The sequence below is a fragment of the Leptodactylus fuscus genome, chromosome 1, assembly GCF_031893055.1.
Source record: "Leptodactylus fuscus isolate aLepFus1 chromosome 1, aLepFus1.hap2, whole genome shotgun sequence".
Classification (NCBI taxonomy): Eukaryota; Metazoa; Chordata; class Amphibia; order Anura; family Leptodactylidae; genus Leptodactylus; species Leptodactylus fuscus.
The window spans coordinates 322,514,613-322,658,791 of NC_134265.1; the positions used below are offsets into that span (position 1 = coordinate 322,514,613).

Consider the following 144,179-nt stretch of genomic DNA (forward strand, 5'->3'; position numbering starts at 1 on the left):
TGCTGGACAATGTGCTGTAAGCGTTCTCTGACAGCCATTGCAAGACCTGTTCCTGGTTCTCGGGCCTACTAAGGTTTGTACCCTGCAGTTTAGTTAATGTGGCAAGCAACCCTGGCACTGTGGAGTGGCGCAATGCTTGCTGCCCCACAGGAGTAGGCACGGGACGCCCTGTGGCTTCACTGCTACCTTGCTCCCCAGAACCATTCCCCCGACCTCGCCCACGGCCTCGTCCACGTCCCTTTCCGGGAGCCTTGCGCATTTTGAATTCCTAGTTAGAAATTGGCACTGTATACCAGTAGTAAAAATTGTGGGTGCACGTAACCCCAATATATTCTTTGAATTACCAGTCAGAAACTGGCACTATATGGCAGTAGCAAGAAATGAGGGTATTTGTATTCCCAATATATTCTTTGAATTCCCAGTCAGACAATGGCACTGTATACCAGTAGTAAAAATTGTGGGTGCACGTAACCCCAATATATTCTTTGAATTCCCAGTCAGACACTGGCACTATATGGCAGTAGCAAGAAATGAGGGTATTTGTATTCCCAATATATTCTTTGAATTCCCAGTCAGACAATGGCACTGTATACCAGTAGTAAAAATTGTGGGTGCACGTAACCCCAATATATTCTTTGAATTCCCAGTCAGACACTGGCACTATATGGCAGTAGCAAGAAATGAGGGTATTTGTATTCCCAATATATTCTTTGAATTCCCAGTCAGACAATGGCACTGTATACCAGTAGTAAAAATTGTGGGTGCACGTAACCCCAATATATTCTTTGAATTCCCAGTCAGACACTGGCACTATATGGCAGTAGCAAGAAATGAGGGTATTTGTATTCCCAATATATTCTTTGAATTCCCAGTCAGACAATGGCACTGTATACCAGTAGTAAAAATTGTGGGTGCACGTAACCCCAATATATTCTTTGAATTACCAGTCAGAAACTGGCACTATATGGCAGTAGCAAGAAATGAGGGTATTTGTATTCCCAATATATTCTTTGAATTCCCAGTCAGACAATGGCACTGTATACCAGTAGTAAAAATTGTGGGTGCACGTAACCCCAATATATTCTTTGAATTACCAGTCAGAAACTGGCACTATATGGCAGTAGCAAGAAATGAGGGTATTTGTATTCCCAATATATTCTTTGAATTCCCAGTCAGACAATGGCACTGTATACCAGTAGTAAAAATTGTGGGTGCACGTAACCCCAATATATTCTTTGAATTCCCAGTCAGACACTGGCACTATATGGCAGTAGCAAGAAATGAGGGTATTTGTATTCCCAATATATTCTTTGAATTCCCAGTCAGACAATGGCACTGTATACCAGTAGTAAAAATTGTGGGTGCACGTAACCCCAATATATTCTTTGAATTCCCAGTCAGACACTGGCACTATATGGCAGTAGCAAGAAATGAGGGTATTTGTATTCCCAATATATTCTTTGAATTCCCAGTCAGACAATGGCACTGTATACCAGTAGTAAAAATTGTGGGTGCACGTAACCCCAATATATTCTTTGAATTCCCAGTCAGACACTGGCACTATATGGCAGTAGCAAGAAATGAGGGTATTTGTATTCCCAATATATTCTTTGAATTCCCAGTCAGACAATGGCACTGTATACCAGTAGTAAAAATTGTGGGTGCACGTAACCCCAATATATTCTTTGAATTACCAGTCAGAAACTGGCACTATATGGCAGTAGCAAGAAATGAGGGTATTTGCATTCCCAATATATTCTTTGAATTCCCAGTCAGACAATGGCACTGTATACCAGTAGTAAAAATTGTGGGTGCACGTAACCCCAATATATTCTTTGAATTACCAGTCAGAAACTGGCACTATATGGCAGTAGCAAGAAATGAGGGTATTTGTATTCCCAATATATTCTTTGAATTCCCAGTCAGACAATGGCACTGTATACCAGTAGTAAAAATTGTGGGTGCACGTAACCCCAATATATTCTTTGAATTCCCAGTCAGACACTGGCACTATATGGCAGTAGCAAGAAATGAGGGTATTTGTATTCCCAATATATTCTTTGAATTCCCAGTCAGACAATGGCACTGTATACCAGTAGTAAAAATTGTGGGTGCACGTAACCCCAATATATTCTTTGAATTCCCAGTCAGACACTGGCACTATATGGCAGTAGCAAGAAATGAGGGTATTTGTATTCCCAATATATTCTTTGAATTCCCAGTCAGACAATGGCACTGTATACCAGTAGTAAAAATTGTGGGTGCACGTAACCCCAATATATTCTTTGAATTCCCAGTCAGACACTGGCACTATATGGCAGTAGCAAGAAATGAGGGTATTTGTATTCCCAATATATTCTTTGAATTCCCAGTCAGACAATGGCACTGTATACCAGTAGTAAAAATTGTGGGTGCACGTAACCCCAATATATTCTTTGAATTACCAGTCAGAAACTGGCACTATATGGCAGTAGCAAGAAATGAGGGTATTTGTATTCCCAATATATTCTTTGAATTCCCAGTCAGACAATGGCACTGTATACCAGTAGTAAAAATTGTGGGTGCACGTAACCCCAATATATTCTTTGAATTCCCAGTCAGACACTGGCACTATATGGCAGTAGCAAGAAATGAGGGTATTTGTATTCCCAATATATTCTTTGAATTCCCAGTCAGACAATGGCACTGTATACCAGTAGTAAAAATTGTGGGTGCACGTAACCCCAATATATTCTTTGAATTACCAGTCAGACACTGGCACTATATGGCAGTAGCAAGAAATGAGGGTATTTGTATTCCCAATATATTCTTTGAATTCCCAGTCAGACAATGGCACTGTATACCAGTAGTAAAAATTGTGGGTGCACGTAACCCCAATATATTCTTTGAATTCCCAGTCAGACACTGGCACTATATGGCAGTAGCAAGAAATGAGGGTATTTGTATTCCCAATATATTCTTTGAATTCCCAGTCAGACAATGGCACTGTATACCAGTAGTAAAAATTGTGGGTGCACGTAACCCCAATATATTCTTTGAATTCCCAGTCAGACACTGGCACTATATGGCAGTAGCAAGAAATGAGGGTATTTGTATTCCCAATATATTCTTTGAATTCCCAGTCAGACAATGGCACTGTATACCAGTAGTAAAAATTGTGGGTGCACGTAACCCCAATATATTCTTTGAATTACCAGTCAGAAACTGGCACTATATGGCAGTAGCAAGAAATGAGGGTATTTGCATTCCCAATATATTCTTTGAATTCCCAGTCAGACAATGGCACTGTATACCAGTAGTAAAAATTGTGGGTGTACGTAACCCCAATATATTCTTTGAATTACCAGTCAGACACTGGCACTATATGGCAGTAGCAAGAAATGAGGGTATTTGTATTCCCAATATATTCTTTGAATTCCCAGTCAGACAATGGCACTGTATACCAGTAGTAAAAATTGTGGGTGCACGTAACCCCAATATATTCTTTGAATTCCCAGTCAGACACTGGCACTATATGGCAGTAGCAAGAAATGAGGGTATTTGTATTCCCAATATATTCTTTGAATTCCCAGTCAGACAATGGCACTGTATACCAGTAGTAAAAATTGTGGGTGCACGTAACCCCAATATATTCTTTGAATTCCCAGTCAGACACTGGCACTATATGGCAGTAGCAAGAAATGAGGGTATTTGTATTCCCAATATATTCTTTGAATTCCCAGTCAGACAATGGCACTGTATACCAGTAGTAAAAATTGTGGGTGCACGTAACCCCAATATATTCTTTGAATTACCAGTCAGAAACTGGCACTATATGGCAGTAGCAAGAAATGAGGGTATTTGTATTCCCAATATATTCTTTGAATTCCCAGTCAGACAATGGCACTGTATACCAGTAGTAAAAATTGTGGGTGCACGTAACCACAATATATTCTTTGAATTACCAGTCAGAAACTGGCACTATATGGCAGTAGCAAGAAATGAGGGTATTTATAACCCCAATATATTCTTTGAATTCCCAGTCAGACAATGGCACTGTATACCAGTAGTAAAAATTGTGGGTGCACGTAACCCCAATATATTCTTTGAATTCCCAGTCAGACACTGGCACTATATGGCAGTAGCAAGAAATGAGGGTATTTGTATTCCCAATATATTCTTTGAATTCCCAGTCAGACAATGGCACTGTATACCAGTAGTAAAAATTGTGGGTGCACGTAACCCCAATATATTCTTTGAATTACCAGTCAGAAACTGGCACTATATGGCAGTAGCAAGAAATGAGGGTATTTGTATTCCCAATATATTCTTTGAATTCCCAGTCAGACAATGGCACTGTATACCAGTAGTAAAAATTGTGGGTGCACGTAACCCCAATATATTCTTTGAATTCCCAGTCAGACACTGGCACTATATGGCAGTAGCAAGAAATGAGGGTATTTGTATTCCCAATATATTCTTTGAATTCCCAGTCAGACAATGGCACTGTATACCAGTAGTAAAAATTGTGGGTGCACGTAACCCCAATATATTCTTTGAATTCCCAGTCAGACACTGGCACTATATGGCAGTAGCAAGAAATGAGGGTATTTGTATTCCCAATATATTCTTTGAATTCCCAGTCAGACAATGGCACTGTATACCAGTAGTAAAAATTGTGGGTGCACGTAACCCCAATATATTCTTTGAATTACCAGTCAGAAACTGGCACTATATGGCAGTAGCAAGAAATGAGGGTATTTGTATTCCCAATATATTCTTTGAATTCCCAGTCAGACAATGGCACTGTATACCAGTAGTAAAAATTGTGGGTGCACGTAACCCCAATATATTCTTTGAATTACCAGTCAGAAACTGGCACTATATGGCAGTAGCAAGAAATGAGGGTATTTGTATTCCCAATATATTCTTTGAATTCCCAGTCAGACAATGGCACTGTATACCAGTAGTAAAAATTGTGGGTGCACGTAACCCCAATATATTCTTTGAATTCCCAGTCAGACACTGGCACTATATGGCAGTAGCAAGAAATGAGGGTATTTGTATTCCCAATATATTCTTTGAATTCCCAGTCAGACAATGGCACTGTATACCAGTAGTAAAAATTGTGGGTGCACGTAACCCCAATATATTCTTTGAATTACCAGTCAGAAACTGGCACTATATGGCAGTAGCAAGAAATGAGGGTATTTGTATTCCCAATATATTCTTTGAATTCCCAGTCAGACAATGGCACTGTATACCAGTAGTAAAAATTGTGGGTGCACGTAACCCCAATATATTCTTTGAATTCCCAGTCAGACAATGGCACTGTATACCAGTAGTAAAAATTGTGGGTGCACGTAACCCCAATATATTCTTTGAATTCCCAGTCAGACACTGGCACTATATGGCAGTAGCAAGAAATGAGGGTATTTGTATTCCCAATATATTCTTTGAATTCCCAGTCAGACAATGGCACTGTATACCAGTAGTAAAAATTGTGGGTGCACGTAACCCCAATATATTCTTTGAATTCCGAGTCAGACACTGGCACTATATGGCAGTAGCAAGAAATGAGGGTATTTGTATTCCCAATATATTCTTTGAATTCCCAGTCAGACAATGGCACTGTATACCAGTAGTAAAAATTGTGGGTGCACGTAACCCCAATATATTCTTTGAATTCCCAGTCAGACACTGGCACTATATGGCAGTAGCAAGAAATGAGGGTATTTGTATTCCCAATATATTCTTTGAATTCCCAGTCAGACAATGGCACTGTATACCAGTAGTAAAAATAATGGGTGTATATAGCCCCAATTCTATTGCTAGGGGACTTGCAGGGTATTTCTGGGGTGAAGGTGGGGGGGCACACCGTTGGAACGGGTATCGGGGGTATATATCGGGTATACGGGAATACACTGACAGTGTATTCCATTCAGGATCCTGGGAAAGCTGGGTTGCGGCGATTGAGCCCGTCAGTGCCACGTTACACTGACAAGCTTCTCCCTGGAATTTAGCTCTTACAAGAGCTGTTGTGGTTGTCTTCTCCTTCCTATCCTAGCCTGTCCCTGCCTACCCAGAATCTAAGCCCTAGCTAGCTGGACGGAAACCTCCGTCCTCGGTGAATTGCAAGCTCAGAATGACGCGAACCTGGGCGGCGCTGTTCTTTTAAATTAGAGGTCACATGTTTTCGGCAGCCAATGGGTTTTGCCTACTTTTCTCAACGTCACCGGTGTCGTAGTTCCTCTCCCACCTACCCTGCGCTGTTATTGGAGCAAAAAAGGCGCCAGGGAAGGTGGGAGGGGAATCGAGTAATGGCGCACTTTACCACGCGGTGTTCGATTCGATTTGAACATGCCGAACAGCCTAATATCCGATCGAACATGAGTTCGATAGAACACTGTTCGCTCATCTCTAAGGAATAACCTTAAAGGGGCTCTATCAGCAAAATCCTGCAGATAGAGCCCCACATATGCGTGCATAGCCTTTAAAAAGGCTATTCAGGCACTGTAAAAGTTAAATTAAACAACCCCCCCGTTTTAAAATAAAAACTTTACAGTGCCTGAATAGCCTTTTTAAAGGCTATGCACGCATATGTGGGGCTCTATCTGCAGGATTTTGCTGATAGAGCCCCTTTAAGAAAGTCTATTGTTCTCCTACCTTCTCTGCACTGCTGTTCAGTAGAAATCTGGATTTTCTTCAGTATGCAAATGAGTGCATGGCAGAGCCAACTGTGTATGCCAAGAAGATTGAAACCCAACACAGAAGAAGACACAGGTAGAGAGCGTTCCAGAAGAAGATAGAGGCAGGACAAGAGAGTTCTCTTGCAGCATTGGGGCACCCCCAGTGCTGTTTTAGCGCTGGAGACCGCCCCCAGTGCTGCGAAAGAACTCATTTGCATACCAAAGAAAACCCTGATTTCTACCAAACGCTGGCGTGGAGAAGACATCTAAAGGTAGGAGAAGAATAGCCTTTCTTAAGGCTATTCTTATGTGTTAGTCAGAAAAAAAGGGTATCCAATGATAAGATCCCTTTAAGTTGGGTTTTCTGCTAAAAAATGTGCAACTTTTTTCTCTTAGGCGCCATGTTCTCTTAGTTTCCTCAGAGAGCAAGGTGAAGAGGCGTGGTGTGGGCAAGGTCAGAAGCCCTGTCAGATATATGATCATTTACATCAATTTACTGGAATAAATATGCCTGAGCTTATTTTTTAGTGCATGTGCATGGTCAGGCAGGAGGTGCGTCTGATCTACTAGAAGATGTATGCCTATGTCATAAATATGGGGATAACGTCCATCCTTAGGGAGAGACCACCTTCTCAGGTGTGTGGAGACTTATACAGCCATAGTTGCTCCACTGCAAGGGAACATGGGAGGAATATGCAAATCTGTCTCCCAAGATGTAAACAGGGAGACAGTGCCTCTGTTATGCTGCCCTCTATGGGAAGCACCCTGAACATCATGCCCGACTTCCCAGAAGTCTTCTCTGCATGATGCGAGGTTATAACCAAATCAATTTTATGGGGATAACGTCTATCCCTTGCAGTGGAACAACTATGGTCTTATAAGTCTCCACACACCTGAGAAGGTGGTCTCTCCCTAAGGATAGACGTTATCCCCATAATCTGGTCTCTCAGCCTCTCACTTAAACTAAATCAATTCTCTCTAGGCTGCGCTGATGAAGTCCAAAGAGACAGAAACGGTGCCGTCCATAGCTGAGAAATTGATTTGGTTATAACCTCACATCATGCAGTGAAGACTTCTGGGAAGTCAGGCATGTTGTTCAGGGTGTTTGCTATAGAGGGCAGCATAACAGAGGCACTGTCTCCCTGTTTACATCTTGGGAGACAGATTTGCATATTCTTCCTATGTCATAAATAGGGAAAACTCTCCGCCAGCCTAGGAGATATGAAGATTGGGGTTTAAAATGCCAGTCTTCCTAATTCTACCCCATTCACTTTTAAAAACTCTTCCTATCTGAAACCAGAATAACACAAAAAAACAAAATGTAAGCCCTAAAAGTACCATAAAAGCTTGGAAAATGGTTAATAGATATCTAAGACACAGTTTATCGAAAGATACATTTCAAGTACACAATTTCAATTTCTCGGGCTCTAAGATTTTCCCTATAGAGAAAATACTTGAAAAACAGATAATTGCCATCTATTGCAGAAGTGAGAAATAATTTGGATACTCAGTCTGAATTGCATATCACCCTATGGACTTAAAGGGAGTATGGAGAGCAATTTTTAAGTTCCTTCCCCTTTCCTTTGTGTTTTTTTTCTGTTTTCTATTATCATCATAAATTACTAATTTTATGTAGTTTTAATTATTTATTCATCTTGTTTGGAAATTCTCATTGTCGTTATAATATAAATTAGTTTTCTAGATTATTTTATGAATCCATCCACTGCCTCTGCTGTCTGCAATATCTCGTCCAGTTTAATCGTCTCCTCCATTATTTGTACCATGGAGATACTTGCCAGTTTTTAATATGTTTCTATAGCAAAAATACTGGTGATATTTGTTCACTACAATTAATTTTTAATTTTTATTGTCCATACCAGTTCCTACATACATTTCTAACTCCTTCTTTATGAGCATATATGTCATTTTATAGGTCACATTAGTTTTTCTTATGTCTTCAACTAACCTTCATAGGCACATGTGCACATGGGTACAAAGAGGCTCTGATTGATATGGAAGTGATCAATGCTTTTTTGATCACACTTTGCGTTTTTATTCCACCATCTAACTTTATGGGAAATGTAGACTTTGTGTTTGACATTCTTTCGATCGTACATGCGCATCTCTAGAACTGTGCATGCACTTTACAGTCGCAAGTTAAAGGGGTTGTCCCATCACAAGGATCCTATCTATACTGCTTGTTAATGTGGATGTAAGACTTTTCCTAAATACACTGCTTCAGCAAAACTGCTTTGTTTGTCCACTATCTTACTTCATTCAATTCATTGTTGACACAGCCCTGACTTATCTGCTGAAAAGTCAAGTGATGTAGCTGCTGCTCTGAGGGGGAGGGAGGAGGGGCTAAGTGTACGGGAGCGAGCCTGTGTTTCTAGCTATTCCTGTGTCTACACCACGTGACCTACGTCCTGCTCTCAGATAGGGGAGAGGAGCTGCTTTCATTTTTGAACTCGTCTTCTGTTCTCCCAGTTATCAGGCTAGCTAATTCAATTGTGTTCAATATGGCAGAGACAGGCAGTCTCTGTATGTTACACAGAATGGAGTTGCTCCTGCCTGTACTTCATAGTCCAATATTGTGCATATAGTGTTATGTGAGGACCTTTGATGACATCACAGGCCCTTCAGCCTCCCCATAGGATCACGCTATGCGGTGGGCGGAGCTACACACTAATTTGGGGGCATGGCTAAACAGCAGGTTGCATGAAACCACGCCCACCAAATGAAACCAGGAAGAAAGAAGATTTTACAGCAGTGAAGACTGGTGAGTATGCGATGTGGGAATACCCCTTTAAGCTAGGCTCCGGGGCACATACAAGACGGATACTCTGCCTGGCTCACTGAATCTCATTTTGGAATTCCAATGTAAATTATACAATTTTTTTTTAATTATCACATATAGTATATCTTAGCTAATAAGAGATCGGTCTGTGTTTTGCCTTATCCACTTTTGACAATGTTGACTTATGTCAAGTCAGATTCATATTTCCTTGGATTGTGGTACTACAGGTGTCAGCATTGCTAATGCTTTGACGTCTGCTGGCCACCTACACCTGCATAATAGAGCTAGAGTGCTGGCTACACTGTTGTGCAGCCAGCAGATGTCAAGAAAAGGAAGTGTCGACTGCCCATGCCTGCTCAATAGAGCCAGAGTGCCTGTATACGCAGTAGCCGCCCAGAACAAGTGACGTCCTGAGCCCAGAAAATCCAGACAGGAATAAAGGTAAGTATGATGGGGAAGGGAATAGTATTGGTGACTTTCTGTTTCCGGAAATGGCGAAACAGAACGTCACAAGAAAATCAAAAGATGTGCCTGCGGCGATCATGACTACCCCAACAATCTAGATAAATAGAGATTTTTGGTAACCTAATAATTTGGTAATCTAGAAGGTAGGTGGGGTTAGCTTAAAGTAGAAAGATCATTTTATCCCAGAAAACCCCTTTAAATCTGGTATATCTTTAGGGTGCATTCACATGGAGGAAAATAGTGAGGAATTTGGTGTGGAATTTCAGCGCTGAAAAAAAGCCAAATATTCTCTGATAGTTTTTATTACGTATAATGGAAAAGGATCCCAACTGAGGCTGAGGCCGCACATTGTGGAAACGCAGCTTTTTTTGTTGCAGATTTTGTTGTTTTTTTGAGCCAAAGCCAGGAGTGGATTAAACAGAAGGGAGAAATATAAGAGCTTCCTATAGATTTCCCATTCCTTATGTAGCCTTTCTTGGCTTTGGCTCAAAAACCCGAAACAAAATCTGCAACAAAAAAAGCCTTAGGGAAGAACAGGTTTCCCAGAGATAGTCTTTGAAATGTTTAATTTCTTCTCTGAGCTGGGTAAGATTCCCAAATTTGACCATTATAAACAATTGGGAAAATGGAACCCCCGACCAACATTACATGCAATATACTTAATATAGAACCTTTATCATTGATGTTTTTTGCAAAAATTATTAGAAAAAGTGAAATATTTTCAGTTAAACAACAAATATTTTTTCAGTTGGTATCATTGAAGCAAAATATTTTGCTGCTATATGGCACCCCCTGGTGTTCTTTGGATTTTTTGCTTATCAGTCCACCTTCTGTTGCCATTGCAGGTTTAGAGCTGATTCTATTTTTTCAAGCCTTAGATCGGGTGATCTCAGTTTCAAGTCCCCAAGTGGGGAAAACAAGCCAGACAACTTAGATGAGCGTAAAATTTAATGACAAGAAACAAGTTTTCTGCCCAAACAATAAATGAAAATAGCAAAACAAAAGAAATCACAGTAGAAAATAGACAATACATTGTTGAAGTAGCATGAAAAATAGGCAAAAAAATACCCTACATATGGCTGTGCCAATATGGTAACATAAAAATTATTTTTCAATAAAACATATTTTTCTTCACTAAAAATAACCTACAGTGTAAAATTTTGGATTGTCATATTCATATAAACTCATACAATAACATATTAGTTATACAGTACTACAAGGAACATAGTGGTAAATAAAAGTTTTTTAAAAAATAATATTACAATTGTAGATTTTTGCATACCCCACCAACTATTACCTACCTACCTACTACCCCACCCCTATTATAAAATGTAATCAATTACTTTGCAGTGACTGTAAAAAATAGCATTTTTTTCCTGTGGCGTTTCCACCTTGGCCAAACCATATTTATACCAAATGGGGCTGCGGCCTTTAGCAGTTTTCATTAGCATGCCATATCTGGAATTTGTAGTTCACTCTAACCTAGTAGGTGGAAACTAGCTGCCATATATTGCAGACAGTGAGCAGAGAAGGAATTTTCTATATAATTGCCTCTGTCTTACTTAGAAATATCTCAAGGTATATGCAGAGCATATGTAGAGAAGTACTGACTAATAGTGATGTAGCTAAAGTACTTTGGCTGTGATATCTAGTTCCAACAACAGACTAATTCTATCTTCTTTTTCTTGTTTCCTGTAATTCCCCTCTTCCTTCTCCCCCTTTCCTCTCCATTCTTCTATAGACATGAGTTATATGAGTATGTGACCTGCAGTCTATCTCTAGTAGGTCAGGGGTATTTTGCCTGAGATATTTAGCTCCAACTACAGTCTAATCCTATATTTTTTTCCTTTTTTCCTGTAACTCCCCCCTTACCTCTCCATAGACTTCTAGAGACATGAGTTATCTGAGTTATGTGACCTGCAATCTATCTCAAGAAGGTCAGAGGCCATAAAACCACCGACGTCTGAATTGCTGAGATGTACAGTAGCAGCAGTATGAATTTAAACTAATCTTATTGACATGTTGCGCTTAAAACCCGCAGCACAAAGTTGCGTCCGCTGTGATTTTAGGTATTTTTTGCTGCTGCGGTTCGTTGGAGAGAATGCTACAGAATTTCTACAGCAACTTACCCTAAAGGTAAGGACAGGCATTCAAGTTTTTATGTAATTTTTGAAGCCAAAACCAGAAGGGGATGAAGTAATTTGCAAAGTGCCATCTGTTTTTTTTATAGGCTCTCGCGCATTATAATCCATAACTAGTTTAGTCTTTAAATATTGCATAAAAAAGCTGCTTGTGCTTCCTTATACTCATTTTTTATCAAATCCTTGTTCTTTGATGAATCCACTCCTTGTTCTGGCTAAAAACATGCAAGAACATTGCATTGTATGAATAAGACCTAAGACTAATAGGGTGACTGATGTAAAGTCTATAAACTCCTCGTCCATATGATTGTTATTTTGTCTCATACAGTGTTTCTTCTGAGCACCTTCAAAAGAAAGTACATATTTGCTTGGCAGTATGGGATTGTCAATAAGCGGTACCTTCGGAAGTTTTATTCATTCTTAGTTGAAGGTAAACTTATCATTTTCCATTGCCAAAGACTTACTATTTAAAGGCAAGGCCAAAAGACAAGGATAGACATGCAAAGGTGCAGGCTGTGCTTCTGTCCAAGAAGGTCCCCCTATACAAATAATAGCTGTTGTTCCTACTGTAAGAGAATCTCTTAGGCTGGAATCACACGTACAGTGTTGGTGCAGTTTGAGATGCAGTTTTTGATTCAGTTTTTGAGTCAACACCAGGAGTAGATCCAACATCCCTGAGAAATATAAGGTCCCCTTCACACGACGTAAGCGTTCAGCTCAATCCGAGCCGTACACACGAACGCTTCTAAACACTTCCCATTCACTTCAATGGGAGCGCTCGTGAAGTGAATGGGAAGTGTTTAGAAGCGCTCGCGTGTACGGCTCGGAATGAGCCGAGCGCTTACGTCATGTGAAGGGGTTCACACAGTGTTTTCTGGCAGCAAATTTTGAATTTGGAATCCACCTCAAAATTTGCTGCCAAAAACATCTCCCATTGACTTCAATGGGAGACGCGTGCTTCTTTTTTCCGCCAGCTAGTAGAAGAAAAAGAAGCAACATGCCCCTTCTTCCCATGGATTCCGAGGCTGATTCAGCCGCAGCATCCGTGGCACAAAACTCCATCCCAATTAGGCCCATTCATTCAGGCCTAATCTGGAGAGGAATACCGCAACGGGATGATGCACTGCATCAGAAATCCGTCGGGGCTAGCCATGCGGTATGTTCACACACGGAATCCATTTTCCGCCATGTGAACATACCCTAAGGCCTCACATAGCGAAACACAGCTAAAAAAAGAACAATGTGGAAATAAACTCTGTGGAAACACATCTGATTTGTTTGTGCAACATTTTTCATTGCGCCTTTGTTGAGTTTTTTACTGCAGATTTTTTTCCATAATTAAAACTGTAGGAAAAATGCCATCATTTCTGCAGCTATGATTGACATATTTGACTCTGTTTCCTATTTATGGGGACTGCCATCTTGTTTTAGTTTTTTCTCTGATCTGTTAGCAGTGTATTGGAGAGTTTTTTGATGCATGCTCTGTGAAGGAAAAGAAAAATAGATAAGCTGTGATATCATCTATTGTCTGTAGAGGACGCAATGATGGCTCAGTAGTGGTATTGATTGGGTTGTTAACTTCTATTGTAATCCTGTCTATCATGTTTGCACTGTAAATAAGGTGACTGCTGCAAAAAAAAAAAACATCCATGTGGGTGAAGGAGTTAATCTTTGCTAGCTTAAAATTGGAACTTCAATGTTGTTCCTTCTGTAAGAGACATATTCTTATGCCCCAATATCCATAAATAGAATGGGAGTCAATGGCATATACAACTATCATGCGTTTGAATATGATTGAGGTTTCGTTTCTTTGTAGCGTTTCTCAATGAATGTCATGGTCAAATACAATGTGAACTTACCTTTACAAGCTGACGTGTTATTCATGCCATGCCTGCTTCTATTCTTTCGATCAGTTCCACTTTCACTATGGGCACTAGAATGGCACAAGAGTTTCCTGAGCCTATGTCTCTTAGTGTACCTGGTAACTGGACGGTATCTGGTAACTTCACCGGACTAGACTCTCAATACCCTACACTTAATGCTTTTGACATGACATTGCTATCCTGTTATTACCGGCCACTTACTAAAGACTGCTAATTCCTACTTATTATTCAAAGCCAATTGTATTTGTTTGCATGTACTGACATAAGAATGTTAATACAGGAGCTAAGAACCTCTCCCGTGTCACTTTTGTTTTCTGTAGGATTTTAGATTAAGGCATAGGGATATGTGCTAATCGAAGTAAAGACAGATGTAATCCTTAGCATGTAAGCTATCAGCATGAAAAGTCAAGAAGCTCGTACTTCTATTATATTTAGTTATATATAATATAATATACACAGTGCTGTCACATTAATGTGACCACCTGTCAAAATCTAGAATAACCCCCTTTGGCAGAGCGGACCGCTGCGAGATGTGCAGGAAGAGAGGGGATGTTGTGATGATGTCACTGGGATGTTGAGCCATGCTGACTCCAGTGCCGTGGCCAGCTGCACTAGGTTATGCGGTTGAGCATCCATGACGCGAACAACCCGATCGAGGTGGTCCTACAGATTCTCGATTGGGTTCAAGTCCAGGGAATCTGCTGGCCAAGGGAGTACGGTAAACTTATCCTGGTGCTCCTCGAGCCACGCTCGTACACTGTGAGCTTTATGACTCGTCGCATTGTCCTACTGGTAGATGCCATCATACTGAGGAAGAACAATTTGCATGTAGGGGTGAACATGGTCCGCAAGGATAGATGCATACTTGTGTTGATCCATCGTGCCTTCCACAATGATGAGTGCACCAAGATGGCTGATGACACGTGCCTTCTGCGATTGGTTATTTAACGTTGACGTCAAAAGTAGGCGGTGGTCACATTAATATGGCTGGACTGTATAATACCACTAGAGATTGGAAAACCTCTGAAAATTTGTTTCCGGTTGGCACAAAGATTCAATTTGTCAAATAAGTTTCCAGAAATTGGAAGTGAAATTATTATACTCTGGGATCTCTTCAGGCCTGAGTATATATTGTGGAGGTACAGTGGACGTGTGGAAACATAACAAACATTTACATTCACCTTCCCTCAGCTCTACTGGGTGTCCACGCAGCATCTGAAGCTCTTTTGGGATCCTCTTCCACACTCCTACGTGATTGTAATGTGCCAAGGGGTCACCACTAAAGCCTATGATTGGGTTGTGCTGAAACCATGATGCTTGTATCATAAAGAGACATCGACAGCCTTGGACCACTGGAGTCCTGGTGTTCAAATCCCGCCAAGGGCATAAAACCATCTGCAAGGAGTTTGTATGTTCTCCCTATGTTTGCATGGATTTCCATCCCATATTCCAAAAAAAAGACATAATGATAGGGAAAAATGTACAATGTGAGCTCTATGTGGGGCTCACAATCTACATTAAAAAAATAAAATAAAAAATAAAGAGACATCGGAGTATAATAAATTAATTTTCTATTTGTAGGTGACAAAGTCCCAAAGTTTCATGCTCAAGCCGAGCGAGTAACTTTTGGAAATTTTGGTTCGAATACAGTTCAATCCAATGCAGTTCATTCATCTCTAAATGCAGATGTTTCTACGGCAAATTGCAACACTATTTAGGCATCAGGTGTCTACCTTAACAAATGTTCAACCATTTTGCGTTTGGATTTTATAATAATACAAAAATATACTTTTTATTCCAAAATAGTTATAAACATGAAGAGAGTCTGTCACCAGAATGCAGTATATCAACCCAGCGCAGCAGATAGACAGGTTAGGGTCACCTAAATTGTGAATTGCTGCCTCCTTTACCGAGATATTGCTGTTTTTGTCAATATGTAAATTAACTCTTTGGAGAAACGAGGGCATTGCAGCTTTACTTGCTTAAAGAGGTTGTTCAGGCTATACATACATTTCTAATTTAGGCTGAGGAGGTGAAAACCCCCCCAAACTAAACATACTTATCCCCAGTGCCATGGTGTCCTCCCAGGGTGGTCCAGTCCTGCAGCTTGGCTGCTTTCTTGTTGTGACGTCCCAATCCCCTTTATCCACTGAGGCCAATCAGCAGCCTTAGGAAGGGAACCAGGGCTGTAACAAGTAGGGACAGGTGAGCATGTTTTCTTTTGAATTTTTTTCAACAATTTAAAAAATAATATTTGAGTAAATGTTTTATGGACAGCCCCTTTAAACATTGTCTCATACCACTTTGGAGCAATGGCAATTCCCTCATTACATAGATTAGGGTCTACTGAATCAAATAACAAATGGAGCAAGATAGATAAAGCAACATATTGGGTAAATCATTTCCGTTAGCCTACACGTTTGCTACACGGATGAATTGCTCCACATAGCGTAAACCAGTGGCGTAACTACTGGGAAAGCAGAGGTAGTGGCTGCCATAGGGCCGGGACATTAGGGGCCCAGCGACAGCCACTACCGCTGCATTTTTGTTTTTTTCTTCTCTTAATAGGCCATTACCGGCTGGAGTAACTCAAGCCAGTAACAGGCCCTATTTACTTACTGATCCTGGAAGTGGCCGGGACCGATAAGCGATGCCACGGGCCCCACAAACACCATTATTATATTCAGGGGTCTTTTCAGACCCCCGAGTATAATGATCGGAGGTCCAGGGGAGGTAAGGTAACATAACAAACAGTGTTACTTACCTCTCCGGGCAGGCTCTGGCCTACTTCTGAGACTCTCCCTGACGTCATATGACTGGGGCCTGCATCCCGGGTAATGTGACGTCCCGAACGTCATTGAAGATGGCCGACACCACTGAGGACTGCAGGGGAGCTGGGGATAGGTAAGTAATGGTTCCCGATTATTATACTCTGGTGTCTGAAAAGACCCCATATCAAAAGTTCGCCATAGGGCCCTGCCATTACTAGTTACTATTTTGGCAAAAATTGTGGTATATTATAGCACCTGCAAAGTGTATGAGATTCTGACTAATATCCACAACAGAAATGCTCCAATTTCAAAAAACATTGCGATTTTGCAAATCGCAGCAAGTCAATTATACCTAGGGAGACGCTGGTGGTTTCCATATAGGTATAATAGAGACAGAAAGCGCTACAGAAATAAAATGTGATGTGTTTCCCACAAAGTCTTTTCTGCTATACTTTTTGGCTACGGATCGGGTAGTTATAGAGGAGGCAGTGGTAGCCCTTAGGGGGTCCAAAGGCCTTTCTAGTACATAAGAACACACCATAAATAGCACATGATAAGTGGGGCTGTATTGCAGATTTTGCATTGGGGCCAAAAGCTAAAGCTTGAAGTTTCACTTCTCTGGGAATACAAGAACTGGCCAAAAATTGTGAGCGTTTTCACTAATACATGTATGTATATACGAAGGAAAAATATAATCTAGCAGCCATTTAGCCCTTGTAACACAATACGGACAAGGTGTGTATACCATTTAAGTAAGCAGAATTATAGTCATTGTTGAGTATCACACACTGTGATAGCGATTGTTCTCCTCTAACACTATATTAGAGGCTGGATAATTATACACAGGGATGTAAAGTGACACTGCCATTACACTTTATAGTATTCCTGAACTCCTTTGTGTCTGAACTCCCTGTGTGTGCACACACTTGAAGCGGCTTAAGATGGTATTACATAATACGCTTATAAGATGTCGGAAAAAATTCTGCAAAGGTAAACTGCATGCAGATCAAGGCACAGCCTCTGAGAAGTAAGACTATGAAATAATGGGCACTTTCTGCCAATGGAAACAGAACACATTACCTCTTATTTAAAGGGAATATTTCACCAGAAAATGAATTTTTTGAATCAAGTTTTTATTTTAAACATATTTTTTGTAAGAATTTTTGTTGATGTTATTTTTCATTTTCTATGTCATTATCTTTATTTGAAAAAATAAAATAAAATAAAATACTAGCCTCTGCCCACAACTTCGTCTGCGTTTTGTTGGCATTGATGATCTGCCTATAGTCAGCAAATTGCTGCCTTCGATTTTTTGCCTGTTCCATCATTTCGGCAGTTATCAAGCTGTCCTGTTGCTCAACTTGTTCCTTGCGCCGTGCCTGTGATTGTTCTGACATCTCAGCAGCTCGCTGGGACGCCATATAATGAGCGTGTTGTTGGCTGTTGACTTCTGGCTACCTTCATAGCTCTCATTGTTTTAGAGTTTTGTGACAAATTAGATCTTCTTTTTCACGGCATGTTTAAAATTGGCAAATTGATAATTTGGATTATAGGGGTTTTCCCATGTCAGTGTCTCAGCACTGGAGTAGATCATATAATATGCAAATGCTTGTACACAATGGACTCAGTGTTATCTGTGTGTTTACATAGAGAGATTACAGACCTGGCTTTATCAGCAAAGTGCAATTAACTGATAGTCCTGGCAGCAAGAGCAGTTTAATATAGTATATGAACTTAAATTCATAACAGTCGGGAAGCCATGTCATTCACAAGGAAAAAAAAGTAATCTATGTATTAATCGAGGTTACAAACTATCTATGTGCCAAATTTCATCCAGATCTGTTCACTCGTTTTTGGGTCATTGAGTAACAAACACACAAACATTCAAACATACAAACTTTCATATATAATATTAGTAGAATTGATGTATTATGTTAGATATATATTGACCAAACTTTATGATTTTGAAGGGTTGGGCCAACCATCTAATATATACAACATTCCCCCAAGGAGAAGTTGGCAGAGATAAAATTTGGACAGTTGGATTTCCATTCCTTTTGTATGTGGCAGAGGATTTTCTCCCCTCTCCCAATTGGCATGCATTGCTTAACCTTTCCTTATGCCCACTTGGAACATGTGGATATAAGGGGGTCCTCGCCGGTTCGATTAGGGGACAGAGCCTGTTGCCACCTTAGGAACAACCCATTAACATGCAATTTTTTTTTTTTTATTTTAAAAAAAACTGGTTATATTTTTATTTCTACTGACTAGAGATGAGCGAACAGTAAAATGTTCGAGATTCGATATTCGTTTCGGGTAGCCCCTCAATATTCAAATAATCGAATCGAATATCGAACCCTATTATAGTCTATGGGGGGGAAATGCTCGTTTCAGGAGTAGGCAATGTTCGATCAGATTACACTTACCAAGTCTACAAGTGAGGGTCGGGCTGGATCCTCCGAGAAGTCTTCTCCGTGCAGCGTCCCCGCGGCATCTTCCGGCTCTGAATTCACTCTGCCAGGCATCGGGCCTGGGCAAAGCCGACTGCGCATGTCCACACTACAAGCGGGCATGCGCAGTCGGTTCTGCCCAGGCCCGATGCCTGGCAGAGTGAATTCAGAGCCGGAAGATGCCGCGGAAAAGCTGCACGGAGAAGACTTCTAAAGGTAGGAGAAGAACCAGCGTTGATTGGCCGACTGTATAGCATTCGGCCAATCAATGCTGGTTCTGCATTGAGCTTTTCCATTCGAACAGCAAGTGGTACTCGATCGAGTACGAGTATTTCGAATACCTACTCGATCGAATACTACTCGCTCATCTCTACTACTGACATTTTCCTGTTAGCAAAAACAAAGTAAATCCGTGTTGTTTCAGCAAATATATTTCATACGCTAAGATCAAGCACAGATAAGCTGATTGTTTACATGGGAGGAATTTGCAGCAGAGAATTCTATTAATTGTCTCTTACAAAGCCCATGTCAGTGACTGAAGTGATTTGTATCCGTGGACAATACACTTCCTTATCGGTAATCTCTATGTACTGGGCAGCCACTCCTTACAGTGGCTATAGTAACTTGCTGCTATTAGAGACTCAATGACTGAGATCTGCTCAGGGCTCTTTAACAGGTCAGACAGTCTGCAACCTGATTCTAACCAGCCAGGTACAGAAAACTAGAATATTAAGAATGGAAATGTCATCAAATGCTAAGGATGATGAAGTCACTCGGATTCTGGCACAGATCAAACAGTACAATGACAATATGAAAGATGTCCTGGAGGACTTGCACCCCCAAAATAATCAAGACATAAAAGAACTCATATGTCCATTAATTCCCTTAATCCGAGACCTTAGCAAAACCCTCTACGTGAAACTGAATGGAGCAACGGAGACATTGGAGTCCACACTGAATATTTTAAAGGGACTTCAGGAGAAATTTAAGGATCTCAACACAGCAAATGGTAAGAAAATAAATAGAATTATATATCTATGTAAAATTGAACAACCCTTGTGAAACGGCGATAATTTTTCCAGTTGACATTTATTGATATATTTGCTTTTGAGCAAAATTCACCTGCAATTTTACTACAGACAACCATATTGAGCCTTGTCCAATAAGGTAGAGAAAATATGAGGGAAAAAAAAGAAACTGCATTGGGTTTTATGAACTCTCATTTATGTTCTGCGGAAAAATGTCTGCAGCGAATTTGTGGATTTTGAGATCTAACATGTAAATTATCTGTTGCAGATTTGTAGAGGTCTTGTCTAAAAATTTCCTTGACTGTGATGTAATGATAAAAGGAGATCCATGATGGTATTTGTATCACTCTATCAGTTTCACTCCACATCTTTCCATACAATTGGCTATGTACTAGTATGTGTGGAGCAGACCCGCAGCCCATGGTTTATTAGTATATGGCAGCGCACTGGGCATATATACCTAAATTATTATGGAGATCATATATGGGCAGAGATATCCTCTTCTACTAACACTATTCAGAGAGGAAGTTACTGTAACCCACATTATACAGAGAGTTCATTGGAGTACGACTAAAATCTTTCCTATTTGATATGAATCTGACACAGAATATCTCCGTATGACTCCATACGAAAGAAGTATTATACCCAAAAAAGATATGGTAATACTTAAGACCTGAAATGTTCTTCCCTGGAGAGATTTCAGAGATTTCATTTTAAGAAATGCTTCTAAAACAGAACCAGATTCTTTTGAAAAAAAGTTTAAAGCTGAAGTCCCACTTTGCAAAAAACACTGCAAAGTTTATGGAATTCTGGCTAATCCCATCCACACATTGCAGAAAAAAAATCTGCAGTGCAAAAGTTGCATTTTCAAAAACAGCCAAATATTTGAAAATCGCGGCATGTCAATTATACCTTTGCAAAACACTGGAAAAAATCTGATGCATTTCTGCTATGTTTTTTTCTGCCGTTTTTTTTTTTTTTTTTGCTGGGTTTTGCTACGTGAGGCCTTAGCCTAAGGGGTTTTTACACCAAAGTAAGTACAGTGCATGCACTGTCCGACCATCACTCCACTCAGAACAGGGAAGAAAAGTCCTCAATTCTTCTGATCATTGAGGGTCTGAATAGTTGGACTTCTAGCAATATGCAAATTATTCCCTATCTATACGATAAGGGAGAACTTGCTTTAGTGTCAAAATAGAGCAGTCAATGGGGAAAAACAGAAAATGTAGTCAGATCTCATACAGGAATCCATAAACCATTGGCTTATAACAAAAACATTTTTAATTTATGATACCCCGTAGGTTTCCCCTAACACAATTAATATATAAATAACCAACACAAAAATAAAGAGTAAATATAAATATATTAAATATATAAGAGTTTATTAATCTATAATAAATAAATTTCACAGCAATCCAGGTTACTGCAGAGATGGCAGCCATGATATTCAACCCTGAGCCCCAACGCGCAGTTTCCTTTAGGGACAAAATTTTTAATTCATGGGCTTCACTATATTTTATACACTATTTTGGCTGTCAGCTACTCCTTTTGACTTCCCTATAGAAGATCATGTTTTTTTTTTTTTTTTTTTTTTCAATGGTGGAGATGAGTATAAGGCACTGATAGACATTTCTGATAGTGATATACTTACCTCTCCTGAGAACAAAATGAATAAGCATGTAGAAATCCAACAGACCGATCCTTCTTTCATACAACTGCCATCGGGTAAGTGGGAACATCTCCATATACAGTCCTATGAAAAAGTTTGGGCACCCCTATTAATCTTAATCATTTTTTGTTCTAAATATTTTGGTGTTTGCAACAGCCATTTCAGTTTGATATATCTAATAACTGATGGACACAGTAATATTTCAGGATTGAAATGAGGTTTATTGTACTAACAGAAAATGTGCAATATGCATTAAACCAAAATTTGACCGGTGCAAAAGTATGGGCACCCTTATCATTTTATTGATTTGAATTCCCCTAACTACTTTTTACTGACTTACTGAAGCACAAAATTGGTTTTGTAACCTCAGTGAGCTTTGAACTTCATAGCCAGATGTATCCAATCATAAGAAAAGGTATTTAAGGTGGCCAATTGCAAGTTGATCTCCTATTTGAATCTCCTCTGAAGAGTGGCATCATGGGCTACTCAAAACAACTCTCAAATGATCTGAAAACAAAGATTGTTCAACATAGTTGTTCAGGGGAAGGATACAAAAAGTTGTCTCAGAGATTTAACCTGTCAGTTTCCACTGTGAGGAACATAGTAAGGAAATGGAAGACCACAGGGACAGTTCTTGTTAAGCCCAGAAGTGGCAGGCCAAGAAAAATATCAGAAAGGCAGAGAAGAAGAATGGTGAGAACAGTCAAGGACAATCCACAGACCACCTCCAAAGAGCTGCAGCATCATCTTGCTGCAGATGGTGTCACTGTGCATCGGTCAACTATACAGCGCACTTTGCACAAATAGAAGCTGTATGGGAGAGTGATGAGAAAGAAGCCGTTTCTGCACGTACGCCACAAATAGAGTTGCCCGAGGTATGAAAAAGCACATTTGGACAAGGCAGCTTCATTTTGTAAACAAAAATTGAGTTGTTTGGTTATAAAAAAAAGGCGTTATGCATGGCGTCCAAAAAGAAACAGCATTCCAAGAAAAACACATGCTACCCACTGTAAAATTTGGTGGAGGTTCCATCATGCTTTGGGGCTGTATGGCCAATGCCGGCATCGGGAATCTTGTTAAAGTTGAGAGTCGCATGGATTCCACTCAGTATCAGCAGATTCTTGAGAATAATGTTCAAGAATCAGTGACGAAGTTGAAGTTACGCCGGGGATGGATATTTCAGCAAGACAATGATCCAAAACACCGCTCCAAATCCTCAGGCATTCATGCAGAGGAACAATTACAATGTTCTGGAATGGCCATCCCAGTCCCCAGACCTGAATATCATTGAACATCTGTGGGATGATTTGAAGTGGGCTGTCCATGCTCGGCGACCATCTAACTTAACTGAACTTGAATTGTTTGTCCAAAATACCTTTATCCAGGATCCAGGAACTGATTAAAAGCTACAGGAAGCGACTAGAGGCTGTTATCTTTGCAAAAGGAGGATCTACTAAATATTAATGTCACTTTTCTGTTGAGGTGCCCATACTTTTGCACCGGTCAAATTTTGGTTTAATGCATATTGCACATTTTCTGTTAGTACAATAAACCTCATTTCAATCCTGAAATATTACTGTGTCCATCAGTTATTAGATATATCAAACTGACATGGCTGTTATAAACACCAAAATATTTAGAACTAAAAATGATTAAGATTAATAGGGGTGCCCAAACTTTTTCATAGGACTGTACATAAAATCAACTGATCATACATAAATCATCAAGTTCAGATGATATTAATATAAAGTACATAGGCACCTCTAGTAGTTAAGCAAAATATTCACTAACAAAATGTAGTAAAAATGTTCCCTCCTTCTCAGCCACAAAAGGTTTATTGCCTTCCCACAAACAACTGACTTTAGCAAGGCCAAATAATGATGAACAGGGGTTTCTTCTTCTTCTTCTTCTTCTTCTTCTTCTTCTTCTTCTTCTTCTTCTTCTTCTTCTTCTTCTTCTTATTATTATTATTATTATTATTGTTTATTTATATAGCACCATTAATTCCATGGTGCTTTACATTTGGGGGTTACATACAATTCACAAAATATACAGGTACATATCATACTAACAGTGATCGGCTGGCACAGTGGGGTAAAGGGCCCTGCCCGCGAGGGCTTACAATCTATGAGGGAAGGGGGTAGAGACAGAAGGAGAGGGGGAGACTGTACAGATGGCGGTGGGGTGATAGTGTTATTGGAGGTTGTAGGCCTTCCTGAATAGGTGAGTCTTCAGGGCCTTCTTGAATCCTGTGATTGTGGGGGTCAGTCTTATGTGTTGTGGTAAGGAGTTCCAGAGTATGGGGGATGCACGGGAGAAGTCTTGGAGACGGTTGTGTGAGGAGCGGATGAGGGCAGAGCGGAGTAGGAGGTCGTTGGAGGATCTGAGGTTACGTGTGGGCAGGTAGCGGGAGATGAGGTCAGAGATATATGGAGGGGACAGGTTGTGGATGGCTTTGTATGTTAGCGTTAGTAGCTTGAACTCAATTCGCTGGGCTATGGGTAACCAGTGGAGGGACTGGCAGAGGGGAGCAGCTGATGAAGATCGGGGGGTGAGGTGGATTAAGCGAGCAGCACAGTTTAAGGTGGATTGGAGGGGGTCGAGGGTGTTTGCCGGGAGTCCATGCAGAAGGGTGTTGCAGTAGTCTAAGCGGGAGATTATGAGGGCCTGGACGAGCATCTTGGTAGTTTCTGGGGTGAGGAAGGAGCGGATTCGGTGGATGTTCTTGAGCTGGAGGCGACAAGAGGTGTTGAGGGTTTGAATATGTGGTTTGAAGGATAGGTCAGAGTCCAGGGTAACCCCAAGGCATCGGGCCTGTGGGACAGGGGTAAGTGGGGTTCCATTAACTTTGATAGATGGGTCAGGTGGAGGGGCCATACAGGATGGGCTGAAGATGATAAACTCTGTTTTCTCCATGTTGAGTTTGAGAAAGCGGGAGGAGAGGAAGGAGGCTACGGCCGCTAGACAATCTGGAACTCTGGCCAGCAGGGAGGTAATGTCTGGTCCAGAGATGTATATTTGGGTGTCGTCGGCATAGCAGTGGTACTGAAAGCCATGAGATTCTATGAGTTGGCCCAGGCCAAGGGTGTAGATGGAGAACAGGAGGGGTCCTAGGACGGAGCCTTGGGGGACACCTACAGAGAGAGGGCGTGGTGAGGAGGTGGTGTGCGAGTGGGAGACGCTGAATGTGCGGTCATTGAGGTATGAGGAGATCCAGGAATGGGCCAGGTCTGAGATACCAAGGGATGAGAGAATTTCTAACAGGAGGGAGTGGTCAACCGTGTCAAAGGCAGAGGAGAGGTCGAGGAGGAGGAGGACAGAGTAATGGCGCTTGGCTTTGGCGGTTAGCAGGTCGTTAGTGACTTTTGTTAGGGCAGTTTCTTATCTATCATGGCAATTATTGGTATCATAAATTTAACTATAAATATGATGTATATAGCTCATTGGTGACATATGACTGCAAAACATAACAATATTATCACCAGAGGACTCATCTTCTTGATTGTCTCGATACACAGAGCACATACTTCTCCCCTGGCCCCTAGCTCGAGAAACGAATACAGGGCAGAGTTCATACAAAGTCCACTGAATTATACACAGTTGCAAGAGCTACTTATATGATAATCTACTTGGAAAAATAACCATATTTAATGCTAAGTTCTCACTAGTGTTTGAGTCTCCATATAAGACTCCATCCCAGATTCATCATTGGTTTCATCATAAAATCGTCAGATACCTGGTGGAGCCCATTATAGTCTATGAGATCCTTGGGTTTCCTGGTGCAAATACGTTTTAAGCAGACAGGTTTTCCGTCTTTCTGGTCCCCATGTGGACCCAAAGGATGGATCCCAAACACTTTTGTGAATTCTAGCCTACATTTGGTGACAATTCTTGAAGAGTTTTCAAGATTTTCTTTAAACCTCTGTCAGTCTTTCGTCTTGAATTGGTTGCCAACGAGTAAATCCATGAATGCAGGAATTTTCTATGGTCAGGAACTTGTCATAAACCTAGTGATAATTTCCTTATTGTGGCCTGCATAGAAGCAGAAATGAAAGTGCATGCACAAGTAGATAACTGAGTCACAATAAGGAAATCATGGCTGGATTTCTGACAAGTGCCAGACCATAGACACTTCCTGCATTCATTGTCATATTCACTAGTATTCGATCGAGTAGGTATTCAAACGAATACTACGTTATTCGAAATACTCGTACTTGTTAGAATACTATCTCTATTCGCAGTAAAGATTCGATTCAGAACCAGCGTTGATTTGCCAAATGCTATACAGTGTATAACATTCAGCAAATCAACGCTGGTTCTGCAGCAGGCTCATCTTTGCTAGTCGGGAGAGCTGGCAGCTTGCGGTTATGCGGGAGCTGACTTTTTCTCATAGGAATGCATTGACCAGCGTTGATTGGCTGAATGCTATACAGTGTGCAGCATTAGGCCAATCAACGCTGGTTCTGCCGGAGGCTCGTCTGTGAGAAGGCGGAGTCTAAGATTGGACCACAATGGAGACTGCTGTGGTCAGATCTTAGACTCCGCCTCTTCACAGACGAGCCTCCGGAAGAACCAGTGTTGATTGGCCGAATGCTGTACACTGTATAGCATTCGGCCAATCAACGCTGGTCAATGCATTCCTATGAGAAAAAGTCAGCTCCCGCATAACCGCAAGCTGCCAGCTCTCCCGACTAGCAAGGACGAATGCTACACACTGTATAGCATTCGGCCAATCAATGCTGGTTCTGCAGGATGAGTAAAGGCCGGTTCACATTAGCGCTTGCCTCCCGCCCAGAAGGAGTCCGCAGGAGGACCCCCCTGAATGGAATATCAGCACAACTGCAAGCACTGTGCAGTTAAAGCGCACGGACCCCATAGACTATAATGGGGTCCGTGCGCTTTAACTGCCAGTGCTCCTCCTAAACACTCTACTCTTGCTACTCGTGGACTTGGTGACTCTCCTTTAGTCGAATAGTGGTTTCCCCTGAAACAAGCATTTTTTACCATAGACTATAATGGGATTCGATATTCGATCGAGTAGTCGAATATTAAGGCTCTACTCAAAACCAATATCGAATTTCACTACTCGCTCATCTCTATTAGTAACCCATCAAGACATAAGAGTGTTACTACTAAATGCTAAAGACTACATATAATCTTTAAAACTCTGCAAAATTTTTATTTATTTATATTTGCAAAAATGTTACCATTTAATAGAGATGAGCGAACAGTGTTCTATCGAACACATGTTCGATCGGATATCAGGGTGTTCGCCATGTTCGAATCGAATCGAACACCGCGTGGTAAAGTGCGCCAAAATTCGATTCCCCTCCCACCTTCCCTGGCGCCTTTTTTGCACCAATAACAGCGCAGGGGAGGTGGGACAGGAACTACGACACCGGGGGCATTGAAAAAAATTGGAAAAAGTCATTGGCTGCCGAAATCAGGTGACCTCCATTTTAGACGAATAGTGGATTTCAAATCCGGGTCATATGAGAATGTGAACTTTGTGACTATGAGACAGGGATAGCTGTACAGGCAGGGATAGCTAGGGATAACCTTTATTTAGGGGGGAATGTTATTAAAAATAACTTTTTGGGGCTCTATCGGGTGTGTAATTGTGATTTTTTGTGAGATAAACTTTTTCCCATAGGGATGCATTGGCCAGCGCTGATTGGCCGAATTCCGTACTCTGGCCAATCAGCGCTGGCCAATGCATTCTATTAGCTTGATGAAGCAGAGTGTGCACAAGGGTTCAAGCGCACCCTCGGCTCTGATGTAGCAGAGCCGAGGCTGCACAAGGGTTCAAGCGCACCCTCGGCTCTGATGTAGGAGAGCCGAGGGTGCACTTGAACCCTTGTGCACCCTCAGCTCTGCTACATCAGAGCCGAGGGTGCGCTTGAACCCTTGTGCACACTCTGCTTCATCAAGCTAATAGAATGCATTGGCCAGCGCTGATTGGCCAATGTATTCTATTAGCCTGATGAAGTAGAGCTGAATGTGTGTGCTAAGCACACTCATTCAGCACTGCTTCATCACGCCAATACAATGCATTAGCCAGTGCTGATTGGCCAGAGTACGGAATTCGGCCAATCAGCGCTGGCCAATGCATTCTATTAGCCCGATGAAGTAGAGCTGAATGTGTGTGCTAAGCACACACATTCAGCACTGCTTCATCACGCCAATACAATGCATTAGCCAGTGCTGATTGGCCAGAGTACGGAACTCGACCAATCAGCGCTGGCTCTGCTGGAGGAGGCGGAGTCTAAGATCGCTCCACACCAGTCTCCATTCAGGTCCGACCTTAGACTCCGCCTCCTCCGGCAGAGCCAGCGCTGATTGGCCGAAGGCTGGCCAATGCATTCCTATGCGAATGCAGAGACTTAGCAGTGCTGAGTCAGTTTTGCTCAACTACACATCTGATGCACACTCGGCACTGCTACATCAGATGTAGCAATCTGATGTAGCAGAGCCGAGGGTGCACTAGAACCCTTGTGCAAACTCAGTTCACGCTAATAGAATGCATTGGCCAGCGCTGATTGGCCAATGCATTCTATTAGCCCGATGAAGTAGAGCTGAATGTGTGTGCTAAGCACACACATTCAGCACTGCTTCATCACGCCAATACAATGCATTAGCCAGTGCTGATTGGCCAGAGTACGGAATTCGGCCAATCAGCGCTGGCCAATGCATTCTATTAGCCCGATGAAGTAGAGCTGAATGTGTGTGCTAAGCACACACATTCAGCACTGCTTCATCACGCCAATACAATGCATTAGCCAGTGCTGATTGGCCAGAGTACGGAATTCGGCCAATCAGCGCTGGCTCTGCTGGAGGAGGCGGAGTCTAAGGTCGGACCTGAATGGAGACTGGTGTGGAGCGATCTTAGACTCCGCCTCCTCCAGCAGAGCCAGCGCTGATTGGCCGAATTCCGTACTCTGGCCAATCAGCACTGGCTAATGCATTGTATTGGCGTGATGAAGCAGTGCTGAATGTGTGTGCTTAGCACACACATTCAGCTCTACTTCATCGGGCTAATAGAATGCATTGGCCAGCGCTGATTGGCCAGAGTACGGAATTCGGCCAATCAGCGCTGGCTCTGCTGGAGGAGGCGGAGTCTAAGGTCAGACCTGAATGGAGACTGGTGTGGAGCGATCTTAGACTCCGCCTCCTCCAGCAGAGCCAGCGCTGATTGGTCGAGTTCCGTACTCTGGCCAATCAGCACTGGCCAATGCATTTCTATGGGGAAAAGTTAGCTTGCGAAAATCGCAAACTGACAGGGATTTCCATGAAATAAAGTGACTTTTATGCCCCCAGACATGCTTCCCCTGCTGTCCCAGTGTCATTCCAGGGTGTTGGTATCATTTCCTGGGGTGTCATAGTGGACTTGGTGACCCTCCAGACACGAATTTGGGTTTCCCCCTTAACGAGTTTATGTTCCCCATAGACTATAATGGGGTTCGAAACCCATTCGAACACTCGAACAGTGAGCGGCTGTTCGAATCGAATTTCGAACCTCGAACATTTTAGTGTTCGCTCATCTCTACCATTTAATTGTCTACAAAACCTGGTTCCCCTTTAAATGATAACACATATACTGCTTATTTACACTATGACATATGTGAATTTATTACGACAGTGAAATATGACGGTTCTACACTTATAGGGTATAATGAGAATTCTATATGTTTACTGCAGTTTGTGAACTTCCATAGTGCTTAGCACAAATAGGAACACTGCTGTCAGAAGTCAATGTGATCTTTACCTTCAGCTTATGAAAGTTTTGTGCTACTATTTTTCATTACATATTTTCTGTATTGCCGCATTAAGGGGTATTTTTTAGGGCAGTACACCAGTCAAACTTTGAGCTCTAGATAAAGAAAAAAAAAAAACGCTATAAAGATACATTGAGAAAATGGTACAGAATTCTGACTCTTAAAATGACATTGATATAGTGAACATTTGCTTTAAAAGCAAAGTATCGCCATGCAACAATTGGTAGTTTGCCAGTGAAATGGTGGGGCTATTAAAGGATTATCTTATCTTATCTTAAATAAAATGTTAGTGATCACCCCTCTTATTTTCCCATGTAGATTACATCAATTATCTTATTGTGGTTAACCAAATACTTGGGGATACAGAAAGAAACCTGCAACTAAGTGAAGACCATCTGAAAAACATTGATGTACAGTCGGAACACCTGGCCCATGGAAATCACAAGACTGAAACTTATGACGATATCCATGGGATTGTAAAGGAAGAACCTACAGACACCGTAGACGATCCTGAACCAAAAGGAAAAGCAGTTCAGGAAAAAGAACTGGTAACAAATCCACAAAGGGACGAACCTGACACTTCTATAATAGTCAATGATAAGGACAATGCTGATGACACAAATGGACCGCAATGGATGGATCAAACGTCTATGTCAGCAACTGAGGATCAAGTTCCTTTACAAAGCACAAAAATTACCTGTGACGAAGAAAATCCACAACCAGAACAAAAGGATGAGAAAGCAGTGAACCTGTCTGGCTCAGTGGTCACAAATAATGGGGCACTTCATTCAGTTGATCATTTGTCAGATTCAGAAGTCTGGACCTATAAAGAGTAAGAGGAATCTTATAGTTCCTCAATATTGTCATTTGGATATTGTTATCTACTAAGAATGAATAGCACAGTAATTTTTGAGGAAGTATTGTAGAAGAGGACAGGTTGAGAACAGTAAGGCTATCATGATATGATATTAATGAACTGGAGGCCTAAAGGCAGAAAGCCCATACTTGGTTTGGGTTTTACCTTTGTCTCAGAAACCATTTCATTGTTTTACAGAAAAACAAATCTATTTCAATTTACTGTTATTTTTGTCTCCTAGTTTGGAATGTTTGGATTCTAGCATTGTCAGTAAGATGCTGGAGTTAGTTATTAAAGGGGTTTTCCCAATAACATAACCATATTTAAAGAGTTAAAAGTTAAACATTTATGTAATTCTAAAAAAAATAATCCTGAGCTATAAAGAGGACCTTTCACCACCTTCAATAACTCCAACTCTTGACATCACTAAATAGCTGCTGCTCCACTGATTCTGGCACAGTTGGAATTTTTTCTCTAGCCCCTGCCATTCCTGAGCAACCAATGCTGTTAGTTTTGGTGCCCAATATGCTAATTAGACTCTGTACTGTCAGGAGGGCGGTGTCAGGAAGGATCAGAAAAGGGGGTGTGATTCTGAGCTCTGACACAGGCTGTATCTGCTTGGAGCTCTGAATCACACCCCCTTCCTGACACCACCCTTCTGACATTACAGAGCTGAAATAGATCAGGCACCATAACTAGCGTCCCTTGTTGCTTGGGGATGGTGATGGCTAGAGAGAAAATTCCAACTGCGCTGCAATCACTGGAGCAGCGCCTAATAACAGATGCTAAGAAGTTAAATGAGTGGTGGTGATGAGAGGTCTTCTTTAAAGATTTTCTCTAACCTTCTTAGTGGTGACAGTCTTTTGTACGGTATTGATAGGTTTCCAATGGACACAGCCTTGAATGTAGCTATGGTCTGGGACTGGTCAGAAATGGAGTCAAGATTGTCTTACTATTGCTTGGTTATCTTCTCATGCATGAAGTGTCCTTGCGTGAAAACCTGGCCACAATAAAGAAATCATGGTTGGATTTCTGACAAGATCCAGGCCATGGAAAGTTCCTGCATTCATCTATCCATATTATCCATAAAAGACAAAAGTCATCACTTAGATTGTCAAGAGGAAATGTTTAAAACTTATCAAAATGATTAACTTTTAATTATCTCCAAATGTAAATCTGGTTTTGTTTATGGGAAATTTGTGGGTATTTGTGCTGTCAATAGATTGCTTAGTCCAACCTGCTTTGTAATTCTGCTTTTTTGTTTTGCTACAGATTTTTGCTACAAGATGAGGAGATCGGTGAAGAAAGACTTGCCTGCTTTATTAAAGCACCTCCTTCTATTCTGCAGAAGCTACAGTGCAGATTTGTAGATGACATTAGCTCTTTAGTGGTTTCGGATTCACAAGAATTGGTCAGCAATGTGTTGAATATATCAACCTGCAATGGTCACCTTAATATACCTTTCCCAATTTGTATTTCAATTCCATTCAATAGTCATTACAGAGGAAGCTATAAGGATGTAATGGTAAAAATCATTGATGAAAAAGTCCAGTCCAGTTATTTAACACCCAATTCTTTAGAAGGACATCATGGAGAGTACAAGGTAAGAGTATATTTCACTCTACTGAGTTCCTGCTGCTCTAGCGCTCTGCAGATTAGACTTCACTTTAAATGAAACAGGTTCCCCTTAATTAGAGATGGATGGACCTCTAAAGATTTGTTTTGGGTTCAGGTGGCTCAGTCCAAATATTTGTTTTTGTTGAATAATAAACTATAGCTTAAATCGGCTTAAAACATAGTATATAACACTGGTAGGGCTCCTAAGTCCCTTTCTATCCAAATTCTAGCTCTCTAAGGAAAACACAACCAAAGTTATACATAAGTGAAAGTGACATTTATGTCTATGGAAAAACATAAGGTAAACAGTGGGTATAAACTCCTAGTTTAACCATACATTGAGTTTCCACTTCCTTATACGCATTTGAACCAGTGGCGTAACTAGGAATGGCGGGGCCCCGTGGCGAACTTTTGACATGGGGCCCCCCCGACACCGAAGATCTCGACTGAGTCCCTCCTACGCATTCCTGCGCGCTCTATTATGTCCCATAGTGTCCCCTGCACACAGTATTATGTCCCTTAGTGGCCCCTGCACACAGTATTATGTCCCTTAGTGGCCCCTGCACACAGTATTATACCCAATAGTGGCCCCCTGCACACAGTATTATGTCCCTTAGTGGCCCCTACAGGACTAAATACTGTCACCGCTGACCGCTATACCAGGACAAATTGTGGATAAAAAAAAATCTGGTCCTGTGCATTACAATTTAGTAACTCCATGTGCCTCATATTAATAACAGTTAACCCTATCATGTCCCTCACATTAAGCCTTGTGTACCTCACATAAGAGTTACTGATATGTGAGAGACGTGGAGGTAATAATAAAGTATCTTCATTACTATTACCCCCATATGTCTCACATATCAGTAACTCTTATGGTGAGGCAAACAGGGGTTAATGTGAGGGAGATGATGGGGTTAACTGCTATTACTATGAGGCACATGGAGTTACTAAAACACAAGTAATCCCCCCAAATGCCTGATAGTAATAAGTATAGTAACCCCAGTACGTACCTGTGTAGCTTCAGTTTCATTTTCCTGGAGCAGCTTCTTCCTCTTCTCTTCTGTGCAGGACGGCAGGGATAAGCCCCGCCTCCTCCTCTCATTGGTGGGCAGAGGACAGCAGAGAAAGGGAGGGGGGAGAGAGGGGGAACGTCCTGCAGCGCTGACAGGAGCCAGACCTGCATGCAGCTCCTGTGTCTCAGCCGTTGCTGCAGCTTCGGGGCCCCCTGTTGGTGGAAAGTATTCCACCAACAGGGGGCCCCGATCATTATACTCGGGGGTCCGAAAAGACCTCCGAGCATAATGATAGCAGCAGTAGCAGCTGTCACCGGGCCCCTAATGTCCCGGGCCCTGTGGCAGCTACTACCGCTGCTATGGTGGTAGTTACGCCACTGATTTGAACCTTTAAAACATTCCAAAAATTATATGTTTTTTGGGGAAATGTGCTTAACAAACAGATTTTTCAGAGTAGCACAATCTGTGTCAGTGTTTTGCTGTTACAACAGCAGTTTGTAGTATATTAGGTAACCAAAAAATACCCTTAAATTAGTTACAGCACTTTAACAAAACATTTCTCACTAACATCACTGAAAACAAAATTAGAATATTGGCAAATAAATAGTTAACTGTCCAGTCACAAGCTCACACAGTGCAATGCAGAAATTCTTCCTCCCTCCACTCCTGTGATGTATCCATCTTTGCTCAACTTCTCCTCCTATTATTCTATAATTCTGTTAGAAAATCGAGCAATTGCTTTGGATCATACAGTGATAAATAACACGTCTGTTCTCAAGTTTTCTTTATCTCAAAAGGGCTCTTCTCCACTTTGCAGAGAGCGATATATATTCTGACTGTGACAGAATGTTCTCACCTACCACTCATTATTGGTTGTCAGTTTATGCCAGGAAAGTCATACACGTGTCTCTTTTGTAGTTTTAGTACACAATGCCATTTTAGTGAGCCCGAGACAAATCTCAAAGAAGAGGGTTTCGTTACAAACTAATTGATTCACCCATCTCTACCTATAACATCTAGTAAAATGTAATTCACTTAAAGGGGTATTCCCACCTCACATACTCAGCAGTCTTCACTCTTGTAAAATCTTCTTTCTTCCTGGTTGCTTGCATCATTTGGTGGGCGGGGTTTCACAGGCAACCTGACGTTTAGCTCCACCCCCAAATTCGCGTGTAGCTCCGCCCACCCACATTGGACTATGAAGTACAGGCAGCAGCAACTCCATTCTGTGTTACATACAGAGACTGCCTGTCTCTGCCATAATGAACACAATTGAATTAGCTAGCCTGATAACTGGGAGAACAGAAGAAATGAAAGCAGCTCCTCTCCCCTATCTGCTAACAGGAAGCTAGGTCACGTGGTGTAGACACAGGAATAGCTAGATACACAGGCTTGCTCCCTGCACTTAGCCCCTCCTCCCTCCCCCCTGAGAGCAGCAGATGCATCATTTGACTCAGGAGCAGCTAAGTCAGGGCTGTGGCCACAAAGAATTGAATAAAGTAAGATAGTGGCCAAACAAAGCAGTTTTGCTGAAGCAATGTATTCAGGAAAAGTCTTACAACCACATTAACCAGCAGTATAGATAGGATCCTTGTGATGGGACAACCCCTTTAAAGACATTTTCCTATGAACACATATCTAAATTTTTAGACAATTACAAGTTAAACACTTTTACAAAAGTAAGCCATGATTGCTAGACTGTTCTGTCAATGTCACACATTGCTACAACCCAGTAAACTAAACAAAAAGGACTGAAGTGGCAGTGCTAGAGCAATGAGTAATGCTTTGTTGCTATTTTATTTTGTTTGCTATTTTATGGCCGTGCCCAATTTTGACTGATCTCCGACAACCCATTTAACATCATATAACCTTAGGCCCCATGTACACAACCGTGATATCTTTCCATTTCTTATCCGTAACTACAGATACATAATTGCGTGTAACATACTCACCCATTCATTTCTATCCCTCTATGGACGCGGAGTGTAAAAATTCAGAAACTGTCCTATTTTGGTCCATATTTCTGGTGTTACAAATTCGCCGATATTAATATATCAATTCCAGCCTGTTATTTTTTTTTTTAGATGGATCAGTGTTTACAGAATGACTACAAAGCGAACAGGTTTTGCATGTTACTGATTTGTTGTTTTGTGGGGAGTAAAATCAACATGACTGTGCGTAAGAAGCCTTAAGTGTCTGCATTCTTTAAGCAGAGTACCTTCCATAATCTCACGTTGAGGTGTGCCAAATAACAAACTTAAAACTGTTACTTCTGTAGGTCACCGACGTTCTTGTTTGTTTACCAGTATCAGGAAGTCCTTGCGTCCTTGTTATTTAGCGTGTGTTGTTTTCTTACCAGCTAATTTCCAAAACTATAACAGTAGATTTCATCCTCCAGACGAGTTCTCTTTAGGTCACTTTGTGTTTCTTATTGCGCCAGTCTTTTAATGATATTTTTAGTTAAATGTTATGCACAGCAATATAATATTTGCATCACATTTAGGTTTCCTTCTACGTTCTGCCATTTGTTTGCAGGGAAGTTTTGCAGAGGTTAAAGTGTACAAACTTGGCACATTCTCTGTGGTTTCATGTTTGAAGAAGGAGAATTTTACTGTTCTTAAAAAAGGATTATCTTTAAAGCTAAGCGTGGATTCACGGATTTCCTTAAATTACCCCCCAGGCTGCTTCGGCTCTTCAGTAATTGTGCAGTTTAAGGTAAGTTGGAATCTGAATCTTTTCTTTAAAATGTGTTACATCTGGAACATAAATCGTAAGAGTTATTTCCCAAAGCAGCAGTCCTTGAGACAAGAGTGGGAAAGGCATTATTACAACGTAGAATCATTGTAATGTGAAGGCAATGATAAGTACTCCTTAGAGGGGGAAGTATTTCAAGATACTGACTTTTATGTATGCACCTCAGATTTCACCATCTGCAGGTATAAAGACTCCTCTAGATAATTGATCTCCTAGATGAACTACGTTGTTTCCAGTTTAAAAAAAAAAAAAATCATAGTTAATGTTCATATTTCACACTTAGTAAATGAACCCCTTGGGTTGGGAAGACAACGGTTGAATTCGCTATAAGACTGTACCAGTTAGCCAGCTACCAGTAATACCCTGTTCAGAAATTATGTTAATGATAATTTAAAATGTAATTTTATACAATGTATTATAACGGGTTATGGAAAATTTTCACATATCTTAACATTTAATTACAAAGACTGTAATGGAGTATGTTGGTTACATGGTAATGAAACAAGGTTGTAGATTTTACCCTCAATATCTAGTATTCAAGGCTCTCCAAACAAACATGAATATAGACTACAGGAAGGAATTTTCTCCCCTGAAATAGGGCAATTGGCATGAGCCTCATGGGGTTTTTTGCCTTCCCCTGGATCAACACTGTAGGGATTGTAGGGTTATAGGTTGGACTTGATGGACTAATGTCTTTATCCAACTTCATCAACTATGTAGCTCAAGGCCTAGATTCTGTATCAATATAGGCAGAATAAGGGCGGAACACCCGTGGTGGACAAGACGCGCACTTTAGGTGTGCAAAGAGGTCTCACTTCATGAAGTTGGAAAACAATTCACTCTTTATTCGAAAGAAGAAGCACTACGCGTTCCGGGATTGCTATTGCTTTATCAAGTGCATACACTCTATTAAAATAATAATACATACAAAAAGCTCACTAATACAGATCTCCAACCATGGACATATTAAACAATACTCATGTAATTATAAATACATGCAGAATTCAACTAATAGAAGTAGGTCATAATGATGATTCTGTATCAATCCACTAAGGCCACATTCACACCTGCATCAGATCCCATCTGAAATCGTGGACAAAAAAAGTCCAACTCCCTATTATTGTTGGTCCCATTGGATCCATTGTTGACCATCACTTTATGGATTGTCTTTATTGTTTAGTAAATTTTTCTGGTCCTGTAACAGACCAGAAGAATGGATGAAACAACGCAAATGTGAACATACCCTAATCTGAATGAAGAATTTCCAGAGTTTGAACTCCATAGAGATGCTGCATGAGACAGAAGAGAGGAGGGAACACATTGGCATCCTAGACAACAATGTAACAGGGCTTTCCCCCCTTTCATAAGCAAATACTGGAGTTCAGTGATGGGTGAAACAGTCTAAAACACCTGACCATAATGGCTCAATGAACAATACTCGTAGAGCAACATGCAGTGCTATTTCATACTATAATAATGGTAAAAATCCATGTTAAATGACTACTCTTAACTATAAGGTCATAGTAAAGGAAATGTCATTTAAATACATTGAACCTAATTTTCAATATTGCTGAATGATAAATCTGCCACATTATTAGTTTGCCCATACTAACTTTACACCTCTTATTACTTGGCTAGTTAACACCAGAAAAATGCATCACAATTTCAGGACATTTGGCAAAATGTAACAAATTAGACCATTCCTACTTTCAGTCAAACCATTGAACCACTTTCCTGTGAACGCACACTTATTTGTTTTTTACTACATGACCTTCTTTTTCTACTTTTCTGCAGCCTCCTAGTTTAAAGGGTTTTTGTAGTATTGAAATATTGTTGTCTTATCTGTAGCATAGGCTATCGATATCAGATCTATCAGATCACCGTGAGTCTAACTCTTGACATCCCACCATTTAAATGTACACCATGCCCTTGGAAGTGGCTTTGGTGAGTATTTACTTGAACGAGATAAACCTGCATCCCAACATAGCCGGTACTATACAAAGGCAGACCCCACTAATCCCATGAAGCCATTTTAAGCATCGGTCCTTCCATCTTAGTCCAGTAATAGAAGCTATTGCTGCTTCTAGCTCATGGGTGGGGCTTCTGTTCCTCATGGGTGGTACTCTAATCTCTCCCAGTCTCTCATATAAATTATTATCTTATCTAATGGACGGTTAAGAACTAGACTCCATGGTCACTGAGGATATTATTTGATAGATTGATTGATTTACAAAGACATTAGGAGCAGAAGAGAGTAGTGTACATTGCAAGTACCTGGTATATATATGGCTCACATAGTGTTTGTTCATATTACATAATCGTGAGGGTTTTAAGGCAGTGTTCACGTGGGATAATAAAGAGAAAGCAATGAATATATTTTCATATAGACGCTATTCTGATAATGATAAATTATATCAGTTATTGCCATTTGTTTATGTCCATTCCCAAGGTAAATTGTCCAAATTCATCTTTTTCTCTTCTAAGCCTATAAATGCAATTTTCGCTTTATATTTCCTTACAAACGCGGCAGCGGTCAGATTCTCACTGCACATTTCTACTTTTTCAGTTCTAAAACCATTTGTAACTTTTATAATATTCTTGTAGGTTCAACCAATAGATACATCGTTGATCTCTGTACTGAAAGCAAAGCATGATATATATCATCCAGTCGTGTCAAGCAGCCCTCTCATTCAAGTGAAACAGCCATCAGTTCAGGCTTTCCTCAAGTCTGTCACAGTTTTCCTTCCATGCCCTCCGAACCCAGAGAAAAAGAAGGCAAGAGATGATGCAGAAAATAAGAGGGCAGCAAGCGCCGCAGCTTCAAAAACTACAGGAATACATCAGATTCGGTAAGTTTTTTTCTTAATACACTGAATTCTTTGTCGCTGCTTTTAGAACTATTATTATCTGTAACATACACTGAATTCTTTACCACGTTTTAGTCGCAGTTTTAAAGTTATTTGCAAAGGCACATTTTATTATTGGAATATATTATGCATCTGTGGTTCTCCTTCTTTCCATCTGATCAGAAACTTAAAATCTAGTGTAACTTTTCGCGAACTTTTATATTATAGAATGAAATTTATAGCAATTTCCTATTGTTTTGTGAATTACTCCCTTTGTTTCAAATCCTACAATATTGAAGGTCAGTGCCAGGGACGTAACTTAAGGGGGTGCAGAGGGTGCAATCGCATCAGAGCCCAGGAGCCTTAGGGGGGCCATAAGCACTGGCATCAGTATGAGATTGCAGCTTCCATCTGGCACTTAAGCCAAGGAGACCCACAGATTACCATAACCATACTAAGGTGGATTAAACTCCTCAGTACCCGTAACCCAGTGCTGCACCTCCCATGAGGCGACCTGAAGTGACCGCTTCAGGCGGCGCTATGCCAGGGCCCCAGGGAGGACGGCATTTTTGCTTACCTAAGCCAGTCCAGGACAAGCTGTCCTGGACTGGCTTAGCACCGAGTGGTGGATTGGGGAGGCCACTGGAGCAGCGCTGCTCCAGCAGCCTCCCCTCACGCTCAGGCAGAGAGCAGGTCCTCTCCATGCCTGCTCTCTGCCTGAGAACGCAGCTAAGCCCTGCCCCTTCGCTTAGCCCCGCCCCTCCTCACCGTCACGCCCCCCTCCGCTCCGCCCCCTCCTCCGGGGAAGGGGGGGCGGCTTTCTGTCGTTCGCCTTGGGCGGCGAAAGGGGCAGGTTCACCCCTGCCGTAACCATCACTATTAGAGATGAGCGAGTAGTTAAATACTCGATATTCAATATTTGTTTCGAGTAGCCCCTCAATATTCAACTACTCGAATCGAATATCGAATCCTATTATACTCTATGGGGGAAAAATGCTTGTTTCAGGGGTAGGCAACATTCGATCAAATTTAACTTACCAAGTCCACGAGTGAGGGTTGGGCTGGATTCTCCGAGAAGTCTTCTCCGTGCAGCGTCCCCGCAGCGTCTTCCGGCTCTGAATTCACTCTGCCAGGCATCAGAGTGAATTCAGAGACGGAAGACGCTGCGGGGAAGCTGCACGGAGAAGACTTCTAAAGGTAGGAGAAGAACCAGCGTTGATTGGATGACTGTATAGCATTTGGCCAATCAACGCTGGTTCTGCATCAAACTTTTCCATTCGAATATCGAGTGGTACTCGATCTAGTACGAGTATTTCGAATACTGTAGTATTCGATCGAATACCTACTTGTTCGAATACTACTCGCTCATCTCTAATCACTATCAAGAATTCACTGTAGGGATAAGGTAGAGGGCCTTGACAAAAGATTGCACCGGGGTCCACAAAACTTTAGGTACGCCACTGGTCAGTGCAGTCAACAACCTCATCTGGATCTTACTTCAAGGTCCTATACCCCAATGAAAACATATCCCTTGACCCCTTTGATCTTTGCTATTCCTGGTGGGGGTTTTATGTGAAAGAGAGACATTTGGGTCCCTGTAGACATCAGGATCTAGGTTCAATTGCAACTTGTACACACCCTTTAGCCACCACAGTGACCTTGTCCAACATAGATTACCCATAGTCCCATACAATGGGCTACGCTCTGCTGTGGAATTTACAGGGTAATGGCAGGGGCTTCTCAATTTCTGAAAGATAATGTTTATAGAAGTATTTTAAGGAAGCATTTTATGGTGTACATACAATTCTTAAATACATTAACACTCACAAGCATATTTTTTTTTTTTTTTTTTTTTTTAATTCAAAGTTTATTGAACAAGAGCAAAGATGACAACAAATAATATTGAAATCAAACTGGGGGGAGGGGTGGAGGCGCAGCTCACACCAACATCCCAAGCAGCAAGTAGCAAAGGAATCTGGAGTTCAATAAACATTTATAAAAAAATTTTTGTTTTTTGAACAACAACAGACACATATCGACAAGAAGAAAGAGAAGAAGAGAGAAGGAGGGAGGAAAGAGACAAGAGGGAGAGACAAAAGGAAGAGGGGAGGGGAGGGAAAGGAGGGGGGAAATGGAAATCGTAGCGATAAACCGAAAATTTCACAGTTTACATTATACCAGACCATAAAATAATACCCCAGATTGTAATAGGCGCAAACAGGAAGGACCGCCACATCTATTGCATGATGTATTAACGATTTTCTAACCAGGGAGACCAAACTTTCACAAAGACCTTATGATTTCTCTTGGTCCTACTCATCATTTCCTCAAATCTCGCAATTTGATTGGCTTTTGCTAGCCAGTGGGCAAAAACAGGCACCTGTGAAGATTTCCATAGTAATGGGATTTGCAGTTTTGCAGCTGAAAGTAGGTGGTATACCAGAGTCTGTGCATGTGGCTGGAGTCGTGGCACTGGCGTAAATAAAATAAGCATGGCAGGAGTAAGTTCAAAGGTGTCGAATCCAAGTGACTTGATCTTCGACTCCACCGCAGACCAATACTGCCGAATGGATGGACAAGTCCACCAAATATGTAACAAAGTCCCACTAGCCCCGCCGCACCGCCAACAGAGGTCTGAGTCTATTAGGCCATGTGAGTGCAACCAGGAGGGAGAGCGATACCACCGTGATAACAATTTATAGTGGTTTTCTTGGAGTCTAACACATGTGGAGATCCCATGAGACCTGGCAAGAACCAACTTCACCAAGTCATCTGTAAGCGTAACACCTAAGTCCAATTCCCAGCTATTGATAAAGAAGGGTTTAGTAGTAGTCGGAGGCCTAATTATTTTGTGGAAAAAGGTAGCGACCTTAAACTTCTTAGTGCTCGCTAAAAAGTACATCTGCTCATAAGGCGTGGGGCCTCTCTTCCAGTCCGGAATTAAATCAAAGAGACGTTTGCAGGTGGCGTAATGGGAGACATGAAGAAAGGTAAGGACTTTTCGTCTGTCAGCAAAAGCAGGCGTTTGTGGGAGTTCTTCCGGAGGAGGCAAGCCTCCCTGCTCACAAAAAGAAGCTAGAGGAACCTTAAGAAGCAGCATCCAAAAATCCTCCAAGGGTCGAGCAATCTCCGGAAGGCATTCAGGTATCAGTGCTGCCGGGAGACAAAGGGAAGGAGCCGGAGCAATCCTTTGTCTAAACTTTTCCCACATCTGTAGAGCACCCCCCAGAACCACATCACGCACAGAGACTTTTCTACTTTTTCGCTTAGAAGAAGTCGAAGACCACAGGTCTGCCAGGAAATAGGGACCATACGTAGTCGTCAAGAGTCTACCCAGAGAGGACTCAGGCGGGGTTGTAGCAAGTTCAGTCCAGAAGTGCAATTGAATGGCTTCGTAGGTTTGTTGTAAATCTGGGACATTTAAGCCTCCTTCCTGTTTGCGCCTACATAGAGCAGAATAAGATAACCGGGGTCTTTTACCTTTCCATAAGAATTTCGTAAACAAAGAGCGTAATGTTACAAAAAAAGACGAGGGCAGTAAAATAGGCAGCATTCTGAGAACATATGAAATTTTAGGAGTAATATATGTTTGCAACAAGTTACGTCTACCCAGCCAGGATATGAGAGGGATATCATAGGACTTCAGTTGGGACTGGATATCCTGTAACAGTGCAGCAAAATTTAAGCTATACAACTCAGATACAGAGCGGGGGATCCTCACTCCTAAATACTTGATCGAGGAGCTCGCCCACCGGAGGGGAAGAGATCCAGCCAAAAGCGCCTGTCTAGAATAGGGTAGTGAAATATTCAAGACGTCACATTTATCTAAGTTTATTTTATAGTTCGAAAGCCTGCCAAACTCCTCAATAGTGTCCAGAAGCACCTGTAGGCCCGTGTCGGGGTTTGACACCAAAAAGAGGACGTCATCTGCAAAGGCCAAGGATTGGAGAGAGCTCCCGTTAAAGTTCACCCCTTCAATACTCGGGTGTTCCCTAACCCTCTGCAAGAAAGGTTCCAAGGATAAAATAAACAGGGAGGGGGATAATGGACACCCCTGCCTCGTCCCGTTACTAATAGGGAACGACTTGGACAGTGTGCTATTCACCTTAAGCCTAGCCGATGGACCATTGTATAGAGACAAAACTGCTGTAATGAAGGGCAGGGGAATACCAAATTTCTCCAGGGAGAGACGCATAAATAGCCAACTGACCCTGTCGAAAGCCTTCTCGGCGTCTAGACCGAGAAGGACAAGAGGATCTGGGTAAGACTTAGACAGGTTCAGGACATGAAGAAGGCGGAGAGTGTTAAGTCTCCCCTCTCGGTTCTTAATGAAGCCAACCTGCTCATCACTAAGTAGATGTGGGAGAAGCGGCCGAAGCCGCAGGGCTAATAGTTTCGCCCAAAATTTGAGATCTAAATTTAGCAAAGATATGGGGCGATAATTAGAGCACAACTGCGGATCTCTGCCCTCCTTTGCAATTAGTGTAATATGTGCCTCCAATGCCTGGCTGGGTAAACGTGTCCCGGACAAAGCTGCATTTAGGGACTTGGTAAGAGGAGATAACAGCAAATTCAGGAAAGTCTTATAATAAATCAGAGAATATCCATCTGGGCCCGGACTCTTATGGGCAGGGAAGGAATTTACCACTGTGCGAACCTCGTCCTCAGAAATAGGATCCAGCAAAGTCTCTGCCTGTTCTTCACTTAGTCTAGGGAGATTGAGGGGCGCGAGGAAAGCAGAGATCGCATCTGTCTTGTCAATCACCGGGGGCGAGCCAGGGGTCTCCAAGTTGTACAGATCTAAATAGTAGCGTCTAAAGGCTTCAGCTATATCAGGGGTGGATGTAAGAAGTGGGCCTAAGTCAGGTTTGATAGAGGTGATGTAGGTCCTGGATTGAGCCTTCTTAATCAACGAACTCATCATCCGACCCCCTTTGTTTCCGTGTGCATACAAATTTTGTTTGTAATTGAGGAAATGCTTAGAAGCTTTAGCAGAAAGTAGATCTCTGAGCTCAGTTCTGAGCGCACTTAGCTTGTCTAGATCCAAAATGGACTGTGAGAGTTTATGTGCTCTCTCCAGAGTGGAGATACGGGTAAGTAGGGAGTCTATTTGCTGTTGTTGCAGCTTCTTCCACCTAGCACCCTGGGAGATCAATATCCCACGGATATAATGCTTATGTGTTTCCCAAACAATAGTGGGACTCGTGTCAGGAGTAGTATTAATTTCAAAGAACTCTTTAATGTGCTTGGAAACATGCTCCACCGTGTCTGGGGAGTCAAGCAGTCTCTCATTAAGTTTCCACGTGAGTTCTGGTTTAGGGATAGGGACTAGTTTAATGTCACAGGTAATCGGGGCGTGATCTGAAATTGAGATCTGGCCAATACGCGACTTCCTGGACCAGTGCAAGAGATTCTTAGAAAGCAATAAGTAATCCAACCTTTGATAAGAGGATCGAGGATTAGAATAAAAGGTGAAGTCCTTGGTGGTGGGATGATGAGTTCGCCAGATATCTACCAAGGACAAATCCTGGAAGAGTTTACAGACCCTGCTCAAAGCCCTTTGCGACAGCTGAGATCTACCAGAGGACGAATCCAACAGAGGGTTTAGCGTCAAGTTAAGATCAGCCCCCAAGATAATCTCACCTTCAGCAAACAAGTGGAGTGTTTCAAACGTCTTGACTAGCCAATCCACCTGACCCGATGTAGGGACATATAGGTTCACCAGTGTGTAGGTGTCCGATGCGATTTTCCCCTTCACAAAGAGGGCTCTACCATCTAGGTCAGTATATTGCTTAAGACACGTGAAGGGAACAGAGTGATGAACGGCTATAGACACCCCTCTCGAAGCCCCGGAGTCGCTACCATTATGAAACCATTGGGAAAAATAATTAACCGGAAGCTTAGGTATCCTACCCCTCCTGAAGTGAGTTTCCTGCAGGAAAAGGATCTTAGTCTGCAACTTCCGCAGAAGGAGCAGGACCCCGTGCCTCTTAGCCGGAGAATTCAACCCATGAGCATTAAGTGATGTGACTGTCACCTGAGCCATGCCCTGGTAGGAAGACAAGCAAAAGGAGCACCGGAATACCACTACTAAGGGAAAGGGAAGGGGTAGAAGGGTGGGTTAGAGGAGGATAACACAAGGAAGAGCCAAAAGGGAATACAAAGATAAAGAGGAGAGGGGTAGACAGTAGACAGATACAGACAATAAGACAAGAAAACTACAAAGTGAGCTGAAAAAACTCTCTTATAATGAGCAGCTAATTGCTAAGGGTGCTCTAGCCTGAAGAGCACAGCTATAAGGAGATTACCCCCAACTCTATGGAGGTGCAGACGTTCCGGGAGGTCACTGACTTCCGGGAAAGTCTGAATAGGGAGTATGTAGAGCTTGGTGCAACCGGCACCCTGCCGGCCCACAGTAGAATAAGTATGAACAGCAATAAAGAACCAAGTGCCAACGGTCAAAAACAATCGTTGATACATATACAACCAGAATGGGGGAGAAGAGGGGAGGAAAGCTAAAGATTTCCAGTATGAGAGCACATACCAAGTGAGAATGCCGCAAGCTGGGTACAGGAAATCAACATAACACAGCATAATGTAAAGTAATGCAAATCCCCATATGACAATAACCCTCCAGCAGTTGTAAACCTACAAGGAAAACATGAAAGAAATATACTGCAGATAGTCGTATCCGCTCCCCGGCGATAGCAGGTATCATCAATAAAAAGAAATCAAATAAGACCTGAAAAGGAAAAAGCACATGAACCAGCAATTGGCAGGTTAAACACATAGAGAGACCCAAGAATGGAAGGGGTCCAGAAAGTCCTGACACCGCCATTAGAAACATGAAATCATGGTGTCAGCAAACGAGATTGTTGAAGTGAACGCCGGGCTTTAGGAGATTTAGCACGGTGTATTCTGGTCCCTGCCAGGCAGGAGGATAAATCAGGTAGAGATGCCAAGTCTGGCGTGGGAAGCCATGAAGGTATGTCCAGAGGAGTAATGTTAAGCTGGTTCCAGACGTTAGGCAAATCAGCAGGGGTCTGAACGATAATACGTTTTCCTTTATGCTGTATGGAGAGGCCAAACGGATAAAGCCAGGAGTAGGCCACATTTAGTTCTCTAAGCGTCTCTAGCAGAGGTTTGAGTTGTCGCCGTTTAAAAAGAGTGGAAGGGGCGAGGTCCTGGTATAAGGACAAGGTGTCAGATTCATATGTAAGGTCCTTCTTAGCCCGAGCAGCCGACAAAATATCTTGCGTGTCTAGGAAGGATAGCAAGCCACAAATGACATCACGAGGTGGATCTCCCTCTCTAGGTTTAGGCCTCAGGGCTCTGTGTACACGCTCAATCACAACAGACGTAGCTCTATCAGGGCCCAGCAACAAAGCAAATATGGCGGAGGCTCTGTCTTTCAGGTCTCCTGGGGCACAGTCTTCACTAATCCCCTTAATCCTTATGTTTTTGCGTCTGGACCGGTTCTCCTGGTCCTCCAGGAGAATCAGTGCTCTATCTATCTGGGCTTTCTGAGACGCCAGCGTGGCCGCCACAATGGTGGCATGATCAGTTAATGCGACACAAGTGTCTTCTACCACCTCCACTCTCTGGCCCAGGGACGTCAGCTTGGCCTTAATATCAGCTAAGTCAGCCCTTACCGGTTCCAGGGCCTGCATGATGACAGTCCTCAATAAACGTTCAGACACCGTGGCCGACACTCCTGCACCTCCGCTATCCTCCTCCTCCCCTCCACTCTCACCTCCCCCATCAGCGTCTGGAGCGGGAATCGTCTTGTTCGCGCCTCCCGTCGCCATCTTGGAAAGCAGGCCGCGGCTATGTGGACTCCGTTTTCGAAGAAATTTCTGAAGATCCGATTGCTGGCGGGCCAGTTTGGGGGTACTAGGCGGGTCACCCCCTCTGTCTCTCCCGATCTTCACCATATCGGCCGTGGTTCAGCTAAGTGGGAACCGGCAAAGCACCTAAATGTAGCGGAGCTACAGGCTCATGCGTCCGCTACGCTCGGCAGTCAAGCTCCGCCCCCATTCACAAGCATATTTTTTATCAACCCATTCCTGTGGCAGCCATATTTATTTTTGAATTTTTGTTTTTGACTCCCTGTATAACTTTTTAATTCCTCTAAAGGAAGAGCCATAAGATGTCTTATTTTTTGTGGGACACATTGTTCTTCATAATGGTACTATATCATATTCTGTATGGTGTACTGAGAAGCTGGAAAAAAAAATCAGAATGGAGTGGAATTAGAAAAAAAACTGCTTTTGCCCCATTGTCTTACAATATTTTATTTTACAGTGGTTACTGTGTAGGAAGGAATGATGCGTTACCTTTATTCTGCAGATCAGTACAATGAAGCGGCCTCCACGTCAAATTCCGGTCCAAAGAACGGCTAGCCACAACTGGATGTCGATGCATCCTAATCCGTTCCGGATTAGGCCCAAAAGAATGGGCCCTAGTCAGGAGGGAGGGTCTTCAGGTGGACATACGGACGTGGCATCTGCCTGAAAAATGAGCATGTTGCTTCTTTTTTCCGGGAGCCGGAACAAACCGCTCATGGAAAAAAGAAATGACCGGCTCCCATTGATTTCAATGGGAGCAATTTTTTTGGTCAGGATTTTGAGGTGGATTCTGCCTCAAAATCCTTACTAAAAAACCCTGTCTGAACCCAGCCTTAGAAGGCTCCCAGCTTTCATAGGAGCAGGACCGCTCCCTCCATCTCAGTGCATAGGAGCGGTATTGCTTCTGATTGGGCGCCATATTTAAAGACCTATTACGGATGTTATCCCAAAATTATTTATTTATAAGTGACCCCTTATTTTATATTGTATTTGTAGATTGTTGCTTTATTATATTACAGAGCAGTCAGCGCCTCGGTGAGAAAGCATGGTGATAATCCAAGTGAACTACTGAAATTATTAGCATTGAAAGAAGATCAGTGGATTGTTTTAGATGACAGTGTGGTCAAAAATATCCAGAATGGCATAGTCTCATTTGAAGTGACCGAATATATGCAAAGGTAAAATACTCTGTGTAATTAACAATACTAATAGTTAAAGAGAATCTCCAGCATACTTTTTATTTATTTTTTTTAAATTAGGTTGTGGGTAGAGATGAGCGAACAGTAAAATGTTCGATATTCGATATTCGTTTCCAATAGCCGCTCAATATTCAACTGTTCGAACGAATATCGAACCCCATTATAGTCTATGGGAGAAAATGCTTCGCTACAGGGGATCCCACCATTCGACTCAGGAGAGTCACCAAGTCCACTATCACACCCCAGGAAATGATGCCAACACCCTGGAATTCAACTGGGACAGCAGGGGAAGCATGTCTGGGGGCATCAAGTACCTTTATGATGTTGAGATCCCCTGTCAGCTTGTGATATGCCTGAGCTGACTTTTTCCCATAGGAATGCATTGACCAGCATTGATTGGCCAGTGTACAGCATTTGGCCAATCAACGCTGGTTCTGCCTGGGAAGGTGGAGTCTAAAATCAGTCCACAGCAGTTTCCATTCTGGTCCGATTTTAGACTCCGCCTCCTCCAGCAGATCCAGCGTTGATTGGCCGAATGCTGTACACTGGCCAATCAACGCTGGTCAATGCATTCCTATAGTGAGATGAAGCACAGCTAGCCGTGCGGTTAGCTCGGCTACTCCGGACACCAGAGATGATATACCGTAAAAAGTGGAGAAGGATCCATAACACATCCCGGCTTCAATAAAATATAGCTTTTATTTCATTACAAAAATAAAAAAATCACAAAAAAGTGTACTAAGGTGAAAAAGTAGAGAGAAACATAACGAAAAAAGTGATTAAAAACCGCTGCTGACGCATTTTGAGACCCTAAGTCCCTTAGTCATAGCATTTATAAGGTGCTGTGAGGGGTTGTATTCACATCCAGTCTATATATCCTAACTTGACACCTGTATCACATTATCGCATTAGAGATTGTTGCATTTCCTCTTTGCCTTTGTTAGTAGTGTATACGTATAACGGGCTAACGAATAGAAGTTGGATTGGTCGACATTTCACACGTGACCTACACATAAAGGGAGGTATTTGTGGTGGCTAAAACTTCCATTGAGCTGCTGGGCTCCCACAAGTCATTTCGTGATTGGTGAATTCTAGAGATGAGCGAACACTAAAATGTTCGAGGTTCGAAATTCGATTCGAACAGCCGCTCAATGTTCGTGTGTTCGAACGGGTTTCGAACCCCATTATAGTCTATGGGGAACAGATACTCATTAAGGGGGAAACCCAAATCCGTGTCTGGAGGGTCACCAAGTCCACTATGACACCCCAGGAAATGATGCCAACACCTCTGGAATGACACTGGGACAGCAGGGGAAGCATGTCTGGGGGCATCTAACACACCAAAGACCCTCTATTACCCCAACATCACAGCCTAACAACTACACACTTTACACACTCAATACCACCTCTCTGACAGTAGGAAAACACCTTGAAACATGTGTATTTGGCACTTGCAGTAAGTTGAGGTTGGCACCAACATTTGTTTTGAAAATCAGGGTGGATTGAGCCTCTAACCAGCAGAGTTTGGGCAAATTCATGGTGGAGGGAGCCTCTAAACACCCCAGTTTGGGCAAATTCATGGTGGAGGGAGCCTCTAAAAACCCCAGTTTGGACCAATTCATGGTGGAGGGAGCCTCTAACCAGCCCAGTTTGGGCAAATTCATGGTGGAGGGAGCCTCTAAAAAACCCAGTTTGGACCAATTCATGGTGGAGGGAGCCTCTAACCAGCCCAGTTTGGACCAATTAATGGTGGAGGGAGCCTCTAAACAGCCAAGTTTGGACCAATTCATGGTGGAGGGAGCCTCTAAAAAACCCAGTTTGGACCAATTCATGGTGGAGGGAGCCTCTAAAAAACCCAGTTTGGACCAATTCATGGTGGAGGGAGCCTCTAAACAGCCCAGTTTGGGCAAATTCATGGTGGAGGGAGCCTCTAACCAGCCCAGTTTGGACCAATTAATGGTGGAGGGAGCCTCTAAACAGCCAAGTTTTGGGAAATTCATGGTGGAGGGAGCCTCTAACCAGCCCAGTTTGGACCAATTCATGGTGGAGGGAGCCTCTAACCAGCCCAGTTTGGGCAAATTCATGGTGGAGGGAGCCTCTAAACAGCCCAGTTTGGACCAATTAATGGTGGAGGGAGCCTCTAAACAGCCAAGTTTTGGGAAATTCATGGTGGAGGGAGCCCCTAAAAACCCCAGTTTGGACCAATTCATGGTGGAGGGAGCCTCTAAACAGCCCAGTTTGGGCAAATTCATGGTGGAGGGAGCCTCTAACCAGCCCAGTTTGGACCAATTAATGGTGGAGGGAGCCTCTAAACAGCCAAGTTTTGGGAAATTCATGGTGGAGGGAGCCTCTAACCAGCCCAGTTTGGACCAATTCATGGTGGAGGGAGCCTCTAACCAGCCCAGTTTGGGCAAATTCATGGTGGAGGGAGCCTCTAAACAGCCCAGTTTGGACCAATTAATGGTGGAGGGAGCCTCTAACCAGCCCAGTTTGGACCAATTCATGGTGGAGGGAGCCTCTAACCAGCCCAGTTTGGGCAAATTCATGGTGGAGGGAGCCTCTAAAAAACCCAGTTTGGACCAATTCATGGTGGAGGGAGCCTCTAACCAGCCCAGTTTGGGCAAATTCATGGTGGAGGGAGCCTCTAAACAGCCCAGTTTGGGCAAATTCATGGTGGAGGGAGCCTCTAAACAGCCCAGTTTGGACCAATTCATGGTGGAGGGAGCCTCTAAAAAACCCAGTTTGGACCAATTCATGGTGGAGGGAGCCTCTAAACAGCCCAGTTTGGGCAAATTCATGGTGGAGGGAGCCTCTAACCAGCCCAGTTTGGACCAATTAATGGTGGAGGGAGCCTCTAAACAGCCAAGTTTTGGGAAATTCATGGTGGAGGGAGCCCCTAAAAACCCCAGTTTGGACCAATTCATGGTGGAGGGAGCCTCTAAACAGCCCAGTTTGGGCAAATTCATGGTGGAGGGAGCCTCTAACCAGCCCAGTTTGGACCAATTAATGGTGGAGGGAGCCTCTAAACAGCCAAGTTTTGGGAAATTCATGGTGGAGGGAGCCTCTAACCAGCCCAGTTTGGACCAATTCATGGTGGAGGGAGCCTCTAAAAAACCCAGTTTGGACCAATTCATGGTGGAGGGAGCCTCTAACCAGCCCAGTTTGGACCAATTAATGGTGGAGGGAGCCTCTAAACAGCCAAGTTTGGACCAATTCATGGTGGAGGGAGCCTCTAAAAAACCCAGTTTGGACCAATTCATGGTGGAGGGAGCCTCTAACCAGCCCAGTTTGGGCAAATTCATGGTGGAGGGAGCCTCTAAACAGCCCAGTTTGGGCAAATTCATGGTGGAGGGAGCCTCTAACCAGCCCAGTTTGGACCAATTCATGGTGGAGGGAGCCTCTAAACAGCCAAGTTTTGGGAAATTCATGGTGGAGGGAGCCTCTAACCAGCCCAGTTTGGACCAATTAATGGTGGAGGGAGCCTCTAAACAGCCAAGTTTTGGGAAATTCATGGTGGAGGGAGCCCCTAAAAACCCCAGTTTGGACCAATTCATGGTGGAGGGAGCCTCTAAACAGCCCAGTTTGGGCAAATTCATGGTGGAGGGAGCCTCTAACCAGCCCAGTTTGGACCAATTAATGGTGGAGGGAGCCTCTAAACAGCCAAGTTTTGGGAAATTCATGGTGGAGGGAGCCTCTAACCAGCCCAGTTTGGACCAATTCATGGTGGAGGGAGCCTCTAACCAGCCCAGTTTGGACCAATTAATGGTGGAGGGAGCCTCTAAACAGCCAAGTTTGGACCAATTCATGGTGGAGGGAGCCTCTAAAAAACCCAGTTTGGACCAATTCATGGTGGAGGGAGCCTCTAACCAGCCCAGTTTGGGCAAATTCATGGTGGAGGGAGCCTCTAAACAGCCCAGTTTGGGCAAATTCATGGTGGAGGGAGCCTCTAACCAGCCCAGTTTGGACCAATTAATGGTGGAGGGAGCCTCTAAACAGCCAAGTTTTGGGAAATTCATGGTGGAGGGAGCCCCTAAAAACCCCAGTTTGGACCAATTCATGGTGGAGGGAGCCTCTAAACAGCCCAGTTTGGGCAAATTCATGGTGGAGGGAGCCTCTAACCAGCCCAGTTTGGACCAATTAATGGTGGAGGGAGCCTCTAAACAGCCAAGTTTTGGGAAATTCATGGTGGAGGGAGCCTCTAACCAGCCCAGTTTGGACCAATTCATGGTGGAGGGAGCCTCTAACCAGCCCAGTTTGGGCAAATTCATGGTGGAGGGAGCCTCTAAAAAACCCAGTTTGGACCAATTCATGGCGGAGGGAGCCTCTAACCAGCCCAGTTTGGGCAAATTCATGGTGGAGGGAGCCTCTAAACAGCCCAGTTTGGGCAAATTCATGGTGGAGGGAGCCTCTAAACAGCCCAGTTTGGACCAATTCATGGTGGAGGGAGCCTCTAAACAGCCCAGTTTGGACCAATTAATGGTGGAGGGAGCCTCTAACCAGCCCAGTTTGGACCAATTAATGGTGGAGGGAGCCTCTAAACAGCCAAGTTTTGGGAAATTCATGGTGGAGGGAGCCTCTAAACAGCCCAGTTTGGGCAAATTCATGGTGGAGGGAGCCTCTAACCAGCCCAGTTTGGACCAATTAATGGTGGAGGGAGCCTCTAAACAGCCAAGTTTTGGGAAATTCATGGTGGAGGGAGCCTCTAACCAGCCCAGTTTGGACCAATTCATGGTGGAGGGAGCCTCTAAAAAACCCAGTTTGGACCAATTCATGGTGGAGGGAGCCTCTAAACAGCCCAGTTTGGGCAAATTCATGGTGGAGGGAGCCTCTAACCAGCCCAGTTTGGACCAATTAATGGTGGAGGGAGCGTCTAAACAGCCAAGTTTTGGGAAATTCATGGTGGAGGGAGCCTCTAACCAGCCCAGTTTGGACCAATTCATGGTGGAGGGAGCCTCTAAAAAACCCAGTTTGGACCAATTCATGGTGGAGGGAGCCTCTAAACAGCCCAGTTTGGGCAAATTCATGGTGGAGGGAGCCTCTAACCAGCCCAGTTTGGACCAATTAATGGTGGAGGGAGCCTCTAAACAGCCAAGTTTTGGGAAATTCATGGTGGAGGGAGCCCCTAAAAACCCCAGTTTGGACCAATTCATGGTGGAGGGAGCCTCTAAACAGCCCAGTTTGGGCAAATTCATGGTGGAGGGAGCCTCTAAAAACCCCCAGTTTGGACCAATTCATGGTGGAGGGAGCCTCTAAAAACCCCAGTTTGGACCAATTCATGGTGGAGGGAGCCTCTAAAAACCCCAGTTTGGACCAATTCATGGTGGAGGGAGCCGCTAAACAGCCCAGTTTGGACCAATTCATCGTGGAGGGAGCCTCTAACCAGCAGAGTTGGTGGAAATCAGGGTGGAGGGAGCCTCTAACCAGCAGAGTTGGGGGAAATCAGGGTGGAGGGAGCCTAGTATTAGCAGAATTGTGCAACGCTTATGGTGGATGAGTATGAGGATGCGGAGGAATTGGAGAGGTTGAGTACAGACATGGAGTTTCATGTTGGGGTGCTTTACACAGGTGGGCACAAAAATGACGGCTCTACCCAGTGGTGGTTCATTTTTATCAAAGTGAGCCGGTCGGCACTCTCAGCTGACAGACGGGTGCGCTTGTCAGTGATGATGCCACCGGCTGCACTGAACACCCTCTCAGATAGGACGCTGGCGGCAGGACAGGACAGCACCTCCAAGGCATATAGGGCAAGTTCAAGCCACAGGTCCAACTTCGACACCCAATACGTGTAGGGCGCAGAGGGGTCGGAGAGGACAGGGCTGTGGTCGGAAAGGTATTCCCGCAACATGCGCCTATACTTCTCACGCCTGGTGACACTAGGACCCTCCGTGGCGGCACTTTGGCGAGGGGGTGCCATCAAGGTGTCCCAGACCTTAGACAGTGTGCCCCTCGTTTGTGTGGACCGGTGAGAACTTGGTTGCCTACTGGAGGAACTGCCCTCCCTGCCGCCAACGTCACATGCTGGAAACATCTCCATCATATTCTGCACCAATTGCCTGTGGCAAGCATTGATGCGATTGGCCCTCCCCTCTACCGGAATAAAAGACGAGATGTTGTTTTTATACCGGGGGTCAAGGATAGCAAAGATCCAGTACTGGTTGTCCTCCATGATTTTGACAATACGCTTGTCGGTTGTAAAGCACCCCAACATGAACTCAGCCATGTCTGCCACAGTGTTAGTTGGCATGACTCCTCTGGCCCCACCGGAAAGTTCAATCTCCATTTCCTCCTCATCCTCCATGTCTACCCATCCGCGCTGCAACAATGGGACGATTCGAAGTTGCCCGGAAGCCTCCTGTATCACCATCACATCATCGGACAACTCTTCTTCCTCCTCCTCCTCCTCCTCCTCCTCCTCCTCCTCCATTAAACGCAGTGAAGCGGACAGATGTGTGGACCTACTCTCCAGCTGTGACGGATCGGATGCTATCCCTAACTCCTCTGTGTGATCTGAGTTATCCCTGATGTCAATCAGGGATTCTCTCAGAACACACAAGAGCGGGATTGTAAGGCTCACCATCGCATCCTCAGAGCTCACCCTCCTTGTGGACTCCTCAAAGACCCGTAGGATGTCACAAAGGTCTCTCATCCATGGCCACTCATGGATGTGAAACTGAGGCAGCTGACTTTGTGGCACCCTAGGGTTTTGTAGCTGGTATTCCATCAAAGGTCTCTGCTGCTCAACCACTCTATTCAACATCTGAAACGTTGAGTTCCAGCGTGTGGGGACGTCGCACAAAAGCCGGTGTTGTGGCACATGCAGGTGTTGCTGGAGAGATTTTAAGCTAGCAGCGGCTACTGTCGACTTGCGAAAGTGGGCGCACATGCGCCGCACTTTCACCAGTAGCTCTGGAACATTGGGGTAGCTCTTTAGGAAACGTTGCACCACTAGGTTGAAGACGTGGGCCAGGCATGGAACATGTTGGAGTCCGGCAAGCTCCAGAGCTGCTACCAGGTTCCGGCCGTTATCACAAACGACCATGCCTGGGCCCAGGTGCAGCGGCTCAAACCATATTGCCGTCTCATCGAGGAGGGCATCCCTCACCTCGGAGGCAGTGTGCTATCTGTCCCCCAAGCTGATCAGCTTCAGCACAGCCTGCTGACGTCTACCAACGCCAGTGCTGCAACGTTTCCAACTCGTAGCTGGGGTCAATCTAACAGCGGAGGAGGAGGCGGTGGCAGAGGAGGAGGCGGTGGCGGAGGAGGAGGCGGTAGAGGAGGAGGAGGAGGGGCGTGTTCTTCTCGTGTCCCTGCCAGGAATGTTAGGCGGGGAGACGAGGTACACCGGGCCAGTTTGGGAAGCAGTCCCAGCCTCAACTACATTCACCCAGTGTGCCGTCAGTGAAATGTAGCGTCCCTGTCCGCATGCACTTGTCCACGCGTCGGTGGTCAAGTGGACCTTTGTGCAAAGCGCGGAACTAAGGGCCCGCCTGATGTTGAGTGACACGTGCTGGTGCAAGGCGGGGACGGCACACCGGGAGAAGTAGTGACGGCTAGGGATGGCATAGCGAGGTGCCGCAGTTGCCATCAGGTCCAGGAAGGCGGGAGTTTCATCAAGCCGGAACGCCAACATCTCCTGGGCCAGCAGTTTAGCGATGTTGGCGTTCAAGGCTTGCGCGTGTGGGTGGTTAGCAGTGTATTTCTGCCGCCGCTCCAATGTCTGAGAGATGGTGGGTTGTTGTAAAGAAGCGCCTGATGGTGCCTTTGATGGTGCAGGAGAAGGAGATAAGACAGGAACAGGGGAGGATGAGGGAGAAGTCAACAAAGTGGCGGAGGCAGATGAAGTGGTGTCCTGGCTCGTCCTCTGGAGTGCATCGCCAGCACAGTCAGCAGTGACAGTGGCAGAGGCAGAGGCAGTGGCAGAGGCAGTGGCAGTGGCGTGAACGGCAGGCGGCCTTTGTCCTGCCGTTGCTGCCTGCCACTGATTCCAGTGCTTGGATTCCAAATGACGGCGCATTGAAGTGGTGGACAGGTTGCTCTTCTCAGAGCCCCTAATCAATTTCGAGAGGCAAATTGTGCAGACAACACTATATCTGTCTTCGGCGCATTCCTTGAAAAAACTCCACACCTTCGAGAAACGTTCCCTCGAGGTGGGAGTTTTTCGGGGCTGGGTACGAACTGGAACATCTTGGGAGATTCCGGGTGTGGCCTGGCTTCGCCTAAGCTGCTGACCTCTGCCTCTGCCTCTAGCTACCCTTTTTGGTGCTGCACCTGCCTCAACATCCACACTACTTTCCCCGCTTGACATCCCCCCTGTCCAGGTCGGGTCAGTGTCCTCATCATCCACCACTTCCTCTTCCAACTCCTGTCTCATCTCCTCCTCCCGCACAATGCGCCGGTCAACTGGATGCCCTGACGGCAACTGCGTCACATCATCGTCGATGAGGGTGGGTTGCTGGTCATCCACCACCAAATCGAACGGAGATGGAGGAGACTCTAGTGTTTGAGCATCTGGACACAGATGCTCCTCTGTTAGGTTCGTGGAATCGTGACGTGGAGAGGCAGGTTGAGGGACAATGAATGGAGCGGAGAACAGCTCTGGGGAGCAGGGACAGTTTGGGTTATTGTTCTGTAAAGCTTCGGAATTTTGGGAGGAAGGAAGACAAGACTGTTGGGTAATAGGAGGAGAGGAGGCAGAGTCTGACTGGCTGCTGGACAATGTGCTGTAAGCGTTCTCTGACAGCCATTGCAAGACCTGTTCCTGGTTCTCGGGCCTACTAAGGTTTGTACCCTGCAGTTTAGTTAATGTGGCAAGCAACCCTGGCACTGTGGAGTGGCGCAATGCTTGCTGCCCCACAGGAGTAGGCACGGGACGCCCTGTGGCTTCACTGCTACCTTGCTCCCCAGAACCATTCCCCCGACCTCGCCCACGGCCTCGTCCACGTCCCTTTCCGGGAGCCTTGCGCATTTTGAATTCCTAGTTAGAAATTGGCACTGTATACCAGTAGTAAAAATTGTGGGTGCACGTAACCCCAATATATTCTTTGAATTACCAGTCAGAAACTGGCACTATATGGCAGTAGCAAGAAATGAGGGTATTTGTATTCCCAATATATTCTTTGAATTCCCAGTCAGACAATGGCACTGTATACCAGTAGTAAAAATTGTGGGTGCACGTAACCCCAATATATTCTTTGAATTACCAGTCAGAAACTGGCACTATATGGCAGTAGCAAGAAATGAGGGTATTTATAACCCCAATATATTCTTTGAATTCCCAGTCAGACAATGGCACTGTATACCAGTAGTAAAAATTGTGGGTGCACGTAACCCCAATATATTCTTTGAATTACCAGTCAGAAACTGGCACTATATGGCAGTAGCAAGAAATGAGGGTATTTATAACCCCAATATATTCTTTGAATTCCCAGTCAGACAATGGCACTGTATACCAGTAGTAAAAATTGTGGGTGCACGTAACCCCAATATATTCTTTGAATTACCAGTCAGAAACTGGCACTATATGGCAGTAGCAAGAAATGAGGGTATTTATAACCCCAATATATTCTTTGAATTCCCAGTCAGACAATGGCACTGTATACCAGTAGTAAAAATTGTGGGTGCACGTAACCCCAATATATTCTTTGAATTCCCAGTCAGACAATGGCACTATATACCAGTAGCAAGAAATGAGGGTATTTATAACCCCAATATATTCTTTGAATTCCCAGTCAGACAATGGCACTGTATACCAGTAGTAAAAATTGTGGGTGCACGTAACCCCAATATATTCTTTGAATTCCCAGTCAGATAATGGCACTGTCTGTGGTGACCTCCATGCGGGGGAACAAATCCCACCCCATGTATGGGACCCTGATGGGACTTGGCAGCACTGTAAGCGACCGTCTGCTTCACCCCAAGTGTGAGAAGGAGCGCTATCGCAGGTCCTTCCTTCCAACCGCGACCAGGCTGTATAATCTACATCAGACCAAACGAAGAGCTCTCCGCACAGAGAACTAATGATTATGAGGATGACCATGAGGTCTTTCTCTTTCTCTTCTGTTTTTCCTTAGCTGCCATGGACTCCTAGTATATCTTCTCTTCTCAGCTTATCTGTGTCTACGTCTGTAACATATTACTCTGTATTATCCTGTATCTGTATTACTATGCTGCTGTAACACGCTGAAATTTCCCCAAGGTGGGACTATTAAAGGATTATCTTATCTTATCTTATCTTATCTTATACCAGTAGCAAGAAATGAGGGTATTTATAACCCAATATATTCTTTGAATTCCCAGTCAGACAATGGCACTGTATACCAGTAGTAAAAATTGTGGGTGCACGTAACCCCAATATATTCTTTGAATTCCCAGTCAGACAATGGCACTATATACCAGTAGCAAGAAATGAGGGTATTTATAACCCCAATATATTCTTTGAATTCCCAGTCAGACAATGGCACTGTATACCAGTAGTAAAAATTGTGGGTGCACGTAACCCCAATATATTCTTTGAATTACCAGTCAGAAACTGGCACTATATGGCAGTAGCAAGAAATGAGGGTATTTGTATTCCCAATATATTCTTTGAATTCCCAGTCAGACAATGGCACTGTATACCAGTAGTAAAAATTGTGGGTGCATGTAACCCCAATATATTCTTTGAATTACCAGTCAGAAACTGGCACTATATGGCAGTAGCAAGAAATGAGGGTATTTATAACCCCAATATATTCTTTGAATTCCCAGTCAGACAATGGCACTGTATACCAGTAGTAAAAATTGTGGGTGCACGTAACCCCAATATATTCTTTGAATTCCCAGTCAGACAATGGCACTATATACCAGTAGCAAGAAATGAGGGTATTTATAACCCCAATATATTCTTTGAATTCCCAGTCAGACAATGGCACTGTATACCAGTAGTAAAAATTGTGGGTGCACGTAACCCCAATATATTCTTTGAATTACCAGTCAGAAACTGGCACTATATGGCAGTAGCAAGAAATGAGGATATTTATAACCCCAATATATTCTTTGAATTCCCAGTCAGACAATGGCACTGTATACCAGTAGTAAAAATTGTGGGTGCACGTAACCCCAATATATTCTTTGAATTACCAGTCAGAAACTGGCACTATATGGCAGTAGCAAGAAATGAGGGTATTTGTATTCCCAATATATTCTTTGAATTCCCAGTCAGACAATGGCACTGTATACCAGTAGTAAAAATTGTGGGTGCACGTAACCCCAATATATTCTTTGAATTACCAGTCAGAAACTGGCACTATATGGCAGTAGCAAGAAATGAGGGTATTTATAACCCCAATATATTCTTTGAATTCCCAGTCAGACAATGGCACTGTATACCAGTAGTAAAAATTGTGGGTGCACGTAACCCCAATATATTCTTTGAATTCCCAGTCAGACAATGGCACTATATATCAGTAGCAAGAAATGAGGGTATTTATAACCCCAATATATTCTTTGAATTCCCAGTCAGACAATGGCACTGTATACCAGTAGTAAAAATTGTGGGTGCACGTAACCCCAATATATTCTTTGAATTACCAGTCAGAAACTGGCACTATATGGCAGTAGCAAGAAATGAGGATATTTATAACCCCAATATATTCTTTGAATTCCCAGTCAGACAATGGCACTGTATACCAGTAGTAAAAATTGTGGGTGCACGTAACCCCAATATATTCTTTGAATTACCAGTCAGAAACTGGCACTATATGGCAGTAGCAAGAAATGAGGGTATTTGTATTCCCAATATATTCTTTGAATTCCCAGTCAGACAATGGCACTGTATACCAGTAGTAAAAATTGTGGGTGCACGTAACCCCAATATATTCTTTGAATTACCAGTCAGAAACTGGCACTATATGGCAGTAGCAAGAAATGAGGGTATTTATAACCCCAATATATTCTTTGAATTCCCAGTCAGACAATGGCACTGTATACCAGTAGTAAAAATTGTGGGTGCACGTAACCCCAATATATTCTTTGAATTCCCAGTCAGACAATGGCACTATATATCAGTAGCAAGAAATGAGGGTATTTATAACCCCAATATATTCTTTGAATTCCCAGTCAGACAATGGCACTGTATACCAGTAGTAAAAATTGTGGGTGCACGTAACCCCAATATATTCTTTGAATTCCCAGTCAGACAATGGCACTATATGGCAGTAGCAAGAAATGAAGGTATTTATAACCCCAATATATTCTTTGAATTCCCAGTCAGACAATGGCACTGTATACCAGTAGTAAAAATTGTGGGTGCACGTAACCCCAATATATTCTTTGAATTACCAGTCAGAAACTGGCACTATATGGCAGTAGCAAGAAATGAGGGTATTTGTATTCCCAATATATTCTTTGAATTCCCAGTCAGACAATGGCACTGTATACCAGTAGTAAAAATTGTGGGTGCACGTAACCCCAATATATTCTTTGAATTACCAGTCAGAAACTGGCACTATATGGCAGTAGCAAGAAATGAGGGTATTTATAACCCCAATATATTCTTTGAATTCCCAGTCAGACAATGGCACTGTATACCAGTAGTAAAAATTGTGGGTGCACGTAACCCCAATATATTCTTTGAATTCCCAGTCAGACAATGGCACTATATACCAGTAGCAAGAAATGAGGGTATTTATAACCCCAATATATTCTTTGAATTCCCAGTCAGACAATGGCACTGTATACCAGTAGTAAAAATTGTGGGTGCACGTAACCCCAATATATTCTTTGAATTACCAGTCAGAAACTGGCACTATATGGCAGTAGCAAGAAATGAGGGTATTTATAACCCCAATATATTCTTTGAATTCCCAGTCAGACAATGGCACTGTATACCAGTAGTAAAAATTGTGGGTGCACGTAACCCCAATATATTCTTTGAATTACCAGTCAGAAACTGGCACTATATGGCAGTAGCAAGAAATGAGGGTATTTATAACCCCAATATATTCTTTGAATTCCCAGTCAGACAATGGCACTGTATACCAGTAGTAAAAATTGTGGGTGCACGTAACCCCAATATATTCTTTGAATTCCCAGTCAGACAATGGCACTATATACCAGTAGCAAGAAATGAGGGTATTTATAACCCCAATATATTCTTTGAATTCCCAGTCAGACAATGGCACTATATATCAGTAGCAAGAAATGAGGGTATTTATAACCCCAATATATTCTTTGAATTCCCAGTCAGACAATGGCACTGTATACCAGTAGTAAAAATTGTGGGTGCACGTAACCCCAATATATTCTTTGAATTCCCAGTCAGACAATGGCACTATATACCAGTAGCAAGAAATGAGGGTATTTATAACCCCAATATATTGTTTGAATTCCCAGTCAGACAATGGCACTGTATACCAGTAGTAAAAATTGTGGGTGCACGTAACCCCAATATATTCTTTGAATTACCAGTCAGAAACTGGCACTATATGGCAGTAGCAAGAAATGAGGGTATTTATAACCCCAATATATTCTTTGAATTCCCAGTCAGACAATGGCACTATATACCAGTAGCAAGAAATGAGGGTATTTATAACCCCAATATATTCTTTGAATTCCCAGTCAGACAATGGCACTGTATACCAGTAGTAAAAATTGTGGGTGCACGTAACCCCAATATATTCTTTGAATTACCAGTCAGAAACTGGCACTATATGGCAGTAGCAAGAAATGAGGGTATTTGTATTCCCAATATATTCTTTGAATTCCCAGTCAGACAATGGCACTGTATACCAGTAGTAAAAATTGTGGGTGCACGTAACCCCAATATATTCTTTGAATTACCAGTCAGAAACTGGCACTATATGGCAGTAGCAAGAAATGAGGGTATTTGTATTCCCAATATATTCTTTGAATTCCCAGTCAGACAATGGCACTGTATACCAGTAGTAAAAATTGTGGGTGCACGTAACCCCAATATATTCTTTGAATTACCAGTCAGAAACTGGCACTATATGGCAGTAGCAAGAAATGAGGGTATTTGTATTCCCAATATATTCTTTGAATTCCCAGTCAGACAATGGCACTGTATACCAGTAGTAAAAATTGTGGGTGCACGTAACCCCAATATATTCTTTGAATTACCAGTCAGAAACTGGCACTATATGGCAGTAGCAAGAAATGAGGGTATTTATAACCCCAATATATTCTTTGAATTCCCAGTCAGAAACTGGCACTATATGGCAGTAGCAAAAATAGTGGGTGTATATAGCCCCAATTCTATTGCTAGGGGACTTGCAGGGTATTTCTGGGGTGAAGGTGGGGGGGCACACCGTTGGAACGGGTATCGGGGGTATATATCGGGTATACGGGAATACACTGACAGTGTATTCCATTCAGGATCCTGGGAAAGCTGGGTTGCGGCGATTGAGCCCGTCAGTGCCACGTTACACTGACAAGCTTCTCCCTGGAATTTAGCTCTTATAAGAGCTGTTTTGGTTGTCTTCTCCTTCCTATCCTAGCCTGTCCCTGCCTACCCAGAATCTAAGCCCTAGCTAGCTGGACGGAAACCTCCGTCCTCGGTGAATTGCAAGCTCAGAATGACGCGAACCTGGGCGGCGCTGTTCTTTTAAATTAGAGGTCACATGTTTTCGGCAGCCAATGGGTTTTGCCTACTTTTTTCAACGTCACCGGTGTCGTAGTTCCTGTCCCACCTACCCTGCGCTGTTATTGGAGCAAAAAAGGCGCCAGGGAAGGTGGGAGGGGAATCGAGTAATGGCGCACTTTACCACGCGGTGTTCGATTCGATTCGAACATGCCGAACAGCCTAATATCCGATCGAACATGAGTTCGATAGAACACTGTTCGCTCATCTCTAGTGAATTCTGGTCACATGACCGCGAAAATCCTGTGAATGGGAAATCACTATGGAATGAGATCTATATAAAGAATTGTGTATTTTCCTATATTCCCCGCTAGTACAATAATCTTCTCTTTAAAAGTTTTTGGGTAGTGAAATTTATTCACAAAGTTTCGGTTTAGTCCATAGTTATCACTGGTTTGTGAATAGGCTGGGATGCTCCATGATTGGCGTATCTTGGTCACGTGACTGCAAAGTTGTTATGAACAAGGAGCATATAATAATGTGATTTATGAAGCTTATGAGGTGGAGTAAATACTGTATACCATAGTTCAGAGGGATATCTTTCCATTGAACTTATGATTAATTTTAACTTTTCAAAGCAGCATTTCAACTGTTAGTGTATCTCTAAGACATGTTGCTATCATTTCTTATAGTCTTGTATTTGTAGACTTTTTGTCATATTATGGTTATTTCTTCCTTTTCTGGTTTAGTGTGGCGACATATAGTGGGTTTATTTGTATATGAAATGTTGCTATATTGTTTAAAATAAACTTTATTAACATATATAAAAAAAGGACACAGGCATGTAACAATCTCTAATGCGATAATGTGATTCAGGCAGGGTCGGACTGGCCCACCGGGGAACCGGTGAATCCCCCCGGTGGGCCCCAAGCCCTGACTATCAGTCCTCATTTTCCCAATGCAGATGCATTGGCCAGGGGCCCGATCGGGATGTCAGGGGCTGGGTCGGGCCCCTGTCCAATGCATTTGCATTGACAAAATGAGCACTGATACTGGCAGGGGCCAGATCGGTAAGCTTGGGAGCCCCAGTCTGCCGACAGCGCAGTAATGATTAAAGGTGGCCAGCTGCCAGCAGTTTCCTACGGTCCTGACACACACAAGGGCTGCCTATCAGTGGTATACATCGGGAGGACTGAGGACACCGGGGGAAGAAGCTATCGCTGACATCTTATGAAGAGCTTTCTGTGCAGCCCGGACTTCCTCCCCTCCCCCTCCCAGCAGTGAGTCATCGCTTATCCCTTACATCGCACCATGTGGGGACAGAGACAAGTCTGCTGCGATGTTGCACTTTCTGCTTCAAATGCGAGTATATTTTTTTTTTCTATTTTTTGGTAAATGTAATATTTAATATGTATATGTGTACATTTGTTTAACCCTTAAGTCCTATAATGGTGTTTATCATACACCACTACCATACACATATCATTATGATAGACACCATGATACTACTTAAGAGTTAAAGTCTGTGTCTTGTATACTGTGAGTGCTGTATGTTTGTATATAGGTATGTGTGAGTATATACAGTATGCTATAATAATGTGTATGTGTGAGTGTATGTATATATGTGAGTATATGTAGTATTCATACATTCATGTATATATTTGAAATATATGGTATATCATATATGCGAGTACTTTATATATGAATGTATATGTATGAGTGTGTAGGTAACTGTTGGAGTTTTTGGAAATCACAGCATGTCAGGGTTCATTCACATCTGTTCCCCAGGTCTCCGTTTTGCAGGTTTCCGTTTCCTGCCCGAAACTGGACAGGAGACGGAAACCTGCAGTCATTTTTCAAACTCATGTCCGGTTAAAAAAAAAAAAGTATCTTGCCATGAAGAGAACAAAACGCTCACCGGCGCTCATGGCCGGACACGGTCTGCCAGGTTTCTGTATTCTGTCAGCAGAAGACAGAAACCTGAAAATGTAGATCGGGCGCTGGTTTGAACCCAGCATCACTTATACCTACAGAAACACTTGCAATGTCCCTATAGGTACAATGGAAGCAGAAAGTCCTCAGAGGAAACCTCTGTGGAGTTTCTGCAAAAAGCATAGCAGGAAAAACTGATGTGTTGGTGCCAGGGGTTTTCCCACAGCGCTTTTTTGCTGAGGGACACTGTGTTAGACCTTATACTTATAGTGTGATGTACAAAATATTGAGATGTTAAAGAGGACCTTTTACCTCCTGGGGCACATGTGGTTTAATACACAGCTAGAAAGCCGATAGTGCGGTGAATTCATCGGCTTTCATGTTCTGTGCCCCCGATGAAGAGTTATCAGTGCCGGTACCGTAGCTCTTCACTGTCAGAAGGCCTTTCTGAACGTCGGTCAGGAACGCCCTTCCTCACAGTAGCGCCTTTAACGCTGTACTGTGAGATCGGGGAGGAACGCCTCCCTCCCCTCCTGATAGTGCTCGTCCATAGTCGAATAGCATCATCGCTGGGCGGTAAGCAACGACCCCTCTCACAGTACAGCACAATAGAAGCAACAGTGAGGAAGGGCGTTACTGACTGACTATCAGAAACCCCCTTCTGACAGTGATTAGCTACGGTACCGGCACAGATAGCTCTTCACTGGGGGCATAGAACAGGAAAGCCGACAGTGCACTGAATTCAGCACACTGTCGGCTTTCTAGCGGTATATAAAACAGCCTTTTCCCCAAGTGATGAAAGGTCCTCTTTAAGGATTAGGCGCAACAGCGAGATGCAGCTAAAAGACACTGTGGAAAAAAAATAGCAGTGAATCTCAATTTATTTTTTGTTTTTCATTGAGTTTTTGTCCCCAGCACCCCGTTGTCTCCCGCCTGTGTCTGTTCGGTCTCATGGTCTCATTTCTGGAAATCCTGTACCTAAATAGTCTCAGCGATCATATGAGGTGCAGGACTCCCAGCATGGAGGCACCAGCACAACACTAAATGGACACTGGCAGCGGACAATGGAGCTCTGGGGACAGGTGAAGGTGCTTTATATTTTTTTGTTTTTTTATTTTACACCTCCCACCCAGCACATGGGTCGCTCCAATTCCTGGACAAATCTTTAAAGGATTTATCCTTCTTTATAATATTGATGGTCTGTCCTTAGGATAGGCCATCAATATTACTTCTGTGATGATGCAACAGCCAGGACCTCTGCAGATCAGCTCTTCCAGGACAGCGCGGCTATAGGTAATGGTAACATTTCTAGGAGCCATGCTGATCACTTTCCATACAGTGTTTAGCAGTAGGTTTAGGTAGTGCATTGTTGCACATCGTATGGCAGGTGAGCAGCATGGCTCCCGAGATGTTATTACCTTTAGCCGCTCTGTCTCAGTATGGCTGGTCTGCAGGGGTCCTGATGCTGGGCCCATAGAAACAATTCCACTGGTGGGCCCTAGACACCTCAGTCCGACACTGAATACAGGTGTCAACATAGGGTATATAGACTGGATGTGAATACAACCCCTCACAGCACCTTACAAATGCTAATGACTAAGGGACTTAGGATATCGAAACGCATCAGCAGGGTGTTTTAATCATTTTTTTCGTTATGTTTCTCTCTACTTTTTTACCGTAGTACACTTTTTTGTGATTTTTCTATTTTTGTAATGAAATAAAAGCTATATTTTATTGAAGCCAGGATGTGTTATGGATCCTTATCCACTTCTTCTGGTATAGCTGAGTTAATGGTTGCCATGCAGACCTTAATTCCCAACACCCACAAGGATCATTTTTGACATGTAGGAGGAAACCCACGCAAAGACAGGTAGAGCATACAAAATCCATGCAGATGATGCCATTGGTAGGATTCAAACACAGGACCCCAGGGCTAAGCACTGAACCACCTAACTTATACCCAACCCGTCTCAAAAAGTTCAAGGTGTTCATACACATAAGACTTAGGTTGGCTAGATGTGCCTATTTTAATATGATTAATCCTATGTTTTCATTAGCGATAAGCCCACAGTAGAGGTGTTTGGTAGTGGTTTATTCTTTTTTCCTTAGTGAGAACACATACACACTTCATGTCAAATGGAGCATGTATGTGTATGAGGGAGTAGCTCAATAAACTTTTGGCCAACAGGGCCACACGGTGGCTCAGTGGTTAGCACTGCAGCGCTGGAGTCCTGGTGTTCAAATACCGCCAGAGGCTAAAAAACCATCTGCAAGGAGTTTGTATGTTCTCCCTGTGTTTGCATGGATTTCCATCCCATATTCCAAAGACATACTGATAGGGAAAAATGTACATTGTGGGGCGCACAATCTGCAAAAAAACCAAAACTTTTGGCCAACAGCTGATAAAGATTTGTGGCCACTTTAGACCAGGGCTCCATGGGACAGAAACACCGCAAATTGCGGGCGACGGAAACGCCATGGGCAAAATCACGGCGTTTTACAGTAAGGGCAAAGTGGATGGGATTCTAGTGAATCCAATGCCTACTTTGCAGTAAAAACGATGGTGCGGACACGCCTTGATTTCTGAAACTTGTAGGCCTCAGGCAGAGCCTACTGCGCATGCCCGCGGCCACAAGAAAAATGGCCGCTTACACAGTAAGTAAGCAGCCATTTCCTTGTGACCTGTGGGAATACGCAGTTGGCTCTCCCTGAGGCCTACAAGTTTCACCGCCTCTGCCAGAAGAAGACACAGGAAGACAATGTTCTTGAAGAAGATGGTGGCAGTGCTGGAGAGTTCTCTGGCAGCATTGGGGACGCTCCCAGTGTTGTTTGAGTGTTGGGGCCCGCCCCCAATGCTGAGAGAGAACTCATTTGCATACCGGCAAAAACTGAAATATCAAGTGAACGGCGGCGCGGAGAAGGTAGGAGACGAATAGCCTTACTTAAGGCTAATCCAACATGATAGGCACAAAAAATGCCATCTGAATGATAGGATCCCTTTAAACCCACATATGTACAAACAGACATCTAGATTCCTTATTTATATAATCATTACCATATTTCATCCCATTATTAATGATATACAGGTCAATACATATACAATACAATTTGTCCTTCTCTTCATTTACAGATTTATTGTAGTCCGTCTTTCCTCAGCTATGGACAACACTCACTTGGTTAGTTTCATTCAGGACCTGGAATACGCTATCTACAGCTCATTGGTCAATGTTGTGTTGTATAGAAAGAGCGCTAACTTTAATAAAGTCATTGTTGAACTGGTTCCATCCAAGGAGTTAAACTGGGAAATCCCAGCCCTCATGGAGGCAGGATACACTGGTCCCCCAGAGCCCTCGGAGTCATTTGCTCTTCAAGAAGGAGACCAAATTCACTTTAGGTTTGGTGGAAACATAACAGCATCAGGTAAAAGTCATTTCTACATTATTCTAATGTACAACACATTTATATCTGGGAAAATATATTTAAAAAAAAGTTACACAGTTATAAATAGCACAAAGAACTACTAAAAACTTTTTAAGGCTGAGGCCCCATGTTGTGGAAATGCACCTTTTTTTTGCTGCAGATTTTATTTTTTTTAGCCAAAGTCAGGAGTGGATTGAGCAAAAGGGAGAAGTATAAGAACTTTTTATAGAGTTCCCATTCCTTTGTAGTCATTCTTGTCTTTCACTCAAAAAACTGCAACAAAATCTGCAACAAAAAAGCTACGTTTCCACAACGTGGGGCCTCTGCCTGAATTAGTTTTCCCTTTCCATTACAGTAATATTGATTAGTGTTGTATCCTCAGGGGTAGAGACAGAATCTGTGATGTGGAAGTGATATTAGCTTATTTTTTTATATTGTGCATGCCATAAGGTCATAATAGATCTATCAGTTTAACATTACTTTTTTTTTTTTTTGGGGGGGGGGATAATTTACCCTGTAAATGGGGCTGATACATTTGTCCCCAGGTTACGGGAGGAATGCTGTTTCATAACTTGAACTGCAGTGCTGATCTGAGTCCTCTAAGACCCAGGCAGCCTCTGGCATGACTGCCATGTTGACAGCTCCCATAGCTATGTACACATGGATATGGGATGTCTGTTTGTAGAATAAAGCTGGCTCCCCAGTTCTGCAGTATCACATTGAAACCAATAGGAAAAAAGCAGCCCATTCATTTCAATGGGTAGCGCACGTATGCCGGCTCCCATTGAAATGAATGGGATCTGCTTTGTACGTGCTGATTCTGAACGTGTTTCAGAATCAGCTCAGCGTACACTTAGTGTGAATGCACCCTGAGACTTGATTTTTGCCAGCAGTTGAACAGCAAAAAATTTTTGTGTCATTTTGGCTAATGGCAGTACGCAGGCGTAACTATTATATGCCTCCTTATATGCTGAAGCACATTATATATAGTTATAGAAGGAAGCATATCCTTAGGATAGGCCATAAGTGTCTGATCTGGCTGGGGCCAATGGGAGACCTCAACTCGGATCAACTATTCAGGGCTATATCTGATCCCCATATTACACAGTGTATGGATCTGGAAGCAGAAGGCTCTGTACACTTTATAGTGTCCTGGTGGTGTTACTACAGTTGAGCTCCCATTGATGTCAGTGTACTCTTCAGACGTATTACACAGGCCTCTATGGCAGGTAAGTTGTCATTATTAGTTTAACCCCTTAGCGACCCATGATGTAACTGTACGTCATGGGTCGCATGGGGATGTATGGAGCGAGCTCACACGCTGAGCTCGCTCCATACACGGCAGATGCCGGCTGTATAATACAGCCAGGACCTGCCACTAACAGCAGCGGTCGGTGCCCGAGCCGATCGCTGCTGTTAACCCTTTACACACTGCAGTCAAACGTGACATGAGGGCGGTGATCGGTTGCTATGACAGCCGGAAGCCTATTGAAGGCTTCCAGGCTTGTCTCTGCACTAGATCTATTAGACGATGCCAGAGGCCAGAGGCATTGTCTAATAGAAGTGCTGCGATTTTCCTATTCACTGCAATACTGTAGTATTGCAGTGAATAGTATGAGCGATCAGACCCCCTAGGTTTCAAGGTACCTAAGGGGTCTGATCATAAATGTATAACAAGAAAAAAAAAAGTTTTTAAAAGTATTGAAAAAATTAAAAAAATATAAAAGTTCAAATCACCCCCCTTTCCCTAGATTAGCTATAAAAGTAATTAAAGAACATTAAACATAAACATATTAGGTATCCCCGCGCTCCAAAATGCCCGAACTATTAGAATATTAAAACATTTATCCCGTACTGCGAACGGCGTAGCGGCAAAAAAAATAAAAATAGCCAAATAGCGTTTTTTTCAACAATTTGCCTCCTATAAAAAAATTGAATAAAAAGTGATCAAACCATCAGATCTTTCCCCAAATGGTATCAATAGAAACGTCATCTTGTCCCGCATAAAAAGACACCACAACCAGCTCCATACATGGAAATATGAAAAAGTTACAGGTGTTAGAACATGATGACACAAATTTTTTTTTCTATTTTGCAAAGTTTATCATTTTTTTTAAAAGTATCAAAACATTTCAAATACTATATAAATTTGGTATCACTGTGTTCGTATTGACACGTAGAACACAGGTAACATGTCATTTGTACCAAACAGTGAACGCTGTAAAAATTAAACCCATATGAAAATGGCGCAAATGCATTTTTTCTCCAATTGCACCTCATTCTGAATTTTTTTCCAGCTTCCCAGTACATTGCACAGCATATTGAATGGTGCCATTACAAAGTACAATTTGTCCCGCAAACAATAAGCCATCATGTGACTCTGTGAACTGAAAAATGAAAAAGTTATGGCTCTTGAAATGTGAGGAGGGAAAAACGAAAATGCGAAACCAAAAAATGGCCTGGTCCTTAAGGGGTTAAAGATTGGCAACAATCAGGATACTCATTTGCATTTATACCTCCCATTAATGCTATATACTCTCTGGGCTGCTACTGACTCAATGGTGGTGGTCTCTTCAGTTGGATATTCTTTGATCTATTCAGTATGGAGGGATAACTGAGACACTTCTCTTAACATTCAAGACTTTCTAATGTGACATTGTTTTTATGCTTCAGTATTATTTTTTTCTTACTTTTAGATGGTAAGGAGTCTGGAAAGACCTTTAAACTCACATTTCACTCACAAAAAATGCAGAAAAAGTATTTGGACATTAGTGTTGTGGATGAGTTTGGAAACTACAGTTCACCATATTATAAGGGGACTGTTGCTTTTTATAAAATATCTAAAGAAGAAGTTATGGGAAGTTTCAAGACGGGACTTTCTACAGATACCTATATACAGCAAAGAACTCCAGTGTGCAAGCTGCCAATAACTCTTCCAAAGGTATTTGTTTCCTGGTTCTTTTCTGGTTGCATATCATCCCAGTCTCACAGATAGATACAGTAAGTGGACATTGCCATTGCTCCTAAGAGGTAGATGACAATGTCCATGGGTCTCCAAAGATTTTCAATGGAGGCACTGAATCAAAAAAAAATCGGAAAAAGTAATTGGCTGGCTAATTCAGGTGACCTCCAATTTATACGAACAGTGGATTTAATATCCGGTTCATATGAGACTGTGAACTATGTGACTGTAAGACAGGGATAGATGTACAGGCAGGGTTAGCTAGGGATTACCTTTATTTAGGTGGGAATGTTACTCACACAGCTCTTTGGGGCTCTATCTGGTCAGGATCCCTATCAGCTTGCGATATGCAGGAGCTGACTTTTTCCCAGAGGAATGCATTGACCAGCGTTGATTGGCCGGTCAATGCATTCCTATGCCGAGTTGTAGCAGTGCTGGCCATCCACTCAGCTCATCTACACCAGAGATGAAGCAGAGCTGAGTGTGTGGTGAACCCTGTTGCACACTCAGCTCTGCTGCATCAGAGATGCGCTGAACCCTGCTGCACACTCAGCTCTGCTGCATCAGAGATGTGCTGAACCTTGCTGCACACTCAGCTTTGCTGCATCAGAGATGCGCTGAATCCTGCTGCACACTCAGCTCTGCTGCATCAGAGATGCGCTGAACTCTACTGCACACTCAGCTTTGCTGCATCAGAGTTGCACTGAATCCTGCTGCACACTCAACTCTGCTGCATCAGAGATTCACTGAACCCTGCTGCACACTTAGGTCTGCTGCATCAGAGATGCGCTGAACCCTGCTGCACACTCAGCTCTGCTGCATCAGAGATGCGCTGAACCCTGCTGCACACTCAGTTCTGCTGCATCAGAGATGCGCTGAACCCTGCTGCACACTCAGCTATGCTGCATCAGAGATGCGCTGAACCCTGCTGCACACTCAGCTCTGCTGCATCAGGGTTCACATCTCTGGTGTAGCCAAGCTGAGTGAATGGCCAGCACTGCTACATCTCAGCATAGGAATGCATTGACTAGCGTTGATTGGCCAAATGCCATACAGAGTACAGCATTCGGACAATCAACACTGGTTCTGCTGGCGGAGGCGGAGTCTAAGATCGGTCCACAGCGGTCTCCATTCTGGTCCGAAATTAGACTCTGCCTCCACACAGACGAGCCTCTGGCAAAACCAGCGTTGATTGGCCAAATGCTATACTCTGTATGGCATTCGGCCAATTAACACTGGTCAATGCATTCCTATGGGAAAAAGTCAGCTCCTGCATATCCCTGCTGACAGGGATCCCGACGTAATACAGGTACTTGGGCATGTTAGATGCCCCCAGACATGCTTCCCTTGCTGTCCCAGTTGCATTCCATGGTGTTGGCATCATTTCCTGGGGTGTTATAGTGGACTTGGTGACCCTCCTGAATCGAATATTGGTTTCCCCCTAGATGAGAATTTATTCCCCATAGACTATAATGGGGTTTGATGTTCGATCAAACAGTTGAGTATTGAGCGGCTACTCGAATCAAACTTTGAACTTCGAACATTTCACTATTCACTCATCTCTAGTCATTACTATCTAATGGTCCATTTACATAGGCCTATACTGTTTCCATAACTGCAACATTGTAGCTCAACTGAAGCTGTAGCTCCCATTTACCTCCATGGGAGTTACTGGAACATTGTAATATTGCCTGTTTCCCTAAGTACCGCCCTGGTGTTCAGGACTTTTGATTAGTTGTTTCCATCTCAGCAATGATTTGATGAGATTTTAATAACCATTTAACTCGAAAATGGAATGTGTTGCTCTTCCATAACATTCATAGATGTGCCATGTCGTTTCGATAACTGTAATGCTGTAAAAACCGAAGGAGTTAAGTAAGGTCTCTATAGCGATTGTTATTACATGTGTATTGCATGTCTTGTGATACCAGGTGGAGAAAAGTATCAGCCGTCCATCAAGTACAAAACTCGTGGCATTGGGTCCTAGAGGTAAGAACTGTATGGCACTGATGTGACCTTCCTTATCTTTCCTATTGTAGATTTCATTTTGATTTAATAATGTTTTAGCCTCTTATGTGACGTCATGAGCCTGCATCACAGTGTTATGTCATAGCGCAGCTTGTGCTGCTTTTCTGTAACACCCATAGACATAAATGGGAGCTAAAAATAGTCTATTTTGTTTCCATAACTATGGTGCCGCTCTGCTACACCGTTTCCGTACCTCCCATTGACATCCATGGAAATTAAAGGGGTTGTCCAGGATAAACTAAAAATTAACCCCTAAACTAAACCACCTCCCCTCGCCTAATTTCTAATTTACTTCTATTAGAAAAAATCTATAATTACCCATATCCCTGGAGTGGTCACGTGATTGGTCCAGGGACACTTTCTGATAATCCAGAGGCATTCCATTTCACCGCTTCCGAAACAGAACATCACCATTACTGTAGTGGACCAAGCTTGTTACAAACCAGTTTGCTCATCTATAGCTATGACTGATGGCCCTCTGAAAAGTGACCAGATGTTGCAACCTGTGTATACAGATGTCCTCGGATTGTATAATATATAATTCTGTATCTATTCCTCTCTATGATTCTATAACAGATATGCTGTGGGATAGTGTCCTCAAATGGGTGGCTCATGAACTTTCAGAAGAAGATGCCTCCGAGCTGTTTCTTTCTCTACCTATTCATCGTAGTACCATACAGCTAGTAAGACTAAAAAGCCTAGATAACTTGGCACACCAGATCTATGAATTACTGAGTCTTTGGAAGAAAAGACTTCCCACATCTACAGATAAGTTCAGACTTTTAGCGCAACATCTGCATAAGAGTGGGAGAAGAGATCTAGTAGAGCAGATGAAGATGAGATGGACAACCAACATACCTGGACTAGCGACTATGTAACATTTTAATGATATTTCTATGAGATTTTAGAAGAAACTTTCCCCAGATTGAATAATTGAGATGTACAGTATTTATCACTAATTCTTCTGTATATTTTTTTTTACTAAAAATGTGTTAATAGTGAAATAATAAAGATCAAATAATAAAGACTCCACAAGTAACTACAACATAGTAAGAGTTCTTATCAGTCCCGGATCACAGAAACCTATATCCCTTTAAGCTCTTCCTACTGTATAAACTTTTGTCCCATACTTGGTTATGAACATTGCCCTGTTAGTTGAGAGTTGGGGTTCGTGCAGGTTCACATTAGGGGGAATTTTATTACCTCATTGTTGCTGGACATTGCTTTGGCATAATTTGGGCAGATTTATCAAATGTCATGCAATGTTGAATAAATGTGTCTATGAGTCTAACACTTCCATCCTTAGATGTTCTTCCACTTTGTACACCGCCACCTCACTGCAGTGAGACTGTGAATGTTTTCAACAAGTCACATTGGATATATCTGACATACAGACATCTAGACAGGTCACCCAAACACACTTCCCCAGCCAATGTAAAGTGTAGTGAATGGGATAAAAATGCAAAATGTCACAATTTTTTAAAATCATAAACAAGCTCAAAAAGTAGCAAAAGTCACTCACACACTATAGCCATCATGGCGAACCTATGGCACGGGTGCCAGAGGTGGCACTCAGAGCCCTCCCTGTGGGCACCCATCTGTGGAACAGATTATACTGTGTGGAGGTCACTGTGGAGCAAATTGTACTATATGGTGACCACTTTGCAGCATATTATGCTGTGTGGGGGCCACTGTGGAGGAAATTGTACTATGTGGGGGCCACTGTGGAGTAGATTGTACTGTGTGGGGGTCTCTGTGGAGCAGATTGTACTGTGTAGGGGCCTCTGTGGAGCAGATTGTACTGTGTGGAAGCCTCTGTGGAGCAGATTGTACTATGTGTGGGCCTCTGTGGAGCAGATTGTACTGTGTGGGGGCCTCTGTGGAGCAGATTGTACTGTGTGGGGGCCTCTGTGGAGCAGATTGTATGGTGTGGGGGCCTCTGTGGAGCAGATTGTACTGTTTGGGGGCCTCTGTGGAGCAGATTGTACTGTGCGGTGGTCACTGTGGAGCAGATTGTACTGTTTGGGGGCCTCTGTGGAGCAGATTGTACTGTGCGGTGGTCACTGTGGAGCAGATTGTACTGTGTGGAGGCTTCTGTGGAGCAGATTGTACTGTGTGGAAGCCTCTGTGGAGCAGATTGTACTGTGTGTGGGCCTCTGTGGAGCAGATTGTACTGTGTGGGGGCCTCTGTGGAGCAGATTGTAATGTGTGGGGGCCTCTTTGGAGCAGATTGTACTGTGTGGAGGCTTCTGTGGAGCAGATTGTACTGTGTGGAGGCTTCTGTGGAGCAGATTGTACTGTGTGGAAGCCTCTGTGGAGCAGATTGTACTGTGTGTGGGCCTCTGTGGAGCAGATTGTACTGTGTGGGGGCCTCTTTGGAGCAGATTGTACTGTGTGGGGGCCTCTTTGGAGCAGATTGTACTGTGTGGAGGCTTCTGTGGAGCAGATTGTACTGTGTGGAGGCCTCTGTGAAAAGAATTGTACTGTGTGGGGGCCTCTGTGGAGAAGATTGTACTGTGTGGGGGCCTCTGTGGAGAAGATTGTACTGTGTGGAGGCCTCTGTGGAGCAGATTGTACTGTGTGGAGGCCTCTGTGAAAAAAAATTGTACTGTGTGTGGGCCTCTGTGGAGCAGATTGGATTGCGCGAGGGCCCTTCACTATTTATATCACACAGTATCTGTTTTATAACAGACATGTGATATTATTACAGGTCATAATAACATTGCATGATCCTATAAAACAGATCTGTGCGATGGAAATAGTGAACATTAATTGTTGAAAATTATACCAAATCCAGTATAAAGTTCTTTGTATAATTGAAAGCTCAGTAAAGCCCCATTCACACAGCCATATTTTGCGGGTCCGAAATTGTCCACAATTATGGATCCGCACAGTATAAAAGTTAAATTGCTGTGTTGGCACTTAATGATAAATTAGTGGGTTTTGGGCTGCAGCTTGGCACATGGCTTATAAAAGGTTCACCATCACTGCCCTATAGTATCATATACATGAGTATTACTGAGAGTTACTGTTTACTGTACATTATATGCTACATGGTACCAGTTTCATTCAATACAAACTTCTTTTCCATCTTGTTAAACCCTATTATCCCATATTCCACTAGATGGCGCTCAAAGACTTTACTTCTACACAAATGATGTAAAAGCACAAACTGTGTACAGTTTACTGAAGCTGATATCTATGAAAGGAGGTCAGATGGTATAAAAATAAATATGAGGCTTATGTTACTAAGATACATGTTATATTAATTTTAATAATAAGATGTGAGAATTGTTTAAGGCAATATATCAAGTTCTAGAATATTATGTGTGCTGGAGAGTTTCTAGTTTGTGAAATTTGTAAACTTATCTTTAGTAATGAGTATGTGGCAAAGTGTATCCAGTTTTCATTGGCACAATCACATATACAAATATCAACAAGCCGTATTACAGTAACAGAAAATTAGGAGCGGTCATCAATATCAGACCATTAGGAGAACGACATCCGGTTTAAACAAATGCTGCAGCCACTTTACTTCTTACCACAGCACCATACATTGTATAATTATATATGTAAATGAGCTGGACTGAAAACAGGAATGAGACTGATTAACATGGTGACACTTGACTAGTGTTGGGCAAATCATATTGCAGCGAGCCAGTGGTGTAACTAGGAATGGCAGGGCCCCGTAGCGAACTTGACATGGGCCCCCCTCCCAGACCGAGGCCAAAGACCTCGACCAATAGACCCCCCTCCACCCCCACATTTCTGTGCACACTATTATGCCCCATAGTGGCTCCTGCACACAGTATTATGTCCCATCTTGACCCCTGCACACACTATTATACCCAATAGTCGCCCCTGCACACAGTATTATACCCAATAGTCGCCCCTGCACACAGTATTATGCCCCATAGTGGCCCCTGCACACAGTATTATGCCCCATAGTGGCCCCTACACACAGTATTATGTCCCTTAGTGGCCACTACACACAGTATTATATCTCCTAGAGGCCCCTACACACAGTATTATGTCCCATAGTGGCCCCTGCAAACAGTATTATGCCCAATAGTGACCCCTGCACACAGTATTATATCCTCTAGTGGCCCCTACACACAGTATTATGTCCCCTAGTGGCCCCTACACACAGTATTATGCCCCATAGTGGCCCCTGCACACAGTATTATATCCCCTAGCGGCCCCTACACACAGTATTACGCCCCATAGTGGTCCCTGCACACAGTATTATCCACCATAGTGACCCCTGCACACAATATTATATCCCCTAGTGACCCCTGCACACAGTATTATGCCCCATAGTGGCCCCTGAAACAGTATTATGCCCCATAGTGGCCCCTGCACACAGTATTATGCTCCATTGTGGATGCCCATAAACAATTATTATACTCTGGGGATTTTTCAGACCCCAGAGTATAATAATCAGAGACCCAGAGGGGATAAAAACATTAAAAAAACACTTACCTATCTCCGGCTCCGCTGCACTCTCTGCCGCTGTCGGTCATCTTTATTGACGTCCGGAACGTCATGTGACTGGGGGGACAGCGTCGCGACGCATTTGGACGCAGGTTCCGGTCATGTGACATCAGGGACGTCATGCAAGTAGGCCCTAAGCCTGCCCGGAGAGGTAATTAACAGTGTTTTTTATGTCCCATAATAGATAGGATGTGGATCTTGAGATAAAATTGGAAGGTATAAAGAGTAGGGGCTCTATTCAGGACAAGGGCAGTATAAGACGAGAGGCTGAGATGGTAAATAATGTGGTAAATCATTACTGGGGTTACTTCAGTTAAATGCAAAAAATGGTCCCATGTTACAATGCATGATGACGTGCCACACTATCAGGCGTGGATATGGAGTAGTAAGCTAAAATAAATGCAAAATGTAAAACAAGACCCCCACCTACCATGTTGCATTGACAAAATTGAAGCCTTAGGATTTCTGCAGTAACCATTGTGTGACTGCTACCACAGCATTTTCCTATATCTATACCCATGTTTGTAAATAAAATCTATGCAAGGTTTGCAGGAACCTCCCTGATAGCCTGGCACATAATAGGTTTTTGGCAGTTACAGAAAAAAGCAAAGCACTTAACTCCTAAATTTCAGAGTAGTGAAAGAGGGAAAAAAATATGCAGCACATGTGGTGCACCTTGGCAAACGTACATGTCATAAGCCATGCCTTTAATCTTGCCTTTGCTCCTTTTGACCCTATCCAATACCACCATGTCCTATTGTTCACACACACAGTATAGTGGTTCTTACAAGGTATAAGCCCCTTGATGTTCGCATACACTATCATGGTCCCTTGTGGGCCCCACACTATATAATGCTTCCTTGTGGCCCCCACACAGTTTTATGCTCCCTTGATGTCACACACAGTATAACGACCCTCATTGACCTCCACACAGTATAATGTTCCACAAATGGTCCTTGTAGCAGCAAAAGTAGCAGAAGTATTCAAAGGAATCTGCAGTATTAGGCATCATCACATATGGAGATGACAGGGTCAGAGAATTGAAACAAGATTTTGAAGATTGGTACCAGTGAAACCAACTTATGATTAATGCTGGGAAGACCAAGGAGATGGTGGTGGACTTTAGTAAGCGGAGATATGCTCCAAAACCAGTGAACATCCAGGGGACAGGCATTGAGATAGTCAAGACCTATAAGTACCTGGGTGTGCTCCTCAATAATATGGACTGGGCTGATCACCTGAATGCATTGCACAGAAAGGGCTCGTTCACACGGGGGGCGGTGCGGTGGATTTTGGCACTGAGAGTGACGCGGGGAGCCGCATCACTCTCGGGTCAAAACCCACCTGCCACGACTGTCGCAGTCACGGTTTCCCCATTCATTTGAGCTGACTCTGGAGGTTGCTGCTGCCAGGCGGAAACTGCGGCTCAGCAAGCCGCAGAATCCGCCTGAAGAAAGAGCAGCAGAATGCTAGTGGTCTCCATAGACCACCATTATATGGAGGAGGATTTTGAGGCGAAATCCACTGTCAAAATCCGCCTCCTTGCCCCCGTGTGAACTAGCCCAAAGGGTCACAGCAGACTGTACCTGCTCAGGAGGCTGAGGGCCTTTGGAGTCCAGAGGGCCACTTCTTAGGGCCTTTATCAACTCTATAGTGGCCTGCTGGGGGAGTAGCATATTAAAGAGGGATTGGGATAGACTCAACAAGCTGGTTACAAGGGTCAACTCTGTCCTAGGGAGCTCCCTGGACCCAGTACAGGTGTTGGGTGACAGAAGGATATTGTCCATCGTGAGCTCCATTCTGCAGAACAACTTTCATCCCGTGTATGAGACTGTGATAGAACTGGGCAGTAGTGTCAGTGCTTCAGCCCAAGTGTGAGAAGGAGCTGCAGTTAGGCTGTACAACCAACACCAGTCTAAGCATACATCACTCCATACACAGAACTGAAAGATCCTTAAGTTGTGATGTCTCTCCTACTATTTTTTTTACCTTTACCTTTTTCTCTGTACCTACTGTCACAGTAATGCCTCTACCATGAAGCTTTTGTATTTGTATTTTGTATTATTACTGTATTATCCATGCTGCTGTAATACACTGAATTTCCACATAATGGGACTATTAAAGGATTATCTTATCTTATCTTGTGTTCCCAACAGAGTATAATAGTCCCTTTGTGGGCCCAACACTGTATAATGTCCCCTTGTGGCTCCCACAGTATATCGCCCTCTTCTTGTGCACTCCACACACTATAATACTTCCTTATTGTGGCCCCCGCAATATAATGCCCTCTCCTTCAGCTCCCATAGTAAAATGCACAAAATGAGGTAATACCTCCCCCAATTTCCAAAAGCCCACTCTAGTCTCTGTTTCTGTCACCTTGGGAGCAGCAGGCATGATGTAGTAATGTCACTGCATTGCTTCTGCCTGTTACCAAGGTGCAAATAAGAAAGATAGGGGCTGAATGGTGAAACAGACAGGGGATGGTTCTCTACTTCACTATTGTACTCTGAAGTTCTCTGCCAGAAGCAGATAGAATTGAAGCCAGGACATGCCTCTGGTTGCCCAAAATAGAACCTGAAATCCAGAACTGTCCCACTCAGTCTGGGACATTTATCCAAAGTCATCAGAACATTTTGGACTACACACTGGTGTTTGTCATTAACATAGTCTACAAGGTGTCTTGTTGTTGTTTTATTATTACATTGCTGTTAGAGAACTTATTTTTCTCGATTTCTAAGTTACAGACTGTGAGACTGTACAAATCTGCTGGATTGCACTGGAAACAATTGTCAAGCATATATGTCAGACACTTCTCTTACTGCTTACCTGGGTTTATCTAATGCAATGGGACAAATATTTTTCCTATGTCAGCTTACCACGGTCATAAAATATTACTTAAAATGCCAATAATAAGAGCAAACATTGTCAACAAGAGATTTCAGACCTGAAGACTGCAGAATTTTGTACATTAAAGGGGCACTCCAGTAATTTTTTTTGTGACTTATTATATATCTTATTATATTACTCAGTGTGTCTTATCCAGCTTTCGCCTTCTACAATAAACCACATGATCACAGACGAGCAGATGGTACAATCCTTATTCTAGTTTAGGAGGAGGAGACATGCAGTTTTCTTCCTCCCTACTGTGGTAGAAGGATGAAGCTGGAGTACCTTGGTTATATTAGCCTCAGATTAACAGTAAAAGTCTAGCAACTAGAGATGAGCGAACACTAAAATGTTCGAGGTTCGAAATTCGATTCGAACAGCCGCTCACTGTTCGAGTGTTCGAATGGGTTTCGAACCCCATTATAGTCTATGGGGAACATAAACTCGTTAAGGGGGAAACCCAAATTCGTGTCTGGAGGGTCACCAAGTCCACTATGACACCCCAGGAAATGATACCAACACCCTGGAATGACACTGGGACAGCAGGGGAAGCATGTCTGGGGGCATAAAAGTCACTTTATTTCATGGAAATCCCTGTCAGTTTGCGATTTTCGCAAGCTAACTTTTCCCCATAGAAATGCATTGGCCAATGCTGATTGGCCAGAGTACGGAACTCGACCAATCAGCGCTGGCTCTGCTGGAGGAGGCGGAGTCTAAGATCGCTCCACACCAGTCTCCATTCAGGTCCGACCTTAGACTCCGCCTCCTCCGGCAGAGCCAGCGCTGATTGGCCGAAGGCTGGCCAATGCATTCCTATGCGAATGCAGAGACTTAGCAGTGCTGAGTCAGTTTTGCTCAACTACACATCTGATGCACACTCGGCACTGCTACATCAGATGTAGCAATCTGATGTAGCAGAGCCGAGGGTGCACTAGAACCCCTGTGCAAACTCAGTTCACGCTAATAGAATGCATTGGCCAGCGCTGATTGGCCAATGCATTCTATTAGCCCGATGAAGTAGAGCTGAATGTGTGTGTTAAGCACACACATTCAGCACTGCTTCATCACGCCAATACAATGCATTAGCCAGTGCTGATTGGCCAGAGTACGGAATTCGGCCAATCAGCGCTGGCTCTGCTGGAGGAGGCGGAGTCTAAGGTCGGACCTGAATGGAGACTGGTGTGGAGCGATCTTAGACTCCGCCTCCTCCAGCAGAGCCAGCGCTGATTGGCCGAATTCCGTACTCTGGCCAGTCAGCGCTGGCCAATGCATTCTATTAGCCCGATGAAGTAGAGCTGAATGTGTGTGCTAAGCACACACATTCAGCACTGCTTCATCACGCCAATACAATGCATTAGCCAGTGCTGATTGGCCAGAGTACGGAATTCGGCCAATCAGCGCTGGTGTGGAGCGCCCTATTAGCCCGATGAAGTAGAGCTGAATGTGTGTGCTAAGCACACACATTCAGCACTGCTTCATCACGCCAATATAATGCATTAGCCAGTGCTGATTGGCCAGAGTACGGAATTCGGCCAATCAGCGCTGGCTCTGCTGGAGGAGGCGGAGTCTAAGGTCGGACCTGAATGGAGACTGGTGTGGAGCGATCTTAGACTCCGCCTCCTCCAGAAGAGCCAGCGCTGATTGGCCGAATTCCGTACTCTGGCCAATCAGCGCTGGCCAATGCATTCTATTAGCCCGATGAAGTAGAGCTGAATGTGTGTACTAAGCACACACATTCAGCACTGCTTCATCACGCCAATACAATGCATTAGCCAGTGCTGATTGGCCAGAGTACGGAATTCGGCCAATCAGCGCTGGCTCTGCTGGAGGAGGCGGAGTCTAAGGTCGGACCTGAATGGAGACTGGTGTGGAGCGATCTTAGACTCCGCCTCCTCCAGCAGAGCCAGCGCTGATTGGCCGAATTCCGTACTCTGGCCAATCAGCGCTGGCCAATGCATTCTATTAGCCCGATGAAGTAGAGCTGAATGTGTGTGCTTAGCACACACATTCAGCTCTACTTCATCGGGCTAATAGAATGCATTGGCCAATCAGCGCTGGCCAATGCATTCTATTAGCTTGATGAAGCAGAGTGTGCACAAGGGTTCAAGCGCACCCTCGGCTCTGATGTAGCAGAACCGAGGGTGCACAAGGGTTCAAGTGCACCCTCGGCTCTCCTACATCAGAGCCGAGGGTGCGCTTGAACCCTTGTGCAGCCTCAGCTCTGCTACATCAGAGCCGAGGGTGCGCTTGAACCCTTGTGCACACTCTGCTTCATCAAGCTAATAGAATGCATTGGCCAGCACTGATTGGCCAGAGTACGGAATTCGGCCAATCAGCGCTGGCCAATGCATCCCTATGGGAAAAAGTTTATCTCACAAAAATCACAATTACACACCCGATAGAGCCCCAAAAAGTTATTTTTAATAACATTCCCCCCTAAATAAAGGTTATCCCTAGCTATCCCTGCCTGTACAGCTATCCCTGTCTCATAGTCACAAAGTTCACATTCTCATATGACCCGGATTTGAAATCCACTATTCGTCTAAAATGGAGGTCACCTGATTTCGGCAGCCAATGACTTTTTCCAATTTTTTTCAATGCCCCCAGTGTCGTAGTTCCTGTCCCACCTCCCCTGCGCTGTTATTGGTGCAAAAAAGGCGCCAGGGAAGGTGGGAGGGGAATCGAATTTTGGCGCACTTTACCACGCGGTGTTCGATTCGATTCGAACATGGCGAACACCCTGATATCCGATCGAACATGTGTTCGATAGAACACTGTTCGCTCATCTCTACTAGCAACCCTTGCACTGCCTAAGGAAAAGGGCTAGGACTGCTGTGCTGGGGTTGCTATGGAGATGGAGTTTTTTTTAAATATAACCCGCCCCGTGTTGTTGATATGATGTCACTTGTTTTGGTTAATAAACTTTATAAAAATCGGGGGCACGTGGGGTTCAGGTCTCTTACCCTTCATCCAGTCCGACGTGAGGAAACGCCCGCCCACCCTTGCCCTCGCGGTATTTGGTTCATTCTCTAGTTCTGTGTTTTTCTAACTTTTCTTTGTCGTCACAGCCAGGCGGGAGTGCGCCACATTCCGTGGCGAGTTGAGATGTCATGAGGGGGCCCGCTGTCCACCAGCGGGCGGTTCGAGAGTCCGTCACGGATGAAGATTGGTTTTCATTTTGTTTATTTATGTTAATACGTTTGTAAATAAAGCTGTGGCCAACGCACTTAAAACCATACTTGGTTTCGTGTGGATTTGTTGAGGTGTTTTACACCGGGGCAGTTAATTTAAGAGGAGAGTGGTCAGTCACAGCAGTCAGAGACATACAGTATAATCTTGCAGTCAAGAATGTGCCATAGCTCTGCTCACCTTCTGGGAGCAAGGGGAATTTTGAAGGACCTCATAGCTATGATGAATCCAGCCTATGATATTAGACACCATTGTTGGTACTTGCAGTCTAGGCATAAAGGAAAGGTATTTCTAGTGTTTTTGTAGAAAATCTGGAGGACATTTTTCTACCCAAGTAAGGGAGACACTGGATAACTCCAGGGAATACCATAACACATTCTCATCTCCTGCCAAGTGCTTACCAAAATTGTGCTTCCATTTAATAGAAGATGGCAGTTTGTCTTTACCTGCCTTACTTCAAGAAAACTGTGAGCTGTTGCACCAGTCAATATTGTCTCCTGAGTTTCCCATTTTGTATGACTATCAAGAGCACCCTAACCACTATCAGGCAACAGTAGTTTTACTACTTGGAAGTGTCTTGGGTGATATTGCTACCACCATCTTCCACACCAGTGTCCCACTCTTCACTGCACCAGCCCTTTGAAGTGCTGAAGAGCTGGTCAAGCTGACTACAGTCACGGTAGATGCAGCCATGTCTCCTCCTTGCATTTCTCCTCTAAGTTGTTGCACTCCTATGTAGGAAAAAGGAGCCGTTTTTTGATAAATATAAGCTTAGACAGGGATATTTGAGGCACCAAAACCACCAGTCCATAAGGACCAAATTTACCTGATATGTTTCCTTTAAGATGTATTGGAACAAAAAAAAAATAATCCTTTTTATGTATATTACAGTACATACTGTAGCTACAGCACCTCTAATGTTTATGTAGTACCTGTTCATTTAACCAAGTAGAAATTCGAGGTCAGCAAACCTCACGAGATTAATTTTGACTATTATTTGTGAAGTTCTATCCTCTGATTCCATTTCTGCTATACTTGTTTTACATGAACTGTGAGGGCTATTATTATACTCTGAGGTCTTCTCAGGCCCAAGAGGTTTTTTTTTTTTTTTTTTTTAAACTCATTTTATTGAAGAAGATATAACAAAATAAACAAAACAATCAGGAGAATGCATACACAATATACAAAATTAAGGAAAAGAAAAGGGTTCCAAACAAACAAACAAACAAAGATCTGCCACAGCGCCACCCCAACCCAGGCCCGACCCCTCACATAAAAGAAGGGAAACAGGAAGGAAGCACCTCGGCGTCGGCAGCTCCATCGAAACCCAACACAAGTGGCCTACAGCTCCATTCAACAAGTCTCCCTCTCAGGACTCAAAGGCGCCCAACGCTGAGCGCATCAAGGGGGCAGAATACTGGGTAAGAGGAGAGTCGCACCATGCCCCCCAAACCTTGACGAATTTCTAGGGGCAGCCCTGACCTTTATATATAATCTGGTTGAACGGGAGGATCGAATTAACCAATTTCCTCCATTGGGAAACAGATGGGGATTGTGAGGCCATCCACGGCAGGGCAATGGCTTTCCTGGCATAAAATAAACACTCCCGAAGGAAATGTTTGGAAATGTCAGGCCCAAGAGTTTAATAAGTCGAGGTCCAGGGGAGGTGAATAAAAATAACAAACAGTTAGAATCACCTTGTCTCATTTCTCCTGGGCATTTTTCCCAAGTGGGCCGTTCCCTAGGGTCCCCTTCAGGCCTCTGACTGGCATCAATGAGGTCTGTGATTGAGCTTCAGCGGTCATGTGGAGCACAATAATGTAATGTCATAGCATCATGACATCAGCGCCCTAGGTTTCTGAGGTCCAATCTCATGCCTCAGTGGTGACCCTGGGGCATGTGACATCAGCTAGAGGCCAGAAGAGGCTTGATGAGAATACCCAGGACACTGAGCAGATATGAGACAAGGCTAGTTTAATTATTTGTTATTTTTACTCATCGCCCCTGGACCTAAACATATTATACTCTGAGGTATGAAAAGACCCGAGAGTATGATAGTGTTTCATGGGTGGTGAACTCCAAAAATTTTGGGTTTGGTCAAACCTGAAACTTTTGTAAAAGCTGAATTCGGTTCACTCATCCATCTAGTACAGATGTATCCACAGTTAACTTATCTCAAAATTGGTTAAGGGCTCAAATTTCTCTTGATACCAATTCCATACAATATTGTGTCATGCTAGCAAAACCCTTGATAGATAGCATATCAGTTTGTGATATCATATTGTTAAAAGCTGCTCATTTCTTACCACACATATCTAGACATATTTGATGTCCATACCACATGTGAGCACATAGCTATACGAACGCTGACTTATGGTACGTCCACTAAAGAATGTATAGGGCAAGTCATAAATAAATTAGAAAACAATCAGTTGTCATGCCTTGTGATATACTTTATAAATGGGAATAAATGAGGAGAAGCTCATCAGAATCCGTGTGGATCATTGTGACAGCTATGCTTATATTTTATAATCAGACTGACAGACTTAGAATGAACCGGACCGAGGATGCATAAGTGTACGCATCTCATTAAATCTCCTGTCGGCTAATCCTCTGCTGCTGACAGTGAACGGTGTCTCGTAGAGCGCAGAGAGAAATTAGAAATGTATCTTTAAATATTAATGCTAATGAATGTCGTGATTTTTGCATCAGTGATGTTCAAGACTCACTTTGACACATTGCCAGAATGTATTTCGCAATTAATGCAAGGACCGGAGAATATGTCAATCTTGTTTATTCTATAGCAGCGATATATTCAGCCCAGCAGATGGTTTCAATGATAGCTGTTGGAGCAGATAAATACTTGAAATCCTGTAAATTGCTATTCACTTTATAGGCGATTTAATGAGCTAGCTTTATAGACTAAATGGAAGTAAAATATTTCTCCAGTCTGAAGAATGCTTCCTTTTATTGTAAATGGAGATAAACAGGTGCAAAGGATATGCACGCCATGTCCCTTCCTGGAAGCTTTGTTATAGGTGGCCCCATACCATTCAGATTACTTACGCTGCCTTGGCTTCTTTGTCTTATGCGATATGAGATAAAAGGGGCATTTTCCTTGTTTTTCCCATGTCAAGAAAGTGCATATCCCTTTAAATAAATAAAATGCAGCATTCATTATTGCCATTATTTTTCTGTTTTCCGATATTCTTTATTACTATGTGAGTGCCTTATGGTACTAACAATATTATAACACTAGATGGGGCTTTAGAGTAGTGCACAGAACCTGTCACACGAAAAATGCTTCGTGCTCCGTGGTACTAAGAATTGGTCTTCACAAAGGGGTGGATATTGTTTTTTATGGCACCCAAAATTGGGATTTTTAATTTTAGGGATTCAAGGTTAATAGGATTACCATAAAATATTACCAAATATGGTGTTCATGAAGTAATGTCAGAATCACAAGGACTACTTTCCAGACACAATAGTCCTGTAACTGTGACACCGTGCCCTGATATTAGTGACAACCACATGGTCTCCACAATAGTGCAATCCACAATAATTTACTAATAGAGTCAACAACAGTGAATCCATAACAGTGACAGCCACAATGCTCCCCCAAGAGCAACAGTCACGGTGCCCCAATACCATCCCAGAAGATCCAGGAGGATCCACAAAAAATGTTGACCTCCCAAACTCCCATAAGAGTACACAACTCTCCACCTCTGGATAAAAGTCTCTTTATATGTACAAGTCATGTCCAAAAAGGGGCATGGTAAGCACATTTAGTGCCCAAATCACAAAAATGGGGGCATGATGATATTCGAAAGGGTTTGTGGCAGTTTTCAGAAGGAGCATGGTCCTGCCTAGAGGGGCATGCCCTCACTGAAAAAATTCTACTGTCCCCTGTCTTGAGAGCATGCCTCATTCCTGAAATCATATAAGCTTTCTTCTCTGCTTTCATATAGCAACTGCCATTAACCACTACAGTTTTAAGGGGCTTTAAACCTTTGTATTACACAGTAGGGACCAATGGATATTTTAATAATTTAGTGGGCTATGTTCAAAAGTTTCCTACGTGGATCCCCCATAATTTATGCTTCCTTCAAATGGCTCCCACGAAATGCTACTGCCTCCTCAGTGACTATAAAATTATACTTACCTAGGGTGATTCTCATTCCTCCTGCCTCCCTGCTGCAGATATCATCACCTGAAGCCTGAATGGTGGAGTATACAGTTGATAGCTCCATGCTCCACCATTGTATTAAACTTTATCTGCCTGCTTATGGAGGCAAATACAGTCCAAATCACTGCCTGCTTGATCCAGGCCAGCAATGAAGGTCCCCTCTACCATACGGCCTGAAGCGGATCGGTTTGTTCTATGGTCAAAGTGTCCTTGTAGGGACCTGGCAGCAGTAAATGGAAATATCGACATTAATGGTGATGGAGATGAGGGGAAGGAGGACTCCAAGCTGACTATAAGCGAAGGTCTGGTAAGAGAGCACTTAGCCAAGTTACAGGAAACCAAGTCCCCAGGACCAGATGATTTACACCCTAGAGTCCTGAAAGAGATAGCAGAGGAAATAACAGAACCCCTTGCTATAATCTTCGGTAAGTCATGGGAAACAGGAGTGGTCCCTTTAGATTGGAAAAGGGCAAATGTTGTCCCCATCTACAAAAAGGGGAAAAGGGACGATCCAGGAAATTACAGGCCGGTAAGTCTGACCTCGATAGCAGGAAAAATCTTTGAGCAAATTGTCAAGGAACATTTACTTCAGTACCTGGATGGGAAGGCATTAATTAACCAGAGCCAGCACAGCTTTATGACCAATAAATCTTGTCAGACTAACCTGATTTCCTTCTACAACAAAATCACTGAATGGTTGGACCAAGGGAATGCCGTGGACATAGTATATCTTGACTTCAGTAAGGCATTTGATAAAGTATCACATAACCTTCTTATTGAAAAAATGATTAAGTATGGCTTTGACAAAAAATCAGTTCGGTGGATTCACAACTGGCTTAATGATCGGGCACAACGAGTAATACTAAATGGCTACACATCCAACTGGAAGAAAGTCAAAAGCGGGGTGCCGCAGGGCTCTGTTCTGGGCCCAGTACTTTTTAATATCTTTATAAATGATCTGGACGATGGAATTATTGGGGAACTCATAAAATTTGCAGATGATACGAAGATAGGAGGAATAGCCAACACTAGAGAGGAGAGAGAGTGTATTCAAAAGGACTTAGACACACTGGAACAATGGGCTGAGGCGAACAAAATGGTATTTAATAGGGACAAATGCAAAGTTCTACATCTGGGTAACAGAAATGTAAAAAACATATATAGTATGGGAGGAATAGAACTAAGTGATCGCATAGGGGAAAAGGACTTGGGCATAATAGTAGATCACAAATTCAACATGAGCCAACAGTGCGGTGCTGCTGCAAAAAAGGCTAATAAAATTCTGGGATGTATTAAGACAAGCATTGAATCTAGATCAAGAGAGGTCATTATTCCGCTGTACTCTTCCCTGGTCAGACCACACCTGGAATACTGTGTACAGTTCTGGGCGCCTCAATTCAAGAAAGACATCGATATATTGGAGCAAGTCCAGAGAAGAGCAACCAAAATGGTGGAAGGTCTGCAAACCATGTCCTATGAGGAGCGGCTAAAAGAACTGGGATTGTTTAGTTTGCAGAAGAGAAGGCTGAGGGGAGATTTAATAGCAGTCTACAAATATCTGAAAGGTAGTCACAGTGCAGAGGGATCTACCCTATTCTCATTAGCACAAGGAAGTACAAGAAGCAATGGGATGAAACTAAAGGGAAAGAGATACAGATTAGACATTAGGAAAAACTTTCTGACAGTGAGGGTAGTGAGAGAGTGGAATAGGCTGCCACGGGAGGTGGTGGGCGCTCCATCAATGGAAATCTTCAAGCGGAATCTGGATAAACATATAGCTGGGATGATTTAGGAAAACCTGCACTCGCAGGGGGTTGGACCCGATGGCCCTTGAGGTCTCTTCCAACTCTACCATAAGAAAGTAAGAAAGTGTCTGTGGTCAGAGACAGCCCTAGCCCCAATAATGGACAATTACCCCCTTAAATACTGTGGTCAAATGCAATGAGGGCATCTAAGATGTTAACAACACCTGTTGTCTCCTTTTTAATTACAGAATTGCTCTCCTCCATCTGTTCCAAGTACACTCACCGGCCACTTTATTAGGTACACCTGTCCAACTGCTCGTTAACACTTAATTTCTAATCAGCCAATCACATGGCGGCAACTCAGTGCATTTAGGCATGTAGACATGGTCAAGACAATCTCCTGCAGTTCAAACCGAGCATCAGTATGGGGAAGAAAGGTGATTTGAGTGCCTTTGAACGTGGCATGGTTGTTGGTGCCAGAAGGGCTGGTCTGAGTATTTCAGAAACTGCTGATCTACTGGGATTTTCACGCACAACCATCTCTAGGGTTTACAGAGAATGGTCCGAAAAAGAAAAAACATCCAGTGAGCGGCAGTTCTGTGGGCGGAAATGCGTTGTTGATGCCAGAGGTCAGAGGAGAATGGCCAGACTGGTTCGAGCTGATAGAAAGGCAACAGTGACTCAAATAGCCACCCGTTACAACCAAGGTAGCCAGAAGAGCATCTCTGAACGCACAGTACGTCGAACTTTGCGGCAGATGGGCTACAGCAGCAGAAGACCACACCGGGTGCCACTCCTTTCAGCTAAGAACAGGAAACTGAGGCTACAATTTGCACAAGCTCATCGAAATTGGACAATTGAAGATTGGAAAAACGTTGGCTGGTCTGATAAGTCTCGATTTCTGCTGCGACATTCGGATGGTAGGGTCAGAATTTGGCGTCAACAACATGAAAGCATGGATCCATCCTGCCTTGTATCAACAGTTCAGGCTGGTGGTGGTGGTGTCATGGTGTGGGGAATATTTTCTTGGCACTCTTTGGGCCCCTTGGTACCAATTGAGCATCGTTGCAACGCCAAAGCCTACCTGAGTATTGTTGCTGACCATGTCCATCCCTTTATGACCACAATGTACCCAACATCTGATGGCTACTTTCAGCAGGATAATGCGCCATGTCATAAAGCTGGAATCATGGGGGGCGGAGTCTGACCGCGCACGGTGTAGGATGCAAGACTGCTGAGCTCCGACACGTACGGCCTTAATCAGTCTCCCGACAAGCAGCCACATCTACTAAAATGGGCAAGAATGGTAAAGATAGGGGGTCTGACCCTCCGGGTACCCCTAAAATGTCGAAACAGCTAAGTGAAACGCTTAAAATTGTGAGAAAAAAGGCTGGGTACTCACCGGCCGGGACTTCTAAGATGGCGCCGATCCACAGGAAAGACTATGAGACAGAGGAGGACTCGGAAGCTGAGAGCGCGACTCCCGCCAGCCAGCCTGAACACTCCGACCTGGGACAAGCTACGGTACCTATGGCGCTCCTGCAAAAGGCTCTGTCTAAAGCCCTACACCCGGTCATGTCCGAATTGGCTGCGATAAGGTCAGATCTGCAAAACATGGGGCAGCGGGTATCACAGTTAGAACATAGCGCCACAGCACTCACTAATCACGCTACCTCGGTAGTGGCTAGGATGTCGTTGTTTAAGGACTATATTGATAGGTCCCTTGTCCTAGTGGAGGACCAAGAAAATAGGGGGAGAAGGAAGAACTTACGAATAAAAGGCATTCCAGAACAAACCACAATGGAAGACTTAAGGGATACGGCGCTTCAGATTTTTACTGAGCTACTTGGTGCAGACAGAGCTAAAGGAGTTAAAATAGAGAGGATCCACAGAGCGCTTAGGCCCAAACCGCAACAAGGGGAACCCCCCAGGGACGTTATCTGTGGCCTCCTTGAATTCCCTGATGTGGCAGACATTTTGGCGGCTGCTAGAAATAAACCCTCCATTACATTTGCTGACTCAGAGATTGCAATTTATCAAGACATAGCACCGACTATTTTGGCGAAACGTAGACTGCTAAAACCTCTTTTAGACGTGCTTAGAGAGCGGGAGATAAAGTATGCCTGGATGTATCCTTTTGGCCTTGCTGTTATTCATAGAGGGAAAAGAATCACGGTTCATACTCCTGCGGATCTGCCTTCGCTATGGGCTCATTTACGCATGGACCCCTTGGATATTCCCTCATGGCTTCCCACACCACCACTGCCGGATTGGCCAGATTTACCAGATTGTGATCAGTGGCCGCAGAGCTTCAGGAATAAGTCGCCAAAAGGAAGGAAGTTCCTAGCACGCTCTAGACAACCAACCCCCTAACCATGAGGGACTTTCAGCGGCTTAATAGACTGCTGCTGTATTATCTGTTTGCTCATGCTTATGCTGTTATATAGCTTGTTTTGAAACCGTTCTTAACTTTGACTCCTTAGCCTGTATAGCCACAGCTTTAACTGAATAGTTCTTGAGAGACAATGGCTGATTTTGTTGAAAGACATTCCCCACTGTTTGTGACCAGTTGGTTTGCGATTTCATGAGAAAAAAAAAAAGGACCGCTGACATTATAGGGTCCTTGGGGTAGAGTCAAAGTTTTTGCCCTCAGTAGATGTGTTCTATTTCAGCTCTTTCTCAAATTGTAGTACTCAAGCGGACTGATGGGTCGTTATCACCGATCAGACTTTTCTCCAGGTTACCGTTCCGTCCCTGACATCTTCTCTTTTGTTGTCTTATATTAACATTGTGTATACTGTACTTGATAGCACTTAAACATAGGTGCACCTGGTTTTGGATCACTTTGGCCCCTAGTGTTCTTATAATTGTTTTTTTTCTTCTGCATATATTCAACTATCTATTATAAGAAGCTTCGAGACGTTTTAATGCCCCAATTGGCCACACTGTGCAATGCTCTGATGAGCGGGGAGACCCTACATAAACAATCCCAAGAGGCCTTCCTAACTCTGATTGCGAAAGAGGGCAAAGACCCTCTTAACTGTGGGAATTATCGACCCATCTCTTTGCTCAATCAAGATATTAAGATATGGGCCAAGCTTCTCGCGCTCAGACTGCGATCTATTATCCCTAAACTCATACACGAAGAACAATCGGGGTTTGTGAAGGGGCGGGAGGGTAAGGATAACGCTTACAAATTGTTGCATGCAATTGCCCTTGCTAAATCTACTAACAAGTCTCTGGTCCTTCTCGGTGTTGATGCCGAGAAGGCCTTTGACAGGGTGGATTGGTCCTTCATGACCGCCTCTCTTAGGGCCTTTGGCTTTCCACCCACTTTTGTCCAAATGGTACTCTCGCTTTATGTGGAACCTCACGCTAGGCTTTGCATAAATGGAACCCTTTCTAAGCCTTTTGCTATTAAGAATGGCACTCGCCAAGGGTGCCCATTATCGCCATCATTGTTTATCCTTACATTAGAAACACTGCTTCAAGCAGTTAGACTACATCCTGACATCGCAGGTTTTCGGGTGGGCTCTAGGACATTGCACAGTTTGGCCTTTGCGGACGACGTACTGTTCCTAGTCTCGGACCCAGTGACAGAACTACCAATACTTACCAATTTAATGACGCAATATGGGAGACTATCTAATTACAAACCTAACATCTCCAAGACGGAGGTCTTGGTGGTCTCACTTCCAAACAAAATTAGACGGGAAACTGAACGCATTTCACCCTATTCGTGGAAACTAGATTACATTACTTATCTAGGGGTTAGGCTCACTAGCAAGCTCCAAGATTTATATGCTGAAAATTTTGTTCCCCTTCTTCGAGACCTGAAAACCTCACTTCACAAAATGGATATTCCATTCCTTTCATGGTTTGGTAGATGCAATCTACTACAAATGTATATACTCCCCAAACTGATTTATAAACTTCAAATGCTGCCCATTGCCCTTCCTACATCTTATTTTAAATCCTTAAGGTCATTATTTTCGAGATTTTTATGGCAAGGCAAACCAGCTAGACTGGCCTACGAAAAACTGATCCATAAGAAAAGGGCAGGAGGTATTCAACTACCAGACGTGTTGTTGTATTATAATGCGAACTTGTTGTCCAGGTGGCTATCTTTGGTGGCACCGACGGGAGATTCTTTGATAAGAGAAATGGCGGAACTCCAGCACGGTAATTCTTTGTTGGCCCACCTTTGGACCCGAGATGCTACTTACCTTAGAAGCCCTAATTGTGATCTCCTACTGAAAGGCCCATGCGAAATGTGGGCTAAATGGAAAGATCTATTGGCACCCCCTCCATCGAGATTGTGTCCGGCTAACCTAGCTCCGAGGCTACTTCATAAACCTCTTGGAGGATATGAGGATTTCTGGCACAGACTCAGACAACTAAATCTGTCTGAACTTTACACCATGAACTTTGCACCTTTACCATTTGACCAGCTCCAAGAGAGAATTCCTGATGCGAATATTTCTCAACTCCATTACAACCATTTTACGTGGTGCACTAGTTCACTGCCTCGTCGAACGACCCTCTTCCGTCCTTTGACTAAACTTGAGCAACTACTTTCGACCCCCTCAAGAGCGGGAAGGAAACTGTCGAAATGTAAAAATTTCCTTACAGAAGCATCGCCACCTGCAAGACCTGCGTTCCTTGAGGCCTGGGAAAAAGACTTAGAGGTTCAATTCACGGACGAGGAAACCTCTCACATATTGAAACACTCGCATGGCTTCTCCAAATGCGTCAAACTGCAGGAACTCCATTTCAAAATGATCCCCAGATGGTATAGGACACCTGTTTGGTCGCATACCCGTCGCCTATCAAGTGATGATTTATGCTGGAGATGTAAGGCGGAAAAAGGCACGATGTTACACATTTGGTGGTCCTGTCCTATCATACAGGATTACTGGAAACAGATTCAACTGTCTATTCAGAGAATAACTGGCTCGTCCATAAATTTGACTCCCTCAGTAGTTCTTTTGTCCGCTCCTTCGGACGAATTTCGACACCATCGGAGAAACCTGACAACTCATCTTCTTGAACTTGCTAAAGCCATTATACCTTGCTACTGGCTAACACCTACGGCACCATCCATTTCACACTGGACAGAGAAGGTCTCCCAGGTTGCAAGGTTCGAAGAGCTTATGAGCTGGAACATAGGTTCGCATGACTTGTTTCTTCAAACTTGGTGTCCATGGTTTCAAGACCAGCACACCAATATATTATCTGATTGATCCTTTCATCCCACCTCTCCCCTTTTTCTTTTGTACCAATACTGGCCTGGAGCAGGGCTAACCTACTATTGTTTCTTTTCTTTTTCTTCTCTTTTAACTTTATATTTCTTTGTCTCCGCGTACACTCCCTTCATTGTTCTTTCATTCCCCTGGCCTTAAGTGATCCTACCCACTGACTTACAACACCGTTAATCGCTATTTTGTTCTTAGGTTCATAACTTGAAATTGTAGAGTTAACCGAAGGTGCAAATTCTTAATTTTGAACCTGTATTTGCTTTTACGAATTTTGTTCTTCCTCGATTGTTTGCAAGTTGAATTAATTTGCTTTGGTATTGCTTTTATTGTTGTATACCTATGATATGTGTACGGATGACTGTTCTTTTATTCCTTGAAAATTAATAAAATGAGAATTCAAAACAATAAAGCTGGAATCATCTCAGACTGGTTTCTTGAACATGACAATGAGTTCACTGTACTCCAATGGCCTCCACAGTCACCAGATCTCAATCCAATAGAGCATCTTTGGGATGTGGTGGAAAGGGAGATTCGCATCATGGATGTGCAGCCGACAAATCTGCGGCAACTGTGTGATGCCATCATGTCAATATGGACCAAAATCTCTGAGGAATGCTTCCAGCACCTTGTTGAATCTATGCCACGAAGAATTGAGGCAGTTCTGAAGGCAAAAGGGGGTCCAACCCGTTACTAGCATGGTGTACCTAATAAAGTGGCCGGTGAGTGTATATCCCACTGTACACCCCACCACACACCCTCCCGCAGGACCTGGAAGTACCACAGGTGGAATGAAGTTTTCATTTGAAAACAACAGACTGTCCATATAATGACCAGACCTAAGCTCCGTAACCGCTCTCCACCATGACTAGTAGATGATGGTTGTGGCCAAGTGACCTCCTTATAGCAAGTTAGAATTCCCTGACATGATATTTTGGAATGTTTTCTAAGCCAAGCAACCTTCTTAGGGACCTACATCTGTCTATATAAATAAGAGTACCCTGTTCCTGCTACTTTGCACATACATGTAATTTATTTTTCTGCACATTACTTTACATTAGATCATTACTAGAGATGAGCGAACACTAAAATGTTCGAGGTTCGAAATTCGATTCGAACAGCCGCTCACTGTTCGAGTGTTCGAATGGGTTTCGAACCCCATTATAGTCTATGGGGAACATAAACTCGTTAAGGGGGAAACCCAAATTCGTGTCTGGAGGGTCACCAAGTCCACTATGACACCCCAGGAAATGATACCAACACCCTGGAATGACACTGGGACAGCAGGGGAAGCATGTCTGGGGGCATAAAAGTCACTTTATTTCATGGAAATCCCTGTCAGTTTGCGATTTTCGCAAGCTAACTTTTCCCCATAGAAATGCATTGGCCAGCGCTGATTGGCCAGAGTACGGAACTCGACCAATCAGCGCTGGCTCTGCTGGAGGAGGCGGAGTCTAAGATCGCTCCACACCAGTCTCCATTCAGGTCCGACCTTAGACTCCGCCTCCTCCGGCAGAGCCAGCGCTGATTGGCCGAAGGCTGGCTAATGCATTCCTATACGAATGCAGAGACTTAGCAGTGCTGAGTCAGTTTTGCTCAACTACACATCTGATGCACACTCGGCACTGCTACATCAGATGTAGAAATCTGATGTAGCAGAGCCGAGGGTGCACTAGAACCCCTGTGCAAACTCAGTTCACGCTAATAGAATGCATTGGCCAGCGCTGATTGGCCAATGCATTCTATTAGCCCGATGAAGTAGAGCTGAATGTGTGTGCTAAGCACACACATTCAGCTCTACTTCATCGGGCTAATAGAATGCATTGGCCAGCGCTGATTGGCCAGAGTACGGAACTCGACCAATCAGCGCTGGCTCTGCTGGAGGTGGCGGAGTCTAAGATCGCTCCACACCAGTCTCCATTCAGGTCCGACCTTAGACTCCGCCTCCTCCGGCAGAGCCAGCGCTGATTGGCCGAAGGCTGGCCAATGCATTCCTATACGAATGCAGAGACTTAGCAGTGCTGAGTCAGTTTTGCTCAACTACACATCTGATGCACACTCGGCACTGCTACATCAGATGTAGCAATCTGATGTAGCAGAGCCGAGGGTGCACTAGAACCCCTGTGCAAACTCAGTTCACGCTAATAGAATGCATTGGCCAGCGCTGATTGGCCAATGCATTCTATTAGCCCGATGAAGTAGAGCTGAATGTGTGTGCTAAGCACACACATTCAGCACTGCTTCATCACGACAATACAATGCATTAGCCAGTGCTGATTGGCCAGAGTACGGAATTCGGCCAATCAGCGCTGGCTCTGCTGGAGGAGGCGGAGTCTAAGGTCGGACCTGAATGGAGACTGGTGTGGAGCGATCTTAGACTCCGCCTCCTCCAGCAGAGCCAGCGCTGATTGGTCGAGTTCCGTACTCTGGCCAATCAGCGCTGGCTAATGCATTCTATTAGCCCGATGAAGTAGAGCTGAATGTGTGTGCTTAGCACACACATTCAGCTCTACTTCATTGGGCTAATAGAATGCATTGGCCAATCAGCGCTGGCCAATGCATTCTATTAGCTTGATGAAGCAGAGTGTGCACAAGGGTTCAAGCGCACCCTCGGCTCTGATGTAGCAGAGCCGAGGCTGCACAAGGGTTCAAGCGCACCCTCGGCTCTGCTACATCATATTATATTATGTATTATTATATTATATTACATCATTATATTAGCCCGATGAAGTAGAGCTGAATGTGTGTGCTAAGCACACACATTCAGCACTGCTTCATCACGACAATACAATGCATTAGCCAGTGCTGATTGGCCAGAGTACGGAATTCGGCCAATCAGCGCTGGCTCTGCTGGAGGAGGCGGAGTCTAAGATCGCTCCACACCAGTCTCCATTCAGGTCCGACCTTAGACTCCGCCTCCTCCAGCAGAGCCAGCGCTGATTGGCCGAATTCCGTACTCTGGCCAATCAGCACTGGCTAATGCATTGTATTGTCGTGATGAAGCAGTGCTGAATGTGTGTGCTTAGCACACACATTCAGCTCTACTTCATCGGGCTAATAGAATGCATTGGCCAATCAGCGCTGGCCAATGCATTCTATTAGCGTGAACTGAGTTTGCACAGGGGTTCTAGTGCACCCTCGGCTCTGCTACATCAGATTGCTACATCTGATGTAGCAGTGCCGAGTGTGCATCAGATGTGTAGTTGAGCAAAACTGACTCAGCACTGCTAAGTCTCTGCATTCGTATAGGAATGCATTGGCCAGCCTTCGGCCAATCAGCGCTGGCTCTGCTGGAGGAGGCGGAGTCTAAGGTCGGACCTGAATGGAGACTGGTGTGGAGCGATCTTAGACTCCGCCTCCTCCACCAGAGCCAGCGCTGATTGGTCGAGTTCCGTACTCTGGCCAATCAGCGCTGGCCAATGCATTCTATTAGCCCGATGAAGTAGAGCTGAATGTGTGTGCTTAGCACACACATTCAGCTCTACTTCATCGGGCTAATAGAATGCATTGGCCAATCAGCGCTGGCCAATGCATTCTATTAGCTTGATGAAGCAGAGTGTGCACAAGGGTTCAAGCGCACCCTCGGCTCTGATGTAGCAGAGCCGAGGCTGCACAAGGGTTCAAGCGCACCCTCGGCTCTGCTACATCAGAGCCGAGGGTGCGCTTGAACCCTTGTGCACACTCTGCTTCATCAAGCTAATAGAATGCATTGGCCAGCGCTGATTGGCCAATGCATTCTATTAGCCCGATGAAGTAGAGCTGAATGTGTGTGCTAAGCACACACATTCAGCACTGCTTCATCACGCCAATACAATGCATTAGCCAGTGCTGATTGGCCAGAGTACGGAATTCGGCCAATCAGCGCTGGCTCTGCTGGAGGAGGCGGAGTCTAAGGTCGGACCTGAATGGAGACTGGTGTGGAGCGATCTTAGACTCCGCCTCCTCCAGCAGAGCCAGCGCTGATTGGTCGAGTTCCGTACTCTGGCCAATCAGCGCTGGCCAATGCATCCCTATGGGAAAAAGTTTATCTCACAAAAATCACAATTACACACACGATAGAGCCCCAAAAAGTTATTTTTAATAACATTCCCCCCTAAATAAAGGTTATCCCTAGCTATCCCTGCCTGTACAGCTATCCCTGTCTCATAGTCACAAAGTTCACATTCTCATATGACCCGGATTTGAAATCCACTATTCGTCTAAAATGGAGGTCACCTGATTTCGGCAGCCAATGACTTTTTCCAATTTTTTTCAATGCCCCCGGTGTCGTAGTTCCTGTCCCACCTCCCCTGCGCTGTTATTGGTGCAAAAAAGGCGCCAGGGAAGGTGGGAGGGGAATCGAATTTTGGCGCACTTTACCACGCGGTGTTCGATTTGATTCGAACATGGCGAACACCCTGATATCCGATCGAACATGTGTTCGATAGAACACTGTTCGCTCATCTCTAATCATTACCCTCCTCTACATACTTCTATCTTCACTTTCTCAGCTTAAGTATTTTGTCAACATGAAGATTTATGTGAGCATCGTGACAGATCTGGTTCAGAGAATTTCAAGCCGAGAAGTTCTGCTTTCTCCTGGGAAACATATGTGTAGACATATGCTGCATTTGGAAAGGTAAGACCCTCCTCTCCGAGCTGTTTAGTCAATGATCCCTGTTGATGTTCCATTAAGATGCCATGCTGCTGTCCATGTCTTATATGAAGATTTATTCCTTTATAGCATTGGATGAAAGGCAAAGGTTTCTGTCACCGCAATCTCCCAAATACAAAAATTTCTCTCAATTCCATTTCAAGTCTATCCCTTTTGCTCGATTTCTTTCTTGTGCTCTCACCTACTTTATTCAGGGTGTTAGTATTAACGCCTTATCGTATATATAGATAGTAGATTATTGGGATCTCTTATCTCATAACTGAAGTACCTGACAGATTTCCTTTGCCTGTAACTTTCCAATTCATACTTGTTAGCTAGAGATGAGCGAACAGTAAAATGTTCGAGGTTCGATATTCGTTTCGAGTAGCCCCTCAATATTCGACTACTCGAATCGAATATCGAACCCTATTATAGTCTATGGAGGGAAAATGCTCGTTTCAGGGGTAGGCAACAATCGATCAAATTATACTTACCAAGTCCACGAGTGAGGGTCGGGCTAGATCCTAGAGAAGTCTTCTCCATGCAGCGTCCCCGCAGCATCTTCCGGCTCTGAATTCACTCTGCCAGGCATCGGGCCAGGGCACAGCTGACTGCGCATGCCCGCACTACAAGCGGACATGCACAGTCGGCTCTGCCCAGGCCCGATGCCTGGCAGAGTGAATGAAGAGCTGGAAGACGCCGCGGGGAAGCTGCACGGAGAAGACTTCTAAAGGTAGGAGAAGAACCAGCGTTGATTGGCCGACTGTATAGCATTCGGCCAATCAATGCTGGTTCTGCATCGAACTTTTCCATTCGAATAGCGAGTGGTACTCGATCAAGTACAAGTATTTCGAATACCTTAGTATTCGATCGAATACCTACTCGATCGAATACTACTCGCTCATCTCTATTGTTAGCACATTACATGGAGGAAGCAGTAGAATGGGAATGCTTACACTATAACCTGATGGATGGAACACTACAACTCATATTCCTATTGAATAGTGACTCATATGTTACTTTATAGTGTACAATATGGATTATTTCTCACCACAAAACGGTATTGGACCTCCAGATATCAGGAAGTCCCTCATAAGTGCCAACTGTCCAAAATTTTCCAGCACTATCCTATTTTTTATTCTTCAAATATCTTTTTATTCATTTTTTTTTAAAAAGAAAAGTTTCCAAAAGTGAACACGTCAACAGGACATATGATAAAACGTCCACAAAAGAATATATAAGTCAAAAGATAAATAAACTCATAAGGGTTCAAAGAATTAACCAGAATTAAAAAAAAACTAAAAAGAAAACTGTTTGCAATAAATTGTCTCTTTTGTCAAGGGCTCAACTCGAGAGAAAGACATGTTAAATGAGTTTAGTTCATTAATATGGGGAGGTGTAGAATCTTCCATTGCTCATGGGGTTGGGTCAACCCACAGGTGTCTTCTGGTATCTTTTTCTATAAACGAATATCCAGATAGCGCCCAGATAGATTTATATCTCCATACTCCGTTATAGTATTCAACTTCTATCTGTGTCCTAAGGAATCACTGTCTGCCACTGGAAACAGCAGGACATCACCTGAAACGTGGCACTGTCCACAGTGGCCCTGATAAGAGGACAAGGGCTTTAGCCACTAATAGCAATTGAAGCCACCATTGTTGAGAAAATCTTTTGGGTTAGAAATATGATAGATGGGGAGAGGGAGACTATATGGCCACATATGAGGTAAAGAAGATGTTGAACTTGAGAACAGTAGGTCTTGATTTCCTTGCATTCCCACCAAATACTGTATGTAGGTATATGCTGGTATAATTTTGGCAATACCAGGACAGAGGCATAATTTTGCCTTCCCCTGGATCAACACTGTAGGGACTGTAGGGTTATAGGTTGGATTTGTTAGACTAATGTCTTTATCCAACCTCATCTACTATGTAACTATGTAACTATCAGGAGAGTTTTTGCACGTCACAGATGGTGCCTTGTACCATCTTGTGGCATATAGCAAAGACAAAAGTTTCTTAGGCAGGAAGCTTTGAAGGAAGAGATTTTCCATCCAAGGTATTGATTAGACAGTAAACTGCAGCTTCAGCAGTCACAGGTAGGTACCTTTGATAGATTGATAGTTTAAGAAGTGTATTAATACAAATTCAGGCTTCTATTTGCATTCCAGGTAGATGGGGAAGACTTGGTCTAAGAGAATGGCATCATAGGGCAAGTTCTTAGCAGCTCTCGGAAGGGCAGGACAAAAATCTATGGACATCAGTCTCGAGATTATTAAGTTCGAAATAGACATAATTGGTGATGGATAGGAGACATCTAACCCATTGCCACAATCTCTCTACTAGAGCTGTTAGGGGTTTTTTAGTTAAGACAAGTTTGGTAATTTTCTGATTGAGCCATATTAACGCAGTCAGGGTGAGGTCTACAGAAGATTACTCCACCGGCACATATAGTTTAGGTGAAAGTTGACTGAACCAACCAAAGGCTCTGGAGTGTAGATTAGCGTGGTAAGAGGTCTGTCCTGTTTTTTTTTTTCTTAAGAACAATCCCAGCAATTATTTGGCATATGACAAATAGCACCAAGAGAGGACCTTTACATCCCTTTGTAATTTACTACTAGTTATTGGATTATTCCAAAAGGCAACGGCTGATATATTCACCAAGAACCAACAATTGGTCCTCCACAAGCCCGTCTCCAGTTTGTAATGTGCGGATCCAGGCTGGAACATCATGTTCTGACATTGTTCATCATCTTGGTGTACTATGTGGCGGTATACCTTTGTGGCCACTGACTGTTGAAGCAACGCAGTCTTTTTATGGATATGCAAATCAGTCTTCTTGTGTGTGAGGGAAGCATCCAATTAGCGGGATTCTTCTACGGACAACTGTGACTAAGTCAGAGACTGAAATGTCATTCACTATTGCAATATTCAATGTTGGACTGTGGTGTTGAGGTCCCACCTATACGATTCATTCTAAGGGCCCCACTATAATGCTACATGCAAATATTTCCAGACATCAGCTCACAATTCCTAAAATGTCACTAACATCATACATTTTTCAGTAGAAGCTTGCTGCCTAGTCCTTGCCTCTGACTGATTCAGTCTTGAGATTCTGTCTGTATATTATACAATGAGGATCTGTATTAAGTCCAATGTGTGCTATGACATGCCAGTGTGAACTGGGGGCACTCCTAACTCAAGAGTCACCAAGGGATTCACCTGTTCACCTGTGAGCATTTTAAAGGTATTTTTGCTTCTATTGACTTGGAGGCTTATCAGACTCCCTTTACAAAATAATAAAGTTGTGACAGTCATTTTCACAATATGGCAACACCTGGTGTTCAAAGTGTATGGCAATTTGCACATACACCTACTGATATGGTTGCTCTTCCCACAGCCAGGTCTCTGCTTAGTGTTTTTATGTTCACTTCAGAACAGCCAATGCAAGTAATTTTTTGCCCTGCTTGTCAGGGAATGAGCAGAACCTCTCAGATGCATGGCAGTATATGGTAGCTGAGACAACTCCTTCTACAGGAGAAATAAGAGACTATTTTGTAAGCTGATAGAGGGGGAAGGACACTGATTCTGCTCAGAACTTGCCCCAGCAGCATCTAGGAGACACATGCAAGCAAAAAGTGATGAAACAGTTAAAGAGCTTTTCCACTTTTAGACAAATATAGAGAATCAATTGTCATTGTATAATGAAAAGTTATACTATTCTCTAATATACTTTCTGTATCAATTCCTCACAGTTTTCTAGAGTTCTGCTTAATACCATTAATTCTGTTTACTTTCAGTGGATATAAATCAGTCCATGGACATGCGATGTACAGTCCATGGTCATGTGATACACAGTCCATGGTCATGTGATGTACAGTCCATGGTCATGTGAGATACAGTCCATGGTCATGTGATGTACAGTCCATGATCATGTGATGTACAGTCCATGGTCATGTGATGTACAGTACATGGTCATGTGATACACAGTTCATGGTCATGTGATATACAGTCCATGGTCATGTCATACACCTTCTATGGTCATGTGTTATACACACAGGTGCACAGCTCATTATCAAACAAATATCTGATGACTGTGCTGTAACTATAACGAGCTGTGCACCTGTGTGTATATCACATGACCATGGACCGTAAATCACATGACCATGAACTGTATATCACATGACCATGGACTGTATATCACATGACCATGGACAGTAAATCACATGACCATGAACTGTATATCACATGACCATGGACTGATTTATATCTACTGAAAGTAAATAGAATGAATGAAATTAAGCAGAAATCTAGAAAACTGTGAGGAATTGATACAGAAAGTATATTGGAAAATTGTACAACTTTTTATTATACAAACAACATTTGTCTCTCAATATATTTTGTCTCTCAATACGGACAACCCCTTTAATTACGATATTAATCGCTACTAACAGCCTTTCAAGACTTTTTGTAGTGAAATGATTCTCAGGTTAACTCTTTTAATATAATCAAAGAAAGTTACAGAAAGATATGTAGTCAGCAATGGAGCCAGGTATCAGCTATCCACCTGGTGGCGGCTATATCTGTATTATGTTTCCTCGTGGTTATCTTGGAGGGTTATACCTTATAATTGTACTATATATTCTCAGATTTCATACTTAGGAGGAATACTTCCATGTTTTAAAAAACATATTGCAGCATATTCTATGGTACATTCAATATCATATATTATAAGTCAATATAAAATCATTCTTATTCATTTCAGCTGCTGTTTCATGAGCACCTCATAGTTGTATTTCCCCTATTAAAATGGTTGCCATTCATCTTCAGACAGGAAAAACACAAAACACATATCCTTTCTACTGCTGCCAGCAATGACCTGAAGTGGATTTAATGAGGAATTACTGTAGCAGATGTTATATGCAGCAATGAACATTCTGCTCTGCACGTCAGGATTGTTCAGACTTGTTCCGGAGCTGTTTCCAATGCATTGAGATAAGGCATTCATTTAAGGGTTTGCTGGGATTTTTTTAATTTATGTATTTTTCATAGTTTCTTTTCTATGCTTGTGGAATAGGTTTGCCTATTGCTGCTGAGAATATTTCACTAGGATCACTCTAAAATTATAATTGATTATCAGGTGGACTTTTATTGGGATGGCCTTTGCAGGGGTCAAAGGGCACTGAGGCTATGTCCACATTCAAATTGTCAGATTTATTTAAAAGGTTGCAAACAAATGAATAAATGGAAACAATAAAATAAATCCTTGTCTGATGCTTACTATAGAGTATTGGTCCCGATCTAGCAGCTGGAGAGCTTCTCTCTGCTTGCTTACCAAAATCATACCTTAGCAAGTTTTCTGGGTGCCTGTACACAATGCATTTAAAAATGCATCAAAATCACATTAGAATTTTTATGTAAAAATTAGAGATGAGCGAACACTAAAATGTTCGAGGTTCGAAATTCGATTCGAACAGCCGCTCACTGTTCGAGTGTTCGAATGGGTTTCGAACCCCATTATAGTCTATGGGGAACATAAACTCGTTAAGGGGGAAACCCAAATTCGTGTCTGGAGGGTCACCAAGTCCACTATGACACCCCAGGAAATGATACCAACACCCTGGAATGACACTGGGACAGCAGGGGAAGCATGTCTGGGGGCATAAAAGTCACTTTATTTCATGGAAATCCCTGTCAGTTTGCGATTTTCGCAAGCTAACTTTTCCCCATAGAAATGCATTGGCCAGTGCTGATTGGCCAGAGTACGGAACTCGACCAATCAGCGCTGGCTCTGCTGGAGGAGGCGGAGTCTAAGATAGCTCCACACCAGTCTCCATTCAGGTCCGACCTTAGACTCCGCCTCCTCCGGCAGAGCCAGCGCTGATTGGCCGAAGGCTGGCCAATGCATTCCTATGCGAATGCAGACTTAGCAGTGCTGAGTCAGTTTTGCTCAACTACACATCTGATGCACACTCGGCACTGCTACATCAGATGTAGCAATCTGATGTAGCAGAGCCGAGGGTGCACTAGAACCCCTGTGCAAACTCAGTTCACGCTAATAGAATGCATTGGCCAGCGCTGATTGGCCAATGCATTCTATTAGCCCGATGAAGTAGAGCTGAATGTGTGTGCTAAGCACACACATTCAGCACTGCTTCATCAAGCCAATACAATGCATTAGCCAGTGCTGATTGGCCAGAGTACGGAATTCGGCCAATCAGCGCTGGCTCTGCTGGAGGAGGCGGAGTCTAAGGTCGGACCTGAATGGAGACTGGTGTGGAGCGATCTTAGACTCCGCCTCCTCCAGCAGAGCCAGCGCTGATTGGCCGAATTCCGTACTCTGGCCAATCAGCACTGGCTAATGCATTGTATTGGCGTGATGAAGCAGTGCTGAATGTGTGTGCTTAGCACACACATTCAGCTCTACTTCATCGGGCTAATAGAATGCATTGGCCAGCGCTGATTGGCCGAATTCCGTACTCTGGCCAATCAGTGCTGGCCAATGCATTCTATTAGCTTGATGAAGCAGAGTGTGCACAAGGGTTCAAGCGCACCCTCGGCTCTGATGTAGCAGAGCCGAGGCTGCACAAGGGTTCAAGCGCACCCTCGGCTCTGATGTAGGAGAGCCGAGGGTGCACTTGAACCCTTGTGCAGCCTCGGCTCTGCTACATCAGAGCCGAGGGTGCGCTTGAACCCTTGTGCACACTCTGCTTCATCAAGCTAATAGAATGCATTGGCCAGCGCTGATTGGCCAATGTATTCTATTAGCCTGATGAAGTAGAGCTGAATGTGTGTGCTAAGCACACACATTCAGCTCTACTTCATCGGGCTAATAGAATGCATTGGCCAGCGCTGATTGGCCAGAGTACGGAACTCGACCAATCAGCGCTGGCTCTGCTGGAGGAGGCGGAGTCTAAGATCGCTCCACACCAGTCTCCATTCAGGTCCGACCTTAGACTCCGCCTCCTCCAGAAGAGCCAGCGCTGATTGGCCGAATTCCGTACTCTGGCCAATCAGCACTGGCTAATGCATTGTATTGGCGTGATGAAGCAGTGCTGAATGTGTGTGCTTAGCACACACATTCAGCTCTACTTCATCGGGCTAATAGAATGCATTGGCCAATCAGCGCTGGCCAATGCATTCTATTAGCGTGAACTGAGTTTGCACAGGGGTTCTAGTGCACCCTCCGCTCTGCTACATCAGATTGCTACATCTGATGTAGCAGTGCCGAGTGTGCATCAGATGTGTAGTTGAGCAAAACTGACTCAGCACTGCTAAGTCTCTGCATTCGCATAGGAATGCATTGGCCAGCCTTCGGCCAATCAGCGCTGGCTCTGCCGGAGGAGGCGGAGTCTAAGGTCGGACCTGAATGGAGACTGGTGTGGAGCGATCTTAGACTCCGCCTCCTCCAGCAGAGCCAGCGCTGATTGGTCGAGTTCCGTACTCTGGCCAATCAGCGCTGGCCAATGCATTCTATTAGCCCGATGAAGTAGAGCTGAATGTGTGTGCTTAGCACACACATTCAGCTCTACTTCATCAGGCTAATAGAATACATTGGCCAATCAGCGCTGGCCAATGCATTCTATTAGCTTGATGAAGCAGAGTGTGCACAAGGGTTCAAGCGCACCCTCGGCTCTGATGTAGCAGAGCCGAGGCTGCACAAGGGTTCAAGTGCACCCTCGGCTCTCCTACATCAGAGCCGAGGGTGCGCTTGAACCCTTGTGCACACTCTGCTTCATCAAGCTAATAGAATGCATTGGCCAGCACTGATTGGCCAGAGTACGGAATTCGGCCAATCAGCGCTGGCCAATGCATCCCTATGGGAAAAAGTTTATCTCACAAAAATCACAATTACACACCCGATAGAGCCCCAAAAAGTTATTTTTAATAACATTCCCCCCTAAATAAAGGTTATCCCTAGCTATCCCTGCCTGTACAGCTATCCCTGTCTCATAGTCACAAAGTTCACATTCTCATATGACCCGGATTTGAAATCCACTATTCGTCTAAAATGGAGGTCACCTGATTTCGGCAGCCAATGACTTTTTCCAATTTTTTTCAATGCCCCCAGTGTCGTAGTTCCTGTCCCACCTCCCCTGCGCTGTTATTGGTGCAAAAAAGGCGCCAGGGAAGGTGGGAGGGGAATCGAATTTTGGCGCACTTTACCACGTGGTGTTCGATTCGATTCGAACATGGCGAACACCCTGATATCCGATCGAACATGTGTTCGATAGAACACTGTTCGCTCATCTCTAGTAAAAATGTATGTGTTTGATTTTCTTTAATCTGTTACCATTGACCTAAATGGTAAAACATATGTGCCCTTGTATTATATGCTCGTGATTTTGCATGTGTGTTTCTAATACATTGTGTAAGGGCACTCTCACGCTTAACAATCACAAAAACAGTCTAAATACATTTTCTGGTGCAAATGGAAGGATATCACACTTTTCCCCTTGTCCAGCAGTACCCACATTAATAAGTCTATGCATTAGGGAGCCTTCACACGGAGTATACACTCTGCTCATTCTGAACGTAAAACACATTCAGAATGAGCGCATAAAAACCAACTTTCATTGACTTGAATGGGTGCCGGCATACGAGCGCTCCCCACTGAAATCAAAGGGAGGATTTTTTTCCCTATTGCTTTCAATGTGATACACGCATATGCCAGCACCCATTCAAATCATTGGGAGCTGTTTTTTACGCGCTCATTCTGAACGTGTTTTACGTTCAGAATGAGCGGAGCGTGTACTCCGTGTGAAGGCTCCCTTAAACAGTGGGTTGGAAACAATCTGTGTCACCTAACCAGTGTGAGTTTGTCTATGGCCTCCATGGTATTTACCCTTTAACCCCCAAACAAGAATGTGCACTTTTCTGCAGGGAGACTATTAGGTTGCACCTCTTGGAATGATCTCTGTTAGTGACAGCTGGACAGGCAGGTTAGGGGCTATGCTGCTGAGCACCTAGGGGTCAAGCAGAAGCAGAAAATGAATACTAGGCTGATAGTGTATATGTTTGTCATAGAATAGGTATTACGACGTATAACCATCTATTGGTTTGCATCTATTGGTTTGCGCCCTCTATTGGTTTGCAACAATGAGGCAGCAACTGTCTTCCTAATTACATCATGGAAGGCGGATTTGCATATTCTTCCCATAGTTCCTTGCAAAGTGGAGTGCTAAAGGCTTAACAAGTCTCCACACACCTATATGGTGGTCTCTCCCTAAGGAGTGACAATATCCCCCGAACCCTGTCTAAGCCTCTCACCTCTACCAGGTTATAGTCCTCTCTACATCGGGCTGATGAGATCCAACCAGATCGAAACAGCTGTCCTCGATTGAGAGACTATAACCTGGTAATAATCCCATCGTCATTGCTAAACAAAGGCCTCTTGGAAGGTCGGGCATGAGGCTAAAGGGAGCAGCCATTATTGGGTTATTTCACTGGAATCCTGTCTTAAGACAGGCTTGCACATTCCAGTGAGCGCCCTCTATTGGTTTGCAACAATGAGGCAGCAACTGTCTTCCTAATTACATCATGGAAGGCGGATTTGCATATTCTTCCCATAGACGTATAACCATGGCAGACAAAGTTTGAGCAGAGTGAGTTAAGGAGAACTTTTCATGTCCTTGGGCACATGTGTTTTTATATATCTCTGGAAAGCCGACATTGCACTGGATTGAGCGCACTCTCGGCTTTCCCATTATGTGCCCCGCGGCTGGAGATATCAGTGCTGTTAATTTCGGCACCAATCTCTTCCCACTGTCAGAAGGGCAGTCTAGCTGGGCTGTGAGGAACGCCCCCCTGACAGTATTTGTGCAGTAATATATCAATACTGTCAGAGCTGGCATTTCTCATAGCACAGAGATGATGCTAGGCTGTAAGGCCGGGCCTTCTGACAGTGGGGAGATATCAGTGCCAAAATTAATGGCACAGATATCACCAGCCCCATGGCACATAGCAGAAAAGCCAACAGTGCGCTTAAAACCACATGTGCATGAGGGCAAGAAAGGTTCTCTTTAACATGGAAGAAGTCAGGGCTGACAGTACTGGTTCGGTGGTAAGCAAGAAGGGAGAGTCAGAAGCAGATAGGGGCATCAAACAGGGAACATGACAAAGTCAAATACACTAAACCAGGCATTACAGAAACACCTTTGGAAGAACTGTTACAAGCTAGGAATCTAATTACTCATGCAGGGTGTGTCCAATGAAGCAGATTTTAATATATATAGAGTAGCAATGATTGGCTGGGGAAAGATTACTGGCACAAGCACTGTCCCTTTAAGTAGGAAAGGAGTACATGCCTGTCCAGGGCAGACCCGGCAGCGGTTGCAGCATCAGGAAGTGCATGTGCATTTCAGCTTGAAGGCGTAGAAACACACAGTATATAGTGAAGGTAACTTGACAGCCTTTCTTGATGGGAAGGCGAGTACACCAATGCGTGCAAATTGCTAGCATTACAATGCACATATTTATAACATGTAGGAGAAGGTAGTATATTAGTATACTTTGCATTCTCAATTTGGAAAATCTTAATATCAGGGGGTAAATTTACAAGGGTTTAAAGTCTACCAGCCACCAGCTTTATGCACTGCAGTATAATTTTTTTTTTCCTGCAGCAGTTTCTATAAAATCACATTTTTTAATGGATAGCAGAACCCAAGTCCTATATCTTTGTATTCTTAAACCATGGACTCCTCTGTCCTACCACAAATGATATCTCCTTATACTGTGCATAGGGGATAAAGCTTTTAATCAGTTATGGGGGGGGGGGGGGGCAGGAGACCCTATAGCTTGTGCACTGTGGGGACTCCAGAGCATACACACTTCATTGAGTGGACTCCACCGCTGTTCACACAGAATGGCTGCACTTAATATATCAAGAATTTATGAAAAGTGCTAAAATAAAAAAAAGTGCAAGCGAGCAAGATTTGGAAAAATGGTCGTTGTCACTACTTTATGAAAAAAAACTTTCATAGGATATTATTAGGACCACATTATGGATTTGTGCCATATAGAATTGGTATGGATCCAACTTTGTAGAAAAGGTTGGAATAATGTTTGCTGTTACCATTATGACTTGATGGAGAATGAGACCTGCATAGATTCACATCACATATAAGGAAAGGGAATGGACTAGAATTCACATAACTTGTATTATTTTCCTCTATTTTTGGCATGAAAATATGCAATATTTGCTAGAATTGCTCCCAGAACTACAGTATTTTTACCAAACAAGCCTACAAAATTATATACGGATAAAGGCAATGTAAAATTAATACTGTGCACTGTTAATTCAAGCTACTGTAAGTATACGTGCAACAGCAACACACTATCGAAACTCATTATCCAGAAAAAGAACAACGTATTTAAGAAATATTAGTGAAATACAGAAATGTAGAGGATAGAATACAATCACAATTCTTGGGGTTGCCCTGGTAGATTGCGCAGGAGGCATTATCTGTATTTACAAGTACACTTCCGCAGTAAGCGGCATCTTTGGATACATGACATGTCTATATCGATATCTGGGAGAAAAATTAACATGTAGAGTCCCTGTGGGTGGAAATAATGTGAGGGAAATTAAAGTTCTAATAGGGTTTGGGGGCGTTTACACTACCATCGGTGTCCAACATGTAGGTTTTTGCTGTCCGCTTGAAAAGTCGGACATCTTTGGGAATGGACAGTTAAGGACAGACACGGACTGTAAAAGAACGCACCCGATGTCCATTTAAATCAAAGCAAAATGTCACGGACACAGCTAGTGTCCGATGCTAATGTCTGCACAAGATTTTGAACGGACATTAGCCTCGGACACTAGCTGTCGGACACTGACGGTAGTGTGAACTCTCCCTTTGTTAGAAGTCTCCAAGTATAATGGAGGAAGTGGAACAATTACTAATAAAACAAATATAGGAGTCAGCAAAGAATAATGCGGGGGGGCTTCAACTACCCTGTATAAATTGGGGGAAAAAAACCTAGGCAATAAAGACAATTAACTTTCCCATCTAGTGCAGGACACAATATGAGAGCGGTCAATTATAGACCTAATTTTAACCAATAGACCCAATTTAATGAAATATATTTCTCCAAATATTTGTGGATTTGTGCACGTATTCAGTTTTGGGCTGAACTTGTCTGGCGTGAACCAGAAGTGCTATTGTTATACTCTGCAGTTTCCAAAGACCACAGGATATAATAAGGGAAGACCCTAGGCAACACGGTGGCTCAGTGGTTAACACTGCAGCCTTGTAGTGCTGGAGTCCTGGGTTTGAATCCCGCCAGGAACAACATCTGCAAGGAATTTGTAAGTGTGTGTGAATTTCCTCCCATTCTACAAAGACATACTGATAGGAAAATAAAATATTATATATATGTGAAGATCCAGGGGAAATGTGTAAACACAATACACATAAAACATCCCTGACCTCTTGTTGCTCCTTCAAGGTCTTCTTCCAGCCTCCTGCTGATGTTCTGGGCTCATGATCCTGGCCTGTCATTGGGCCTCAGCAGTCAGATAGGGTGCCCAAACATCATGATGCTATAAAGCAATCCCCATGATGTTGTGCCCGCTGCAGCCTGTAATAGGATCTCAGTGGTCAGGAAGGGGTATGACATCATGATGTTTGTGTTAAAGTGTCATGATATGGGCATAGAACCCAATGAAAGGCCTCAGTGGTCACCTAGGGCAGGAAACATAAGCCATGCTGGAAAAGGACCCCAAGGAAGCACCAGTGACAATAAGAAAACCTCGGTATAATGAGCATAAGTGTTTAATATATATTATACTTATTATATTCAGCAGTCTGAAATGGGTGGCAAATCCCAAAAGATTCAGGTTTGGGTCAAACCCAAAACATTTGGTCAAATCTGATTCAATCCAAAGCAGCCTCTTCATCAATGTTGTCTGACCTACAGACCATGTGTGGTTCCTGCACTGACTGTAGAGAACCCAAGGAGCTACACGTTTCACGTACACTTTATTTATCAAACTTTACCACTTTGGGACATTAAAATTATACTCCTCCTATATTCAGCCCATAATCTTATTGACACACCAACTGCAACTCCTACTCACGCAGGTCTGGTCCACCTGAGGAGCACACATACATCACCAGCTGTTCATGCATTAGTTTTGCTGGCAGGCATCAATTCCCAGTCTTGATATCACCATGGAATCAGGTTCACCCCAACAGGATCTTCCCAGGACAGGAACCAAATCTTGTTTGTACTTATCTGTTCTGTCTCACACACCAACTAACTTGGCTTTCTCCTGCCAGGCCTTAGATCAGGGGTGCAACTACCGGGGTAGCAGCGGTAGCGGCTGCCACAGGGCCGGGGACATTAGGGGGCCAGCGGCAGTCACTACCGCTGCAGATTTTATTTTATTTTTTTAATAGGCCGTTACCTGCTGGAGTAACTCCAGGGGGTAGCAGGCCCTATTTACTTACCGATTCTCACTCCTGCTTATGGCTGCTGGCACTTTCCCTTCAGTGGAGGCGGCTGTGAGCAGGAGTCAGAATCGGTAACTAAGGCCACGAGCCCACGAACCCCATAAATGTCGCTATCATTATACGGGGGGTCTTTTCCATGTCAAATGTTCGCCTTAGGGCCCCGGCATTCCTAGTTACGCCACCGTATGCCTTATATAACCTCCCCTCACAGAAACAGATAGTCTGAATGTCAAAATCCATTTACATTTTCCAAAAATTTCACTCTTATGTCACTATCAGCAGTGGCTCAGCAAAATATAAAGGAGTTCTCCCACAAACATAACCATATTTAAAGTTGTAAACAATTAAAATTAAACATTTTTCAAAGTTTCAGAGATTTTTTTCTAACCACTTCAGTAGTGACAGTCTCTTACCGTATATTGATGGGTTGCTGATGGATATGACCATGAAAGCAGGAACTTTCTATATTCTGATGCCCAGCCTTTATTTACTTGTGCCCTGGATATTCTTCTCACGCATGCCATATCCCTGTCCAAAATAAGAAAAATCATGGCTGGGCTTCGGACAAGTCCCAGACTGTAGAAAGTTCCTGCATTTGCAATCGATCGAGACAAAAGACCGTCACTACTAAGATGGTTAGAGAAAATCTATAAAACTCTGCAAAATGTTTAATTATTTATATTGTCTACTGACTAGATGTTGAACAGATACAACATGGGGTGACTTCCACCACTGTACAAGTGTATAATAAATATAAAAATAAGATATTTCCATATTATGCAAAACATTTTTTAATTAAAGGTCATGTCCACATTTGCAATCAGTATTTGTTTAAGTCACTGAATATGAAATAATAAAATATTATTAATATGCAGAACGATGTGCTTCCATGGTAGCAAGCAAAAAACGTGCAAAAATGGTAACCCTCTGGTGTTCTAGAGGAATGGGCAAATTTCCTGGGCCTAGCACTGGACTTCTGTTCCTATTGTATGTGACTTGGACACTTTACGACAAAAGTATGATAGGCACACTTTGTATCCACATCACAAAAGAGGAATAAGAGGCAACAACAAGGAGGGTACCTTGCCCCAAAGGGGTCAGCCCTTTATCAAAAAGTGTCTGTACCTATAGAAAATTATAGAGTTCCGCACCAGCTCATTCAAAATTTGCTACCGGTGTTTCTCCAAAAATAAGAACTACCTCGAAAATAAGCCCTAGCATGATTTTTCAGGATTTTTGGATATAAGCCCTACTCCCAAAATGAACCCTAGTTACAGTTCATTAAAAAAAAAAGTGTCCAGGCAGCTATACATGTAAAAAACTAAATAGAATACAGCAAAACAGATACAGTAGACTCTTCTTCATGGAAAGCAGACACCCCCCAAAAAATTGCACCCCCAAGAGAATGCACTTTGGCTTTAAGTAAGCTATCTGCACAAGATGGCACTAGTGAGGGTTGACTACCAGTAGTGCTGGTTTCTCACACATAAATTGGGTAGTCTCTCTGGTAGGACTACATTGTGGCTGCATCCAGTCATCAGGGGGAGCCAACTGCTACACTTGGTTGCAGTGGAACGCTGCGGCAATGGCAAGGGACCTGAGACTGGAGTGACACAGATCTATGTGTGAGAGCCCATCCCCCATTAGCACTTGACAACGCTAAATTGTTTTGGGTGTGGGGGGTCTGGTGAGTAGAATGTTGTTGGGAGGAAAAATATAGGACATTCCCCGAAAATAAGCCCTAACCTAAAATAATATAAGACCCTGTCTTATTTTTGGAGAAACACTGTAGGTATTGCCTAAGATCTAGAAAACGTATACTCCGACCTAGGCAGACTGCATTTACATAGGACAACCCATACATAAACCTGATAGCTCATTGCTAGAACGTTCCACAAAATGAAGGGGTGGCAGCGCTGAGTTCATATAGATAAACAGGTTATATTGTGCCATGGACTGTGCCTTGAACATAATCGCCATAAATTCTGGGTTAATTGACTTGTCATAAGCATCATAGAGCATTTGAGACTATAAAATATATTATTTATTAGATGTATTTTTAATACTCAGAGTAAATATATTTTACAAGAATCAACAGCGATGAAATTCATCCAAGAAGCAGCAGTGTGAGCAGAAAATTGTGATTTTATATTGTAATGACCTAGGGCAGCTATTTCCAGTAAGAGCTTTTATATGCTGCTATGAAATGAATCAATTTACATTTTTAGTGTTTTTTTTACATGCAATTCTGGGACTTCTATATTTAAAATTCAGTATTTGTTATCTAAGCTCGGTTAATAAAGTCCATCTTTGATCATTTATAAGGGAAGACTGTCATATGTCGAATAAATGGATTTTATAGGCTTCCAAAAAGGCTATTTATTACGACATCACATATTTCTGTCAAATATTGAGGATTTAATACACATTTCAGCCCTGCAAATGCCATGCCCTTTTATGTGTATCTCCTAGGAACAGTTCTAAGAAACATAGCATTAGATTCCATGTCTATAAGCTGGAGACATTTAAGATTAGGTCGCCCAATGTTGGGCTTAAAATGACATTTTCTGATTTATTTATCACCTATTATTTCTATAGCTCAGGCGTATTAGGCAGTATTGTATAGAGAGCGCCTGCCTTCTCTGGAGCTTGCAATCTGATTTCCCTATCTCAGGAACACACATGCTTCAGCTGCTTTCTTAAGAAGCCTATCAAGACTCTGTCCATATTTCTTTTAGGCTTTAACCAGAGGTAACATACAGAGATTTTTTTGAATGTATACCTCTGACAAAAGACTCTGACTTCTGCCACTATATAGACATACTGTAGCATGTCAAGTCATCACCCGTTTAACCAATTTGTAAGAGAGTGTATACATCTTTCTGTTCATGGAATTACATATTGAATTACACTATTTTACATAGCAAAAAAGCATATGCTGATTCCCACAGATGTGTCTACTAGAGATGAGCGAGTACTATTCGATCGAGTAGGTATTCGATCGAATACTACGGTATTCGAAATACCCGTACTCGATCGAACACTACTAGCTGTTCGATGTTAGGATTCGATGCAGAACCAGCGTTGATTGGCAGAATGCTATACAGTCGGCCAATCAACGCTGGTTCTTCTCTTACCTTTAGAAGTCTTCTCCCTGCGCAACGTTCCCGCATCCTCTTCCGGCTCTGAATTCACTCTGCTTAGGCATCGGGCCTGGGCAGAGCCGACTATGCATGCCCGCGCATGCCCAGTCGGCTCTGCCTAGGCCCGATGCCTAGCAGAGTGAATTCAAGGCCGGAAGAGGACGCAGGGAAGTTGCGCAGGGAGAAGAATCCAGCCCGACCCTCACTCATGGACTTGGTAAGTAGAATTTGATCGAATGTTGTGTACCCCTGAAACAAGCATTTCCCCCCATAAACTATAATGGGGTTCGAAACCCGTTCAAACAGTCGAACAGTGTGCGGCTGTTCGATTCGGATTTCGAACCTCGAACATCTTAGTGTTCGCTCATCTCCAGTGTCTACCTTTACTTTATCTTGAATCTGTTTAATTTCTCATGAACTTAATTCAATAAAATATCACAACATGCTAGCAAAGTACTAGACAGATGGCAGTTCACACCAAACCACTGGATGTCCACATGCAGAAACATATAGGAGTGAAATATTGTGATAAAACATTGTTGTTTTGAAAAAGTAGTCATCTAATAACACTTATATCTGAACATTTACAGCCAAGAAAAAAGGTAAGGAAAGACACATTGGTAGTAACCTGGGTCTTCTAGCAAAGTCATGTAAATTGAGTCTACCAGAACTGGGAATTTATTACAACCATTCCATAGTCTTGACATTGAGAGTCCTGAGAGCACAGTCTCTTAATAATTCAAGTGCACCACAGGAGGCCCCACACACCAGAATTGAAATCTACACCGGTCAGCTATTTCGGAATGAACTCACTCCAGTATTTTGGCATGAGATAGTAAATCTGTTTGGGTGGAGTCGTCCTTATCCTGGCCGGCCCTGCTTTGACCACTTTTCTAAAAAGTGGTGAACAGGTCAGAAAATGGAAAAAGTGAGGGACCACATGGTGGCTCAGTGGTTAGCCTTGCAGCGCTGGAGTCCTGGTGTTCAAATCCCACCAAGGGCTAAAAAAAAAAAACATCTGCAAGGAGTTTGCATGGATTTCCATCCCATATTCCAAAGACATACTGATAGGGAAAAATGTACATTGTGAGCTCTAAGTGGGGCTCACAATCTACATTTAAAAAGAAAATGGAAAAAGTGGGACATTTTGGGCAGAAAATTCTGTGAGATATATGAAACAGTAAAAAAGAAAGACTGTCATCTGTCTTTGTTGTCTATAAGATAGTCTCCTTATTGCAGGTTTATGTAGCATGCTACCAAGATCGCCAATTGCCCCAGAAGGTCAGGCAGACTCCTCTTTTTCATGGAGCCTTCCAGAAGTTTTGTGTGAGTTGACAACATAAGTATGTTTATTCTGCTCTTGAAAAACTAAAGCAGTGCTGTGATTAGTTGCAAAAGTGAATTCTGATATCTATTCCAATTGCATATAAATATTCTGGAAGACGCCAGAAGGATGGGAATAATAGTATTTGAACTAGACTCGGTAACTAGGAACACTATCAATTTCTCCAGCTCTCCTTCTGGGTTGATTCAGTCCTGAGAAAGCCTGCAATTTACCTGTTGTGGGTGGTAATGTTTCTCCTTGGGTATGTCCTAGTCATGGTCAGCTTTCCTGAGTTTGATGAGATATGGATTGCCCATGATGGTCATGGAGGAATAAGACTCAAGGGAGACTGCACACGGAGTTACGCTCCACTCATTCTGGATGTAAAATTCGTTCAGAATGAGCACGTAAAAACCAGATCCCATTGATTTCTATGGGTGCCGGCATACGTGTGCTACCCATTAAAATCAATGGGAGGCTTTTTTCCCTATTGCTTTCAAATGTGAAACGCGCGATTTCAATGGGTAGCGCTCGTATGCCGGCACCCATTCAAGTCAATGGGAGCTGTTTTTTACGCGCTCATTCTGAGCGAGTTTTACGTTCAGAATGAGCGGAGCGTATACTCTGTGTGAAGGCTCCCTAAGAGTCATGAGATATGCAAGAACAGGTCAACTTGAACTTGAGGTAGGACACAGTTATACAACAGCATCCAAGTATGGGGGTACACTTTTTGCAACATTTACTACAGTGAATTTTGGATGAGCTGGTAGTTGGTACACCTGGATGGTAGCTTGCGCTGACACCAAATTGAAAGGAGATGGAATCCACCTCAAGTTCAGCTCCAAATTCAGCCGTGTGAACATACTCTAAGGCTAAGTTTACATCTGTGCCGGTTTCCCCGTTGTTGGAGACTCTGCCTCAGAAACCGCCAAAAATCGGTGGAGAGAAAAATCTTGCACAGTGTTGACCGCTGCTTTTATACCGAATGCCAGTGTCTGTGTGTAACTGGTGCTTTAGCGGTATGGCTCTCCATCATTCTGGTTCCCAGGTGGACATGAGTGAAAGAGAGCCCAGCGCTCTGTGGACCTAGCTGTCATAACTTCTATGTTTGCCTCTCTCTTTCACAACAGTCTAAAACAGTCTAAAACAGGATAACAGGTTGCCCAGTCTGTCTTTGGTGTGGGCAGGTCATTGCTCTGAGGTCTATATAACTCCTATCCTTTAGGCGGCACACTCTCCTCAGTCTCTTCCGCCAAAACATGGGTAACGCTTCTTCATCCTATCTAACAGTATCTAACATTTAAAGGGATCATATCATTCAAATCAAATTTTTTGTCCCTAACATGTAGGAATAGCCTTAAGATTCGTCTCCTACCTTTAGATGTCTTCTCCACACCGCCATTCCGTACAAATCCCAGTTTTCGCTGGTATACAAATGAGTTCTCTCGCAGCACTGGTGGCGGGCCCCAGCACTCAAACAGCCGACTGCACATGCCCACAGACCACAAGAAAATGGCTGCTTACTTACTATGTAAGTGGCCATTTTTTCTTGTGGCTGCGGGCATGCGCAGTCGGCTCTGCCCCAGGCCTACAAGTTTCAAAGGCGTGAAGAGGACATTGCTGAAGAAGATGGAGGCGGCGCTGGAGAGTTCTCTCGCAGCATTGGGGACGCCCCCAATGCTTTTTGAGTGCTGGGGCCTGCCCCCAGTGCTTTGAGATAACTAATTTGCATACCAGCGAAAACCGGGATTTCTATAGAACAGCGGTGTGGAGAAGACATCTAAAGGTAGGAGATGAATAGAATTTCTTAAGGCTATTCCTATGTGTTAGGGACAAAAAATTTGATCTGAATGATAGGATCCCTTTAAGCGCAGTGGGGGCACTAGCTTAATTTTGCTGATCTCTGCACTTCCTAACTCCTCCAGGAAATAGAGAAGACCCTTTGTTTTCCTTCTCAGTTCCAGGACTTGCTACCAAGGTAGGACTAAATCTCTTCCCCTGGCTCACAGTGATACAACCTATATAAGGGAGAAACTATACACCCGATATAAAACTATATACAAGTTGTAGCAGTAACACATTTTACAGAGTGCAATTGAACTATATACATTTTGCTGTGCTCCCAATGGGACACTACAGTTGTATCAGGTGCAATATAGTAGAATGATTTTGCTGGAGATATTGCAGTATAAAATAGCTTAATTCTAAAATATCTTAACATCCAATGACTTACTGTATCTAGAGATAATACAGCTCAGTAATTGAGAGGTCATAAAAGAAGGCCTAGGGAATTATCACAAATTTGTTCATCTCTAATAAATAGAAAAATAACAAGACTAGGGAGAAAATGTAGAAGAAAAATTGTACTGATATGTTCTTATTTTAATAGTAAAATGCACCTTCTGGAGCGTTATGGATGATTGAAGTATTACATAATCCATTATGAAGTGAAAGACCTTTCCATAGAAATGTGCCATCTCAAATTGAAGTTGAAAGATGTTCTGCCCCTTCAGGTACAGTTATGTTTGACAAATTATAAAAAATTTGATTAGATTTAGAATCCTGCATGCTTATATTTAGGTTACAATTTACAGATTGGTCGATTCCATCACTTTATGACACATATCATATATAATGCAGTTTTAACACAGAACTTCCGGCAACGATTAAAACTAATGAATATTCCCATTCAGAGAGCTAGAAATGCAAACAGTGCGCATGTAGCAATCATAATGACGTATATGTGAACTCACACTATGTATATGTATATATATATATATATATATATATATATATATATATGGTATATATATATATATATATATATATATATATATATATATATATATATATATACAGTACTGAGCAAAAGGTGTAGGCAAATGTGGAAAAAGTTACAGTGAGTAGTATTCAATCGAGTAGGTATTCGATCGAATACTACGGTATTCGAAATATTCGTACTCGATCGAATACTATTAGCTATCCGCAGTAAATATTCGATTCAGAACCAGTGTTGATTGCCCGAATGCTATACAGTATATAGCATTCGGTAAATCAATGTAGGTTCTGCAGCGGGCTCGTCCTTGCTTGTCGGGAGAGCTGGCAGCTTGCTGTTACTAGGGAGGTGACTTTTTTTCATAAGAATGCATTGAGCAGCGTTGATTGGCCAGTGTACAGCATTCAGCCAATCATCGCTGGTTCTGCCGGAGGCTCGTCTGTGAGGAGGCGGAGTCTAAAATTGGACCACAGCAGTCTCCATTGTTTCAGCAACTCTGGCCTGCCGGTCAACTTGTTCCTTGCACCGTACCTGTGATTGATCCGGCATCTGAGCAGCTCACTGGGAAGCCATATAATGAGCATGTTGTTGGGTTCACTGATCCACCTGCTCCGCCGTTTTGGCAGCTCTCAAGCTGGCCTTCCACTCAACTTGTGTTGGCTGAATCCTCCACAGCTCTACTTGAGCAGAAGTCTGTTGACTTCTGGCTACCTTCATAGCTCTGTTTTGCTTTGAATTTTGCAACAATGCAATTTTCTTTTCCCCGGCATGTTTGAAATTGGGAAACTGGCAATTCGTATTAAAGGTGTTTTCCCACATCAGTATCTGAATATGCTGCCGCCACAGTCTGCTTCTCAGTTTCTGTATTTGTGTCTCCCCTCCTCCCCCTGGCTCAAATGGACACAGAAGACCTACGCGGATCAGATAATATGCAAATGCTTGTCCACAATGGCCTCACTGTTTAGTTTTTATCTGTGTGTTTACATATAGAGATAACAGAGCAGGCAAAGTGCAAATAGCTGAATTGTCCTGCAGTGTAACGAATATCGAACCCCATTATAGTCTATGGGGAAAAAATGTTTGTTTCAGGGGATCCCACTCTTCGACTCAGGAGAGTTACCAAGTCCACTATTACACCCCAGGAAATGATGCCAACACCCTGGAATGCAACTGGGACAGCAAGTTGACTTTTTCCCATAGGAATGCATTGACCAACGTTAATTGGCCGAATGCCATACAGAGTACAGCATTCGGCCAATCAACGCTGGTTCTGCCAGAGGCTCGTCTGTGAGGAGGCGGAGTCTAAGATCGGACCAGAATGGAGACTGCTCTGTGGACCGATCTTAGACTCTGCCTCCTCCGGCAGAACCAGCGTTGATTGGCCGAATGCTGTACTCTGTATGGCATTCGGCCAATCAATGATGGTCAATGCATTCCTATGCCGAGATGTAGCAGTGCTGGCCGTGTGCTCAGCTTGGCTACTTCGGAGATGCAGCCGAGCTGAGCGCACGGCCAGTACTGCTACACCGGAGATGAAGCAGAGCTGGCTGTGTGCTCAGCTTGGCTACTTTGGAGATTCAGCCAAGCTGAGCACACGGCCAGCACTGCTACACTGGAGAACCGCTGCTACACCGGAGAACCGCTGAACCCTGCTGCACACTCAGCTCTGCTGCATCAGAGATGCGCTGAACCCTGCTGCACACTCAGCTCTGCTGCATCAGAGATGTAGCAGAGCTGAGTGTCCGATGAACCCTGCTGCACACTCAGCTTTGCTGCATCAGAGATGTAGCAGAGCGTACACTCAGCTCTGCTGAGATGCAGCAGAGCTGAGTGTGCAGCAGGGTTCAGTGCACACTCAGCCCTGCTGCATCTCTGACGCAGCAGAGCTGAGTGTGCAGTAGGGTTCAGCGCATCTCTGAATAAATTGGTCCATGATTTTTCTAGGGTGAGGCAAAAAAAAAATCGTTGAAAAAAAAAAAGATTCATGTGGCCAGTGCATGGCAAGCACACGGAGCCCATTATATGCTATGGGGTCCATGTGCTTAACTGTCCAGCGCTTGCAGTTGTGCTGATATTCCGTTCTGGGGGGTCCTCCTGTGGACTCCTTTTCGGACGGGAGGCAAGCGCTAATATTAACCAGTCCATAGTCTATGGGGTTCGTGCGCTTTAACTGCACTTCGCTCCTCCTAAACACTCTCCTCCTGCTACTCGTGGACTTGGTGACTCTCCTTTAGTCGAATAGTGGTTTTCCCTGAAATTAGCATTTTTCCCATAGACTATAATGGGATTCGATATTCGATCGAGTAGTCGAATATTGAGGCCCTACTCGAAATGAATCTCGAATATTTCACTACTCGCTCATCTCTAGTGCTGTACCATACAGTAAAACGCATGAAGAGTTCCCTCCAGAGTTAGGCATAATTCCACCCTTAAAGGGGCTATGCCACAAAGAATATTAATCCTTTCTCCAAAGGATATGGGGTGTGTCTCATTCAGCAGGGGCAAACCCCCTGAAACAAACCCCCTGAATCCCCCGTTCTCGAGATCAGTGTGAGTCTCAGCAGTGAAATTGTCGGTTCTTATCCTCTGTCCAATGGATACAAGATAAATATGATTCATGACATGACCCCTTTGACCTACTAAGGATATTTGGATCCAATACACTGTGATAGAATTTCAGTTCCACAGTATACTATTGTATGCATGTACTATACAGGTTACGTTCTACGAGAAGATATTGGATGGTCCATTCACATTTTTCTGTGCATAGTACTCCCTGTTTGTGGTCTGTACAAGGCTCCATGTGTAAGGCAGTATCTGATTCGCTTTGTAATACTGTGCAGCTGGATATTTGTCATGAAAGAGGTAACGTATACATAGTATCAGAGCTGACATGTGGCTACTATACCTTACAGCACCAATTAGCAGACTTTGATGCATTCATGCTTGTGCATTTCCAGAGATTACAGATCGCATTGAGGTCATGCCAGGATGCTTATCTGTGCGTGCAGCTGTAAACATTACAAAGATAGACGCAGCCTTATGGAAATATGCAAGGCAGAATTAGGTTAACCATGAAGTTGGTTCATTAAGGATCCACATCCATATGCATGTCGTCTCCACAATGGGGTTATTTTTATGTAGATCTTGCAAATCATTTAAAGAAATATCATATTCAACAAATCTGTCATCTCAGATCAAAACCTATTATCCTAGAGGAGTCTCCGTTCCTAAGTAACAGCTAATGGTTATGTATTATTGGCTTGGCTATGGAGCGTCTTTGGCAATTATATTAGGAGACTTGGGATAAATGAATATCAATGGGACTAAACTGCTTACGTTGCTTACCATGAGAAAGTCATATTAGGGTCAGTAGGGATATTGGGCAAACAAGGATTTTACTCTGCAACAGTTCTCTAAGGTTCAGAGAGGTTTCAACTTTTTACAAATGGAACCGTTCAATGTCATGTTCTAGGTTTTGTCTGCAGAACTTCTTTGTGGCCCTAAGGGGGAATTCACACTACCATCGGTGTCTGACAGCTAGTGTCCGCTGCTAATGTCCGCTCAAAATCTTGTGCAGACATTAGCATCGGACACTAGCTGTGTCCGTGACATTTTGCATTCATTTAAAGGGAGATCGGGTGTGTTCTTTTACAGTCCGTGGGTGTCCTTAACTGTCCGTTCCCAAAGATGTCCGACTTTTCAAACGGACAGAAAAACCCGACATGTAATAATTTCAAACACAAGGTGGCATTTGTATGGTTGCACTCACCTCCATTGTTCTTCTTTTTTCTGTTTCTGGGCATTATATAAATTACTACATTGTTCAGGTTGAGTTTAGTGGGATTGAGCAGCCACAAGTCACTTCTGGAGTGGGGAAGAACAGTCTTTGAGTTTTCTAAAGGTCCTCTTTGATCAGGGGTGAATATTGGGATTGGACTAGTCACTCTCCACCCCCAGGGAAAACATATATTTTCTTTAGTGCTGTAACTCACTCTCCTTATTGCTGTGTATTAGTGAGACATCCTACAATAAGTCTCTACTACAATAGGTTGTGATGGTTGAATTATTGATCATGCTCAAGTGGAGCCTAGAGTTGTGTCTTAAAAATATAATATTGTCAATCATGGGAACTAGATTTCTGGAGATGGGATTTCGAACACAGGATTTATTCCGATTACCAAATTTGGAAATTACCGTATATACTCGAGTATAAGCCGAGCTTTTCAGCACATTTGGGGGGGGGGTCTATGACCAGCCACAATAGTAATGTATAGAATCTCCCAAAAAATAGTGAAAAAAAGAAGCTTTAAAAAAATATAATAAAAAATAAAATAAATAAAGTTCTAAATCCCTCCTTTCCCTAGAATACATATAAAAGTAGAAAATAACAGTGAAACACATACACATTAGGTATCCCTGTGTCTGAAAGTGCCCGGTCTACTGAATATAGGGGATCTGCAGTGCTCCTGTTCCATAGTGAAGGGGTAAATAGGAGCACTGCAGATACCCTATATTCAGCCAGGCTGAATTCCAAGTGGGGAAAAAAAAATCCAGTCCTCAAGCTCAGGGAAGGGGAAGACAGACAACCAAAACACCCCCTCCCCTTCCCCAGCACCCAGCAACTACTACACCCAAAAACTCCGACCATTTTAATTTTTGAAATTTTCCAGTAGCTGCTGCATTTCCCCCCCTCGGCTTATACTCGAGTCAATAAGTTTTCCCAGTTTTTTGTGATAAAATTAGGGGCCTCGGCTTATATTCGAGTATATATGTTTTTTTTTTGCATTCACCTGGATCAACAATGTAGGATTATAGGTAGGACTTCATGTTTCTTTTTGCAATTTTAGCAAGTACAGTATATTACTATGTGAATATTAATGGGAAACCTATACTAATGATAGGTTATGAATGTTTTTGTAATAACAAAAAACTTTCTTAAACAACTGAATGACTTGTGTTGATCTAAGGGCCAATTTGAGTGATCGTGTGCAGTCCAAGTAACATGGTCCATGTGATTGCCAAATTTCCTCGACCAACAGCTGAACCGAACATGGTGATCAATGATACTGTGAGTTTCAGCCAAAATGTGGATCTACATTCCCGTACTCTCAGCATCACATGCGTACAATACATTAGACCCCCAATTGGACTGGACATTACGGTATCATTGTGACACAGTGAGTTCTGTTCAGCCAGACCTCACACAGTGATCTGAATTCTCCTTTACTCTGCTGAGCAGCCTTCAAGACATTATCTTTCAATCGTGCAGGTAAAATTATTTTTGACATAGTGGGTTTGTAGATTATTACCCATATTACCCATATTAGCACATGACGGGTATTATTAATACAGGAAATATTTCTATGAGAAAATTTTCAAATAAAATTAATTTTTAATAAGCATTTGGCAATTATTAACAGAATTAGTTCATCGAAACATCTGGCTTTGAGTGCACCTGTCATATAATATTAAAGTGACAGCTACAAATGATGGTTCCTTCATTTATTCATAAGACATTGCTCATTTACTAGACAGAAATTACTGAGATGAAGATGAAGTGATGGGAAGAGAGTTTCATCCATGATTAGTTTCTGACATAACTTTTTTATTGCTTTTATCAAGACGCTTAACATTTCATCATGTAAGGGTATACATAACAAATCATTGAAATTATATTAAACACAGTCCCCCACTATTAAAAAAAATTACATTACAGGGGAGTAGGAGAATACAATTCATTGGTCCGCAGAGTGCCTACAATGTCATAGTATGGAGATATACTGTAGGAACATACAGCAAATTGGGACAGATGTACTAATTCTGGAAACGTAGACAAGATATTATCAAAATAGTCCATATTTATCACAGTAAAACACCCACTTCAATCACCAAAATCACTTTATTAGCAAACTCTCCTAACAGACAAGGAACTAGTCATATCAGTTAAAAAAGGAGAAAAAACTGTAAAGGGATACTGGAACAAACCAATAGAAAACAGTCCCCAGGATAGGCGATACATGTCCAATTGCTGGGGAGAGCTGCCACTTAGACTCCCAATCGTTAGAAGAAGGATTATATTTACATATTATGGGTGTTATATTTAACCCCATTCTAGACCCCATTCTTCCAGCTGGCTACTTGTTTTTGTTTGTCCTATATACAATGAATAGAGTGGCAGAGTAAATGCATGGCCACCAAACTTTACAAGCACAGTGAGAATACATGAAGGCATTGGGACCCCCATTCTAGTAATCAGTGGGAGCTCCAGCAGAGAGCCCCCAGGAAATCAGTTTGATAAATGCCCTTTGAAGGACAATCCCTTTAACAATGTAATAAGGTGACATCAGGGTCAGCAACCTTCAGCACTCCAGTTACTGTGAAGCTACCCCTTCCATCATACTCTATTATAATAATAATACATTTTATTTATATAGCGCCAACATATTCTGCAGCACTGTACAATTTATAGGGTTCAGATACAGACATACATAACAAAGAATGTCATTTCACACAATGGGACTGAGGGCCCTGCTCAAAAGAGCTTACAAACTATGAGGTAGAGGGGGTGACACAAGAGGTAGCAGGGGCGGCATTGCTTATACAGTGTTCAGACAATTTTGTGCATTAGGAATTGTGATAGGCTTGTCTGAACAGATGTGTCTTTAGTTTGCGTTTGAAACTGTAGAAGTTGGGAGTTAATCTTATTGTCCGGGGTAGAGCATTCCAGAGAAGTGGTGCAGCTCGGGAGAAGTCTTGTATACGAGTGTGGGAGGTTCTGATAATAGAGGATGTAAGTGTTAGGTCATTGAGTGTGCGGAGAACACGGGTTGGGCGGTAGACAGAGATGAGGGAAGAAATGTAGGGAGGTGCGGCATTATGGAGAGCCTTGTGGATGAGAGTAATAACTTTATATTTTATTCTATAATGAATAGGCAGCCAATGTAGTGACTGGCACAGACCAGAGGCATCGCTGTAGCGTCTAGCCTGATAGATGAGCCTGGCCGCTGCATTCAGAATAGATTGTAGAGGGGAGAGTTTAGTGAGGGGAAGACCGATTAGTAAGGAGTTACAGTAGTCAAGGCGAGAATGAATCAGAGAGACAATAAGTGTATTTAGTGTATCTCTGGTAAGGAAAGGGCGTATTCTGGAGATGTTTTTGAGGTGGAGGTGACATGAACGTGTGAGTGATTCAATATGAGGGGTGAAGGAAAGGTCTGCATCAAATATGACCCCGAGGCAGCGGGCATGCTGCCTAGGAGTTATAGTAAGGCCTGAGACTGCAATGGATATATCAGGGACAGATCTGTTAGATGGTGGAAACAGTAGTAGTTCATTCTTAGAGAGATTTAGTTTCAGATAGAGCGAGGACATGATATTAGAGACAGCAGAGAGACAGTCACTGGTGTTCTGTATGAGTGCAGGGGTGACGTCACGGGAAGATGTGTATAATTGGGTGTCATCAGCATAAAGATGGTACCTGAAGCCAAATCTGACGATGGTTTGTCCAATGGGGGCTGTGTAGAGAGAAAAGAGCAGGGGGCCGAGGACCGAGCCCTAAGGAACCCCAACAGCAAGGGGTACTCTATTCACTTCTATGGGAGATGTTAGAGTGCCCGAAGGTTGCTGAGTGCTGATCAGTCTTAAAGTGATAACTGCAGTCCTCCATATATATAGTAATGTCAGTTATAATGTCTACCACTTGTCCCATATAAAATTGCTGCAACATACCCCCCCATATTTAATTAGATGAATCCCTTCCCTCTCTGTATACAGTTAATGCTCAGCCCCGTAACAGTACAGCGCTGTAATGCCGCAGGCCTACAGCATTATTTCCTGCTTGAGTCTCTGTTATACATATTAAAGTTGTGTGTTATCTCACATGGAACCCATAAAACATAAATAAAAGGTAATCAAAACATTATATGTACGTTAAAATCGTGGCAACTGAAAGTACAACTGGTCACAAAAAAAATAAGTCCTCACATAGCTATGTCCACAGAAAAATCAAAAAGTTACAATTTTTGAGAGACGGGGAGGAAAAATATTTTTTAAAAAAAGTTGTCAAGCATTAACATACAAACTACGAAAAAAGTTAAAGGGGTTGTCAAGACAAAATTGGAAAAAAAATGCATACTCCCCTGTCTCCAATGCTCCATTGTCCTCCCGGGGCATCCGAGTTCTTCTGCTCCGGCGGTTCCTCCGGGTAGAAGGACCACAACACCCTGGGAGGACACTGGAGGATCAGGGACCGGTGAGTATGGATTTTTAATTAAATTTTTTTCACTGTACCCTGCTGATTTAAAAGTTAAATGGGTTGTTTATTTTTGCCTAGACAACCCCTTTAACCACTTCAGTACCGGGCCAATTTGTGGTCCAGGACCAGACACATTTTAGGTTTATTATGTATGTGCAGTTTTGAGGTCTGTAAAATTTTTCTCGTATGTCTTAGTCAACTAATTTTTGCGTCTTTTTTCGGGGACACATAGGGCTTTTTTTTATGTTATTTTTATTTTCAAATGTGTTTTAATTTTTTTTATATCCAGGAAAATATAAACAAAATAGGAGGGAAATTGTGTCTGGTTTTCAATTTATAATTTTTTTTTTTAATTTAATAACACAAAGTGTCACTGAAAAACTTTCTAAAATAGTTTTTCCTCTCTGTTACGGTAATTTTTATTTTGTATGGTGTCGTCGGGGGTGGGGCTATAACCTTTAATAATGGCGTTTTATTAGCGTATTATTTATTTATTTTTTATTATTATTTTATTTACATTTTTTAAAAAAACTTTTTTATTATATATATATATATATATATATATATATATATATATATATTTTTTTTTTTCCAGATTGTGTCCCCATAAGGTGATAAAAGACCTTTGGGGACATCTGATCACTTTTTTTTTTGTACTTGAGGCTGATTTCTCCTATAACTGGGGCTGGTACATTTAACCTCAGTTACAGGAGGATTACAGACTCCTGCACACTGTATACACAGTATGCAGAGCTGATCTGAGTCCTGTAGGACCCAGCAGCTCTGGCAGGACACTGCTCCCGGCGGATCACGTGTCTGCCGGGTCAGAGGGCAGCTGATTATGGCTGCGTCCATAGCCGTGTATACAGCGCTCATTGAGCGCTGTATACACAGCGATCGAGAAGGCAGGGGAGGTAATAAATCTGCCCTGTCTTCTCTCTGGAGCTCCGGCTGAAGTTACAGCTGGCTCCTAGTGAAAGCAGCTACACGATCTCCGTGCAGCTGCAGTGTTCTGGTGGACGTACAGGTACGTCCTGGCAGAACTAGACAACCACTTCCCGGACGTTTATAGTCTATGGGCGGTCCGGAAGTGGTTAATTCTTATTCTTATTCTTATGGTAGAGTTGGAAGGGACCTCAAGAGCCATTGGGTCCAACCCCCTGCGAGTGCAGGTTTTCCTAAATCATCCCAGCATATGTTTATCCAGATTCCGCTTGACCTAATGTTATCTATGATTTTCTTATTAAAATAGTGTTGTAGTCCTGGACTAACCACCAACACTAGCCTAATAATGAGATAAAATTGTTACAAAATTCTAGATCAGGGGAAGATGTTTCTGGTAATTTGATCATCAGGCCTGACCTTGGTTGTGTCGCAGGGGAACCGGCACATTAATTATTAGACGGACTAATGTGCAGTCATGTTTCTGTTTAGATGATGATCCGCATAATACAAGAAATAGGAGAAAATTACTTTTACCAGAAGTGCATCCTGGGCCAATCTCAATGAGCGCTAGCAATCAGCTTACTGCGCCTTCGTTCATATCATTAAAGCAAAGATGCATACACAGTCAGTTGAATGTAGTATATATATATATATATATATATATATATATACACATAATTCAGATAGAAATGTTGGATTGCTGCAAAACTCATCATACAGTTATGTGTTGGGTGTATATGTAAATGATTATAGGTGCGGTCCATATAGACACTGGATCTCGGCACAAGACAGAATGAAAGTGCTTTCCCTATAAAATGACTCTCAAATTCTACTTGAAGAGCGATGGGTCAATGCCGGATATGTCTCTCTGACGCACTCCAACGTATTTTGCCAAGTCAACAGAGATAAATATGAGATCAACTGAGAGTAGCATCATTGGACAGAGAAAAGCAGAATGGTTGTTTTGCCGAATTGCCTGACGTCTCTGCTGACCTAGCTCCTCAGACCCCAGAGTTTAATAGGTGGAGGCCCAGGGACGGTGTAAAAAAAAATAGAAAAACATTCATATTCACTTTCCCTTTCCTCTTTTGGGTCTCCACACAACATCTAATGCTCTGTCTTTGCCTCTTTTGTGATAACATGCTTTTTTTTTTTTTTTAATAGGCCGTTCCCTGCTGGTAAAACCCCAGCAGCAAACAAGTCCTATTTACTTACCGATCCCCCATTCCTGCTCACGGCTGCCTCCACTTCCTCTTCTGCCATCCAGGGGGCCCTGTGCATCTCATATCAAGTGGCTGGGTTCCCCTGAAGGAAAGAAGGGAAAGCAGAGGTGGCCATGAGTAAGGATTGGTAAATAAGGCCGCGGGCCCGCAGCAAGAGTATTTGTTGGGCGAACCCCAACTGATACTGCTATTATTATACATTGGGGTCTCTTCAGATTCCAGAGTATGATCGGAGGCCCAGTGGGAGGTGTGAAAACATAAAAAGCAGTGTTACTCACCACTCTGTTTCGACTCGATACAGTCTTCAGCCTCTGTAGTAACATCACAGATGTCATGTGAGTCAGACCGGGGTTTCAACGCATAATGATGCTAGTATAATCCATGTGATTTATGAGGACCATGACGGAGCCCAGGAAAGGTAAGTAAAACTGTTTTTTATGTTTGTCACTTCCCCTGGGACTCCAATCATTATATGCTGGGGTACCCTGAAATTTTGGTTCCTGCCTTTCCGGTCACTCAATGAATGCTCAATGAATGCTATGTGCACAGCTACAGGAGTCACTATGATGTGGCTTTACTTCTGATCCCACACTCATATCACTACCAAGTTCTAGGAACTAGAGTATAGCATAGGGGGCAGTATAGCATAGGGGCTGCATTCTTCCTATAATGTACTATCCTCAGTTACAGGAGAAATCAGCATAAAAGTTAAAATGTCCCCCCAAATAGTGGTCTTTTATATAAGCACAATAATTTCCCAAAATTATAATTTATGCACCATGGCTCACAAAATAACTGCTTCAATGAATCAGATCTGGAATTGTTACAGAAAAGTGAACAAAAGAAGACTGGAAACTAGTTGAAAATCACTATTTAAATGCATATGTCATGATGATGTCATGACTCGTGATAAAATACTGCATTTGATGAGTCTATTGTAAATCTTTTGGCCTATTGTCCGCTTTCCTCATGCGGTGATGTATATACATAGAGAGAGTCTTGATTTTTTACTGTAATTTATTTAAATTCTTATGTATTTGGTTCAGCATTATTGACACAATGTCTGCTGACTGCGCCTCAGTCTGATTCAGTTAGAGACCACAATGAATGAATCAAAATTAAGATCTGTCACACTCCATCATTTATACATGTGTTTTATTATTAATGGGCACATTTTATTCCCCTGCAGATGATGGATGTATAATCTTCGTAATGAAACTCATGACTTAAATAACAAAAAGAAAGGGTAACGTGTACGAATGATAAATTGGCCCTGACTCATCTCACTTTTTAAGAGTAACTCAATTTCCGTTATTAAGCCTTTGAAATGCAAAAATGAAATTATCAATTGATTTAGGGAAATGATACAATATATTTGGTTTATTCTTTGTAGGAAGTTGAGATTTTTAGTTTCTCAATGACCATATACTATTAAAGGAATATTTCAGGAAACTATACAATTGTGGATCTCATGCAGGACAATGTGTAAGTGCTGCATCACCTACACTGGGAGTAACACAGTGGGATAGAGTTACTCGAGATAGGACGACCTCTCAAAATTCCTTTTGTCTTATAATTGTTTCCCATAAGATATTAAATAAAGGGATGACATCGCTGGTGCTGCAGGTACTCCTGCTAAAAGATTTGGTGGCCTCTTCAAAGGGTTTGTGAAACTGAAACACTTCCCTCATGAGCCTCTCATGACAGATCTCAAAATAACACAATGTCCAATGTGCTCCAATGTGTTTAAAGTGGAGTTACACCGAGCTGGAGCATTGCAGATAAGGGGTTGGAAAAGCAGAGCGTTTTGTCAATGCAAGTTGAGCAGGGTGTTTTTAGCAATTTGAGAAAGGCGTAGACACTTTTCTGGCCATAAGCTGTACCTCCTTTAAAGAGGACCTTTCATCATATCCGGGCACAGGCAGTGTTATATACTGCCGGAAAGCTGACAATGCGCTGAATTCAGCGCACTGTCGGCTTTCCCGATCTGTGTCCGATGTGAAGAGCTTATGGTCCGGTACCGTAGCTCTTCTATGGTCAGAAGGGCGTTTCTGACAGTTAGCCAGAGATGTCCTTCTGCCTCGCAGCGCCTATCGCACTGTACTGTGGAGCGGGGAGGAACGCCCCCTCCCTCTGCTCACACAGCTGGTCCATAGACGAGTGTTATCAGGAGAGGGAGGGGGCGTTCCTCCCCGCTCCACAGTACAGTGCGATAGGCGCTGCGAGGCAGAAGGACGTCTCTGGCTAACTGTCAGAAACGCCCTTCTGACCATAGAAGAGCTACGGTACCGAACCATAAGCTCTTCACACCGGGCACAGATCGGGAAAGCCGACAGTGCGCTGAATTCAGCGCACTGTCAGCTTTCCGGAAGTATATAACACTGCCTGTGCCCGGATATGGTGAAAGGTCCTCTTTAAGTCACTATACATGATAATAAAAGGTGTACACCACCAGATTCACCTAACTGCACCCCAGCATCATTGTTAGTGCCATTGTGGCTGGCAACACTGCCCAGCTGGAAGTGGCAAGGAGCCATCTAGCAGAATACTTGCTGTAGGATACAGAAGCAGCTCCTCTGATCCTGGCTTAACTGTAAAATCACAAGGGGGCACCTGACCTCAAATCAAATCAAACAGGCTTTATTGGCACGTCCGAATAGATATTTGGCATTGCTAAAGCTAGTAAAGTGTGGGGGGGAGTTGGAGTCGGGGGGGGGGGGGGAGTGGTGGGTATGGGGGGGGGGGTTGACTTGGGGTATAACAGTATGTGGACCTTACATCCATGAATTGAGGGTCAAGAAGTAGAAGCAACATCTTACCCTAGTAAGGATAGGGGCAGAAAAAGACCTAGAGAGGAGGATCCAGCAGGTAAGGATGGGCCCTACATGGTGTTTGAACTGGACCTGCACAAATGGGGTGGAACTAGCACCTAGACAGTTTGCGTTTCCAGACTGTGAAACAAAATTCTCACATGATAGATGACTGCGCCTAGTTGGTGCCTTCAACAACAGTAGCAATGGAGAGGCGTCTCATCTACTCATGTGAGCAACACAGGGCATCTAGATTCCAAACATAAGTTCAGAGGGCGCTGCAACTTCCAAAATCAGCATGCAGAGTGGAAAACTACTAAAAACTATAAAAGTCATATAATAACCAGATATAACATTACTTCTCATATACACACACTCATAATTAGAGATGAGCGAACAGTAAAATGTTCAAGATTCGATATTCGTTTTGAGTAGCCCCTCAATATTCGACTACTCGAATTGAATATCGAACCCTATTATAGTCTATGGGGGGAAAATGCTCGTTGCAGGGGTAGGCAACGTTCGATCAAATTATACTTACCAAGTCCACGATTGAGGGTCGGGCTGGATCCTCTGAGAAGTCTTCTCCGTGCAGCGTCCCCTCGGCATCTTCCGGCTCTTCATTCACTCTGCCAGGCATCGGGCCTGGGCAGAGCCGACTGCGCATGTCCGCACTACAAGCGGGCATGCGCAGTCGGTTCTGCCAGGCCCGATGCCTGGCAGAGTGAATTCAGAGCCGAAAGACGCCGCGGGGAAGCTGTACGGAGAAGACTTCTAAAGGTAGGAGAAGAACCAGCGATGATTGGCCGACTGTATAGCATTCGGACAATCAATGCTGGTTCTGCATCAAACTTTTCCATTCGAATAGCGAGTGGTACTCGATCGAGTACGAGTATTTCGAATACCGTAGTATTCGATCGAATACCTACTCGAACGAATTCTACTCGCTCATCTGTACTCATAATAGCTGATCCAGAAAAGTCCAATAAAATGACAAGTACATTTGCAAAATAACTATTTTTGCAGTATATTGTCTTTGCTCTTGATGGTGGTCCAATCCAGTATTTTGCACCACCGGATATAGCACACAAAGACGCTGGTAGATGGTCATTGGGACCCTATTTTTTAACTGTTTGCTTTTGGGAACTCACCAGTTACTGATTCCGGGGTGAACTACTGTATATAGTCGCAATTCTAGTGAAAATTTATTCATATTTTTTTGTTATAATCCTTTCACATAGAAAGAATAGGATATAACGTATTACAAATCACTGGATTACTTATGTATTGTATGTAAATGATAACTGAAGTAGGCAGATTTAGCAAAGTACAGAAACAAACACTCTAAGACGGTTTTACATCTGACACTTTTTGTATTACTTTTACGATAAAAATAAATACCATACTCCATCGTTTTCAGAATTGCGAGACCACGGGAAGTAAAGCTCATATCGCAGCAGGGAACGCTTGAATTGAGCTTTATCTCTCAAAATCCCTTTTATTAGCTGAAGCACAAAAGCATCATTTACACATATTATATATTTGGGATCTTTGTGGGGGGCATGTTCTCAGATAACTGCTGGATTTAGATGTACATGGAAGCTGTGAACTGGATGTGTCTTCTGTCCTATGTAATCACCTCCATCATGTTCTACCTGATACCCTATGGATTAAACTATATTAGGGAGCAGAGAATTTCACAATGAATAGAGACATAGTTCTTGTTATTACACTAACAATATGTGCATTCAGGAAATCAATGATATAGGATGACATGTTTATAAAGGTATCTACGTAAATGTCAAGGAAAGGGCAGACGTCACTTATTCAGTCAAACTTTATTAAATAAGAACTACTGTATATTGCAATAGTTAGAGGCATATCTAAAAAAAATTCTGATTATTTAACATGAGTAGAGATGAGTGAATCGAAGCTGACTAAGTGGAATTCAATTTGCATCGAATCCGGATTTCCTCACACTTTGCGGTAATGAATCACATTTTTTTCATAAAATGGCTGCTGAACGTTAGGACATGGGGCAAGGAACTCTAGGAACGAGGGATTACCCATAATGCTATGCGTGCAGCCAATCAGCAGCCACCCAGCCCTGTGATGTCACAGGCCTTTAACCCCTTCGCGATGGAGTATCGGGAGAGTGTGTTAGCTGTAACTGACAGCTAACACCCTGCCCCATAACCTCCAGTTAGAGAACAGCTCTGATCGCGGGCTTTAACCCCTTGGATTCTGCCATACTACATGTCCCCCTCGCCACCCCCTGCGGTTTGATTTTGAGGTGCTGATCTGCAGTGACGCCAGGCTGCTAGTAGCCCCCACTACCTGGTTGATCCTGCCCAGAAATGATGAAGTCGGCTGACTTCCTCTATAGACTGCAATACATGTAGTACAAGAGTTCAAGGATAAAGCCAAATCAGTGAGAAGTCGGATAACCAGGAAAACAAGCCAAAATGCCTCTGGTCATTTGTGCAATGTACAACATATCATGTGACCAGAATGAGTATTAGCAGTGTGTTACAATTGGCATTCTACAGCAACCTCAGGGATTGGCTTTTACCCCCTAAAATAACGCAGTGACGCTAGGTTCACACCAGCGTTCGGGTCTCCGTTCTGTGCTTTCCGTCTTCTGCATGCAAGAAGACGGAAAGCACAGACCGGGTCCGGCCGTGAGCGGCGGTGTCGGTGAGCGTTTTATGCTCTCCGCCGCGAAACCGTTTTTTTTAATCCAGACACAGAGTAGTGCATGTCCAACTCTGTGCCCGGATTAAAAAACCCAGTTTCGCGGCGGAGAGCATAAAACGCTCACCGCCGCTCACGGCCGGACATCTCTCTCACCCATTCAAATTAATGGGTGAGAAAAACTCCTGCAGGTTTCCGTCTCCTGCTCTGTTTTATGCAGGAAACGCAAACCTGCATAACGGAGTGCCGGGCGCAGATGTGAATGAGCCCTTAGACAGATTAATGGGTTTCCTTGGCAACTGAAAAGCCAGATGGGATCTCCCAGGTCTGCAAGCTTTGCATTTATATTGAGCCCTGCCAGAAACATGACTTATAGCAAGCCTCATAGGAGTCAAACAAGTCAATTATATACACGTGGACAAAATTTTTGGTAGCCCTTGTTTAATGAAAGAAAAACCCACAATGGTCACAGAAATAACTTGAATCTGACAAAGGTAATATCAAATACAAATTCTATGAAAATGAACAAATGAAAGTCAGACATTGCTTTTCACTTCAACAGAATTTAAAAAAAAAAAAAAAAAAAAGCTCATGACACAGGCCTGGACAGAAATATTCATTCCCTTAACTTAATATTTTGTTGCACAACTTTTTCAGGCAATCGCTGGAATCAGACGATTCCTGTAACTGTCAATGAGACTTCTGCACCTCTCAGCAGTAGGGTTGAGCGATCGGGATGGGAAAAGATCGGATTTCGATCGGCGATCGAGTAAATTTCACGATCGCGATCGAAATTCCGACCCGATCTTTTCCAGCGGGATCGAGATCGGAGGTTTTCTCAAGATCGGCTCAATCTTAAAAGTGACTTTTCCCATAGAGAAGCATTGACTAGGGTTGAGGATCGGGTTCGGAAAAGATCGGATTCCGATCGGCGATTGAGCAAATTTCACGATCGCGATCAGGATCGAGATCGGCTGGAAAATGATCGGAAATCGGATTTTAAAATCGATCTTGAAATCTCAAGATCGACTCAACCCTACTCAGCAGGTATTTTGGCCACTCCACATGAGCAAACTGCTCCAGTTGTCTTGGGTTTGAAGGGTGCCTTCTCCAGACGGAATGTTTCAGCTCCTTCCAATGATGCTGAATAGGATTTAGGTCAGGGCTCATAGAAGGCCACTTCAGAATAGTCCAATGTTTTCCTCTTAGCCATTCTTGGGTGTTTTTAGCTGTGTGTTTTGGGTCATTATCCTGTTGCAAGACCCATGAAATACAACTGAGACCAAGTTTTCCGACACTGGGAAGCACATTTCTCTCTAGAATCCCTTGATAGTCTTGAGATTTCATTGTACCCTGCACAGATTCAAGACACCCTGCGCCAGATGCAGCAAAGCAGCCCCAGAACATAACAGAGCCGCCTCCATGTTTCACAGTAGGGACAGTGTTCTTTTCAAGATATGCTTCATTTTTCCATCTGTGAACACAGAGCTGATGTGACTTGCCAAAAAGTGTGATTTTTGTCTCATCTGTCCATAGGACATTCTCCCAAAGCTTTGTGGCTTGTCAACAGTTTTTATTTCTTATTACTTTTGCCAGATTCAAGTTGTTTCTGGGACCATTGTGGGTTTCTCTTTCATGAAACGAGGGGGAACAACAATTTTGTCCATGTGTGTATAATGCAATGCAGATACAGTTTGTTCTACTGTATTAGTTTAAGGAATTGTATATCCAAGTCCCCTACTGGAGGTTCAAAAAAAATGTGGAAAAAAATGAAATATTAATATAAAGAAAGAATTATAAAAACTAAAAAAAAGGGTGAATTGCTGTTAATAGTTGTTAATCATGGCTGACAATAAATAGAATGAAAAGTGCTCGAAAAGTTGTGTTTACCAAAAAAGTACCAATAAAAACTAAAAGTCCTCCCACATAAAACAAGCTTTCCAAAAGCATTGTCAATGTAGGAATAATACCATGATTTTTTTTTTTATTACCTTTATTGTGCAAAATTATTATTTTAATGTTGTAAAGCCATAATCATATTGACCCACAGAATAAAGTTAACAAGTCATTTATAACACGCAGAGCATTGTAAAAGCAAATTTGTGAAATGCCTTTTCTTCCCATCTCCCAAACAAAAAATTATAACATTTTTATTACAGTATCTGTACCTCAAAATTATGTTATTAAAATACAACTTGTAAATGAAAAAGATTGCATTTTCATAAGACAGTGATACAATAATGTAAGAAATCACACGTTTGTATAAGTCCCTAAAAGTGTTGTGTTATCAAAGGGTTAACACTTACTGTAGTTATTTAAACATTTTTACTCTTTTTTCAAAAGTTTATTATAGAAAAGTTTCATTTCTAAAATGTTGATTTATTAGAGTCTGTAACTGCTGGAACCAAAAATAGCCGAAGTTACTGAAATCTATCCGCGACTGTCACTGCCAGGAAATGCCAATCACTGCAGGCTGGCTGCTATCATTGCCACTACCGCTCTACTGCGAAGCATTCGCAACATCAATCGGGATGCTTTATTAATGTCTTCATGGTTAGAAGCAAAATATTACAATTTACTGGTGAAGAAAATACTCAAAAACAATGATGTCAAGTGAGAAAACAGTATTCTATCTTACTGACAAATAGCTAGGAAAATATGTTCATTTCTTTGTTAGTCACATATGGCAGGTTGGTATTTTTTGCATAAACTATAAATTATAATATTATAAGGTAGGTTCGGAGAACTGTAAAGCTGAGTTGACATCTGCATTGGAGTTTCCATTTGGGGACTCCGTCACAGTCACCGCTGAAAATTGCCGGGTGAAAAAGTGCCGCAAATCCAACTTTTTTGTTCAGCAGTTTCAGCTCAGAAGACTTAACTTACACTATGTGATCAAAAGTATCCAGACACCCCCAAAAACATATGTTTTTCATATTAGGTGCATTGTGCTGCTACCTACTGCCAGGTACTCCATATCAGCGACCTCAGTAGACATTACACATCGTGAGAGAGCAGAATGGGGCGCTCTGTGGAACTCACGGACTTCAAATGTAGTCAGGTGATTGGGTGCCACACATCACGCAGGTTAATGCCAAACGACGCCCCGCTTGGTGTAAAGAGCGTAAACATTGGACGATTGAACAGTGGAAAAACGTTGTGTGGAGTGACGAATCACGGTACACAATGTGGCGATCCGATGGCAGGGTGTGGGAATGGCGAATGCCCGGTGAACGTCATCTGCCAGCGTGTAGTGCCAACAGTAAATTTCGGAGGCGGTGGTGTTATGATGTGATTGTGTTTTTCATGGAGGGGGCTTGCACCCCCTGTTGTTTTGTGTGGCACTATCACAACACAGGCCTACATTGATGTTTTAAACACCTTCGTGATTCCCACCATTGAAGAGCAATTAGGTGATGGCGATTGCATCTTTCAACAAGATCGAGCACCTGTTCATACTGCACGGCCTGTGGCAGAGTGGTTACACAACAATAACATCTCTGTAATGGACTGGCCTGCACAGAGTCCTGACTTGAATCCTATAGAACACCTTTGGGATGTTTTGGAACTCTGACTTTGTGCCAGGCCTCACCGACCTACGTTGATACCTCTCCTCAGTGCAGCACTCCGTGAAGAATGGGCTGCCATTCCCCAAGAAACCATCCAGCACCTGATTGAATGTATGCTTGCGAGAGTGGAAGCTGTCATCAAGGCTAAGGGTGGGCCAACACCATATTCAATTCCAGCATTACCGATGGAGGGCGCCACCAACTTGTAAGTCATTTTCAGCCAGGTGTCCGGATACTTTTGATCACATAGTGTATGTCGTCAGTGGAACCGCACTCTCTTAGAAAACATTTTTTCTTTGTGGTGGTGCTGAGTATATTTGTATCACCCAATGCCATGTGTCATAATTATTTAGAAACATCACAGTTTATGGCTATAGCCTAAGCATATTTTTTTAATCAATGAGATATTGCACAACAAGGGGTTGATTCTTAGTGGAAATTGAACATATTTTACTAAAAGGGCCATTTTTACTGCAACACTAAATACATTGAACTGACCATATTATTAATCTTGATATTAAATGCACATAACTTATTTTTGCTAAGCTATTGAAAGTACAAAACCGCAGCCACCCATAGCAATCAATAGGACTTAATTCATTAATCTACATTGTACTGAAAAATATCCATGGCAACAAAAGGTGCGCAGACTTGTCCAATCCATGCCGCCATGCTGCTGTGAGGCATAAGCTGGGCACAATGCCATAACATTTTAAGATCTGTTCATTAGAAACATCAGCTCCTGTTCACAATGTAAATTCCTTTTCCCCTTATGTCCAACAGCAGCACAACACATGGGGTATTCCTGCCCCTGTGCTGTCAGGAAAGGTAGAACTTTTAATTAATCAACCTTCCCCTTTAAGAGGTCAGGGAAACCTCCCCCTCCGTGTATTTATTTTTATTTATTTTTTCCCTGTGTGACTGGACAGGTGGCTATGGTTCTGTGGCCTCCTCTATAGTTTGGAAGAAACTGTCTTGGATCCTTTTTTTTTCTTTTTTCCTTTCCCTTTTTCTTTCTTTCTGAGAGAAAGCTCTGTGTACTGTATATACTGCAGTCTTTTGTCTTATACCCAGTTCACATTAGCGTTCGTACTCCGTCCGCAAGCAGTCTGCATGAAGACCCCCCCGAACGGAATACCAACGCTAATGCAAGCGCTGTGCAGTTAAGCACACGGAGCCCATAGACTATAATGGGCTCCGTGTGCTTGCCGCGCACTGCCCACACAATTCATTCGTACGGGCAGTGCGCAGCAAGCACACGGAGTCCATTATAGTCTATGGGCTCCATGTGCTTTGCAAGCACATCGCTTGCAATTGCGATTGCATTCCGTCCGGGGGGTCTCCATGCGGACTCCTTGCAGATGGAATACAAGCGCTAGTGTGAACCAACCCTCACCTGTTACTAACTTTTATTTTCAGCTGCAGTTGGTTTACTTCCCTGCAGTAAGGTAAGCTGAGTCTTCTTTCAGCTTTCCCTGTGGGTTTCAGTGCAGACTAAAAGCACTAATTTCCATTGCTATGGGCACTCTGTCAGCTTCACAGCCATGGAAGTCGATTCACCGCCATTATGGTAAGATCCAACCAAATTTTTTTAAAATGTCTTGCGGTTTTTTAATGTGCATTTAATTCCTAAGTGGAGACTATATGCTGTGAACCTAAAATATGGGTTCATATACAGTCCTATGAAAAAGTTTGGGCACCCCTATTAATCTTAATCATTTTTTGTTCTAAATATTTTGGTGTTTGCAACAGCCATTTCAGTTTGATATATCTAATAACTGATGGACACAGTAATATTTCAGGATTGAAATGAGGTTTATTGTACTAACAGAAAATGTGCAATATGCATTAAACCAAAATTTGACCGGTGCAAAAGTATGGGCACCCTTATCATTTTATTGATTTGAATTCCCCTAACTACTTTTTACTGACTTACTGAAGCACAAAATTGGTTTTGTAACCTCAGTGAGCTTTGAACTTCATAGCCAGATGTATCCAATCATAAGAAAAGGTATTTAAGGTGGCCAATTGCAAGTTGATCTCCTATTTGAATCTCCTCTGAAGAGTGGCATCATGGGCTACTCAAAACAACTCTCAAATGATCTGAAAACAAAGATTGTTCAACATAGTTGTTCAGGGGAAGGATACAAAAAGTTGTCTCAGAGATTTAACCTGTCAGTTTCCACTGTGAGGAACATAGTAAGGAAATGGAAGACCACAGGGACAGTTCTTGTTAAGCCCAGAAGTGGCAGGCCAAGAAAAATATCAGAAAGGCAGAGAAGAAGAATGGTGAGAACAGTCAAGGACAATCCACAGACCACCTCCAAAGAGCTGCAGCATCATCTTGCTGCAGATGGTGTCACTGTGCATCGGTCAACTATACAGCGCACTTTGCACAAATAGAAGCTGTATGGGAGAGTGATGAGAAAGAAGCCGTTTCTGCACGTACGCCACAAATAGAGTTGCCTGAGGTATGAAAAAGCACATTTGGACAAGGCAGCTTCATTTTGGAAACAAAAATTGAGTTGTTTGGTTATAAAAAAAAGGCGTTATGCATGGCGTCCAAAAAGAAACAGCATTCCAAGAAAAACACATGCTACCCAATGTAAAATTTGGTGGAGGTTCCATCATGCTTTGGGGCTGTGTGGCCAATGCCGGCATCGGGAATCTTGTTAAAGTTGAGAGTCGCATGGATTCCACTCAGTATCAGCAGATTCTTGAGAATAATGTTCAAGAATCAGTGACGAAGTTGAAGTTACGCCGGGGATGGATATTTCAGCAAGACAAAACACCGCTCAAAATCCTCAGGCATTCATGCAGAGGAACAATTACAATGTTCTGGAATGGCCATCCCAGTCCCCAGACCTGAATATCATTGAACATCTGTGGGATGATTTGAAGCGGGCTGTCCATGCTCGGCGACCATCTAACTTAATTGAACTTGAATTGTTTGTCCAAAATACCTTTATCCAGGATCCAGGAACTGATTAAAAGCTACAGGAAGCGACTAGAGGCTGTTATCTTTGCAAAAGGAGGATCTACTAAATATTAATGTCACTTTTCTGTTGAGGTGCCCATACTTTTGCACCGGTCAAATTTTGGTTTAATGCATATTGCACATTTTCTGTTAGTACAATAAACCTCATTTCAATCCTGAAATATTACTGTGTCCATCAGTTATTAGATATATCAAACTGAAATGGCTGTTATAAACACCAAAATATTTAGAACTAAAAATGATTAAGATTAATAGGGGTGCCCAAACTTTTTCATAGGACTGTACCTATGTACTATCATTGTACTGTCATTACATGACTGGTCGGCAGTTATGTGATAGATAAGTATGGATAGCTTTATATTAGTTTATTAAGAATTTTAGGCCAGTCCACTGTGCACTTTTTCTACCCCGGACCCTTGTCACACCTGTCTAATGCTATGTGTATATATATGTAGATGTAATGCGGAATCAATGTACAATTGTACAGTGTAAAAGCGTGAAATGATGAAACTCAGTAGACCCTGTTGTAAGTCAATACGATATTAGGTGCTGTCTGCAAACGACACTATCTTGTGGTTTGCATCTATAACTGAAGCCACAATGCAGATATAGACATAGTCTTAAATTGAGGGCATTTTATGTTAAAGGTTTGTTAAAAAGTACATTGAGACTATAGTTAATGTTGTATATGTATGGTAATTGTATTGATGTATATATCCAACCACTGCTTACAGTGCAGCATCCCAGTGTGAGCTGCTAAATGTTTTTGTGTCTGTCATTGGTGCCTGCAGATTGTCTTGTTTGTCTTGTCTTTTATATGTCTATGCTAAATGCAATATGTGCGCCATTTCTCTGTATAAATGCACTTTTCTACAATTTCATAAATGCTGTATTACCTCAAGAACAATCACAGGCCAGTGGGCAGGGTTGAAGAAAGGGTTTATATTCTCCTGTAGCTGTTGCAAAGTTAGTTCAGGTCCAGGTCCAAGTCTGGTATCCAGTTGCAGAGTGCAGTGTTCAGAGTCCAGCATATGCCCTGCTGTTCGGAACAGTAGGAGAATTCAGTCAAGTTTCTTCAAGCATCATCCTAGTAACTGAGAGTGAAGCCATCTTATACCAGGTACATCCGGAGAAAGTCCGGAGTTAGTGAGAGAACTTGGGGTGTCACTGAGCAATATCTGTGTCCGTGCCATTAGGAGCTACAGAGGTACCCGACAGGAGTATTGAATACGGGGCTACCTTCCAGGTACCCGGGTTTCCCTATCAGGACTCATAGCCCGCTACAGCCCTTATCTACTGAGTTAGGGAGTGGTACGAGAGGAGGAGAGGAGAAAAGTACGTCTAGTACTGCAGAGTCTGAATTACCCTTGGCGAGTCTCTTAAGTCTAAGACACTGCATATTGAACTGTATGATGTAACCCATCTGCAGGTGAATCTGTTGGCACTACTAAATAAAGAGTTATTTTGTTTACTTTGCAACCCTGGACTCCTGAATTGTTGCTTGCATCACCATCAGGGCAGCTCCTTTACAGCACCACACAGGCTCAGTACTGAGAGGTCCCCTCTCCAACAAGGAGTGCTCCAGGGGAAATCAAGGACTCTACCGCATCCTACAAGTAGAACTGCAGGACCCCCCTTGTCTGTGCACAGCCCTGGGGAGGGATCGGAGTGTGTAAGGAGCGTACCAGGCCTAGCAGGCGGCACAGCCCGTGTCGTCTTTTCATGCGCTCTCTGATCCCCTCCACTGAGTTGCTGCAACAGTACTGTATGAGTAAGGAAAGTTTGCAACCACGATTCGCTGCAATGTTAAAAACAAAATGGAACCTTACGTCCATCTTGTTTTAAATGAAAGAAAACGTATGTGAGAAAAGAGCAGATATGATGTTTTTTA

The 144,179-nt window shown here is 43.2% G+C and overlaps 1 protein-coding gene across 1 annotated transcript; it reads left to right on the forward strand.

Annotated features, from left to right (window-relative positions):
• Positions 1 to 19,910: 19,910 nt before the first annotated feature.
• On the forward strand, positions 19,911 to 73,580 carry DTHD1 (death domain containing 1). Its single transcript, XM_075287579.1, has 10 exons — positions 19,911 to 20,184; positions 29,966 to 30,479; positions 31,776 to 32,106; positions 35,672 to 35,851; positions 38,495 to 38,739; positions 47,603 to 47,761; positions 67,423 to 67,712; positions 70,409 to 70,653; positions 72,606 to 72,663; positions 73,279 to 73,580. The coding sequence occupies exons 1-10, from the start codon at positions 19,911 to 19,913 to the stop codon at positions 73,578 to 73,580; spliced, it is 2,598 nt and encodes an 865-aa protein (XP_075143680.1).
• The last annotated feature ends 70,599 nt before the right edge of the window (positions 73,581 to 144,179 follow it).

What these genes read in the sequence shown, in the direction of transcription:
- DTHD1 (XM_075287579.1), top strand. Translation starts at nt 19,911, where the DNA reads ATGGAAATGTCATCAAATGCTAAGGATGATGAAGTCACTCGGATTCTG. An exon ending in ACAGGAATACATCAGATTCG is followed by an intron (nt 38,740 to 47,602) that starts GTAAGTTTTTTT and finishes ATTATATTACAG; the next exon opens with AGCAGTCAGCGCCTCGGTGA. An exon ending in CGTGGCATTGGGTCCTAGAG is followed by an intron (nt 72,664 to 73,278) that starts GTAAGAACTGTA and finishes ATTCTATAACAG; the next exon opens with ATATGCTGTGGGATAGTGTC.